Source organism: Salvelinus namaycush, chromosome 31 (assembly GCF_016432855.1).
Source record: "Salvelinus namaycush isolate Seneca chromosome 31, SaNama_1.0, whole genome shotgun sequence".
Taxonomy (NCBI): Eukaryota; Metazoa; Chordata; class Actinopteri; order Salmoniformes; family Salmonidae; genus Salvelinus; species Salvelinus namaycush.
In genome coordinates this window covers 37,715,718-37,859,896 of record NC_052337.1, presented here as the reverse complement: position 1 = coordinate 37,859,896, position 144,179 = coordinate 37,715,718, and the positions used below count along the sequence as shown (strand labels likewise).

Here is a 144,179-nt window from a genome sequence, read left to right as displayed (position 1 = left end):
CATGTTTAGCAAATGTGTTAGTTTAGCACAAACTACAAGTCCTATGCCAATGAACAGGACAGTGTATGGTCTAGCTGAGGTGAGCAATTGAAGCGCTAGCGAATGGCATTGGCATGTTAAAAATGATATCTAGTGTGTGTAGGAAAATACACAAGTATACTGTTATCTGGAAACTGGCTCAGCTCGATTTCTTCCTTCTCCAGTGATGTGTTTTCTTGCCAGAAAGCTGTAGCCTATTGGTTCTGTGGGTCAACCTTTATGGAACAGCTTCCCTAATTTGATATCGATCACATTCTATATAATTGACTCCGAATACTTTAGTGGATGGCTGCACGTTGGTCTTCTTAATGACATAGCAGATTGCCAAAGGGTCTTAGGGTTTGTCAGGCCAGGCTTCTGTTTCTATGTTAGCCAGAGGGAGACTGGAGTCCAGATCAGACCACACCTTCCTTGTGCGATAATGGCCATCCCCACCTAGAGACAGGCTCAGACCACAAGAGGTTACAGAAAACAGGCGTGTAGTGACAGCTGTGGATCGATATGTATATCTTACATCTCACACGCCTTATCTCTAGGTAGGGCTTTTTCCAAAGCGCCTCTGCTATGCTGCTCAGAGTCATTTATAGACCTATTGTTCTTAATGTTCTTTAGGTGTACAAATACAACACGGTTTGATAGAGCTTAGCCTACAGTATGTGATGTTTAGAGCCTACATGGAATTGTCTCATTTGGACTGGGGCTTATGTTTACACTGACTGTGATGGTGTTGATTTTGACGTAATGAAAGGATCTCTCACTGTTTCCGTGACAGGGTGCTCCAGGAAGTGACATAGAGGAGAGCCTTAATGTTTCTATGCTTGAATGTGGCCTCAAAAGAACCATCTGTCTCTATGGCAACCCATCAATTAATCATTATTCTGTCCTATCCCTGCTTTTTGAGTGTTTAGAGAAAGTAATGGGGGAAATGATAAATGCAGTGTTTTCCAGCGTTGTTTCCCGAAGCCTGTTGGGGTGGAGTCCTGTGGTTCATTCCCATCACTCCACAGACAATGGGAAGCTCAAATGAAACATGAATGGATTTCTGAATGCTGCTTTCACAGAAATCGGTCCGTGCTGTGGGTTCTTTAGTTTGTGTTTCTATGCTGCAGAAAGAGAGAGCTCAAAGTGAAGGCAGTGTGTGATTGAGTCTGTTTACTATTTTAAAATGTTCAAAATTGTCGACTCATTGTTTGTATTTGTTTTCTAAAAGTATATTGGTATGATCAATTACTGTATGACCATAAGCAGTTTATACAAGGACCTGGTTAATCATGTTTGCATTCACTGTGGCCACGTAAGAGCCTAAGAGATTGACAGTGGTTGGTTTTCTCATTAGGGTAATAGTGTTGTCGTCATTTGGTGCATCTCTTTAAGTGTGAGTGGTTTAGAATATCTTTGTGTTTGCACCTGGGCTCACTCTTACTGCCACCGTTACTCAGGGCAGTGTACTTTTGATAATTATCTTCTCATCTTCCTATTGTTTTTGCCACATTAACTTGTCAACCACGGTCGATGCCAGTATGCAAATGAGATCGATACATCATGAGCAATAGTCTCTTTCAAAGGAGATGCTCTGTTATTGTTAGCAAGCTTTGCTTCCATTTGAATGGCAAATAAAGGACTGAATGCATCACAACGTCTGACATGATGCGTAAACAAAGACCAGGGGTAGTCGATGTGGAGCAGGCCAGACAGTAGTACTTATCCTAGTTTCTGTTGTCATAGTTACTTCGACGTTTCCATTTGAATGGATGTGACTCACTACATAATAAATGAAACCGTCCTTTAGAATATTTACAGTTTAGTCCTATACAATGTTACCTATGGGCTCAATCACTTTGTCTCTATCTTAATACCAATTTCTGTCTATCAAACATTATCGAATGAGAGTTGATTATGACCCAATCTCCTTCATTCCCACCCTCTGTCTCTCCAGTGAGATCAACCGTCTGGACCTGGGGCTCATCGTGGAGGTGTGGAACAAAGGCCTTATCTGGGACACCATGCTGGGGACTGCCTGGATCCCCCTCAAGTGCATCCGCCAGTCAGAGGAGGTGAGGAACACAGAATGCACACATGCATCCAAACGTACACACAATTACATCAGACATCCAGCTCAAATGTTGACACCATGTACACATATGTCTGGGCACTAGTTCACCACCTGGTTGGTTTAATCTGGTCTGTCTATGACTTCTGACCTTGTCTTCCTCTTCTTCAGGAGGGTTCAGGGGAGTGGACCTTCCTGGATGCTGAGGTTCTGATGAAGGCTGATGAGATTTACGGCACCAAGAACCCAACGCCCCACCGGGTTCTGCTGGACACGCGCTTTGAGCTGCCTTTCGGTAAAATGTCATAGATCACCATTTTTTGATTGGGCACATAGCTATCACAGGATATCTCTTTTATATAATAAGCTCTCTTTAAAATGTTTTTGTTGCTTCTATACAGTACATCATGGTCAAATAGCTTTTACAGTTACAGTAGCTAAAGGTACGATGCTGAAATGTTGTAGGTCTGTTTTTGTTGTTGCATTGGAAGATGTGACAGACATAAGGCACAGTAATGATTTATACAGTAGTAGCTTTTCCAATGACCTGTGCTTTAACGTACGTCACCAGACATGATATCGATTGGCTGAAATGCCAGCAGGTTGAGTAGTGAGCCTCTTGGATGCAGCTGCTCTCATCTCTCTACACTGAGAGGGAACAGTTATGTAATTTGTACGTCACTTTCGACATCGCTGTCCCTTAATGTTGCCAGTATTGGCGTCGGCGTGCCTAAAACACTTCAGATCGGTAGCTTCAAAGTTAAAACTGTGGGATGAGCTTGGGCTACTTTCAGGTGTTTAAGGGCAGGCCTTTGAAGGTAGGGGAGGTGAGGCTGTGTGTTTGTCTGGGTTCTTTGTACAATTGATCCCATTCATTCACCAGGAAAAGGGTTTGGTTTCATCTGCCTTTGAAGCCCTGGCCTTTTGTGTTTGGCTCTCTTTAATGTCCAGTGTCTCTGTAAAGGATCATGGCCCATCCGGGCACAGGGAGGGAGTGGGGTCTCTGCTCTAATAGACCAGCGGCATCAAATCAAGTTGTATTTGTCACATGGGCCGAATACAACAGGTGTAGGCCTTACATTGCAATGCTTACTTACAAGCCCTTAACCAACAATGCAGTTTTAATAAAATACCTAGGAATAAAAGTAAGAGAAGAATAACAAATAATTAAAGAGCAGCAGTAAATAACAATAGTGGGGCTATATACAGGAGGTACTGGTACAGAGTCAATGTGTGGGGGCACCGGTGTCGAGGTAATTGAGGTAATATGTACATGTAGGTAGTTATTGAAGTGACTATGCATAGATAATAACAGAGTAGCAGCAGTGTTCCAGGGGAGGGGGGGGGGGGGGGGCAGCAGCAATGCAAATAGTCTGGGTAGCCATTTGATTAGCTGTTCTTGAGTCTTATGGCTTGGGGGTAGAAGCTATTTAGAAGCCTCTTGGATCTAGACTTGGCGCTCCGGTACCGCTTGCCGTGTGGAAGCAGAGAGAACAATCTAATACTAGAGTGGCTGGAGTCTTTGACAATTTTTAGGGCCTTCCTCTGACACTGCCTGGTATAGAGGTCCTGGATGGCAGGAAGCTTGGCCCCGGTGATGTACTGGGCCGTACGCATTACCCTCTGTAGTGCCTTGAGGTCGGAGACCGAGCAGTTGCCATACCAGGCAGTGATGCAACCCATCAGGATGCTCTCGATAGTGCAGCTGTAAAACCTTTTGAGGACCCATGCCAAATCTTTTCAGTCTCCTGAGGGGGAATAGGTTTTGTCGTGCCCTCTTCACGACTGTCTTGGTGTGCTTGGACCATGTTAGTTTTATTTATACATTTTTGAAGAAAAATAATTTACCCCCTTTTTCGTGGTATCCAAATATTAGTAGGTACTGTCTTGTCTCATCGCTACAACTCCTGTACGGGCTCGGGAGAGACGAAGGTCGAGAGCCATGCGTCCTCCGAAACACAACCAAGCCGCACTGCTTCTTAACACAGCGCGCATCCAACCCGGAAGCCAGCCGCACCAATGTGTCAGAGGAAACGCCTATTGACCTGGTCAGCGTGCACTGTGCCCGGCCCGCCACAGGTGTCGCTAGTGCGCGATGAGACAAGGATATCCCTACCGGCCAAACCCTCTCTGACCCGGATGACGCTAGGCCAATTGTGCGTCGCCCCATGGACCTCCCGGCTGCGACAGAGCCTGGGCTCGAGCCCAGAGTCTCTGCTGGCACAGTGCCTTAGACCACTGCGCCACCCGGGAGGCCCTGGACCATGTTAGTTTCCTTTTCCTGTAGTCCACAATCATCTCCTTTTGTCTTGATCTCGTTGAGGGAGAGGTTGTTGTCCTTGCACCACACGGTCAGGTCTCTGACCTCCTCCCTATAGGCTGTCTTGTCGGTGATCAGGCCTACCACTGTTGTCATCGGCAAACTTAATGATGGTATTGGAGTCTGGCCAAGCCTGGCCATGCAGTCATGAGTGAACAGGGAGTACAGGAGGGAGCTGAGCACGCACCCCTGAGGGGCTCCCGTGTTGAGGATCAGAGTGGCGGATGTGTTGTTACCTACCCTTACCACCTGGGGGCGGACCGTCAGGAAGTCCAGGATCCAGTTGCAAAGGGAGGTGTTTAGCCGCAGGTTCCTTAGCTTAGTTATGAGCTTCGAGGGCTCTATGGTGTTGAACGCTGAGCTGTAGTCAATGAACAGCATTCTCATATAGGTGTTCCTTTTCTCCAGCTGGAAAGGGCAGTGTGGAGTGCAGTAGAGATTGCATCATCTGTTGGGCGGTATGCAAATTGGAGTGGGTCTAGGGTTTCTGGGATAATGGTGTTGATGTGAGCCATGACCAGCCTTTCATAGCATTTCATGGCTACCGACGTGAGTGCTACAGGTCAGTAGTCATTTAGGCAGTTTACCTTAGGGTTCTTTGGCTCAGGGACTATGGTGGTCTGCTTGAAATATGTTGGTATTACAGACTCAGACAGGGAGAGGTTGAGAATGTCAGTGAAGACACTTGCCAGTTGATTAGCGCATGCTCAGAGTACACATCCTGGTAATCAATCTGGCCCTGCTGCCTTGTGTATGTTGACCTGTTGGACGGTCTTACTCACATCGGCTGCCGAGAGCGTTATCGCAGTCGTCCTGAACAGCTGATGCTCTCATGCATGTTTCAGTGTTCCTTGCCTCAAAGCGAGCATAGAAGTAGTTTAGCTCGTCTGGTAGGCTTGTGTCACTGGGAAGCTCTTGGCTGTGCTTCCCTTTGTTGTCTGTAATAGTTTGCAAGCCCTGCCACATCTGAGCCGGTGTAGTATGATTTGATCTTAGCCCTGTATTGATGCTTTGCCTGTTTGATGGTTCATCGGAGGGCATAGAGGGATTTCTTATAAGCTTCCGTCAGCTCTAGCCTTTAGCTCTGTGCGAATGTTGCCTGTAATCCATGGCTTCTGGTTGGGGTATGTACGTACAGTCACTGGGGACGACATCCATTTATTGATGAAGCCAGTGACTGATGTGGTGTACTCCTCAATGCTATCAGAAGAATCCCGGAACATATTCCAGTCTGTGCTAGCGAAGCCGTCCTGTAGTTTAGCATCTGCTTCATATGACCACTTTTTTTGGGGGGCCGAGTCACTGGTGCTTCCTGCTTTAATTTGAGCTTGGAAGCAGGAATCAGGAGGATAGAATTATGGTCAGATTTGCCAAATGGAGGTCGAGGGAGAGCTTTGTACAAGTCTCTGTGTGTAGGGTAAAGGTGGTTGCACATTTAACATGCTGATAGAAATTAGGTAAAACTGATTTAAGTTTCCATGCATTAAAGTCCTCGGCAACTAGGAGCGCCACCTGGATGAGCGTTTTCCTGTTTGCTTATCGTGGTATACAGCTCATTGAGTGCGATCTTAGTGCGCGCATCGTTCTGTGGTAGTATGTAGAGAGCTACGAAAAATACAGATAAACTCTCTAGGTAGATAGTGTGGTCTACAGCTTATCATGAGATACTCTACCTCAGGCAAGCAAAACTTTGAGACTTCCTTAGATATCGTGCACCAGCTGTTGTTCACATATATGCATAGGCCCCCGCCCGTGTCTTAACAGTCTGCTCTTCTGTCCTGCCGATACAGTGCATAACCCGCCAGCTGTATATTCTCAATGTCGTTGTTCAGCCACGACGCAATGAAACATAAGATATTACAGTTTTGAATGTCCCGTTGGTAGGATATATGTGCTTTCAGCTCGTCCCATTTATTTTCCATCGATTGAACATTAGCTAGCAGGATTGAAGGTAAGGGCAGATTAGCCACTCGTCTAATCCTCACAAGGCACCCTGATCTTTTTCCACAAAATCTCAGTTTCATTCTCAAGTGAATCACGGGATCAGGGCCTGGTCGGGTGTCTGTAGTAGTATTTCCCTCCCATCCAACTCATTGAAGAAGAACTATTCATTCAGTTTGAGGTGAGCAATCGCAGTTCTGATGTCCAGAAGCTCTTTTCGGTCATAAGCGACGGTAGCAGCAACATTATGTACAAAAGAAGTTACGAACAACGCGAAAAAACAAACAAAATAGCATGGTTGGGCTGGTTATGTCCTCAAGTAAAGGCTTGTGCAGTTTTGCAGCCCATTAACGTCCTGTACTCTGTGCTTATGTCTCTGAAGTTCTGTCACTGTCAGGACTATGATCCTTATCTTCTGTGCATTCATTTGCGTCTGTCATTACAAACGTTTCTACAGTGGAGCTGTAGTACCGGGCCCTGGCACCCAACAGTGCAGTTTGAAGGCCTAGTCAACTATTTGTAATGTTTTATTCTTAAGTGGCTTATGATATATTTAAAGGGCCATGAATATGTAATGGCAGCATGGTGTATGTGGGAGCACGGATGGTGTAGGTTAGGATGCAGCTCACCAGTCACCCCTGTGTGTGTGCACCTCTCTCTGCCAGACATCCCAGATGATGAGGCACAGTACTGGACCTGCAAGCTGGATCGCATCAACACTATGAGGATCCATGATGAGGTAAGGCCCACCCAACATGCAAGGCGCTAGGAACAGTGTGTCAAATATCTAGATTCAAAATGTACGTATTTATATTTCAAGCAGTTAGACCGGTAATCTATTTATGAAAATAGTCTCTATGTTTGCATATTGTAAATTACCATGTACATTGCCGTCAAATCTTCTGTCACCTTATCTCGGGGATTACACTTGGCTCTTTTTATTCACTAGCACACAGGACAATACATGTAATTAGACGATGGGACTAACTCTGGTCATTTGACTCTTTCCTCACAGAAAACACTGGTTAGGTACTGTATTGACATGTGTTCATCACTGTTTGCTGTGCTCTGAAGTGACAACATAGATTGTAGATAATAACTAACTATTGCTTGCAGTTGCATTGAAGTCATGGTGGTGATACAAATATTATACAAATGCAGGAGTTTGAGAGTGACGATGATGCTTTGTTGTTGTGGATGATGGTCAGAGGTCACAATTCCTATTCTCTTTTCCTCTCTCCAGTACCCTCTGCAGGATGAGGTCCAAAAACGCCCCATGCCGCTTGCTGCCTCCCAATGCTGTGAGTGGGACTGACTTCCACACCATAATATCCCACTAGGTGGCGCTCTCTCATCAGTCCTGTCTCTCTCTGGCTAACCATTAGTTTGGGCTTTTCACGTTATTTAAGTTATATATTTGCTTGTCGTGTTCCTGAGTTATGTGTGAATCTCCTAACCCAGACTTAACATCAAGTAAGCCTTTTATCCAATACATTTTTTCCAAAACAGTCACTACTCATGCAAAGTTAAGAAGAATGTCAACACACAGTGATGCCACTTTCATGCATGGTCATAGTTTCCCCTCCTATGTCATGCACAGTTTTTGCATACTCTCCACTACCTCTCACTTTACTTCTCTGCCAACACCCTCACCAGGCAACTATTTCGGATGGGCTGACACACTGAGTATGTAACAGTCTTTTTTGTGATGAATTTTATCCCTTCCCAAAGCTTCACCTTGGCCTATCCTCAATACATTGTGCATGTTATCCAGCACCAAAAACAATCGCTACAGCCAGGGGAAATATTCCCCCCCCACACACACACACACTCTCCTCTCTCTACACCTCATGTCAGAGTTTCATCTATATTTCTTGAGTTTCGTCACCTTTATCAATTTCCCCACGTGACATGGAAAAACACACATTGTTATTATTTCTACCTGCATGTAAACAAAACTGGACAATAGCAGTTAAGCCTAGATCTGTTTTTGCAGTCAGCGGGTGACCTTGATAAGCGTAGTGGCAGTTGATGACTTCCTGAACAGATGTCAATGAGATGCAACAGCATCGTCACACAGACAGGGGGCAGTGTTCGCCAGCCTGTTTTGAGAAATCGAAACATCAGTTTGTCCTGAGCTATCTATTTCACTTATCAGTCTGGAGCACAGCCCAGCTCAACTGTCATTCTGCATTCCAAAGGACCTGTCTGCGTGCCAAAGTTGAGACTGCGTCACTGAGAGACAATGTCAACATTGCATTTGAGTTCCTTAACTGATTAATTTTGGAGTATCCCTTTTTGACTGTTTAATGACTTATACGTTCAGTCGCATCACATTCCCCTTCCCACTGTGGTTTACTTCCTGGTTGGCTTGCATTCAAAGGTGCATGACCCTTGCCCTCCTTACCTCCCTCTTACCTGACCCTTCCTGACCCCAGTGTATATCACGACTTGTTCTTATTGTGTAACTCAGATATGTATGAGGCGAACATGTTTATTTTTTTTAATTTGTGAAATTGTGAGCATCAGTGGGATAGAATGGAGATTCAGTAGTCATTTTAGCAGTTGTTATAATGCCTAGGTCTCTAGAAGTTATCTTGTGGAGCTTGTCCTTTTGCCCCTCCCCCTTACAGCCCTGGATGACCATGACAGTGCGGTGGACGACCGGGACAGTGACTACCGTAGTGAGACCAGCAACAGCGTGCCCCCACGCTACCACACCACGACCCAGCCCAACTCCTCCATGCACCAGTACCCCATGGGCCCCCGGCTCCAGAACCACCTGGACTCCTGCACCGACTCCATCCGCAGCTTTGACATGGACTACAGAGACCACCGTGGTAGCAGGTAGAGCTTCTGAATACCACCCGCAAACGTACAATACATGCCCCTACACAGAATTCACAGAAATGCACAAATTCAACCGTAAAAGATTGCACACCTGTTCATATATTCTACAATCATGCATATTGACAGATAGTGAAGGATGTCCAGAGTTAGGACATTAATAAAAAAGGTTTAGTGCCGTATTGGACATTTTATTTTGTTTTGTTAGTTTGTTTTAAACAGTTTTCTATGTAAATAAATCATTTTGCAAATAGACCCAGTTAGCTGAGGGCCTGAGTCTTAGATGTTTTGTTTGTTAGAGGGCTTGCCTCTTTCAGACGATTAAGGCACATCCACCCTCCTGGGACAGAATGGCAGAATCAATTGGCTGCCTTTGTTGTACCCTGAATACAAGCATATTTCTCAAGTAATGTGAGTAGTTTTAAATCTAGTCGGTTTATGTTCATTTGTCACTGGCACATGGTTTGACACCGCATAGGAAGGAGGTAAACAATGTCACCTGCTTGAATATATGAACAGTGCCCCTGAGGACGTGCTACTTCCATCTGCTTAGGTTGTGCACAAACGTGCAAGATAACCCAATAGCAATTGAGTCTTTGGTGTTTTGTATATTTGGATATAGTATAGAATTTCCTTTAGTTAATGGAATGTGAAAATGCAGTGTAGCTTTGAAGAAGGAACAGATTTGGTCTTAAACAATGTCGAAATTGTCCAACTGCTTAGATGTTTTCCCAGATGGAGCACAAATAATCTGCCAACTCCATTCATGTACCCAGTGTAGAGTGGGTCTTTGCTCTCTTACATGTGTGACTTGCTGTGGAAAACATGTGCTTCAGTGAGATTGTGGTAAATCTCAGTCTGTGTGGACAGATAGAAAGCTGATCCGGATAATTCCATAACATCTGAAAAGAAAAGTGGGATTACAGCCAGGAAAAACGGATTAAAAATTGACGTATTGTTATATGAAACTTCTTTGGCAGTTTGAATGAAACTGGGTTTAGTTAAGCCTGCTCTTGTCACATATGGGTGTTTGTGACCCTGGTTTTGGAAGGGAAGGTTCAGTAAGAGGGAAATACTGCCCTCCCTGACCATATTTCTATTCAGTCTGTAAAATGACTTTGGACAGAGATACTTCAGGTTGGATTTCAGGGCTTTTGTGCTGTTATTGATAATCCGCCAGGATGACGAGATCACGCACATAACACGGGCATATCAAACAATCTGAACACACATTCACCAAATAGTTATTTACACATGACAAACATTTTTATTTATCTTATGTATTTAATGCTTGTCTGTCAGTCACATGGGCTTTATATTACTTTTCTGTCCTCTTATAATTTGCAATAATTTTTCTGTTTGCTTTTTTCTTTCTGGTTTTTGTCCCCCCCTCGCACATCCCATTTTGCCTCTACTTTAATCCATGAACCTAAACTAGAGCAATAAACCATAAAGGGAGGGTCAGAATCATCCCTGTAGATTCTGGCATGGGTGTGGAGGATTGGGAAAGCAAATACAAAGTGCAGGGGAGAAATCAGCTGAGCGAGTTCCTGGACAAGGAAGAGAATCATTGGGTTGAGGACGATGTTATTCTCCGAATGGGGAGAGCTCTCACTGAGCCCTCAGGCAGCTCGCTCTGCCAAAGCACACAACGCAGTGGCATCCTACCTGCCACCTACCCAGTGGGCTATGACACTATCGATCGGCGGCGGAGAAAAAAGATCCGGGATCCAGGAGGGCTGGCCTTCTCAGAGGCGGAGAAACTCACAGACGAGCCTTTTCCCCCTGACCTTGCACTCCTCCGCCAGAAGAGAGGGGAGCTAGTGCTGCGGCAGGTGGCAGAGTTCGAGGAAGAGGAGGAGCAGATGACGCCATGCCTCAAGCCATACAAGAATGGACTTCTTTACAAGACTAGGATGTGGGCCAAAAACAAGCTGGGGGACACCTTGGAGAACTATGTGGCGTATCAGGAGGAGGAAGCTGCCAGAATGAGAACAGGTTTGGCATACGATTCAGAGGAGGAGCTGCCGTACTCCATGGGATCAGAGGAGGAGCTCGAGGAAATTGCCTCCTTAGCGGAGGCCATTCACTCTGAGAATGGGAGGGGCCAAGGCAGGTATGCTTCATCCCATGGAGGTCACATTGACAAGTATCAGAGTTATCTGGTTAAGAAGAGTGGAAAGGGGAAAATGGGAGGATGGGCTCCTGAAGCAATGCTGTCTCCAGTGGAGGAACCAAGTGACGAGTATGTAGATCCCATGGATGAGCTCCAGTGCCTAGTTGAAACAGTATCAGAGTACCTGGCTGAAAAAGAGGAGGAAATAAGCAGGTATGGGTCTCTTCCCAAGTCATCCAAGTCAAGGTTATCTTCCCAGGGCAGCATAAGAACAGAATCTACTGGAGAGGACCCAAGGACCCCTATTGATGTCAAGGAAGAGACCCAGACAGAGGCTCCACCTGAACCAGGAATATCTGGAGTGAAACATGCTATGAGTTCATTATTCAATTCCTTCACAGACAATGTTAGTTCAGCCCCCAAGCAGCCACACTCTGGTTCTGCAGAAACTAAAGAAGTACCACCTGCTCCATCTTCCCAATCTGGTATATCTAAGCTATTTTCATTCATTCCCAAATCCACCAGCCCTGCTCCTGCTCGTGTAGCTCTTGTATCTCCTACAGCTCACCCCAACAGAACATTTTCCTTCAATTTGCCTTCCCAGTCTGATGCCAAGACACAAGTCCAGAATCAAGAAATGCCAGCCATGAGAACAGAGATGTATAGTATAAGTGATGAAGTTCAGGACTCTGCAACAAAGCCAGAGACACCAGCAGTCACTTCAGTTGTTGAGAAAATGAGTTTTGCCGTAAAAAAATCTGGTGAAGAGGTAGTGAACTCCACCAAGGGAAAACAATCCCCAGGGAGAAGTGGCTCAAGAGAGGGCTTTCAAAATCTTGCAAACTGGGAGGAGAAACGTATCCAGCAAGGTGAACAGTCAATGGCTGTGGGAGGAGGCAGAAGACTTGATAATTCAAGAAATGTACCCCAAAATAAACAATTTGTTAATACACAAGGAAAAGTTGTGCATGTGAGACCTGACTCTATGACTGCCTCTCAGCAAAGTGTGCCTACTTCAGTGGATGGGAAGTCCATCAGCCAACCAGAACCAGCGAGTTCAGGGTTCTTTAGCCCTTTCAAGAAATCGTTCAGTTCATTGATTGCACCAGTTAACCCTGTTCCCCCGCAGGGCCCTCCACCTGTTGCAGTGTATCCTGTATTTGGGTCGGCACCAGATATTACATCGGAGAAGCCTGTGGAGGAGCCATCTTTAGGCAGTAAGCTAAAACTTCAGTTTCTCTCCTCTGACAATGTCTCTTCCCAACAGCCTCCAAAAGCAGCAGGAGGAGGAATGTTCTCTGGGTTCATGAAATTTGCTTCTGGTGAGGATGTCAGTGCTTCCAAACCCCCAGAAATTCCCAGTCAAGAACAGGCCCAGCATCGCCAATTGCCCCCAGTTCCACATCAGCAGCATATGCAGCAACATCAAAGGCCACCACCAATGTCTCTTGGGATGCAGCAAGCTCCTCCTGAACCTCAAGATTTTTTGACAGGTCTTTTTAAAGGGGCCGCCACTGATGATACATCTAAGGTTGGCTCCAATCAGCCCCAGCAAGGAGGGCTGTTGTCAGGACTTCTTAGATTTGGCTCTGGAAGTGACTTATCTGGGAACCCACCACCACAGCAAGTTCCCCCAAACAGTCAACCTCCTGGTGCCAGTAATCGTCAACAGTTCCCCCCTCAACCTCCCCCACAACAAATTGCACCTCCTCCTTCTCAGCCTGGAGGTATTCTCTCAGGGTTACTGAGGTTTTCCTCTGCAGAAAACCTTTCACCTAATGTACCACCTCCCCAGGGCCAACAGCAAGGGGTGTTCCCTAGCAATCACCCCAGTCAGAAACAAGCACCAAGCCCATCCCAACAACCACCCTCTCAACAAGCACCTCCTCAACAAGGAGGACTTTTCTCTGGGTTGTTTAAATTGGCTTCCTCTGATGTTTTGAGCACCCAAACAACTCCACTCCAGCAGCAACAACTGCTGTCTGGTGGTCTTCGTAATCAGCAGAACTTCAACCAACAGAATATGCAAAGGCCAAACCGTGATCCACTGAGGGACCAGGCTTTTCTAGACAACAAACCAGGATTCTCTAGACAACATACAGTTCCGAAACCTGCTCAACAAGGTGGTCTCCTTTCTGGACTTTCTAAGTTTGCTTCTGCAGACAATGTATCTACCAATCAGTCCCCAATACCTCAGACACATTCTGCAGCTCCTCTCAATCAGCCTAGCCAGCAGTACCCAAACAGGCAGAATGTGCCGTTGCAAAACCAAAATCAACCAACTCAACAGACTAGTCAACAGGTACAAAGCCAAAATCAACCAACTCAACAGCCTAGTTTGCTGTCTGGGCTATTCAAAAAATCTTCCACTGAAAATGTGCCTCAGCAGTCGCCACCAATCAGCCAAGAAAGACAGCAACATGTAATTTCGCCACCAAATGTAATCATGCCAAATGCCAGGCAAAATCTAACTCCTTCACAGCAAGATACTGCAAGCCAGCCTGGAGTTCTCTCTGGATTGTTTAACAAGTTAACAAAATCCTCTGGAAATGTTGAGGCCTGCACTCCGTCACCACCCATGCAAATACAACATCATACAATCACTCCAGCTGGACAGCCGACACAGCAAACTCATCCATCTACACATATACCACATCAGGTCCTACATGAACCTAATGAGGAGGCTGACAAAAAGCCAGGCTTTCTATCAGGACTATTCAATAGGAATCCAACAGATGAAGTCTCTACTCATAAATCAGCAGAAATTCTCAAGCGCAATTCAGAGCCAAAGACACTATCTGCAAGCTCCCCAGGTCTGCTCTCAAGCATGTTCAAAACTGGGCCAAGCAACACTGTAGCGAACAATACTTCTGAGTCTGAAATGGAGAGGAGAGAAAGTGGTCTCCTTGGTCGCTCCATTCCAAGACAAAACAGAAATGTTGCAGAAATTGCACCTGGCTCATGGGAAGCTGACACTTTAGATTTAAGGACGTCAGCTACTTATGCTAGGTCTTTTCAGAGCCGACCATCCTACACATCATGCAGCACTGGCCATTTACCTCAGTTAATGCACTACCATGGTTCTCTTCAGTCAAACCACCCATTAGCCACCTCTTACAGTGCAGAAAATATGTTATCCCTTTTACAAGGGCATCCAAATACTGCAATGATGTCATCCCAACAATATCTTAATCAAAGTAACCATTCCTTATATTCAGTAACGGGACAGGATGGTTACCAAGATCTGTTGGCATCATATAGAGTCAATTCTAGTTATGGTGAAAACCAATGGATCCAAGAATCAATTCTGTGGCAGCAGCTTCAAAATCAATCACAGACTTATCACACAAGTGATGTGAGTTATGTACAGCCTCCAGAAGGAGGAGCTGTGTTCCAAGACTCCACTCTCTACTGTAGCTCCACAAATATAGATAATCAATATAGTTCCCCTCAACCATGGCATGAAATTGACTATAACCAAGAACCGATTAAGCACCACCAACAAGAGGTGCCCAAAAATGTTGACAGCAATCCAAATGCCAAGAAAAAATTAATGAACAGCTATGATGACTTGGGAAATCTGCATACTAATCAAATGATGGAACAGAAGGATTATTGGACTGAAGAAGAGGGTGCATTGAACTTGAGCACCAAAATGAGTAATGCTAAGTTTGGTAAATGGAACTCCTTTGACAATGGTAGCTGTTATAGTCTGAATGGCATTTCATATCAAGAGGGCTATTATGAGGAAAATCCACCTAATCTATCTTATTCAGCTAATTGGCAATATAGTGACCAAGGCATGGTTAATCAAAGTCAATTGAGTTTGACTAGGTCATTTGATCTCAGTTACCCTAAATCTCACAATGGAGAGATGGAAGAGTGTATGTACTTGGAAGAGACAGAATGGTACCAGCAATGGCTTGTACTTTTGGAGCAAGGTATGTGGTGGCCAGCTGATGATGGGGATTGTGGGTACTTTGTTTACACTGATCATGAATACATATATGCCCTGCTAACAGATGCAGGAGGTACGATGGTCTATGCTTGTGCACCTGAGAAAGAGTCCTTGGGAACTGGGCCTGATATCTTCCCAAGTGCTTGGCTACATAATGAAATGGTCACAGTATGTGGATTTAAAGTCCCTCTCTATAATGAGGATGAGCTCCTCTGGCTCCCTGGACAAGATCAGGGTGATCCCAAACTCCTCAATGCCCCCCTGGACCTATCTGCTGCCTATAGAAAAGGAAATCAGATCATGAATTTGAACCTGGAGCGCTTCTCTCAGATGTTTGAGAGCTCATTCCTTGCACAAAAGGAACAGGCTGTAGATTTCTCACTATATAGACTGAACAAAGTCAGAATGGATCCAAGACAACCCAACCATGCCTATCAGAATCCATATATGGAGGTCATAGACCTTTCGTGTTCTAACAGGGATCAGAAAGGCCCTTATTGGAACAATCAGCAAATGAAGGAACTTCTCTCTCAAAAGGTTGCTGTCTCACACAATGCTACCCCCACCACAGATTCCTCTCAACAATGCTTGAACAACTGTTACCAGCCTCGTCAAAGAAGGCGTTCATCTTTTGGGGTCAGAGTAAGGCATGTAGATGACACACCAGAGGAGGAATGGAGACAGAGAGTGATTCCAGGAGAGGAAATACCTAATCGGCAAGTCAAGAAGTTCTCTTCATTCATTTCCTCAATGGTTGGCAAAACCGCTGAGTCAGATTTGAACAAAGGAAGAGCTGGCTTGGCCTCTCGTGTTAATGGAGAACAACATAAACCACCTGGGACTGAGGCTACCCCGGTGGACCAACAGGCTAAGAGCATACTTTCATCAGGTTTCCAGAGTCTCAAATCAAAGATTATCAAAGAAGATCCCCCTGCTACAACAACTCCCGCTCAGAGTGCAGTTCAACAGACAGAGAGACCAGCCGCATCCACTTCTTCTAAAATTTTACCCACACCTCCCGCATCTGGACAATATGGGCAACCTCCAGCACAACCACAGACTGTTACTCAGAAACCTAGACTTGCACGACAAGCCACCATGTCTCAGCAAGCTGCTCCACCAACACAGCCCACAGTCCCAACCAGTTCCATGGACCCACACAATATATCTGTCTCTCCCCTACAACCACAATCACAGTACACAGATAGATCATCAGTAAAACCAGTGGAAAAACCAGCTGAACAACCACAGGGAGGATTTATGAGCTTTTTCAAGTCTGCCCTACTGATCGAGGAGCCAACGCCAGAACCCCCTAAACCCCCAGAACCATTGTCAAAACCACAAGATAGAAATGGTTCTACTGCTAGCTTACCTGGCAGCACATCCCCAAATAAACAGGAGGACACAGGAGCTTCTAATCTTTTTGGGTCAATAGGCAGCTTCTTCAGTGCAGAGTCTCCTCCATCACAGCAACCAAAACCTGTTGTTAATAATGAGCCAAACAGAGTTGTTACACAAGGTTCTCAATCAAGACCATCTCTACAGAAACAACAAACAATGGACAGAGTGCAACGTGGGGTACCACATCCAGCTCCTGGTCAGCCACCAGGTAAAAGCATGTCACAAGTATTTTCTCCCAATACAAACACTGGCCCCACCCCTGGCCGATCACAGACTATGACACCAACCGGACAAACCAAACAGGAGCCACCCCCCAAACCATCAGGTGGACTGTTTGGCTTTATGGGAGAAATTGGAGACATGATCTCTGGAACACCACCAACAACTACTACAGCTACTACTAAAGAGGAATCTCCTGGTATGGGGTTATTGTCCATGTTTGGGGGGTCTAGTCCTCAGCAGACACCAACCCAAACTGAGTCATCTCAAGCACCTCCCCCAGAACCACATGTTAAAAGTTTATTCTCAATGTTCGGTGGACCAAGTCCACCACGGGGACCATTGCAGGTGGCAACACCACAGGCACCTCAATCTGGGCCCAGTCCACCACAAGCTCAACCACAAGCTCAACCTCAACCAGAGACTAGCTCTATTCTTGGGGGACTCTTTTCTGGTTCATCTGCCAGTGAAAGCCCACCAAAAGGATTATTTTCTATGTTTAGTGGCCCCAGTGCCCCACAACCTCCAGGACAAGCTGGGTCAGCTCCAGAGTCCTCTGTCCCAGAAACTACAGTGCCTAAAGAACCACCTACTAAAAATGTGTTTTCCATGTTCAGTGGCCCTCTGTCACCCCCACAAGCAAGCTCTGTTGATTCGGTAGCCACAGTACCTACTCCTGAGTGTGCCAATGCCCAGAAGGAATCCATCTCAGGTATTCCACCTCAGGAAGCTGCCCCACCTGAAGAGCCACCAGCTACAGCTGCCCCTCAAACTGCGGGTTCTATGTTGGGAGGGTTGTTTGGAGGAGCTAGTCCGCAGCCAGCTACAACTGCCCCTCAAACTGCGGGTTCTATGTTGGGAGGGTTGTTTGGAGGAGCTAGTCCGCAGCCAGCTACAACTGCCCCTCAAACTGCGGGTTCTATGTTGGGAGGGTTGTTTGGAGGAGCTAGTCCGCAGCCAGCTACAACTGCCCCTCAAACTGCGGGTTCTATGTTGGGAGGATTGTTTGGAGGATCTAGTCCGCAGCCAGCTACAACTTCCTCTCAAACTGCGGGGTCTATGTTGGGAGGGTTGTTTGGAGGATCTAGTCCGCAGCCAGCTACAACTGCCTCTCAAACTGTCGGTTCTAAGTTGGGAGGGTTGTTTGGAGGATCTAGTCCGCAGCCAGCTACAGCTGCCCCTCAAACTGTCGGTTCTAAGTTGGGAGGGTTGTTTGGAGGCCCTAGGCCCCAGCCAGCTACAACTGCCCCTCAAACTGCAGGCTCTGTGTTTGGGGGATTGTTTGGAGGACCCAGTACACCCCCAGCACCTATTCAAACAGCAAAACCCCCTGAGAACAAAATATCAACAGCTGCACCTCGCACAACTCAAGCAGATGGCACTATAAAAATAAAAGAGCAGGGAAACGCACCTAAAGATGGTACTGCAGTTGAGGCTGTTGATTCTGCAAGTACATTACCTACCCCTGAGTGTGCAAGTGCCCAAAAAGAATCCATCCCAGAGGGTGCACTTCAGGAACCTTCCCAACCTAAAGAGTCCAAAGCCCCTAAAGAGCCACCAGCTACAGACACTCCTCAAACTGTAGGTTCAATGTTGGGAGGGTTGTTTGGAGGATCTAGTCCGCAGCCAGCTACAGCTGCCCCACAAACTGCAGGCTCTATGTTGGGAGGGTTGTTTGGAGGGTCTAGTTCCCAGCCAGCTACAGCTGCCCCGCAAACTGCAGGCTCTATGTTGGGAGGGTTGTTTGGAGGATCTAGTCCCCAGCCAGCTACAGAGACTCCTCAAACAGAACCAACAAAACCCCCAGAGAACAAAATATCAACAGCTGTGTCTGATACCACTCCAGATACCACTGCCAAAATAAAAGAGCCGGGAGACACCCCTAAAGATGGCACTGTGGTTGAGGCTGTTGATTCTGAAACCACAGCGCCTACCCCGGAGTGTGCCACTGCCCAAAAGGAATCCATCCCAAAGGGTGCACCTCAAGAACCTGCCCCACCTAAAGAGCCACCAGCTACAGGATTTCTCTCCCTGTTAGGAGGGTCTACTCCCCAGCCTGCTACAGCTGCCCCTCAAACTGCAAGTTCTATGTTGGGAGGTCTGTTTGGAGGGTCTTGTCCCCAACCAGCTACAGCTGCCCCGCAAACTGCAGGTTCTATGTTCAGCGGTATGTTAGGAGGGTTAAGTCCCCAGCCCGCAGCTACTTCTCAAACTGCAGCTTCTATGTTTGGGGGGTTGTTTGGAGGGTCCACTCCCCAGCCAGCTAAAACTACTCCTCAAACAGCACCAGCAAATCCCCCTGAGAATAAAATATCAACAGCTGCCCCTGACACCACCCCAGCGGATAGCACTGACAAAATGAAAGAGCCAGGAGACACGGGCACAGTTACTTTGCACGAACACTCACAATTATCTGAGGCACCAAAACAACCTGACACCAAAACTCAGCCTCAGGAGTTGGTTGGCCTCAAACCTGATGGTAATGCTGTTGAAGTAGCCCAGGGTCAAGGGTTTGAGAAACTTCCTGCTCCCGCTGTGGACTGTCAATCAAAAGAAGTGGAAATCCCTGCATCATCAGGGCAACCTAATAAAACAGAACAGCCCTTGAAATCAGAACAACCTCCAACGAATGATCAGTCCAGTTCTGGAAAAGAAAAGGCTGCATCTGTGGAAGGAGAAGTAATACATGAGAAGCCTATTGTAATTGTGGGAGAGCCTGAGAGTAAGGGAACGGACAAATCGGGCCCACCAGTGGAAAGTACCCAGAAGATTCCCCAAGCTGACCAGTTGACTAAGACTGAAGAGCCAGCCCCCAAATCCCTGTTTGGGGGTTTTATGACAGGAACCAGTGATGCTGGAAAGTCTTTTGGATCCATGTTTTCATCCCCTCCCACAATTCCCAAAGCCCTTCCCACAATGCCAGAAGCAGGTGGTGGTCTGTTCTCAGGATTCAAAACTATGTCTGCAGGCCTGTTTCAGGAAGAGAAGCCAGGCGCAGCAAAGCAAGAACCTTCCACAGCCTCTCTATTTGGGACAAAATTAGGAGGTTTCTGGGGGGCCGCTGCCGAACCTCCCAAGCCACAAGCTCCTCCGGTTATTACCACTCAGCCCAAAGCTAATGATAAGCCAACCAAGGAGACAAGTGATCAAAGTTCGGTAGGTCCCCCTGACTTAGCCAAACCCCAGATTTGCATCTCCACACCTGACGTAGATCCTTCAGCATCCCTGTCCCAAAAGGAGAAGGAAAGCCTTGTAGAACCACTCCCCTCTGCAGATTCCACCTCTGAAGTGCTGCTGGACAACCAGTCCAAGAAGGACCTATTGAGTTCTAAAAGGCCAGTAGAAGCATAATAAATGGTCTTCCCCAACACCATTTATGATGCATTGATATTTTGGGGAGAGTAATCCAGGTCCAGCTCCGCACTCCACCCCACTGAATTCTGTATTCTGTGTCTTTCCTTTAACCGTGTTTGTTTATAGCATTTGTGCTACTGTAGCCTTGTGGTGTTGGTGGTTGATTGTGAAGTGTATTATACCCATTGTGGTATAGTGATAATAAGCTAAGTATTTCTTACTCTTGAACTCCTAATGTAAGATTAATTCAATTTGCAATTAGAATTCTATGAATGCATTCAAAAGAAAGTCTAACCTTACAGAATTCCCTGTTGTCGTTCAGTTTGATCAAATTAGAGATTTCAGTAACTCATTGTCCACCAGAAATAGAAATACAGAAAACCAATACAGGCTAAACCAATACAGACAAACAATCATTGAGATAATTTAGTACATTCAAATTCATTTCAGGCAATTGGTATATTCATTCTAATTTGCCAAAATGTGCTTTTTTTCTCTCTGTAAGGTTAGATGTCTTTTAAAATGGTGTACAATTCAGTAGAAACAATGGACTAGTTGTAATAACGTCTATATCCAATTAATGAGCCCAATCAGATGCACGATTCAAATGTTTTTTCTTCCTCAACTATTATTATTCTAATATTAAGTCTCTTCCCTTACCTCTTTTTCACCACTCCAGTCCGGTGGAAAGTAGTCGCTTTGGGTCCTCTGGAAACCTGAGCCAGACCAGCTCCCAGCTTAGTGAGACAGGCCAGGAGAGTGCTCCAGGCTCAGGGCTAGAAGAGTCCTTCCACTCTTACCACAGTACCACCTTCTGCCCCTCTACCAATGGCCAGCAACCCACCAACGGACACCTCCCCAGCAATGGACACTCTGTTTTGGGGCAGGAGGAATTGCGCAGACCCTCCCTGGATGTGGGGAAGAGCTTAAATGGCTCTATGAAGAGAATGGACCACTCAGTCGAGAAAATATCCAATAAAATGCTGCAAAGGTGAGTCTGAGTTCCAGCAAGTGTCATACATTTAAAACACTTAGATAAGCATCCACATTTTCGAGCAGTAAATATTACAAGTACAGTATTAGTGGGTGGTCATTCTATCTCTTTCTCCCCACACACCCAGTTTCCACGACAATGGGCCTCCTTTGCCCTTCTCTCCATCCAGAATACGCTGGTTGAAGGCCATCAACAAAGTGAGGGTACAGCTGCAGGAGGTAGGAAGTTATCTCAATGTAACTTGTCGGTCCTTTCCTCTTTTACCCACTCTCTACACATTTGCAACCACTATTTTATAAATCCTGCTACCTGTTTGTATTGTTTCCCCATCTGCATGGTTGGGCTTTACCTCTATGGTAGTTTGAACTTGGCAAACTATATTTCTTATTTAAAGTGTCTATTTAGATGAATTTACTTGTTTACTGCTATCTGGGTGTTCCCTCAGAGGTACCAGAGGGGTTTTCATGTTGTACATGCAGATAGATCATCACTCTAAGGTCTACTGGGAGTTATTTGTTGTTGCATAAACATTTCTTGAACAACCAGAATGTGTTACTCTGCTTGGTATTTCAGTACAGTATACAGTTTACTCTGGAAAATGTATAACCTTTCATTTCTTGCACTCTCTGCCTATCCAACCCCCCCCCCCCCCTCTCTCTCTTCAGACCCCTCTAGTTAATTTCACCTCTCATCCTGACACCATGTAATTGTGAGAGGTAGGCTTGGCTTCTCTTTGTAAAGTTACACGTGACCTGGTGGCCCTGTGCTTCAGAGGTGGATAATTATCATTAATGAATTGGAATGAATTGCTCTCTCACACAACAAAGGACCTCGCAAATGTAGCCTCGTCTTCTCGTGCTATATCAGATTAGTGTTTTCCATAATACAACCCAAGCTACAACCAAATTATGTGTAGTTCATAAGTAAGCATGTTGATGTCCAAAATATCTTCTGAAAAACAGAGTTCAGTCTACAGTACTTATTTATTTTGCTCCATGATCCCTGTTGTCGTCTTCGCTGTCTATGGATCTATCCCTCTGCAGCAACTGAGCTAATGGAGTGGTGAATTGAGCCTAGGGGAGAGACTGAGCAACTGAATGAGAGAAAGAGGGAGAGATGCAGGAAAATGGGGAACGAGTGTGAGGGGAATAAAGTACAGCTTCAATGTTGTTTATACCATTTTTCTTTTGCAAATTTTGCCAAGCAAATGTAGGCCATGCTTTATCCTGTGATGAAGATGCTCACTTGGAGTGAAAGGATAGTGAGGAAGTGTTGCACATACGGAAATAAAAACTGACACACCCAGTTAGATATAAAAAGGTACAAGGGAAAGGAATGGGCTGAGATGTTGGCAGAATAATACTGTCAGAAACCATGTTGATTTCACATAGTAGACTTGGTGCTTAGGACTCATTTGAATGAGAGGGTGGTCAAACCAGTATCTCCAAACTGTCGCTCAAGGAAATTGAATACATCAAAAAAAGAATGACCTCTGTCAACCTCAATTTATCCTTATTCTCTGTGATGTAGGTATCTGGGTTGGTGCTGCTTTGAGGTTTTATATTGAAAGATTATGGTCATATTGAAGCCAGTCTGTCTGTTGGTCAGAGACCGTTCATATACAGTGTGAGGACTGCTTTCAGTTGTAGCACAGATTATGTTGTCTAAGCATGCACTCGATTAATCAAACTCCACCCGCGGTTGGAGATCAGTGCTGGTCGTAATGGTCAGTTGTTGTGCAGTGTCTGGTTATGAGGGAGCAGTTGTCATAGCCCTGTTCCATTATGCTAATTGCTATAGGGCCGGTAGAGAGAGGGCGATGTAAACGCCTGCTGATGGAAGTAGAGATGTAGAGCAAGGTGAAAGCCATACACAGTAAGTGTTATTTATTTTGGGACATCGGGAGGGACTTAAGACACAAGCCTGTATCCTGACAAGACTGTGTAATGAAGTACAATTAGTCATTAGTCAGTCAACAAAGGTGTCAAAGGTCAGGATAAATCTAATGGGGTGCTACAATGCATCTTAACACACATTTTCACACATTTGCGAATGGATATTAGCTTCGTACGGACTGTGTGTTTGTCTGGGTACAGCAGTGTGTTTGTCATGTACAGTGCCTTCACATTTTGTTGTTAGTCTGAATTTTAATTGGTTTCAATTGAGATTTTGTCACTGGACTACACACTACCCCATGTCGAAGTGGAATTATGTTTTTAGAAGTGTTTACAAATGAATAAAAAATCAAATGTATTCAACCCCTTTCTTATAGCAAGCCTAAATGAGTTCAGGAGTAGAAATTTGCTTAAGTTGCATGGACTCTGTGTGCAAAGAGATACAGACATCCTTCCTAACTCAGTTGCCGGAGAGGAAGGAAACCGCTTGGGGATTTCACCATAAGTCCAATGGTGACTTTAAAACGGTTAGAGTTTAATGGCTGTGATAGGAGAACTGAGGATAGATCAACAACGTTGCAGTTACTCCACAATACTAACCTAAATGACAGAGTGAAAAGGAAGAGGCTTGTACAGAATACAAATAGTCCAAAACATGCATCCTGTTTGCAATAAGACACTAAAGTAAAACTGCAAAAACTGTGGTAAAGACATTTACTTTATGTCCTGAATACGAAACGTTATGTTTGAGACAAATCCAACACAACCCATCACTGAGTCCACTCCTCATAATTTCAAGCATGGTGGTGGCTGCATTGTGTTATTGGTATAGTTGTCATCAGCAAGGACTAAGGAGTTTTTTTTTTTGTTGATAAAAACAAATGGAATAGAGCTAAGCGCAGGCAAAATCCTAGAAAACCTGGTTCAGTCTGCTTTCTAACAGACACTGGGAGACATTCACCTGTCAGCAGGACAATAACCTAAAACACAAGGACAAATGTACACTGGAGTTGCTTACCAAGATGACAATGTCTTGAAAATCTTTGGAAATACTTCAAAATTGCTGTGTAGCAATGATTAACAACCAACTTGACAAAGCTTGAAGAATCTTTAAAGAAATGTGCAAATATTGTAGAATCCAGGTGTGCAAAGCTCTTCGATTTACCCAGAAAAACTCACCGCTGTAATCGCTGCCAAAGGTGATTCTAACATGTATTGAGTCAGGGGTCTGAATGCTCAACTAATAAAAATATATTAGTGTTTAATTAGTGTTTAATTTTTCATAAATTGTAACATTTGTAAAAATGTAATTAAATCTTCCACTTTGACGTTAAATTTTTTTTTATAGATTGTTGACAAATCCATTTTAATCTCACTTTATAACACAACAAAATGTGAAAAAAGTCGAGGGGTGTGAATACTTTCTGAAGGCGCTGTATGTGTGAGTTATGAAGTCCAAAGGGTAGGCACACAGCCAAACGGAGAGAGTGAGTGAGGACAGCGGGAGGAGACCGATAAAGAGGGGGAAATGAAGAGGGAGACTGAGAGCTGGCATTTTCACAGTTTCAGATTAGCTTTGTGCTGGAATATGTCGCCAGAGGACAGAGCGAACAAGAGAGAGAGGGAACAAGAGAAAGTGAACGCACGAAAGAGTGGGAGAGGGGTGGGAGGGATACTTAACTGGGAATGAACTGTCATGTGAGCCTACAATCCTCGCTCCTGCCCTTCCTGTGTTTGTACATCTGGAATGAGAGAGAGTCAACACTTCCCCTGCGTCTGTCAATCTGGGTGAAGACGACCAGCCGTATGTGCTTTGTATGTAGAGCATGGAATTAAATGTACAGTACCTGGAGATATTTAACGAAAGAAAAGAAATCCATGGTGACTTACGATTTTGCGCTTGTCAACTATTGAGCAGTTTTCCACATGGGGTAAGGTTTATTGAATGATATGCATCTGTAGAAATTGTGTTCTTGCATAAAGTTTGCATTCAATATTGCACTACATAAAGAGAATGTTTGCTCCTGACTTTTATTCGTGAAATGTACTACTAATAGAATATTTGCTTTTCATAACAAAGTATAATATTGAATTATAGTTCAATATTGTTTTTACAAATATGAAAGGACAACTTTGCTCCTGTTTCCTGAATAAGAAAAAGAGCGGCCAATCGATCAGTCAAAGGAAACCAGACTTTTTTTCCAGGCCGCAGACTATGAAGGAAAGAGAGAAAAGACATTGCTCTTGGGCACTTCATTGACTCTGTCAGAATTACCCAGACAGGCTCCTACCAGCTGCCTCCCCCTCTCTGTAGTCTGGACAGCTTACTGTGGAGGCTGAGCCACTGGCCATTCAGACTATATGGGCCACTGGCTGGCTAGGTTAAATGGGCCAGTAATGGTCTTCAGGAGCTGCTGCTGAAAGTAATTTGTGTCTAAATCACATTTAGATAATCAATGTGTATTTTACCTCAACGTTTCTGTTAATCTTGTCCCTATTTATTTTCTGATTGTCATAGTTAATGGAGTATGATATGAAATGGCTAAAACGGGTCATTTAAATGGAAAGTTAATGGATGTGGATATCTAATTCCTGACAGTCGTGGACAGCTGTTATAAATGTATATACATCACTAATAGCCAAATGGTTCTGGCCGGCTAGCTGTTCTTATTGCTATGCATGATTATGCCTTCCTGCCAACTGTGCTCTTATCATGCTAATGCACACCTCCAGTACTTGAGTGGTGTTGGACAGAGGGAAAACCTCTGGTATCGGGGAGGGGTAATGAAGTTTCCCACCAGCGTAGAGTCCTATGCATACTATCCACAGGCTGGAGATGCACTTAACATCTACTCCCAGTGGGGACCTTTGAGCCCTGACCAACAAAAAAAACAGGCATCTGGCAAACAGTTGTGGCAAACTTTTGGCCAATTGGCTGCAAATTTGCAGCAAGCTCATATTTTCACATGCAAATTAGTTTTGTAACCAACTGTTGTGGTAAATTTGCGGCAACTTGTGAACGTCTGGCAAACAATTCTAGGAAACTTGTGGCAAACTTTCTGTTTGCTGCAAACTCTGTATGAATATGCAAATTTAGATCCGGTTTTTGGTTACTCTGTTAAACAACATTGAAATGTATCGACATAAACCAAATCACATAACTTTAAATGAACTTAAGAGAAGAAAAAAAACATACTAAATGTACAGTACCAGTCAAATGTTTGGACACCTACTCAATCCAGGATTTTCTTTATTTGTACTATTTTCAACATTGTAGAATAATAGTGTAGACATCAACTATGAAATAACACAAATGGAATCATGTAGTAACCAAAAAAGTGTTCAAATCAAAATATATTTTATATTTGAGATTCTTCAAATAGCCACCCTTTGCCTTGATGACAGCTTTGCACACTCTTGGCATTCTCTCAACCAGCTTCATGAGGAATGCTTTTCCAACAGTCTTGAAGGAGTTCCCGCATATGCTAAGCACTTGTTGGCTGCTTTTCCTTCACTCTGCAGTCCAACTCATCCCAAACCATCTCATTTGGGGTGAGGTCAGGTGGTTGTGGAGGCCAGGTCATCTGATGCAGTACTCCATCACTCTCCTTGGTCAAATATCCCTTACACAGCCTGGAGGTGTGTTGGGTCGTTGTCCTGTTGAAAACAAACCAGATGGGATGGCGTATTGCTGCAGAATGTCACCAGAAAAGCACCATCACACCTCCTCCTCCTCCATGCTTCACGGTGGGAACCCCACATGCAGAGATCATATGTTCAACTACTCTCCGTATCACAAAGACACGGCTGTTGGAACCAAAAATTTGCATCAGACCAAAGGATGGATTTCCAACGGTCGAATGTCAATTGCTCGTGTTTCTTGGCCCAAGCAAGTCTCTTCATATTGGTGTCCTTTAATAGTGGTTTCTTTGCAGCAATTTGACCATGAAGGCCTGATTCACGCTTCTGAAGAGTTGATATTTAGATGTCTTACTTGAACTCTGTGAAGCATTTATTTGGGCTGCAATCTGATGTGCAGTTAACTCTAATGAACTTGTCCTCTGCAACAGAGGTAACTCTGCGTCTTCCTTTCCTGTGGCGGTCCTCATGAGATCCAGTTTCATGTGATGTTTTTTGTGACTGAACTTGAAGAAACTTTTTTTCTTCAAGGACATTTTCTGGATTGACTGACCTATTCTCTTAAAGTAATGATGGACTGTCGTTTCTCTTTGCAAATTTGAGCTGTTCTTGCCATAATATGGACTTGGTCTTTTACCAAATACGGCTATCTTCTGTATATCCCGCTACCTTGTCACAACACAACTGATTGGCTCAAATGCATAAAGAAGGAAAGAATCTCCACAAATTAACTTTTAACAAGGCACACCTGTTAATTTTAAATGCATTTCAGGTAACTACCTCATGAAGCTGGTTGAGAGAATGCCAAGCGTGTGCAAAGCTGCCAAAAAGGCAAAGGGTGGCCACTTTGAAGAATCACAATTATAAAATATCTTTTGATTTGTTTAACACTTTTTTTGGTTACTACATTATTCCATATGTGTTATTTCCTAGTTTTGATGTCTTCACTATTATTCTACAATGTAGAAAATAGTAAAAAATAAAGAAAAAACCTTGAATGAGTACAGTAGGTGTACAAACTTTTGACTGGTACTGTACATCACGTCAGAGAATCTGTAGGCATATATGATACATTTTTAAAACCTATTGAAACAAAGCCCTATTGTCTAAATATGTTTTTCACAAGATAAGATTTCATAAGATAGGATTGATTATTAGAATTGATATGCACACTCGGACTGCAATCTGAGAAAAAGAAAACGTGTGTGTGTGTGACAGTCTTAAGTGGTGTTAATACAGATCTGCCTAAAAGCAAATCAATAGATATTCACATTCACTGACACACTTTGGCTATCTTAGGTGACAACACACACACACTGCTGTTATGCCATACAATTACGGTCTACATTTGGGTCGAGTTTTAACATTGTTACACAGAGAACATGTTTTAAAATGTTACATTTGAAGGTCACTCTACCAAGGACATGGACTAATAACTCATTACTTAAATGTGTTTTATTCATAAAGCACTTTTCACAATCCCCAAAATGGAACATTTTGTTTTTAAGAATAAATTGTGATAGAATGAAAGCGTAACACAACGCGCTTCAGTAGTTGAACCAAAGGCTAACAAGCCAGATACCATACTGTAGGCAAAATGCATTAAAAAACAAACCAAAAGTCATTTTAACAGATATAAATAGTGGCTTAAGAGCATATTAGCATTGGAATGAGAAACTCATGACTCATCCGTCTATTGATTTATTAATTCATAGGAACATATCAGCAGGAGGGCTGTGCTTCCTCCTGTCACTTCTCACTCTACATACAAGAGCAGATACTTATCCACTATTGTTCAGTGGAAAAAAGACATGCTCGCAACAGTCTTACTGCATGGATTATGTTCCTGGCAGCTGATACACCGTGGTCTGTAGGAATTCCCATGCTGGGGCACAGTGGGAAAATTGATATCAAACACATCATAGGACTTGAAGCACACATCCAGTGCCCAAAGCAGTGTGTACCTTGCTCCAATGCCGGTCCATTAATGACCGTAAACACCTGTGAGCAGTCCCCAAGAGTCAACACAAATGGGTAGGGTCTGGTCACCTCTGCCTGGTGCAGGTACTCAACCATGTTGGTCCCAACTTGTTAGAGAAATAATTTGATTTTAGAATATGAGGACTTGTCAGGCACACTGACAATGCCATCACACACAATTTATTTGGTGTATTTTATAGCAATTTACATCAATCAACACCCAATCCCTGTTTGATGCCTACGTCTTCTATTCATTTTGGGCTGGGGCATATAGTTTCATTTACACAACACTAAACATGTTTCCAGCCAACCATTTTCATGCGGCTGAATTACCTGACGCATGAAAAGTCATGACCGGGCTGATAGAAAGATTAAATGCCTACAGACAATTAATTTGTTTGACGTAGTGGGATGTCTCTTTAACCCAGAGTAACCCAAATGTATTATGTGAGAAATGGCGTCAAACTCCTTTAAGCACAAATATTGTTATAATAACCGTCATATTGACATAACCCTGGACAAGCACACCTGATTCAACTTGTCAACAAATCATCATGGCCTGAGTGAGTTGAATTGAGGTGTGTTTGTCAAGGGCTAAAACGGAACTGTACTGTTGGGGGTACTCGAGGACCAGGGTTGGCAAACACTGGGCTAGAACGCTAGTGCCAGAGTGGGCACATTTGCTATATAATTCAACCGTTTGTGACACAACTATCAGTAGAGTTCAAAATGCAATGTAAAACCATTTAACTTGTTTTTTTTTATTAGGTACATGGGAATTTAACAGCAAAAGTTATTTTTATGTGCACTTCACGCACAGCCTTTTATCCTCAAAGTCAGTTTGCTGGAAACATCGCCGGTGGGAAAATGCGTATAGTTTTATGCAGATTTTTTAAATATTTGCATTTAAATCTGTCGCAAATTGGATGGAAATCTACCCAATGTCTTTGAGTGTGCAGTAATGCGTAACAGATTCTGGAATGCTGTTCCTTTCATTCAAGGTTTACAAAAGGCCATCTAAGTTTCCCATCAATCTCCCTATGCGTATCTAATATTTAAACTAACAGGCTGAAAGTCAATGAAGGGTTTTCTGGTCTCATTGAAGCTGGGTCGGAATGTCTTCCTGCCTAATTTGTATACTGGTGTTGGGAGGACCACTGTCAGAAGTCTTAAAGCGATGTCACCTTGTGTATCTGGAGAAAAGACTGTTTAGTGAATAACTTGATAGTTTCAGGCTAAAAATAAATGAGGTACCACCAGCAGGGTTATTTCAAACTATACCTGCACTTCCAAGATACGTTTTTAGGTCTGTTTCTCTCTGGTGTGGCAAAGCAAAGTTTTTTTTTTTTTTTTTTTTTTTTTTGGTCCTTGAAGACTGCAATTCAGTACCAGTCCATTTCCATGAACAGTCCGGGTTTGAAATGTAGTAGTCCCGAACAATCTGTTGTAAAGCAGACTAACTTTTTTTGTAATATTTTATTACCGCCCCATATGACTTCAAATTGCTTTATGTTGTAGCCAGACAAACAATTACTTTTCCATTGCAGTTGATCGTTAGTCTGGCTAACACCTAACTCTTGAAGTCCTCCTGACTTCAGGGTCTGGAATGGCTCTTTGATGTTGTCGGCACAATGCGTCGATAATGAAGGGGGCTGTGCTTTTCCTGGTTAGCTCTCCTCTGTCTTTCTCACTCAAACAGCCACACACAGCCCCTGAGTACTGCCCACTTCTATTACAATGGTTGGATTTTCAGATCCAAACAATGAGAGGTCTTAACCCCGAGGGAAAAATAAACACCTGAGAGAACTCAAACCCTGTTGCGAAATTTATTAGAACATATTGCATTAACAAACCGCCTCCTTTCCAGACCAGTGTGGTCACAGCTCTCCCTGCGCTGTGAGTCACGTGGGTTCTGTCAGCCAGGCTAGTTAATCACAGCAAACAGAATAAAAGTCAAGTCTGTTTTTGTAAAAGATGTAATCCACCATGGCCTGGAGTATCCAGCAGACGTGGATACTCTCTGACTATCTCAACTGTCTTGGCCCCATTCTGTCTGGTCCACTGAGCCCTCCGGATCATGGTCTCCTTCATGTACTCTGCAACCTGGTTTGCTGGCCAGATGTTGTTCAACCACTTGGTCGTTTGGGCTGCGCTCTCATATTTGACTATGTTGTGAGCACAAAGTATTCAATAAATAATAATATTCCTTTTAACAATCCGTTTTCATAATACACATCTTTCAACATATACCTGGCAAGACCCGGCTACTGCTCAAGCCTGGTGTGTCGCTTGGTGTGTCCACAGTCCTGTGTGTCCTGAGGACCTTCCCTTGTATATAAAAAAAGGTGGCGTTTACAGAATACTCACTGCGTGTAAGGCATATGTTCTTTAACTTTAGGCTATAGTTGAGTCGCTAGCTAACATGCTACTGAACTGTGACACTAGCATATTGACATGCATGTTGGTATTAAAAGACTGCAACTTATTCACCTAAAAATGTGTTTAGGCAAAGCATTAGTTATCTAGCTACCTAATCACATGAATTGTGCAAAAATATGATAGTTAACATTAACTATTTAAGTGCTAGCCAGCCAGTCAGTCAGTGGCGCTGACCGATTTAAAACTGGTATCACAAAAATGTGTTTCACTCTATCCCATAAAACATGACATTGCTAACTAGGCACCATTTAGCTAATAAAATGTTAGAAAGTTTAATAATAAGTTACACTCACCGGACAACTTTGGCAGGTACTGTAGCTAGCTAGATGGATTGGTTTCTAATTTCCAACAGATGTTTCTAATCCCCTTGATTGGTCAGTAACGCTTACTGGTCTTGGAACTCATGTGTTTACCATAAATGCTGCTGGTAAACTGTTTGCCACTAGTGGAAATAAATGTTGCTACCACAGGTTTGACACGGATGCAAATAGAAACTTGAGAGAAGTGTCTGCCAGAAAACTATTTCGTTTGCAGCATATTTGCCACAAACTTGCTGGAAGTTTGCAGCAACAAATTCATTTTTGTAAGGGAGGGACTTTTATGCCTTTAGAGAAGGCCTAAGGATTTATGAAATTATGTATTTATGTATGTATTTTTAATTTCAATAGAATTTGAATATCATTGAAATAGTATTTTTCTTTTCAGTGATATTCTGATTTTATCGCTTCAGTTTGTGTTGGAATGGAAAGGGTTAACACTGAAGAGATAACGATTCAATCTGAATTTTCTTTGGTGGTCTTTTGGGAGATAAATCCTAGCCAAGTCAGTCATTTGCTCTCAGAAGCTAGATAGAAGGCATCTGCCATTGAACTGTATTAGCAAAGATTTTTTTTACAACTAAACCAAGATACACCTGTTGTTTTCAAATTGGAACTAATGAGTCATAGTGGGCAGAACAAGCAAGGAGGTGGGCAGAGCCAAGCACGAGCTAGCGTGATCCTATTGGCGCGTTCTAGCAAGCATTTGCATATTTCCATTACGGAACACCTGCTCTTCCATATCTGGTAGAAAGTTGAAACTCCAAGTGGATGCTTAACATTTATACATCCGGTGAAATACCTGTCTCATTGTTTGGTCTGTGGTATTAGGGCAGAATTTTGAAGTGACAGTGGAATCAACCAATAACATTTTGACTTGTAATAAGTGGGACAGTTTTTGCAGAAACGTATGGTAACAGGTTTCCCACGGTCTCGCTAGCTAGCTTTTGTTGTAGGCAAGGGGTATTCACCTGGGGTCCGCGAACCCCTAGGTACTGCTGAGGATTTTTATGATCGCTAGCAACAACAGAATAAACAAATTACATTCCTACAGAAGAATAGAGGAGAATGTCTTCTTTCTAATGATGATTCTCAACTCCTAATATTGAGCAAATTACACTCATTGGAGCCAATTGTATTTACTGGAGTATCTGACATACAATAGGCTTTGAAAAAGCACCCTGCAAATAGGTTAGCAGTGTGGCAAGTGCTGCTGGTAAGCTTTCTTGACTTGGACTTACATTTTTGCCAACACATGGTGAAAATGTGTTTGGAGTTACCTTTTGTAGCTAATAGACTATGTTAAAGTTTACACTTCCTCTTCCAACTATAATGTGGGGAGGTCAAAATAATACAATCATCTACCAAATCAATTCATTTTAAAATGTTGAATACTTCTCCTTGCCATTCACTCATTCACTTGATGAGACGAAGAGACGTGAATTTGTTTTGGCTAACGCATGATGGGTGTCCCTGGGTCACCGGTTTGTCTAGGAGGGGTCCCATGGCAAGAAAAGGTTGAAGTCCCCTGTTCTAGGCTAGTGTGCAGCGACTGCAGCAGGTGTTATCGAAGAGGATGGTGCTAATAGCTTCGCCCTTTTCAAGATTAACTTTGAACAGGAAGTTAAGTTTCATCGTCTGGTGCGTGGAAGTGTTTTATTTTTTTATTGCAGCTCACTTGCTGTTAGCTATCTCTTTGAAAGTAACTTATGTGTGTGAAACATTGCTGCATTTAAACTTTAGCTCGCCGGTTACTTTGTGTGCTAAACGTGAGAATATTTTGCCCTGGGATGTGTATTTGTACATTTTGGTTGGGAAATGCTTAGCCTAATTGCATGTGTTTTTGTATTCTTATGAATGGGACCTATTGGCTTATTATGTCAGCGTGAATGGGCTGCTTATCCTTTAGAGACAGCAGTCACACACAGCATGATGCTATCGGCCCTATTTGTTTTACAAAAAGTGCGGTCTTCTACATGGAGTGCTCTCCATATTACAGTCGCTGTTAGGCATGGGCGGTATACTGTATACCGGGGTATTTGGAAATAGCCACAGGATGGTTTTTCAATAAATACCGTTGAAAGTATTTATTTGAAGTTTTTTTTAGAAAATTGAATATTTGTAGCTACTTAAATACCTGAAGTCAACTTGTGCAATACGTTAGGCGATGAAGCAGATCGCGTTCTTCATTTCACCTGTCACATTATTTTACATTATGAAGCTTACCGTAGCTCGACAGAACAGTTGCGCCAGTCATGTGTTTGTTTGTAAACGGCACAACGGGAGAAGGTGGGACCTGGGATGAGTAATGAGTTGGCCTGCCTCAATTCTGAAATAACTTTATTTTGATAAGCTTGAAATGGACATGGTCTACTTAACTTTACAACCAAAAACACATATCTAAGTTCAGCTTTCTGGTTGTTTATCAAAGTTATCTGACTAACTCCTTGATCCTGCTTTAGTAGTACACCCTTCTTGTGAGTCCAGCTGTTTATTTGGTTTAACGAGCCCCTAACCAACCATGCCGTTTTAAAAAAATACGGATAAGTATAAGAAATAAAAGTAAAGTTAAATAAAGAGCAGCAGTAAAATAAATAACTATAGCGAGGCTATATACAGGGGGGTACCGGTACAGTCAATGTGCGCGGGCACAGGTAATATGTAGGAGTTATTAAAGTGACTATGCATAGATAACATCAGAGTAGCAGCAGTGTAAAAGAGTGGGGGGGCAGGCAATGCAAATAGTCTGGGTAGCCATTTGATTAGGTGTTCAGAAGTCTTATGGCTTGGGGGTAGAAGCAGTTGCCATACCAGGCAGTGATGCAACCAGTCAGGATGCTCTCGATGGCACAGCTGTAGAACCTTTTCAGGATCTGAGGACCTGATACTATGTTCATGTTCTTTTTCTTGATTTGGGCGTTTGGTACAACATGTTGGAAGGTTTTTTTTTTCACCACTGAAGGCCGAGGACCAATACCCACGGTTCGCCACTGTCTCCTCCTATATTTATACATACTCTTAGTTTCTCCGCCTTAACACCAGCCAGAGAATTACTCCCCTATCAATTTCAGATGGGAGCAAAGCCGTTTTTGCATTACTTTTGTGATGTTACATTGAACTTGCGTCTAATATAGTACTAGGCATAGGAGGCACGTCCATAAAGTACATTGAATTAAATTGTCAAAATGAGAGCGCCTAATTAGCCTACTCCTGTCAATACAGAAATCAATTAAATCATAAATAATGGGCTACTACACCAGAAAGCATCATTTGGCCACAGAGGATCATTGGCTGCTGTCGGAAGGGTGTGCATATTCAGTCTTTTATCATTTTTGGGTCAGTGCCACTTGAAAAAAAGATTTCTGACAATTTTGTCCTCGGTTAGATGGATTTCATAGTGTATTTGTCTCCACTTCTTGTAGGCCTATTATATGCATAAGACAATGTCGTTTTTATGTGCAACTCAATATTGGGAAGGGGTCCTTAATGTTTAGTATACTCGGTGTACGTTTTATCTTATTGGTCATTTTCATAGATATGTTTGGTATGTGCTCTAGCTACAGTATATGCATCAAACTCCAGTCCAGTTAGATGTAGATGATAAACTAGCTCAAAAGCTGACGGGAAAGAAAGTTACACCAACAACCCTGTGCTCTGTCTGACACAGACTTCTTGGTCTGGGCAAATGGCCACAGAACCACACAGAATGATGGTGGTTAAACTGACCATTCTGTCTGTCATTCAGTCAGAGACAGCAGCACGGGGAGGGAAATTGTGCAGCACTGATTCCTCTCAGCGGGTTGGTTCTTAACAGCATAAGGGCACACAGTGAGTGGATAGGGGTTGGCTGTCACTCTGTCTGAGCTGCTTCAAACAACCAGGATCAGTGGGGATGAGGGGTAGATGAACAAGCAATGAATCCTTAAATGTTAGTTGGCTGTTGCGTAAGTGCATATTTACTTATTGCCTCACAATAGAGTACATTTGTGGATTTCCATCTACATTCAGGTTCATAATTATTGGTACCCTCTAAGAATCTGTTCTATGTGCTCTATTTCTATGCTTCCCAGGTTTTAAGTTTCGTTTTTTGCGTCTTTTGCTTTCGGTTTTGTACACCAGCTTCAAACTGCAGAAAATACAATTTTTGGGATTTAATGACAAGATACTGTATTTCACAGCGGTTTAGATGGTACAATGATTATCTACACTATCCATTGCTTGTTTTGTCACAAACTGATATTTTAGCAACAAGGAAATGGCAGTTCGATTTCTTTATTTTGCACCTTTAAACAAAATATATTTCTCTGAGCAATTGTATTAGTAACAGCCCCAGACCATTATTCCTCCTCCACCAAACTTTACAGTTGGCACTATGCATCGGGCAGGTAGTGTTCTCCTGGCAGCCGCCAAACCCAGATTCGTCCGTCTGACTGCCAGATGGTGAAGCTTGAGTCATCACTCCAGAGAACGCGTTTCCACTGTTCGAGTCCAATGGCGCTTGGCATTGCGCATGGTGATCTTAGGCTTGTGTGCGGCTGCTCGGCCATGGAAACCCAGTTCATGAAGCTACGGACTAACAGTTCTAGTGCTGACGTTGCTTCCAGAAGCAGTTTGGAACTCTAGTGAGTGTTGCATCCGAGGACAGACGATTTTTACGAGTTACGCGCTTCAGCCCTCAGCGGTCCCATTCTGTAAGCTTGTGTGGCCTACCACTTTGCGGCTGAGCCGTTTTTGCTCCTAGACGTTTCCCCTTCACAAGAACAGCACTTACAGTTGACCGGAGCAGCTCTAGCAGGGCAGGAATGTGAAGAACTGACTTGTTGGAAAGGTGGCGTCCTATGACGGTGCCACGTTGAAAGTCACTGAGCTCTTCAGTAAGGCCATTCTACTGGCAATGTTTGTCTTTGGAGATTGCATGGCTGTGTGCTTGATTTTATACACCTGTCAGCAACGGGTGTGGCTGAAATAGCTGAATCCACTAATCTGAAGGGATGTCCACATACTTTTGTATATATAGTGTATCTACTGCAGCTGGTGTGTGCACAAAAAATACCGTGACTCAGAGGAGAGAATTGAGCCGTCAACTAATTACCAGGCTGTCTTCTGATCATGTCCTAATTATAGAGTTTATAGCAGCTGTACGGTGTCCGATCATTTCCCTGCTCCTTCCTTCTCCGTGACTGAAGAGAGGGGGTAAGTGGCCAACTCACTGATGTACAGAGCATTGGTTTGACTCACAATGACCCCCAATATCAATGTGGGGTTTTTATCACAATTCCACGCTCCACCATAATCTATCTCTCTGGCGTTGCAGAGATGAATGCCCTCTACTCCCACTCTCCCATGCCTGAGTGTCTGTATTTTGTCTGTATGTTTTGTATGATTCTGCCGGCAGTGTAAATAGGAGTGCATTGGCATGAGCTAGCTAAATTCTTATGTGCGTTGTTTGCAAACCATATAGAAACTGACTGCTCAAATAACTAATCCAGTCATCCATTGCAATTTTACTTATCTTGGCTATAGCACCACTTATTTATTTTTTTTATTTTTATGATATCACCAGACATTATATAGCGGCCATTATATAGCAGCAGGAATTTGGTGTTTTTCTCTCTCTGCTTTCTGGTCTGTTGGACTGAAAAATGTGTATACTGGCAAGGTCTCAAAATGAAGGTGCAATTATAAATATGTTTATTGATTCTCTGAGGGGTTTGTGTACTGTATGCCAATGACTGAAATGTAAAGGATGAAATGGCTTGTACGCATGCATAAGGGAAGGTTCATGTTGTAAGGAAACAAGCATTGCAAAATAAAAAATCATTGTGTATATAATATTTAGGAAAACAAATTTGTACTATTTCTCTCATGTCTCTGTCTTCTCTGCCTTGCCAGTCATGGACAAGGCTCTGTGAGCAGATCAGTCTCGTCTACATCATCAGGATGTTGTGTGGTCACACAAAGAACTGAGGCCCAGGGTGCTGGTTGGCCCCTCAGGACGAAGACCAGGAAGCCAGGCCCCCAGACAGTCCTCAGGGATGTTCTCTAGGGGCCACGAGAGGGGCCTCAGTGGACCAGATGAATCCAGCGGTGTAGAGGCACCTCAGAGTCCACACAAGTGGTCCAAGAGGAGGGAGCTGGGGGGTAAGAAGAGCACTCAGAGCCCCAAGGTGGGCCGGAGTCTGCGGAGGAAGTTCCAGAAGTTCCTACAGGGCCCGGCAGGGCCGGGGGAGCCCTCCATCCACCAGCCCCAGGATCTGCTCCCCCCTGTGGAGCAGGACATATTTATATGCGGCCTGAAGAGAGACCCCTCCAGTAGGGAGTTCACCGGACTCCACTCCTCCCTGCCCAATGGCCGAAGTCACACAGGGACTCTAAACCCACCTGTGGCTGGGGATATGGCGCTGAACAGAGAGGGCTTCATCAACGCCCCCGATACTGTAAGTACCAACGGCCCCACCGCTAGCCTACCCACCTCTCCCTCTGGAGAGAACAGCAGCGCTGAATATCAGGATGGGAACGGGGTTGTGGAGGACACACACAGGCCTTCTCCTAGTGAAGAGGATGAGGGAGAGAAATGCTCCAGTGACATTGTTGAACACATCTTGAAAGAGCTGAGAGGTATCAACAAAATTCAGGAGGAGATTGCAGACCTGCGGCAGTACCTGACCTCTGTGAGAGGCTCAGTGGACGAGGTCTCCTGCTGTGTGGATGCAGTGCTGAATGAGATAGGGGAGCTCTACTCCTCTGGAGCCTCAGCACCAGGACCCCAGACCCCTCAGAGGCTTAGCGTCAGACGTGGCAGCCTGGGCAGTCAGAATGTCGTCACAGCCTTCCACAGGAGGGCCACCAGTCCTTTACTGGAGTGCCGGCAGGGGTCTTGGGACAAAGACCCAGTGATGATGGTGCCACCCCAGGGGTCACCTAAAACATGGAGAGAAAGGTTAGCTCCTTGCCAACCCGAACAAGCCGACCAGGAGAATTCCGACCACAGCTCAGACGTGCCCTCTTCACGACCAGGGCCCAGTCAAGCAAGCCTCTCCTACCTGGAGCAAGGGTATGCCCATGACTGCCCCAGCACCAGCTCCCTGTCGTCAGGCCACAGCTCCAACACTCTGGACCGGGATGCCAGGTACCGCTCAGTTAAGGCCAGGCTATGGCAGAGTGGCTGGGCCTCGGCAGGCATGCAACACAGTGTGAGCGGAGATGGGGGGTGGAGCGAGGAGAACGGCTGGAGCGAAGAAGACATCTACTCCTGTCAGAACAGTGGGGAGGAGGTGGAGGACCACGGTGCAGGGCTAGGTGGCTGGGACAGGTACACCACAGGAGAGACCAGCAGCACCACAGGCCAGTCCTCCCACAGCAGCTCAGAGCACCTGTCCCTGCTTTTCGGTATCCACAAGAACTCCCCCTCCAACTCATCCAGTGTGGTGGACTGGCGGCACCCCAGGCAGCAGGGCAGCAATGGACACCTAGTGTGTGACTGTTCAGCCAACTGCCCATACTCTCGGAGCTCCGGCTACCACACAGTGGACGCCTATGCTGATGTGGGGAGCTGTGGGCCGTCCAGGAGCATGAGTCGCTCCACTGTGCTGCTCACAGACTGTGATGATGGCTTCCTGGAGCTGCACTCCCCCTGTGACCGCTATATGTCCTCCGTTGACACCCTGGATGTGGGATCCGTTGAGAGTCTGGACAGGGAGTGGACTGAACAGTCTGTCCCAAGAGACGATGCAGGGGAGTGGGGGTCGGGGGACCTGCCTAGTCCTGAGCCTGAGAACACCCAGCTCCTCAATGTGGGATTTGATGTGAAAAGCATTGGGAAGGCTGTGCTCACCTTTAGGTCTGCTCTGAAAGGGGCTCTGAGGAAGCTGGAGGGTTCGAGCCCGGAGCCTGGCTTCGATGACAGTGAGTCAGAAGCAGCTCCCTCTCCTGTCAGACCCTGCTCCCCTGAACCCCCGGAGGGAGAGATCACTATGCCAACTGATCACATTCGCTCTGCGTCTCCACTGGAAGAATATAGCGAGGCCTCAATCTATGTGGACTGCAGCCCAGCCCAAGAGAACCTGCCTTGCTCCCTACAAGCATCCCCAAATGAAAGGACTCACTCCCCCTGCACCCCTACCGAGTATCACTCCATGGAGCATTTAGAGAGCCAAGGAGAGTATCAGACTGATGGAGAACTGTCCAACCCAGAGCTGACACCAGACCACAGTTCTCCAGGAAGGGCTGGGGAGAGTTCAGCAGATTTTAACATCAGCCCAGAGGGGATAGGGTTAAGTCCAACAGGGTTAAGTCCAATAGGAGAAGACCACGATGGAGCTGATCAGGATGAGTTTATAGAACCGGATGTTGTTAGCCCTAAGAAGGAACGCCTTGCTAATCTGCAGCGCATCCTGAAAGAAAAAAGACAGAGACGTAAACTTTCCAAAACTTCCCAAGGATCCCAGTCCACGTTCTCTGAGGAGGAGTTCAATCCAGGTAGATCCCCTTTCGTGTGCTACATTATTTGCAAGTACAGCAAAAAAAACAAGTAATCTAACACTCATATTCCCTGTGTACCTAAACTCTGACTGCTTTAGATGGAAATGACACATTTAGCCCATGATTTATAACTATTAATGTAGCAGTATAAGATATGATTGATCCTGACACCTTGGATTAAAAATTGTCACTATTGATTGCTAGTGTAGTTGACCTGGTTATTTATGATCTTCTTAGCTATTGATATCCATGAACCCTAATGTTGTCTTTTTTGATGGATGTTCTACCTTCCAGATGGCTGCAGAGAAGATGACCAGGTTACTCATGAATTTCAAATGAGCTCCCTTTTCAGTTATGTTTTGTTGTTTTTCATTTACACAGATATATTTTGAGTTTTTGTGCGACTGTTGCTTTGCCGTTGGGTGTTTTTATATCGTATGCACGGAGCCAAGCATGGTCCCTTTTTTGTTTGTCATACCTTGAACTGAGGTGTTTAACTCTTTGCTTGTGATTTATTTTTGAGGTTTGCTCCTAGTGAATGCATTTTCAAATGGATATAGAATTATGTTTTGATCGAATTAAAAGCACCTATTATTTCTGTAAACCTGAATAGAGTAAAATAATGATGTTCTTGGCAGGATCAGACCAATAGAAAACACTGTGGTGAAGTTGTTTTTGAGAAGCCATATTCTCGGCACAGTCTTCAGTGTTTACATACAACAGCCGATCCTGCCTGGTTCCCTCAGAACTGTTTCAAACGCTGTCAGAACCTCCTAGTACTGGGAGAGGAGAGCCCCAGAGGGGTCCAGCTACCGAACTGTAGCCCCATTAATCTGAGTGGAAGAGGAGCACTGGCACTGATGAAACACTTCACCTCGGAGGAAGAGAGAATAAACATGTTTAGTTATTGTAAAACTCCAAAATAATTATCCAATGTACTTCCCCCCCCAATGTTCTCCCTGTTGTACTCTGAACTGCGCAACAAAAACAAGTTGTGCCTTGCTTTATCTGCATCTGTACATTGTAGTGATGTGGGACAGCAAACTGCTCATTGTGTTCTTCATCTCCTTCCCACATCTGATTTGACATGCAACCCCCCCCCTCTTGCTATTGAGAAACACATATATACGTATACCGGTCAAAAGTTTTAGAACACCTACTCATTCAAGGGTTTTTCTTTATTTTTACTATTTTCTACATTGTAGAATTATAGTGAAGACATAAACTATGAAATAACACAAATGGAATCATGTAGTAACCAAAAAAAGTGTTAATCAAATCAAAATATATTTACTATTTGAGATTCTTTAAAGTAGCCACACTCTTGGCACTCCCTCAACCAGCTTCACATGCTTTTCCAACAGTCTTGAAGGTGTTCTCACATACGCTGAGCACTTGTTGGCTGCTTTTCCTTCACTCTGTGGTCCAAACCGTCTCAATTGGGTTGAGGTCAGGTGATTGTGGGGGCCATGTCATCTGATGCAGCACTCCATCACTTTCCTTCTTGGTCAAATAGCCCTTACACAACCTGGAGGTGTGTTGGGTCATTGTCCCGTTGAAAAACAAATGATAGTCCCAATAAGCGCAAATCAGATGGGATGGCGTATCGCTGCAGAATGCTGTGGTAGCCATGCTGGTTAAGTGTGCCTTGAATTCTAAATAAATCACTGACAGTGTCACCAGCAAAGCACCTCCTCCTTCATGCTTCACGGTGGGAACCACACATGCAGAGATTATCCGTTCACATACTCTGCGTCTCACAAAGACACGTCAGTTGGAACCAAAAATCTCAAATTTGGAATCCTCAGACCAATGGACAGATTTCCACCGGTCTAATGTCCATTGCCCGTGTTTCTTGGCCAAGCAAGTCGCTTCTTATTATTGGTGCCCTTTAGTGGTTTCTTTGCAGTAATTCAACCATAAAGGCCAGATTCACGCACTCTCTTCTGAACAGTTGATGTTGAGATGTCTGTTACTTGAACTCTGAAGCATTTATTTGGGCAGCAACCTTAGGTGCAGTTAACTCTAATGAATTTATCCTCTGCAGCAGAGGTAACTCTGTCTTCCTTTCCTGTGGCGGTCCTCATGAGATCCAGTTTCATCATAGCGCTTGATGGTTTTTGCTACTGCACTTGAAGAAACTTTCAAAGTTCTTAATTTTCCGGTTTGACTGACCTTCATGTCTTAAAGTAATGATGGACTGTCATTTCTCTCTGCGTATTTGAGCTTTTCTTGTGTATACAACCACTACCTTGTCACAACATAACTAATTTGCTCTAACGCATTAAGAAGGAAAGAAATTCCACAAATTAGCTTTTAACAAGGCACACCTGTTAATTGAAATGCATTCCAGGTGACTACCTCATGATGCTGGTTGAGAGAATGCCAAGAGTGTGCAAAGCTGTCATCAATGCAAAGGGTGGCAACTTTGATGGATCTCAAATATAAAATATATTTTGATATGTTTAACACTTTTTTTTTTTGGGTTACTACATGATGCCATATGTGTTATTTCATAGTTTTCATGTCTTCACTATTATTCTACAATGTAGAGAATAGTAAAAATAAAGAAAAACCCTTGAATGACTAGGTGTGTCAACTTTTGACCGGTACTGTATATATAAACAATGATCATTTTGGTTGTTGAATTTGATCTATTTTAGGCTTTTCAGTTTGGCAACAATCATTGGATGCCATGTATGGATCAAATGTAATCCTCTCCTTGTCTCGAGACATTACTGTTGTTCTGAAAGCGTTTTGTTCTGCATGTACCATCCAAGAGGTAAAACTCAACCTGCTCTGTGTCTTTCCATTCTCTCTAACCTCTGTGTACCTTTTTAACATATAAGATTAAGCATATTACTGTGATCTAATTACTGAATCTGAAAAACGAATGTGTGTTAAATCCTGCAGGGACGAGATGATGGACCCAACTCCAGACAAGCTTGGATCAAACCAGGGTAAATCATGATGACGCCCAAATCCTTTCTGTCAATGTTGATTTATATTTCGCATGCCTTTTTAATGTGCTGGAAAAGCTGATGCATGTGTTTCTGTGTATCATTCTGTTCCGTGTCCACAGCGGTGGAAGTGGTTTGTTTGGGATTGACAGCATGCCAGACCTTCGTAAGAGGAAGCCTATACCTCTGGTCAGCGACGTGGTAAGTGTTGCTTCCCATCCGTCTCAATGCTTCAAATCACACTTTCTGTCCTGTCTGTCAGTACATGTTTTTCTATCCTGTAATACCAGAACAAGAGAAGCATCTTGATAATTAAGGATTCAATTGATAATTTCAGCATTTGCTTGAAAAAAAGGGATATCATCATAAGGAATCACAGAGCTATCACCCAGTGAGACACATGTGAAACCAGTGTTACATTCTCTCTAATTATCCCCCACAACTCTCTTGAATGCAATCACTCTCCTTGGTCAGGCTATGGTAAGTGGAAAAAACACAATTGCTCCTTTCCTTTTGTAGTCAGAAAAAAAAAATGATTATACTGTATATCAAGTAGGACAAGAGATTGTACACCCCATGTAGCTGTTCTGCAAATAATGTGCAACAGGGGTTTCATGCTGCACCTTAGTAACCAAATGTCACCGTGCAACTGCACTGTAGTGTTCCTACTTGATATAATCATTTAAAACAATATTCCCTTCCTCGTATTCTACCTCTCCCCTTAATTCATTCATATGATAGATTGATTTGTTCTGTTGGGTTTTATTCTCCACCCTTACATGCTGAGCCATGTACAGACCATCACTACCGGGGTTTTAACTGAATCCTCCATTGGTAACACACACACAAACCTGTGTCTTGACTGGTCAGTGATGGTTTAGTTCCTCCCATATTGTCACCTTACATGACCTGTGTTGTAACAATCCTTACATTAGTTCCTTCCTTCACCCGGTCTGGTGTTAAAACTCTGGGCCTTGTACTACTCACTTGGGTAGTACACTCACTGGGTAAAGGTTCACAGAACACTTACAATACTCCACCAATCTTTGTGATCACTGTTTGGGTTTAGTTATGTTAACATGGCAACTAACAAGATTTTCCCGTCGTCCACAGTCACTGGTCCAGGCCAGAAAGGCTGGAATCACCTCTTCCATGGCCGCGCGCTCCTCCGTCAAAGATGAGGAGCTGGTGAGTACATCATGGGATGCATATTACTCTACTGAAGTAATCAAGACTCTGTTCAAAACTCACCAGAGAGGACCAATTTCATAGGAAAAAGTAATATCTCAGTATCCTCTCTCCTCCCCCTCTGTAGAAGAACCACGTTTATAAGAAGACTCTACAGGCTCTGATCTACCCCATCTCCTGCACCACGCCCCATAACTTTGAGGTGTGGACGGCAACCACGCCCACCTACTGCTACGAGTGCGAGGGGCTGCTGTGGGGCATCGCCCGCCAGGGCATGAGGTGCTCCGAGTGCGGGGTTAAGTGTCACGAGAAGTGCCAGGAACTGCTGAATGCTGACTGCCTGCAGCGTAAGTACTGCACAGCTGAAGCTAGACAGAGGAAGTATGTTTAGGATCCTTTTGCGACAACACAGCCGTATTGCTAAATTGAGCTATCTGATGCATTCAAAAGCCAGTCACACGATTGACAGTGTATGAGACATGGATATGTATTTTGCAATAGATTTGTGTTTTATCATTTCTCTGATTGGCTGGGTTGACACATTTCCAGACTTTGTCTACCGAGTTGGTGGCTCGAACTTTCCTGTTGAATTACTCCTACCTCCTCACCATCCCAGAATACAGCTGTCAGTGATATGTAAAGTACAGTGGAATTATATGGTGTGCTCCGTTGGTTATGATTGATGTTGCACTAAAGACAAAATTATACATCCAACTGCTTTCAGTCATTCTGATGACTCGGATGGTCAAATAAATAGCTTTTAACAACTGGGTAGATATATTCAAATATTTACATCACAACCTTCACATATGGTGCCAAAAAGAGACTCCTATTCCATGTACTGTAATTGGGTGGTTTCTGATGTTCTAGGTGCTGCGGAGAAGAGCTCCAAACATGGGGCTGAGGATCGTACCCAGAACATCATCATGGCCATGAAGGACCGCATGAAGATCAGGGAGAGGAACAAGCCGGAAATCTTTGACGTGATCCGGGATGTCTTTGTCGTCAGCAAGGCGATCCACGCTCAGCAGATGAAGACCATCAAACAGAGTGTACTGGACGGAACCTCCAAGTGGTCGGCCAAGATCACCATCACAGGTACACCGACACAGGGAGTAATGGTATTGCACCAGTGGTCACGTTCTATGAACTGTTCTATTGTATTATAACTAGTCTTCTCTCCCCATCTGACTTTGTCCATGTCTCTTTATTGATTTCGAATGACTCTGTGTCATTCTGTCTGTCCACCTGTGGTATGTTTCCCTGTCTCACTGTTCATATGTCTGTCTGCAGTGCTGTGTGCCCAGGGACTGCAGGCCAAAGACAAGACGGGTTCCAGCGACCCCTATGTCACGGTCCAGGTGGGCAAGACCAAGAAGAGGACCAAAACCATCTACGGCAACCTCAACCCTGTCTGGGAGGAGAAGTTCCACTTGTGAGTCTGACTTGGCCCTGCACATGTAGTCAGTAGTATTATCCTGCGAGAGCGCGTGTTCCTCTAATGTGTAAGCAGGCCAAGACTTCAAGCCTCAGGCAGTCTAGGTTTCCTCACCCAAAGGAAGTATGTGGTCATGTTTAACCCACTTCCAAAATATCACATGCCATCCGGAGCCGTTTGACAATGGGAGACACTCATTTATTCAGGGTAGTGGTGCACACACGTGTAATTAACTCTTCCCCTTATATTACATCAGGCCACACCTAGTTCTTCTACCTTAGAATGAGCTGCAATATTAGCATCCACGCAATGTAATTACCATGGATATCTGTTCTTGGTATGAAATCTTCACATTAACGCTACCTTACTCATTTTTTTCCCCCAGCGAGTGTCATAACTCGTCGGACCGCATCAAGGTGCGTGTATGGGACGAGGACGATGACATCAAATCCCGGGTGAAGCAGCGTCTGAAGAGAGAGTCCGACGACTTCCTGGGTCAGAGCATCATCGAGGTCCGCACGCTCAGTGGAGAGATGGACGTCTGGTATAACCTGGGTACGTCCTCGCTATCCTGCAGTATAATGTCGACTATGTGAGACGAAGGTGGCTGCCTGTGTTCGAGACACATCGTTATTATGTTAAGTTGAATGTACAGATAAGTCAAAGGGATCAGAATGGTAAGAATGACTGTGTCAAAGGGGGACATTCCACTGCATCGCAGCCCTGAGAAATAGTAGTGGGTTCACACAGGGCCTGTTTTGGAGTTGTTGATTCTATGTTAATCTAATGTTCATGTGTTCTCTGGAGTGAAGCCATGAAACTGTCCATACCAGGCCAACTCTGAGCCGTTGGAAAGTGTCCAGTGTACAGGGCCCTCTCCCTTTCACAGCCTCTCAGTCCTCACATGCCCCTGTGCTCCCTCATTGTGTCCAAGAGGCTCTATTTTTAGTGTGTGTACGCGGGTCTCAACGTAGAAGTGCTTTTATTCAGCCGCCGCTTTGAGGGAATATTCCCTTCTGATCTGAAGGGGTTGGTGTGAGAATCAAACCGTTTCAGATGATCAAAAGGGTGAAGGTTGTTTGTTTTGTTCATGCTTCTTTTTTCCTGGAATCCTCCGTTTTCCACATGTACTGCTCAAATCCCTATCACTCATACATCTACTCTTCTAAGTTATGCCAAAGGCATATTCTGTTAGCTTCCTCATTGCATCCGCCAATACCCTCCTTTTCCTTTTTGAATTATACTCTATCATTATTTTACTCTATAGGAGGGCTGAAATCAACCCTTTCAACTAACAGATTGTTAGTTGCTACACAGTGCTTTGTCTTAATGGACTGTCTGTCCCAGGGTTAGTTAATGATGGGTAGAAAGTCTAAGAAAAAAAACATTGAATCAAAATGTATTTGTTACATACACAGTTTACAGCAGGCATATGCAGTGAAATCCTTGTGCTGTCTCCCGCAACACCCAAGACCTCTTACTGTAACACAGTGGGTTAGTTAGCACCCTAGTCTATCTGCATCTCATATGTCACCAGCTCTGTTCTACATCTTAGCCCTCTTCTGTAGTCCAGTCTGTGTTGTGCTTGTACCTCATTACCCACGTCTCCCTTGGCCAGCAATACCATTTTTCTTGCCCAATTGCACAGGCGAGTAGTGGCCCTAAGGCTCCTACTTGCCCTGGATGAAAACATTGGCTGTCACCACCATGGTCTTTGCTTTCCCCTGGGCTAACTCTCACTTGTGCTTCCTCTACTGCCCCTTTATGTCTTCCTTTGTCCACATGGCTTCTTTCTTTCTCTGTTTTCTATCTTTTACACTGTCCCTTTTGGAATGGGCTGGTTAGGGACTCAGGAGGGTGGGGTGTTAAACAAGCTCTTCAATGTTCTTCTAGCTTTAAACACTTTCCAAAAGTGAATTGTTTTATCGCCCTTGGCTTTCCTTTTTCTTCCTCCTATTAATGATAGTCAACCTTTTTAGGGATGCCTCACTGTCTGTCATGGACTTCCTATCCCTGCAGATGAGAAACACCATGAGTTACTGATGTGGTGTGTTTGTTTGCGTGCATGGGTATGTGATTAACTGTGCCATTCTAAAGCTGCAGGCCTCTTTCTTTGCCTGTTTAATCATGACTTTTTGAAAACGACTCCACCATGATACTGAAAAGGCCTTCAAAGGAACAGCACTTCTTGAATGTTAAAGTGGTTGCGCAGTGTGTTAGCCCTATGACAAGGGGAAACGTCTGTACACTTTCCTTAGACTGTGAAATATACATTTAGCTGATGTTACTCATTGACTGTGTTCGATACAACACTAAAAGAGATGTGAAATCATAAGCAAAGCCACTCTCTCTCTTTCACCTCCTTCATCCTCTTAGGGGAGATCTCCTCCTTGATTAATATGTAGCACACTCCAGTCGTATCGCGACTGCTTAGACGACACGTACGAATTGACCTGATAATGTGGCTGTCAGGGGAAATAGCCGGGGGTGAGCTGCCGAACACGCCACTTCCAGAATAAGACCAGCTGAAGTGTCCTCAGCCGGAAGAACAAGGACAAATCCATACAACCCTGAGCCCTTGTTCTCAGTACAAACTGTAGTAATGCTAGTAGTATAGCACCCACTGAATGGCCTTGTAGCGGCGCCACTGTAGACCCATTGATAGTAATAGTCTGTAATTGCCATTTGATTAGCAGACCTGGTTAGTGTGACAGATCTAGATTATAGTAATTGACTCACTGACTTGTGTGTGTGTCTATTGTTACAGAGAAGAGGACCGACAAGTCAGCCGTGTCTGGCGCTATCCGTCTCCACATAAGTGTGGAGATCAAGGGAGAGGAGAAAGTGGCTCCCTATCACATCCAGTACACCTGTCTACACGAGGTACACCACTCAGTACACTTCTCTGTTCGTAAGATTACTGCAGACACCATCAGTGAAACTAGTCCTAAACCAGCTCTGAAACACAGCTACTTGTGGGTCTCTGTATCACACGGACATTGTGGCTGTCTGCCTTCCAGAACCTCTTCCACCACTCAACGGACGTTCTGGGCCAGGGGGTGGTGAGGATCCCAGATGCCAAAGGAGACGATGCCTGGAAGGTGTACTTTGACGAGGTGGCCCAGGAGATAGTGGACGAGTTTGCCATGCGATACGGGATCGAGTCAATCTACCAGGCAATGACGTGAGTCAGAGGAACCTGATGACATACTCTAACTTTCTCTCGCTCTGTTCAATCTCTCTCTTGTTCGCTCTCTTGTTCCCTCTTTTGTTTGCTCTCTCTTTCTCTTGTTCTCTCGTTGTGTTTCTTCTCTTTCTCTCGTTCTGTTCTCTTGTTCCCTCTTTCTTCTCTCGTTCTGTTTCTTCTCACTCTTGTTCTCTCACTCTCTCGTCTCTTATCTGTTATTTATCTTATCTCTCTCTTGTGCTCTCTCTGTCTCACTCTCTGTCCTTCTCCCCCTCTCCTCCCCCTTTTCTCTAATATGAAATAGCCATTTGGTGCTGTTGTCATTTCCTGGTGGCCCCAAATGAAGGAAAGTCAATTATAAATGGTCTGAGAATGGCTCTGTCTCCATGAGGTGCCATTTTCCGTACAGATGCCTGTTAACCGGCTCCATCATTTACACAAAGCACACTCGGGTGGCCATCCCTCAGACGGAATGGGGCAGGGGCCTGATGGGAGAAATGAGACAGCCGTTCCACGTAGTGAGGGATCATTGGGTGAAAACCTGACCCCAGAGAGAGTGCTAGCTAGCTAAACATAGGCCTGCTCTTGTGCAGTGTGTTGTAAATCCTATTACGTCCCTGAAATCCACTGCTACTGTATATTATTTTGCCCCATAATGAAAGATGTCTGTGTGCTATAAATTGGGTATAATTAAATAAACATGTTCTTAGAATTTCGACCTGAACATTACATTGCGATAATTATGGTATGTGAACAAGAGACATAATGAAACTTGAAAATAGTAGAATCAACCAACATTGAGCTGCTGTCTCTGAGCCCTCCCTGACAGTGCCCTCTCCTGGTGTGTTTAGGCACTTCGCCTGCCTGTCCTCTAAGTACATGTGTCCTGGCGTTCCGGCGGTGATGAGCACCCTGCTGGCCAACATCAATGCCTTCTACGCCCACACCACCGCCTCCACCAACGTCTCCGCCTCTGACCGCTTCGCCGCCTCCAACTTCGGGGTTCGTATGGCCCCATACCCATTTCTCTCCCAACCCTAATAACATCATCTACCTTGTAATTGTCATATACCACAGGTTGTTTTTCTCTGGATGATTTTCATCTTAGTTCTCTCTTCCCTCCAACAGAAAGAGCGCTTTGTCAAGCTCTTGGATCAACTCCACAACTCCTTGCGCATTGACCTCTCCACATATAGGGTAAGTTGAGAAGTTTTAACATTGACCTCTCCACATATAGGGTAAGTTGAGAAGTTTTAACATTGACCTCTAAATATGCACCTTCCCCTTTTATCTCTGTTTTTCTCATGGAATGGTCCCCAATTATTCTCCCTCAGAACAACTTCCCTGCCAGCAGTAAGGATCGTCTCCAGGACCTGAAGTCCACTGTGGACCTACTGACCAGCATCACCTTCTTCAGGATGAAGGTATAGGCCAAGGGCTAGGCTACAAAGACTCTCTGTGAAGAAACCTTTTCTCTACTCCTGCCTTTGATGTGTTTAGTCTTTCTTACTCTCAATGAGTACTGGTGCTATGACAGTAAATCATCACGACATAATATCACTCTTTATTGTGCTGTGTAAAGAGTTCTCTCTCTCTCTAACGCTCATCATCTCCCTCTGATGTTCAGGTCCAGGAACTGCAGAGTCCCCCTAGAGCCAGTCAGGTGGTGAGGGACTGTGTTAAGGCCTGCCTCAACTCCACCTACGACTACATCTTCAACAACTGCCAGGAGCTGTACAGCCGCCAGTACCAGCTGCTGGACACAGTGAGTCACACAGTCGATCTCAGTTCTACTCACTGCCATTTACACACATTTACACTAACAGAATTAATGCAGGTTATTCATATTCTACCCAGAGTGGTTGAAAATGCACTTTGGTGATGACATTTCACTTCATTATGTTAGAAAATACATTTTACCAAGGCAAGTATAATTTTTCATGTTCTGAATCACAGTGGGGTCTTTCTCTACCATACCATTAACATGATATCAGAAAGTCAGATGTCATAACCTAATACGTCCCATAATAAGCAACAAGCTCAGTTGAGAGTGGTGCAGCTTTATCGCCGACACTTTTGAGGAATTTACTTTTTGTCTTCCAAGTTGTTACTGAGTGTCGCAAATATCAAAATTAGCATGACATTGAGCTGAATTAAATGCAAAAGGCTTTGAAAATAAATAAAAAGCTTGTAGTACCCTCAGTGCTCTGACATTTCACAGAAATCCGCTTGTTTTTGTGAAGTCTTTTGGGAAAAGAACAGGAACTTCGCATGAATATGAACAGCGTATATTAAAATACTATGTCATGTCTCAAAATCAGTATTTATCTTACCTCTATTGTTTTATGTCCTCCGGATTCGAGAAGAAAGATGGCGAGTTCAACAGTGTCAGTTAATCTTAAATCTTGCACAGTATCCCCCCTAGCTGACGTGCTGTTTTCCTGATTTATGACCACTTTTTTTCCTGTGGTCTCCATTCATTTTGTCACCCTAATCTTAACCATCCTACAAGGGTAAAAACGCCATTTATGTTTGAACGGATTATGATAGAGACATAAAGTTTGGATCATTGGTTTTCTTAAAGGAGTATCTATACAATTAACATGTCATTTTGCCCGTTGGTCAAAATGTGTTTTTGATTCAACACCCTTTTCATATGAATATGTCAAGGGATATCACTTTAATCCAGCAGTGTTACATTCAGTGTTTTGTCTGACTGGGAGTGTGGTTTTGTTCTGGTCCAGCATAAAGAGGATCTTCCCCTGGAGGAGCAGGGCCCCAGCATCAAGAACCTGGACTTCTGGCCCAAACTGATCACCCTTATAGTCTCCATCATAGAGGAGGACAGGAACTCCTACACACCCGTGCTCAACCAGTTAGTATCCACACACACTAATAATTTATGTACTCCTGTAAAATTTCCAGTATGTAATGATACTCTCTACCATCTCTCCTCCAGATTCCCTCAGGAGCTGAATGTGGGGAAGGTGTGTGCTGAGGTCATGTGGGCGCTGTTCTCCCAGGACATGAAGTATGCTATGGAGGGTGAGTCACCACGGATGACCGATCAGGAGCCGAGCAGACACGTGTCCAATCTGCGTCAATTTGGGGTCAAGCTCCTCAACCACTAATACCATATTCCCAGTCTTAATGGCCCTAACTGGCCTTTTGTCTGAGTGTGTTTGTGTGCATCGTGGCTATATGGCGAAAGAATGAGCCCCAGAGTATACAGTTGAAGTCGGAAGTTTACATACACTTAGGTTGGAGTCATTAACTTGTTTTTCAACCACTCCTCATTCTTGTTAACAAACTATAGTTTTGGCAAGTTGGTTAGGACATCTACTTTGTGCATGACACAAGTAATTTTTCCAACAATTATTCACAGACAGATTATTTCACTTATAATTCACTGTATCACAATTCCAGTGGGTCAGAAGTTTATATACACTAAGTTGACTGTGCCTTTAAACAGCTTGGAAAATTCCAGAAAATTATGTTATGACTTTAGAAGCTTCTGATAGGCTAATTGACATCATTAGAGTCAATTGGAGGTGTACCTGTGGATGTATTTCAAGGCCTACCTTCAAACTCAGTGCCTCTTTGCTTGACATCATGGGAAAATCAAAAGAAATCAGCCAAGACCGCAGAATAAAATGGTATACCTCCCCAAATCTGGTTCATCCTTGGGAGAAATTTCCAAAAGCGGAAGGTACCACATTCATCTGTACAAACAATAGTACGCAAGTATGAACACCATGGGACCACGCAGCCGTCATACCGCTCAGGAAGGAGACGCGTTCTGTCTCCTAGAGATGAATGTACTTTGGTGCGAAAAGTGAAAATCAATCCCAGAACAACAGCAAAGGACCTTGTGAAGATGCTGGCGGAAACAGGTACAAAAGTATCTATATCCACAGTAAAACGAGTCCTTTATCGACAGGCCGCTCAGCAAGGAAGAAGTCACTGCTCCAAAACCGCCATAAAAATCCAGACTACGGTGTGCAACTGCACATGGGGACAAAGCTCGCACTTTTTGGAGAAATGTCCTCTGGTCTGATGAAACAAAAATGGAACTGTTTGGCAGGGGGAGGCTTGCAACCCGAAGAACACCATCCCAACCGTGAAGCACGGGGGTGGCAGCATCATGTTGTGGGGGTGCTTTGCTGCAGGTGGGACTGGTGCACTTCACAAAATAGATGGCATCACGAGGAAGGAAAATGATGAGGATATATTGAAGCAACATCTCAAGACATCAGTCAGGAAGTTAAAGCTTGGTCACAAATGGATCTTCCAAATGGACAATGACCACAAGCATACTTCCAAAGTTGTGGCAGAATGGCTTAAGGACAACAAAGTCAAGGTATTGGAGTGGCCATCACAAAGCCCTGACCTCAATCCTATAGATAATTTGTGGGCAGAACTGAAAAAGTGTGTAAGAGGAAGGAGACATACAAACCTGACTAAGTTACACCAGCTCTGTCAGGAGGAATGGGCCAAAATTCACCCAACTTATTGTGGGAGCTTGTGGAAGGCTACCCGAATCTTTTGACCCAAGTTAAACAATTTAAAGGCAATTATACCAAATACTATATGAGTGTATGTAAACTTCTGACCCACTGGTAATGTGATGAAAGAAATAAAAGCTGAAGTAAATCATTCTCTCTACTATTATTCTGACATTTCACATTCTTAAAATAAAGTGGTGATCCTAACTGATCTAAGACAGAGCATTTTTACTGGGATTAAATGTCAGGAATTGTGAAAAACTGAGTTTAAATGTATTTGGCTAAGGTGTATGTAAACTTCCGACTTCAACTGTACCTGTGGAGTGTACTAAGTAACAGTAGAAGGAAAAGGAAATCTCCCCAGTCTGTCTTCTCCACCCCCTGTCTGTGGCTCCGTCTCTGTCTCAGCATTGTGTGTGTCTTCTACCATGTCTTTCTTTCAGTAATGGATAACGTTGATCATTACCAGTGGCTTCAGGGTAAGACTGCATACTGTACTGTAAATGATAAGAGACCCTCTTCTTATGCTATTCTACAAGATGTGCCAGTATTCTGTTAGCCGTTAGATATTTCAGCAATGTCGTCCGAGGGGGTGTGGTATGCTATATGGCCAATATACCACAGCTAAGGGCTGTTCTTAGGTACTGTTCTGGACACAGCCCTTAGCTGTGGTATATTGGCCATATACAACAAACCCCCAAGGTGCCTTATTGCTATTATAAACTGGTTACCAACTTAATTAGAGCAGTAAAAGAAAACGTGTTGTCATACCCCTGGTGTACGGTCTGATATACTACGGCTGTCAGCCGATCAGCTATCAGGGCTGGAACCACCCAGTTTATAAAATGTATTTTAGTGTTGAATATCATTTTATTTCTACCAGAGCACTACTGTGTGAATCTGGCCAAAAGTTGACAGAATTTACGATGGCAAGCCATTTGCATTCATCAGTTGTGTATGGCTCGTCTCCATTCCATCCTCCTCTCCACTTCTATCTTGATCTATTTCTTTCTATTGTGTTGCCTTGTTCTTGTCTTTCATTTCGTTCCTTCGGTCCGTGCTCATTTCTCTGTGTTCTAGCCCCATCTGAATTCCACCTTCGTGGGCAGACGTTTTATGCTGGTAAGAGCATCAACTCCACCCCATCACTCCTCTTGTCTTGTTCTCCTCCCAGAACCCCCAACATATAAACATATTTAGATCTGTGTTTCCAGTGAAAACTGTCATTCCCAACAGAGATGCAAAGGTAACCCTATAGGGAAGGCTGTTTCTCTGTGGTCGGACAGTTTCTGACGATGTTTTACTTATTCCGACGATGTTTTACTTATTCCGTCTCTGATTTCATTTCTGAGGATAGAGAATGATGTGCAAGGCGGAGGGCTGAGTGGGATTACTAGGGAGGGAGAAGAATGGGAAGCAAGCTACACTGAAGCTGAGTATGGAGAGAGGGATGATGTGGGATGGCGAGAGAGAGGGGTATCCCAGGGGAGGATGGAGGAGTTCTGGGGATGTGAGATGCAGAGCGAGAGGGCGACAGACGCAGGGAGTATATGTGCTGGGTGTGAAAGCTGCTCATGTCTCCCAGGACCCTATCTATTACCTCCTCTCCCCAGAGGTGGATTGTACATCTCTCTAACTTTCCTCTGTCCTCATGAAACTCCTTTTCACACTCTCCCAATGATAGATGTCTCTCACAGGAGAGTTGAATGGCTGTGTGTGTGTGTGTGTGTGTGTGTGTGTGTGTGTGTGTGTGTGTGTGTGTGTGTGTGTGTGTGTGTGTGTGTGTGTGTGTGTGTGTGTGTGTGTGTGTGTGTGTGTGTGTGTGTGTGTGTGTGTGTGTGTGTGTGTGTGTGTGTGTGTGTGAATCACCGTGCCCAGGGGCACAAGGGGACTGGAGCCGCCCACCACACACTCAGCCTGCAGTAAACCCACTTCAAAGCCCAGTTGAGAGAGGAGAGCCCTCATGTCACCTGGCTGTGGCTGTACAGCCCGCTGGGGGTGGCTGGCTGCTCTTCACTCCTCTACCTCCAAGCTTACTGAATCCTACCTGTTCTGTGCCCTAAATATCCATACTACTCTTACAGTAATATTATGACTCATACATAGGTGCATATTTATGCACACTTGTACACAATGACACACACACACGCACAAAAAGAAACACACCCTCAGAGAGACACACACTCACTCTCTGGTGTGTTTGTCTCCACAGAGCATGAAAAGCACCGGTTGTGTAAGAGTGCCGACTACATGAACCTGCACTTCAAGGTCAAGTGGCTGTACAATGAGTATGTGAAGGACCTGCCAAACTTCAAAGGGGTTGTACCCGACTACCCATCGTGAGTTAACCCTGACTTGTCTAAACTTAAGAAATGTGTATAAAAATAGGTTCTCTCTATTTTACCCCTTATGCCAATCTTTCCCATGTGCAGGTGGTTCTTACAGTTTGTGCTGCAGTGGCTGGATGAGAATGAAAGCGTTTCCATGGAGTTCATGCATGGAGCTCTGGAGAGAGACAAGAAAGATGGAGTGAGTAACGGGAAAATAACCTCTCTTTGTCAGGTCTTCACTATAAACTATATAGTTACAATTGTCTCTGTCTCCTTCTCCCACCAGTTCCAGCAGACATCTGAGCATGCTCTCTTCTCTTGCTCGGTGGTGGACGTCTTCACCCAGCTCAACCAGAGCTTTGAGATCATCAAGAAACTGGACTGTCCTGACCCAAAGGTCATGGCCCACTACAGCCGACGATTCGCCAAGGTAACCTTACCCTCCTTGTCCTAGCTACCTGTCTGACCTGTAGACAAATGCCTGTTGGGATAGATTGCTCTCTCATATCTCCACCATCTGTGAGATTCATTTTAGGGAACCTCTCCCTGAGTCATGCTTGATTTCTACTTTTGTCTTGAAATGTTTTTCAAACAATAGCTAGGTTTCCATCCAATTGGCAACTTATTTTAATGTGAATATACAAAAATCGTCATTAAAAAAATATATGCACATTTTCCCACCAGAGATGTGTTTCCATTAAATGGACTTGTTGCGGATAAAGGCTGTGCGTGATGACGTAGTGCACATAAAAATAACGTGTGGTTACATTTCCATGTACCAAAATAAAAAATTACAGGTTAAATGGGCTTCCACCGCATTTTCAACTCTAATTTTATTTATTTATTTATTTAACCTTTATTTAACCAAGAAGGGCTCATTGAGATTTAAAATCTCTTTTTCAAGAGCATTCTGGCCAAGATAGGCAGCACCAAGTCATTACAAAAATTAGACAGACAACATGAAAAACTACAAGTAATCTAGTAAAAACCATTGAATTCACAAGAGTATAACAAAAATCATAAACAGCAAATTAAAACATTGACAGGTCAGAGAATCAGCCTCAAAATCCTTCATCAGTGATTTAAAAACACCAATCGGGACAAGTTCTTCCAGTTTAAAATGATTTTGTAAGGTGTTCCAAGACGATGGCGCAGAGTACATAAAAGCCCTTTTACCAAATTCAGTTCGGACATTTGGAACAGTTAGCAGGATAAAGTCCAGCGAACGAAGAGAGTACCCACCACATTTCTAAACAATAAAAATGCCCAAATAAAAAGGTAGTAAACCCAAAATGGCTTTGTAAATAAAAGTATACCAGTGACTGAGCCTACGAATGACTAGAGAAGGCCAGCCAACCCTGGTATACAAAGTGCAGTGGTGCGTAAGGGTTTTGCAGTTTAAAATAAATCTCAGTGCCATGGTAAAGAGTGTTAATTGATCTCAAACACTGAGCGGAAGCATATTCATATATAAAATATCCCCATAGTCTAGTAAAGGCATAAATGTAGCTGATACTAGCCTCCTACTGGCTTCAAAAGAAAGCCTTAGGCCTTATTCCTAAAATAAAATCCCAATTTCAGCTTAAATTTTTTTGTAAGTTGATTATGCAATTTAAAAGAGAGGCCGTCATCAATTAGAATTCCAAGATATTTATATGAGGTTACAACCTCAATCTCCTTGCCCTGACAGGTAGTAATATGTGAAAGGTTCAGAGGTCTATTTCTTGCTTTAGAAAACACCATTAGTTTAGTTTTGTCAGTATTGAGGATAAGCTTCAATTGACACAAGATATGTTGAACAGTATAAAAAGCAGTTTGCAAGTTCTGGAAAGCTTTTGTAAGAGATGAGGCACAACAGTAAATAACAGTATCATCAGCATAAAAATGAAGTTGTGCGCATTTTGGAAATTTTTGTCTAAATCATTTATATAAATAGTGAATAAGAGAGGACCAAGTACAGAGCCTTGGGGCACACCATTAAGGACAGACAATTTTAACAGACATAAGCCCATCAAATTGAGTACACTGAGTTCTATCAGACAGATGGTTAGCAAACCATGCAACTGCATGCTCCGAAAGACCTACACTCAACAATCTCTGCCTTAGTATAGCATGATCAACTTTATCAAAAGCCAAAGAGAGATCAATAAAAAGTGAGACACAGTGCAGTTTTTTGTCAAGGGCTTCAGTGATATCATTTAAAACCTTTATGGCTGCTGTAATTGTGCTATGCTTCTTCCTGAAGTCCGATTGGTACATTGATAAAATAGACTTGTATATAAAAACTCTTTCAGCTGTTCACTTACAAGAGTTTCAAGTATTTTCACCAGGGGTGACAGCTTTGAGATTGGCCTATAATTATTTAAAAGAGTTGGATCTCCCCCTTTTAAAAATGCTGATTTCCAGATCTTTGGAATTTCATTACATTCCAGGGTTAGATTGAACAGATATGTAAGTGGTTCAGCTATGAAATCAGCTGCCAGATTTAAAAAGCAGGGATCCAAAAGATCAGGACCTGCAGGCTTTCTTTGATCTAAGGATTTCAGGGCTTTATGCACCTCCTGCACTGAGAATGGGAAAAAAGCTAAAAGTTTGACCAGCTCTCACTGGTTCATCCACACAGGGTTGTACAGAGACCGAGGACACTGGTTCATCCACACAGGGTTGTACAGAGACAGAGGACACTGAACCAAACAGCCTACCAGATGATACAAAGTGCTCATTGAAACAATTCATCATTTCAGTTTTGTCATATATAGCAACAGAGTCCTTCAAAACACATGACGGTAATTCATTAACATTACTGTTACCAGACATAGACTTAATAGCATTCCAAAACTTTCTAGGGTCATTCAGGTTATCAGTGGTAACAGACATAAAATATTCAGACTTGGCCTTCCTGAGAAGAAAAGAACACTTGTTTCTTAACTGCCTAAAAATAAGCCAATCAGCATCAGAACAAGATTTTCTTGCTTTAGCCCAGGCTAGATTACTGTCGTAATCTAATGGTTTTGTTCATAAAAAATGTGTGTTTGAATATGATGAGATCTCTGACCAGAAAGCTACCATTCACCAGCTCTGCAAGAGTTATGTCAAAATATGTTTTTTTGAAGTTTTTTAAATTTAAATTATTGTATTTTTTTTCTCCCCAATTTCCATCTTGTCTCACCGCTGCAACTCCCCAACGGACTAGGGAGTGGTTAAGGTCGAGTCATGCGTCCTCCAAAACATGACCCGCCGAACCACGCTTCTTAACACCCGCCCACTTAACCCGGAAGCCAGCTGCACCAATGTGTCAGAGGAAACACCATTCAACTGACGACCGAAGTCAGCCTGCAGGCGCCCAGCCCGCAACAAGGAGTCGCTAATACGCCATGAGCCAATTAAAGCCCTCTCAGCCAAACTATCCCTTAACCCGGATGACGCTGGGACAATCGTGTGCCTCCCTATGGGACTCCCGGTCACGGCTGGTTGTGACATAGCCTGTGATCAAACCTGGGTCTGTAGTGACACCTCAAGCACTGCGATGCAGTACCTTAGACCGCTGCGCCACTCGGGAGGCCCAACCCTGAAGTTTATCAGAATTTATTTAGTCTGTAGCCTAATAAATTGTATGCCTTCCCGAGTTGTAGTGTGAGGACCACACAACATATCATTGCGTGACTCCACGTTTACCCCGCCATTTCTCGCCCAATTAATTTTACTGACACACAAAGATCCCACCTTGTCTAGTGTATTTTGTTTTCTCGACATTTGAAAAGTTTACTGACAAATGAGCTTTTCCATCAGGCCTGTCGCAACATTTTTTTATCTGACATGTACTTTACTCGCATGAAATGGTTGGATGGAAACCTGGTTACTGGGAGAAAAGTTTGGCATTTGCTCAAACCTTTTGAAATAGCCCCAAATCTCATTAAAGTGATTAATGATCATGACCGCCCATTGCATTTTCTTCGGAAAGCAGCCAACTCTGCCCTTTAGAGAAATCCTTACCATTGCTTTTCTTATTTTAGAGTACTATACCCTTATTACAGATATTGGCCCCAGAAAATCCTATTTCTATAAAAGCAGCCCGAGCATTGTCTGGGGGACTTTAACATTTGTGTAAAGGAATTGGATATGATATGTTCTCATTAAATAGAAATGTCTAATGCGACAATCGTTCTTTCTAGCTGGGCTTGGGCTGGCACAGTCTATAGAGAGACTGAGGTTTTTCATCACAGAGAATATATTCAGGGAGTGCATTCCTACTTTCAGAGGACTCTTTCCAGCACTAGTGCAGAAAAATTACCCGACAGTAACCTCACAAACCCTCTAACTTTACCTAAAAAACAGACTAGCCTCTAGCCAGTGTTAAAGGCCACTTCCCATTAACAGAAAAGGATGACAGTCATTTAGTGGTTGGAATGAGATAATATATTTCCAATTACACTGTAATGACCTGTTTTCCTCCCCACAGACTATTGCCAAAGTTCTTCTGCAGTACAGTGCCATTCTGACCAAGAGCTTCCCCTCCTACTCTGACAAAGAGAAGATCGTAAGTCTTCATATTCTGCCTTACACAACATACAGTGCATTCGGAAAGTATTCAGACCCCTTGACTTTTTCCGTATTTTGTTACGTTAGACTTATTCTAAAATGTATTTAATTGTTTTTTTCCCCCTACATACAATACCCCATAACGACAAAGGAAAAACAGGTTTTTAGACATTTGAGTAAGGCTGTAACGTAACAAAATGTTGAAAAAGTCAAGGGGTCTGAATACTTTCCGAATGCACTGTATCCTTAGTGTTTTCAAAGGGAGTTTCAACCTTTAAATGGTCTCTGTTTCTATTGCTCGCTCTCTTCCCCTTTGTAGCCCTGTGTACTGATGAATAACGTGCAGCAGTTGCGTATCCAGCTGGAGAAGATGTTTGAGTCCATGGGTGCCAAACAGGTAAGCAGCAACTCTATGTACGGGAAAAGATGATAACAAATAGCTTTTTTTCACAGATGGGTAAGATGGAATCGGGGTGAAAAATGTTCATACTCACTGTGCTCCGGACCACCAGGAACCTCCTGGAGAAGACGACAGGCGCATTGTATCTCTGGGCTCATGCAGCCGGTTGAGCAGCCGTTGGTGTTAGCAGGTTTTGATTTAAAGGAGTGAATGATGTGCTCCTCTGGCATGACACCTAGAGAAATGAAGAACCTCAACTTTTTGCTCTATGTGAACATGTGGTTCAAATTGCTTTTGTGTGTGACTGTTCTTCATAGACAAGATTATGAACGTGTTGTTTGTGTCTTTCCGTACCAGATTGCAAAAGCGGAAGCAGTGGTAGGGAGATGGTTCACTTGACTTAGAGTTGAGAAGTGGATGTGTGCTACTGTAGTATCCTGCCATGTGGAATAAAGCATTAGATCAATAGCAGCTATCAGCCAGTGCTTACTGTGTAGACTACTAGACTGTTACATTAACATATGCCCTTGGTGATTCTATTATGTCCCTAGATCAATTTCCTAGACTTCATAAAGCTATGTGCGGTCTATAGGTTTTCATTACCGTCCCTACAGTATGTTTAGCATCCCTACTTAAGAGCACAATGTAGTATCTATATGTTAAGTATGTTTAGGACATGCTTTATTCTGAATGATTGTTCCATTCTTACTGCGTAGTAAGTCAGTTATTATGTGGTTTGGATGTTGAGTAAAACAGTTTGTAGTTTGGTCTAGTAATCCCTTCGTTTTAGTTTACGCACCCATGGCTGAATTGTAGCACTAGACTTTGACAAATTGACTTTAAATGGGTGTTTCCTTCGCTGCTTAAGATTGACGAGCAGGTGGATGATGATGAGGAAGAGGACGAGAAGGTGGGTGTTCGTTCACTTTTGGTTGGAGGCTGTTTGATAGTTGCCAAAGTGTTGTTGAAGATCCTGTTGCATATTAAGTATTGTCTAACTCACCTTCCCCCTGACTAGCAGGTCATAACTTCACCCTCTATAGAGCCTTTAGGAACCCCCATAGTGAAACCATAGACAGTCAACTACTGGAGCTAGATTTCTCACATGATAGTTCCCTGTGGCCAATTAGATGAGTCTTTAGTCTTTTGAGGGTATGGAAGTGTAATGGTAAGAACTTCTGCACCCAGAGGATCAGTTTCAGATTATTGGGGCTGTGAAAGTGTGCCTGGAATAAGCTTGTATCCACAATGGTTTGTTTGTTCACTGCTGATGAATGGCATATGGCTTGTGGTTGGGTTTTTCTAAGGTAAGACAATCAGTGTTCATCTAATAAATGTAGAGAGTGGAACTTTAATCTGAGCTGTGTTTTCAAAGAAGCACAACCCTGGGGTTGTGTGAAGCCGTGATGTTGTCGTCAAAGCTCTGCGTCGTGCTGTGAGGAGATGAACTTGAAAGGCGGACTGTTCTGGGCTCCTGTAAAGGAGGGAGATGTGGGAGGGAAGGAGTGATTAGGAATTGAGTTGTCCCAGATGAAGCTCAGTAGGAATAGTTCACAGGAACTTCACAGTACATGCTGACTGACGCTCTTCTGCCTGTCAACACCAATTAGACACTTAAAAAACAAGACACACTGTTCAAGTTTCATTGTCAACAAGCACCAATTTAAAAAAAAAAAAAAAATTATAATAATTATGTTTTGTTTATTTTGACAGTCAGAAATACTCAAATAAACTACAGTATCTTCAAAATTGTACAATATAATGGAATGGTCGTAAACCGTTGACTGATAATGAACATTCTGCTTTTACCACATGTCTTTTTATCTGATTCCTGGAAATCCTTCACACAGGTCTTCATTATAAGCACTCTGACCTTCAAACTGTGGTGCTGACTTTGTGCAGTTAGCAGGAATAAAAGAAACTTGGGCATTTTCCCCCTCTTTTTCCCCCCTAGGGCAACATGGGCAAAATGATAGAATGGCGGCAGGTGGGTGTAAGACGAGGACATTATGTATGTGCATGTATGGACATTCTGTACATGGAGATATATATATATAAAATCTATTGTTTTTGAAACTCAAATAGAAAACTGACGATCCCTTTTCTGTACAGTGCATTCGGAAAGTATTCAGACCCCTTGACTTTTTCCACATTTTGTTACGCTACAGCCTTAATCTAAAATTTATTAAATTGTATTTTTTTCCCTCATCAGTCTACACACACAGTACCTTATGACAAAGCAAAACGTTTTTTTTTACATTTTTGCAAATGTATTAAATAGAAAACGGATCATATTTACATAAGTATTCAGGCCCTTTTCTCAGTACTTTGTTGAAGCACTTTTGGCAGCGATTACAGCACTGAGTCTTCTTGTGTATGACGCTACAAGCTTGGCACCCCTGTATTTGGGGGGTTTCTCCCATTCTTCTCTGCAGATCCTCTCAAGCTCTGTAAGGTTGGATGGGGAGCGCCACTGCACAGCTATTTTCAGGTCTCTCCAGAGATGTTTGATCGGGTTCAAGTCCGGGCTCCGGCTGGGCCACTCAAGGACATTCAGAGACTTGTCCCGGCTGTGTGCTTAGGGTCGTTGTCATGTTGGAAGGTGAACATTTGACCCAGTCTGAGGTCCTGAGTGCTCTGGAGCAGGTTTTCATCAAGGATCTCTCTGTTCATCTTTCTCTCAATCCTGACTAGTTTCCCAGTCCCTGATACTGAAAAACATTGCCACAGCATGATGCTGCCACCACCATGCTTCACCGTAGGGATTGTGTCAGTTTTCTTCCAGACGTGAGACTTGGCATTAAGGCCAAAGAGTTCAATCTTGGTTTCATCAGACCAGATAATCTTGTTTCTCATGGTCGGAGTCTTTAGGTGCCTTTTGGCAAACTCCAAGCGGGCTGTCATGTGCCTTTTACTGAGGAGCGGCTTCCTTCTGGCCACTCTACCATACAGGCCTGATTGGTGGAGTGCTGCAGAGATGGTTGTCCTCCTGGAAGGTTCTCCCATCTCCACAGAGGAACTCTGGAGCTGTCAGTGACCATTGGGTTTTTGGTCACCTCCCTGAAGAAGGCCCTTCTCCCCCGATTGCTCATTTGGGCTGGGCAGCCAGCTATAGGAAGAGTCTTGGTGGTTCCAAACTACTTCCATTTAAGAATGATGGATGCCACTGTTTTCTTGGGGATCTTCAATGCTGGTACCCTTCCCCAGATCTGTGCCTCGACACAATCCTGTCTCGGAACTCTATGGACAATTCCTTCGACCTCATGGCTTGGTTTTTGCTTTGACATGCACTGTCAACTGAGGGACCTTATATAGACAGAATTTACCACAGGTGGACGCCAATCAAGTTGTAGAAACATGTCAAGAATGATCAATTGAAACAGGATGCACCTGAGCTCAATTTCGAGTTCATAGCAAAGGGTCTGAATACTTATGTAAATAAGGTATTTCTGTTTTTTATTTTTACATTTGCACAAATTTCTAAACCTGTTTTCGCTTTGTCATTATGGGGTATTGAGTGTAGATTGTTGAGGAAATTGTTTATTTAAACAATTTTAGAATAAGGTTGTAACGTAACAAAATGTGGAAAAGGGGAAGACGTCTGAATACTTTCCGAATGCACTGTAAATACAGAACATGATACTGTACTGTCTGATACTGCTGTCATTGTTGACATGGTCGGCTGATGTAACTTGTAAACCGACTCAGTGTATCAATCAGTTCTCTGAGGGTGTATCAACCGTTCTGCCTCCGGCTGGAGGTTCACAGTATGTTTTGTGTTCTGTCTCACTCCAACCCTCCAGGAAAGTGTGGAGGAGGAGGTGGTTGAGGAGGAGCAGGTTGAGGTTTGTTGGTGTAGTAGAGGTTGTGTCAGTGACACACTGTCACTGATATCGTCATGGTTACATATCGTCATTCCCACTCACTGCCCATCTCTCCACTCACGTAGTGGTGGTCACACTCGTATTCGCCACGTCATTGTGCCTTCTCATGGTGGGAATGGACACCACCATCGTTACCGGGGTAACTTTGATCTTGTTGGGTTTTTCACTGGTCATCTGTTTGGTGCAACACTCTTCCCCTATATGACTAAGGTACTGTTGTCCCTTACCTGTTCTCTAAATCCAAGTGCAGCTGTCTTGCGCTCCATTACACAGACATCTCCTTCCCACAACTTCATTTACTTTCAGACTACTATGCAGTTTAATGATTTAGTTATTTTCCCTTTTCTTTTGTTTTCAATAGACTGACAAAGAGAAGGTGGGTTCATTACAAACAAGTGTTGCATACATACAGTATGTAGTCCTACAGTATGTATGCAAAGGTTTACTGCACATCTTTTTACAATTTTGTCTTTTGGTTAAGTCTATTATCCTAAATCTTCTCCTGCTGTTAGTACTAGTTGGGTCTGTTGCTGGTCCGTACTTTAGTTATTGCAACAAAAGACACATTTTACAGTTTTTTTTGTTTTTTTTACTTCTCTCAAAGATGGATGCACCCCCAGAGGAAAAGGTGGGTTAGAGTTTGTGCCTTTCTCCCTGGGTTGTATAGTTGAGCGGTAGCTATGCTGCTCACAAAAATGTCACTGGTTCATTGGTCAACACATTTCCCAATTGGTACAATATTATTTTGTAGCACCATCAGATATTTGCCATGTATTTCTAGTTTTTATCTCATACTAGCTCTTGATACAAGACAGCAATAAATACGGTCATCTCCTTTTTTCCCCCTGCCGTTCTCTGATAGCCTGAAAAGAAAGACGAGGAGAAGGTGAGTGTAGTAAGGATGTGACATCATCAGTGCCCATCTCCACTAACACTATCACTCTCACTTGTCACTTACTCAGCAGTATACACACGTACAGGAGGCTCATGAAAAACATACTCAATCTCTCCCTATAGCCCCTGTAAGCCCTCCTCGTATCCACTGGTGCAGAACTCCTTCAGTAGTCTCCCCTACAGCTGTCCTATATTCTTGTCTGGAATCTAGACATGTAGTCTAGTCCCTGGCAGTCCATGTATCAGCTGGCCTATTGAAGCATTAGCTTAATGGGCCACATCATGTTGTCATCTGTCTGGCTGGGGTTGCTTTAGGCCTCTGTGAGATGGTTTCTGTCAGACTGATGCTGTGGTTGTAGATACGGGACACATTGTGACCCCTGGTGGTCCTCCAATAGGATATACTTCTGAGTCAATGAATCTGCTGTCATATTAAACCGCCATTTTCTTTCATCTGCTTTCTTTGAAGGTGGTGATTATTACCGACAAAAAGGTGGGTTAGTCTACAGGAGTGTTGGCTCTAATAACAATGACTAACTAACTGGAAGAGAAGTAGCAGTGACATTGCAAGTATAGGGAATCTCGCTACTTCAGTCAAACATTTTTCACAGTTTCTCTGAAAACAATGTTTGAGTGACCATTGCCTTTTCTTGCCATGCTTGTTCATCTTCTGGCAAAAAGCAAAATAACACGTTTTCTCCATTGCTGCTGGATTATTGTGTGTGCTCTACTTTGGCTTGCAATTCGCATACTTTACAGTATGTGTATTATCTGGCATCAAAGGGAATTATGTTGCTGTTTTCCCCCATATCTATGGTTTTTGAGAATCATGCTTAACTGTTTTACAAAAAAAAATCTGTACTCAGACTTATTACACTGTCTCTGTGTGCTTCTCTGCGTCTGTCTGACTATCTGTGTGTTTGCCTGTTTGTATGCAGCTGGACACAGAAGCCAGTGACCTCCTGAATGAGCTTCAGGTCAAGCTGAACAATGTGCTGGATGAGCTGAGTACTACGTTTGGAAACAGGTACACACATGCTCCCACACAGTCCCAGGATTCCAACATGAACACTCTCCCCATACTATGTCACTCATAATGTTTCTACTGTGGACTCATGCACACAGCTTCAGTCTGTAGTATATGGAGTCCATTTTGGCTCTGAACCCTAACCCATGTGGCTCCTTTCTCCTGTAGTTTCCAGGTCCGTATTGATGACTGTATGAGACAGATGGCCTGTCTGCTGTACCAGATCAAGGGCCCAGTCAACACCAACAGCCGCAACATGGTGGAGGCCGACTCGGACAACATGCTACGGCCACTTATGGACTTCCTGGATTCAAAGTGAGTGGATCCCTCCTGCTTCTGTATTGGCTGCTGATTTGGTGGCGTCCATTTTGGTGCATTCCCTCTGAAGTCAAAGTTGTTTTTGTCAGTATGTTCCGTGATTGTGTATTTGTTGATTTGCTGTATGTGTTGTCTCATTAAACGTCCGTGTGTGTCTATGCAGGTTAACGCTGTTTGCCACAGCATGTGAGAAGACTGTTCTAAAGCGGGTTCTGAAAGAGCTGTGGAGGATTGTAATGAGCAGCCTGGAGAAAACCATCGTCCTGCCCCAAGGCAACGACACATTCGTAAGGCCTAACACCCTCCTAACATTTACCCTCAAACCTGGCCCGTTTCCTCACGACTCTCTACTCCAAACACACCGTCACCTAATGTTATGTGTATTCCTCTCCTCAGGGGGCTCAGATCCTGTCTGCAGCCAAGGAACTGGGGCAGCTCTCCAAGCTCAAGGATCACATGGCAGGAGAGGCCAAAAGCCTGACACCTAAACAGTGTGCTGTCATGGATATAGCACTGGACACAATCAAAGTTTGTTTCAGTTTATAGGCAAACATACACCTGTGGTAAAGTTACTACTTAGATGATGAGGGGACTGTGTTTCTGATCCTTTAATTACAGGCCTCATTCATTGTATAGTAGGGAATCAAACCTTCATCTCGCTCTCTCGCACTCTTCTGCAGCAATACTTCCATGCAGGAGGGAACGGTCTGAAGAAGGCGTTCCTGGAGAAGAGTCCTGAGTTGACCTCACTACGCCACGCTTTGTCCCTCTACACACAGACCACAGACACGCTCATCAAGACCTTTGTCACAACACAACACACACAAGGTGAGGCAGCGTGCATGCGCACACACAATAGCATCAGTCTGCTTCCTATTGTGTCTAACTAAATACATTAGTCATAAAATAAGACCTTTGCTTCTCCCCTGCTTTGCCACCATTGGTCACCAGAGGCTCCCTCTTGAGCACTGTTCTATTTAGTATTGGGCTTGAAGTTGATCTATCACCTAAATACTGTGTGTGCCTCTGTTACGTACCTAGAAACAAACTTTCACTGGCTCTGTGACTGTTCTGTGTGTGCTGTGATTTGTCTAACTCTAAAATGACTCACTGCTGCCATTTGACACTTTCTTTGCTTATTTGTCTTCCCTCTTGTGATCTTTTCTGCTGCCTCCTCACCAGTGCACAATGGGAAGGGTATTAGGTTAACTCCCAACGAAAAAATACAACCCTCCAGGGGTAGGTGGTGCTGTTAATGGATAGCATGTGCTAACAACCCCGGTCTCCTTTACTCTGTGCACATAAACCCCCTCCCACCTGCCCCTGTGGGTGAGTTTGCCCCAAACACCAACCTTGACTGCTCCTCCTCCTGGTTGTATGACCCTACCCATACCCTCTCCTCCTCCTCCCTAAAGGATACTACTGGTATCTATAATCACACTGACTACCACTGGAAGATAATGTCTTGTTTCCATCTGTGTGCGCTAGGGTCAGGAGTGGACAAGCCGGTGGGAGAAATATCCATTCAGATCGACCTATTCACCCACCCTGGTACTGGGGAGCACAAAGTCACTGTCAAAGGTTTGTATATTTGTAGAGTTAAGGAAAAAATGACTCCAATAAACCCTTTTCTCTGTGTCTCCCAACAAACAAACTTATCTCCTTCCTCGTTGTACCAGTGGTGGGAGCCAATGATCTGAAGTGGCAGACGTCTGGGATGTTCCGGCCCTTTGTGGAGATCACCATGATTGGACCCCACCTCAGTGACAAGAAGCGCAAGTTCCAATCCAAGTCCAAGAACAACAGCTGGGCGCCCAAGTTCAACGAGACCTTTCACTTGTGAGTGCAGAGCCAAGCAATAGTACAGTAGCCTGCTGCCTACAATGATCCATATGTAGTCCCTTGAAATAGCCATTGCTCATTGTAAAAAAAAAAAAAGTGTAAGAAATGATCTCTCTCCCTCCCCTCTTCCATGTCTCCTCAGTATCCTAGGTAATGAGGATGGCTTTGAGTGCTACGAGCTGCAGATGTGTGTGAAGGACTACTGTTTTGGCCGTGCCGATCGGGTGGTGGGCATGGCTGTGATGCAGCTGCGGGATGTGGCAGAGAAGGGCAGTGTGGCGTGCTGGTGCCCCCTGGGTCAGCGTGTCACCATGGACGAGACAGGCCTCACCGCCATGCGCATCCTCTCCCAGCGCTCCAACGACGAGGTGGCCAAGGAGTTCGTCAAGCTCAAGTCTGAGATACGCTCTGAGGAGGAGGGCAGATGAGGTCTCCCTGAAGGAGGGGAGGGGTGTGAAGGGCCTCTAGTAAAGTGGGAAGTAATAGGAGCACTTTGACTACTACTACTTTGGACTAATAATGTCCCCTGGCTGCTACTGGCTGTTTGATGGACACTGGTTCACCATCACATTGTCACTCACTGTGTTTCTCAGACTCCCCTTTTGTGTTCCTCACTCACTATCTCCTACACATACGTAGTTAGTTTCTCTCTCTCTCTCAATGGTTATTAGACACAATCTCACACGATATTGTACTTACTGTGGGTCGGCCAGTCTGGCACTATGGACATGCCATGGACGCTATATGCCAATCAATTCCTGCCAGCCTGTATGTACTTCAGTACGGGGTCTCCCCCTCACCCCACAATCCCCCCTAGTGTTCATGTGCAATACCCCCCAACTGTGGCCATATGTTTGATGCCTTACACTTTAGAAGCTGTGAATGTGTGAAGTTCAGACACAAAACTGTAACTGTAGTAGAAAGCTGTTTATCTTCCTCAATCTCTCTAGTGTTCTTCAGGATCCATGTTCACATCATTGATGCCACTATTAGGGTCCAAACGCAGGATGTCATTGTTGGTGTTTTGGTCGAAGTAGATTCACCTGGTTTCTATCGTTTGGACTTCTACCACATGTCAAGTACCCTACTCCTAATTATAGTGTAAAAATCCAATTTTTTCCCTTAGAAAAGTGAAGTGTGTTTTTTTTGTATTGGAATTAGTGCCATGTGGTGGTTCTGAAGTGAGTTTTATGTTTGAGTCTCCCCCCTATTTTTTGACAGGAGGTACTGTAATGGCAACAGCACTCAATGTAAAGGGTTTGTAAAGTTGTGTGCCTTGTCAGGTATTGGGCTCCTATTCATAACCCATTAGTCCCATACAGTGTTAACAATGCACTTTGAATGAGAATTACTGTAATACTTTTTAGTCTAAATTGTCATAAATGTTCTTAACGCAAGGGCTGCCTTCTATCCAGAGAGAAACTTCCTTTTAAGGATAGAGAGTGGTGAGCACTTTTTAATATGGACTATTGCTTCTTACATTAAAAACGGCAATGGTGTATGTAGGGCCCTGTCTTGAACTTAGTAATCACTGCTAAATAACCCCGTTGAATACAACATTTTACAAACATTTGGCTAATGTTGCCAACCCTCAATGACAGCCATTTTATTTATAGTTTTTATGTATTTAATCCATATGTAGAGTCTGGTCTACTTTGCAAACAGAGGGCTGCTAGATGTTGTTTGAGTATAGTTTTCAAAGTGGTTTTGAATGGCTTTTTACTGCAGTTTTCTAGCAGGACCCTACAGATACTAACTGAACCTAGAGGGTCTTTTGGGACCAGAGGAGTTTAAACGATTTTCATCTCAGATGAGGGAAAGGCTAGCCTCGTATAGTTCGTAACGAGGCTAGGAAAAGGCAGTCCAAGCCCTGGGTTTCCAAATATTTTCCAACTATGTTTCCTTGTATCTCTGAGTGGCCTTACATTGGTGATAATAGAAGATTTCTATATACATGTTTTTACCCCCCCATTTTCTGTGTATTTCTTTTGTCTCACAACGATGCAGAGGGTTGGTCAATTTGACCTAAATCAACCGTATCAGACTGATATTGTCAATGTGATTTTCCTTATTGCTGTTACTTTATTTTTGTTTTTAATTGTATTGGAGGATTTATATTTTTCGTTTAGATGTAGTAATTTTCTTAGATATAGTATTTATATTTTTGTTTTCTGTTTTGATCCCTCTTAAAAAATGTTGGAATGATGTGGAGATGTTCAGTACTGTATCATGAGTTCTATTGGATCTACAGTATACACAGTAAGGGGTAATGCATGCCTGTCATATCCCTGATAGAAATAAGGAGAGAGAAAATTGAACATATCACGCCTAAAAAAAATATTTTGCTATTTGTCAAGTAACACTGCCGTTGTCCATACAATAATAGTCAGTTTGATGTTCACAAAAAGAAGAAAACTGCAACATCACACACTGTTAAAGCTATATCTGGGCTTTATATGCAGTATACAGTACCAATGTGAATACATCTTTTGGGCTGTTGATTTAGGGGAAAATGTCTACTTCTAAGGAGGGCACTGCCACTAACATACATGTTCCTTGTGCCAAGCTGTGCAAGTGTTCACTTTTTATCGTTTTATTACATTTTTTTTATACATTTTTTTTTTAATCTTGTGAAGCATTGCACTATAATTAAATCACTACAATAGTTAGTTAGCACGTGTTGTATGTCCAAGTAACTGGACTTTTGTGAAGTTTTATTTGTATTTTGCAACTGGAAAAATCATGGTATTGATCATTAAAATGTGTACATTACAATGTATTAATTTTGTATAAAGTATTTAAGAAATAACTATTGATGTGTCTGGCTAATTATTAGGAGTTCACAGCGAACTCACATAGATTGGTTACTTTGATTTCGAGTTTGGCACACAGAAACTACAGGCCAACTACCAATTGGCCTAAAGGTGGCACTGTTATAAGCAGTCTCACTTAAACCCTCATATCCGGTGGCCCGTTTGACCTAAACACTTGAAACCTTGTATGTAGGTGTCTTTCAAAAAAACAAAATGTAGGCGTCTCCTCATCCTGAACAAATTCTCCTCAAGGACCCATAATGTCCGTCAGGATAGATTTTCCTCCATCTTGGACACTATTTTTTTTACTTTTGAAAAACGTATCATGAACATTACCATGATGAACTGTGTTAAGTTTGGCATTTATCTTCAAAAATAAGGAACCTTAACAATCAAATTTGACTATGTAAAACTAATGCTTTAAATAATCATAAAAAAGCTGACTCAATTTGGAATGTAGGACCATAGTACTTCTCCAAACTTAGCTTTTTCAAACTAAGGGATTGGTCAAAAGGCTGAGTTTGGTCAAATGGCTGAGTTATTGAGACATCTGATTTGTGTCCATTTAAACCACTGTAAATCCACTTCCATAGTGGCCTATCAACTTGAAACGTGTCATCGCTATCATGGACGTCCCTAAAATGAACCACACTGAATTTCTTGTTAGTTTCCATGTTTTTTGAGAAATCAACAACTAATTATTTTCATATTTAACGCTAATGCTCAAAATCATCTTCTCATGAACCATATGCCATATTCATTCCAGATTTTGTGTATATAGACTAATTACATCAGTCGCTTAATGGTTTTGAGATTTTCTTTTTCTGTATTCAAATACTGTATGGCCGGACTGTACCTATAGATCCACGTTAGCACTTATGCTAATGCAAAAAATACTTAATCTTCTCATGAACCATAAGTCAGATTGACTCCAGATTCTTCTTTGCAGATCCTCTCAAGCTCTGTCAGGTTGGATGGGGAGCGTTGCTGCACAGCTGTTTTTTAGGTCTCTCCAGGGTTCAAGTTCGGCCTCTGAGTGGGCCACTCAAGGACATTCAGAGACTTGTCCCGAAGCCCCTCCTGCGTTAACCTGAGTTTAAATGTATTTGGCTTTCACAATTCCTCACATTTAATCCTAGTAAAAACTCCCTGTTTTAGGTCAGTTAGGATCACCACTTTATTTTAAGAATGAGAAATGTCAGAATAATAGTAGAGAATGATTTATTTCAGCTTTTATTTCTTTCATCACATTCCCAGTGGGTCAGAAGTTTACATACACTCAATTAGTATTTGGTAGCATTGCCTTTAAATTGTTTAACTTGGGTCAAACGTTCAGGTAGCCTTCCACAAGCTTCCCACAATAAGATGGGTGAATTTTGGCCCATTCCTTCTGACAGATGGTGTAACTGAGTCAGGTTGAAGGCCTCCTTGCTCGCTTTCTCAGTTCTGCCCACAAATTTTCTATAGGATTGAGGTCAGGGCTTTGTGATGGCCACTCCAATACCTTGACTTTGTTGTTCTTAAGCCATTTTGCCACAACTTTGGAAGTATGCTTGGGGTCATTGTCCATTTGGAAGACCCATTTACGACCAAGCTTTAACTTCCAGACTGATGTCTTGAGATGTTGCTTCAAAATATCCACATAATTTTCCTCCCTCATGATGCCATGTATTTTGTGAAGTGCACCAGTCCCTCCTGCAGCACAGCACCCCCACAACATGATGCTGCCACCCCTGTGCTTCACAGTTGGGATGGTGTTCTTCGGCTCCCCCTTTTTCCTCTAAACATAACGTTGGTAATTATGGTCAAACAGTTCTGTTTTTGTTTCATCAGACCAGAGGACATTTCTCCAAAAAGTGCAATCTTTGTTCCCATGGCTTTTTATGGCCGTTTTGGAGCAGTGGCTTCTTCCTTGCTGAGCGGCCATTCAGGTTATGTCGGTATAGGACTTGTTTTACTGTGGATATAGATACTTTTGTATCTGTTTCCTCCAGCACCTTCAAAAGGTCCTTTGCTGTTGTTTTGGGATTGATTTGCACTTTTCGCACCAAAGTGCGTTCATCTCTAGGAGACAGAACGGTCTCCTTCCTGAGAGGTATGATTGCTGCGTGGTCCCATGGTATTTATACCTTCATGCGTTTGGAAATTGCTCCCAAGGATGAACCAAACTTGTGGAGGTCTACAAAAAAAATTCTGAGGTCTTGGCTGATTTCTTTTGATTTTCCAATGATGTCAAGCAAAGAGGCACTGAGTTTGAAGGTAGGCCTTGAAATACATCCACAGGTACACCTCCAATAGGCTAATTGACATAATTTTAGTCAATCAGAAGCTTCTGAAGCCATGACATTTTCTGGAATTTTCCAAGCTGTTTAGAGGCACAGTCAACTTGGTGTATGTAAACTTCTGACCCACTGGAATAGTGATACAGTGAATGTTGAAATAATCTGTAAACAATTGTTGGAAAAATGACTTGTGTCATGCTCAAAGTAGATGTCCTAACCGACTTGCCAAAACTATAGTTTGTTAACAAGAAATTTGTGGAGTTTTAATGACTCCAACCTGAGTGTATGTAAACTTCCGACTTCAACTGTATCTCTGAAGACCATCCGGTTATGATATCTATTTGCCATATATTTTTCAACTGTGCTGTGATGTTTCACAAAAGTTCTGAACCTTTCTATTCTCATAGTTTCTACAGATGGTAAATTAAAGATTTTTTTTTAATTCTAAAAGTATTATTGATTGAATTACTTTTTAAAATCACCCAACAGTGCTATTGCAGAGTTAGCTCCAGGTAAATGTTGCAATTCTTCAGCCATTCCTGAACCTGTGACCAAAAACAAGCTACATATGGACCGTTTCAAAACAAATTATCTAATGAGTCTCTTCGCAGATAAATCCGCGGAGCTGGCATGATTGTGTCCCCCCAAAAATTATTTAGTCAGCCACCAATTGTGCAAGTTCTCCCACTTCAAAAGATGAAAGAGGCCTGTAATTGTCATCATAGGTACACTTCAACCTATGACAGACAAAATGAGAAAAAAAAATCCAGAAAATCACATTGTAGGATTTTTAATGAATTTATTTGCAAATGATGGTGGAAAATAAGTATTTGGTCACCTACAAACAAGCAAGATTTCTGGCTCTCACAGACCTGTAACTTCTTCTTTAAGAGGCTCCTCTGTCCTCCACTCGTTACCTGTATAAATGGCACCTGTTTGAACTTGTTATCAGCATAAAAGACACCTGTCCACAACCTCAAACAGTCACACTCCAAACTCCACTATGGCCAAGACCAAAGAACTGTCAAAGGACACCAGAAACAAAATTGTAGACCTGCACCAGGCTGGGAAGACTGAATCTGCAATAGGTAAGCAGCTTGGTTTGAAGAAATCAACTGTGGGAGCAATTATTAGGAAATGGAAGACATACAAGACCACTGATAATCTCCCTCGATCTGGGGCTCCACGCAAGATCTCACCCCGTGGGGTCAAAATGATCACAAGAACGGTGAGCAAAAATCCCAGAACCACACGGGGGGACCTAGTGAATGACCTGCAGAGAGCTGGGACCAAAGTCTACCATCAGTAACACACTACGCCGCCAGGGACTCAAATCCTGCAGTGCCAGACGTGTCCCCCTGCTTAAGCCAGTACATGTCCAGGCCCGTCTGAAGTTTGCTAGAGAGCATTTGGATGATCCAGAAGAAGATTGGGAGAATGTCATATGGTCAGATGAAACCAAAATAGAACTTTTTGGTAAAAACTCAACTCGTCGTGTTTGGAGGACAAAGAATGCTGAGTTGCATCCAAAGAACACCATACCTACTGTGAAGCATGGGGGTGGAAACATCATGCTTTGGGGCTGTTTTTCTGCAAAGGGACCAGGACGACTGATCCGTGTAAAGGAAAGAATGAATGGGGCCATGTATCGTGAGATTTTGAGTGAAAACCTCCTTCCATCAGCAAGGGCATTGAAGATGAAACGTGGCTGGGTCTTTCAGCATGACAATGATCCCAAACACACCGCCCGGGCAACGAAGGAGTGGCTTCGTAAGAAGCATTTCAAGGTCCTGGAGTGGCCTAGCCCGTCTCAAGATCTCAAACCCATAGAAAATCTTTGGAGGGAGTTGAAAGTCTGTGTTGCCCAGCAACAGCCCCAAAACATCACTGCTCTAGAGGAGATCTGCATGGAGGAATGGGCCAAAATACCAGCAACAGTGTGTGAAAACCTTGTGAAGACTTACAGAAAACGTTTGACCTCTGTCATTGCCAACAAAGGGTATATAACAAAGTATTGAGATAAACTTTTGTTATTGACCAAATACTTATTTTCCACCATCATTTGCAAATAAATTCATTAAAAATCCTACAATGTGATTTTCTGGATTTTTTTTTCTCATTTTGTCTGTCATAGGTTGAAGTGTACCTATGATGAAAATTACAGGCCTCTCTCATCATTTTAAGTGGGAGAACTTGCACAATTGGTGGCTGACTAAATACTTTTTTGCCCCACTGTATAACATTCTATTGGTTGCAAGAATTTTGTATGATTTAAATTGAAAAACTCCACTGTAAGTGTTGGATCCCGCGTTGTTTCGTGTGCCATGGAATCGGTACTTTGAAAATCTCTATTCAAATATTTTGCATTCAATCTATTTACCAAAGCTGTCCATTTTTTGGTCCTTAAATTAAACTAGTATGACTTTTTTATTTCTACCAATTTTCTTTAACCATTTTGGGCTTTAATGCAGGGCCGACAGACAAGTTCCCTTACTTCTTCCACTTGCCTCTACCATTTTTGTGGTAATGCTGTAATTAGTTGGTTGTAATTTTGAGTAGAGCAGACAATTCCATATGTTTTTTTTAGCTGCGTGTGTGTCAACTTATACCCCCTTTTTCACCCCAATTTTGTGATATCCAATTAGTAGTTAGTCGTGTCCCATCGCTGCAACTCCCTTACGGACTCGGGAGAGGCAAGGGTCATGAGCCAACTCCCATACGGACTCTGAAGAGGCAAGGGTCATGAGCCATGCGTCCTCCGAAACACGACCCTGCCAAGCCGCACAGCTTCTTGACACACTGCTCACTGAACTTGGAAGCCAGCCGCACCAATGTGTCGGAGGAAACACCGTCCAACTAGCAACCAAAGTCAGCTTGCAGGTCCCCGGCCCGCCACAAGCAGTCGCTAGAACGTGATGGGACAAGGAAATCCTAGCCGGCCAAACCCTCCTCTAACCCGGACGACGCTGAGCCAATTGTGCACCGCCTCATGGGTCTCCCGGTCACAGCCTTCTGTGACACAACCTGGGATTGAACCTTAGACTGCTGTGCCACTCGGGAGGACCAGATTATACAATTTTTGTAACTTTTATATATATTTTTATCATTTGAGTTTAAGCATAATATTTGTTGTCTTTTCTGGTGGACTATACTGAAAATCAACCAACTTTCTATGGTGTGTGTTAAAAAGAACTATATTTTGTAGATTTCACTTTCAAATAACCGAGAGTGAGAGGTAATCTGAATAAAGGGGAAAAGGCCATTCTTAAGGTGCAACATTCTTACGAGTCCGCTAGAGAACCAGTTTGAATTTTAGTATATTTTGTTTGACTGAGGACTTTGAGAGGTCTAATGCTTTAATATTTAATAATTTCTGCCTTCTGATTTCATATACATTAAATAAATAGGCCTGTTTAATTTTGTCTTGCCTGCTGTTCCAAATGGAATATTTTTTGCTCATATAATTTTTAAAAACAAGTCGCTAGATGTAGGCAAGGCCATAGGCAAGTAGGTAAACTGGGATATGACTAAAGAGTTAATCAGGGTGATTTTTACACAAATATACAGGTATTTTCCTTTCCATGGTAGCAAGATCTTATCTATTTTTGCTAACTTAATATCCAAATGAATTGTATTGAGATCATTTCTTTCTTTTAGAATATGAATACTGAGTAAGTCAACTTCACTCTCAGACCATTTTATTGGTAAACTGCACGGTAATGTAAAAATTGTCTTTTTTTTATCCAATAAGTAATATAGTTCACTTATCATAATTTGGTTGTAATCCAAAGAGGTTATAAAAAATAGCTAGATCCTCTGAGTCTGTGGAGGGATCCAAATTGTGGATTTAAAAGAAAACATGAAAGGAAATCTTAACGCTACAGCATACAATGACATTATAGACATTCTGTGCTTCCAACGTTGTGGCAACAGTTTGGCGAAGGCCCATTCCTGTATCATGCAATGGCCCCATGCACAAAGCGAGGTCTATATAGAAGTGGTTTGAGATCCATGTGGTAGAACTTGACTGGCCTGCACAGAGCCCTGACCTCATGCCCATCAAACGCCATTGGGATGAAATGGAACAGCGAATGCGAGCCAGGCCTAACCGCCCAACGTCAGTGCCCGACCTCACTTATGCTCTTGTGGCTGAATGGAAGCAAGTCGCCGCAGCAATGTTGCAACATCTAGTGGAAAGCCTTCCCAGAAGAGTGGAGGCTGTTATAGCAGCAAAAGGGGGAACAACTCCATATCAATGCCCGTGATTATGGAATTAAATGTTTGACGAGCAGGTGTCCACATACTTTTGGTCATGTAGTGTATGTTCTACAGGGTCTTGGTAATACCTTGATTTATAAAAGACACATGCCCTGTAAAGACCACTGTGTCATTGAAGAAGGGTCATGAAGACCAACCCACAGTTATAATGACATGATGTGTCTCTTCAACAGTCCTTGGTACCATGTGTCTATTCGTGTCTGGTCGTCCGTTTACCCATTGGCTCATAACGTAGTCCTGGGGACTACAGAGGACCCTTTGTACTCATGTCCAGGAATTGGATTTCACCTGTGGCTCTGAAGCGCTGAGATTCTGATCAACATCCTCCCCCTACTTTCATAACAATTATCACAACTCCTATGGTAATGACACTTCAAGTCCACGTATGAGCAATTTCATTGTCTGATAAGATTAACATTTATAGACATTAATAAATCTTGTCAAAATCAATATGTAATCTATTGTAATTTTGGGCAGTATGCCTGTTTGATATGAATTCATATAGGAAGTGGAAAATGGTGTGCGTCTGCGCATGTGTCCCCACCTCCAGGTGTGTGACATACCTTGCATCCTCTGATCTCCATGGTCATTGCCCCATTGTTTGTTCTGATTGGCTAGTGTCAGTCCCTTACCTCACAGTTTTACTGTCTCTGCTCCTGCCCTGCTCTGTGGCTCACCATCGAAGTCCAAAGATCGCTGCCTGCAGTGTTTGCTCAAGCTTTGTGCCATTACACTGAATGGGATCCCGTTCCGTTACCTGCTGCTGACTGTGGCTCCCCCAGCCCCTCACATCCCAGCACTGGGACTCCACCTTTTCTGCTCTGCTCCTGCCTTCTACCTAGGGGTCTGTGAGGAGTGCCCCTGTGCGTCTACGTCTCGGCTTGTGTCTGTATTTGACCAGATGGAAGCACAGATCTGTCTCCTGGATTTTTTCTAGTTCAACTAAAAGAGAGGGCGCGCTGAGTGAGAGAACTGGGAGTCATTGGTGTTGTACTTTCTCCCCGCTCCTCTTATTTGTACCTATCTGTGTGTTTTGCTGAAGGACCTTGCCGTTCCTAAGGACTCTGATACCATTCTTCTCACTGACGTAAGTGACTGAAATGATTGGATTTTTAAAAAATGACTTTCTACTGATACTCTACTGCTAACAATGTGGTGAACCCGTGTCTGGGGTCTAGGAGGGAGTCTGTCTACAAGTTCAGAGACTTCCGAGATACAGTATTTGGCTATTGAGTAAAACCTGATCAAAGTCTAATTGACCTCCAGCATCTCAATTATCTTAAACACAATAAAGCACTGTATCCAAGTGTATTTTCTGGTACAATGAAGGAAGTAGAGATGTCCAATGTGAGTCTCAACTCAAACAAAAATTTATGGAATACTGTGTGTGTGTGGTTTATGGGTGTGGGAAAGCATTGTGATTACCTAGTTGTTTTGGTTTTTCGTGTTGTGGTGGGCGTGAGAGGGATAGATGACCTTATGACCTCTGATTTGGAGTTGTGCATACAGCTGTTGATTTGTCAGTTTCTGCCAAAAATAAATGTAGCTGTGGTGATTGAACTGCACAGTGTCATGGTGACAATCCTGTTGACATTATGGACGCACAGAGACTTCGTCTCCCTCAAAAATATATGACCCATTATTGTAAACCCATTGTGGAAAGGAAAATTACTCTGTTGAGAATCTGAAATGGCAAATTATATAAGTGGTTCATCATGTGATCTCCATTGCTAAACACTATAAATACATATAGATTAAATACAGTTTATGTAACTCTAATGCTTTCCATTTACTTAAATAAAAAGTGTGGGCTGTATATGAGGTTGAGCTGGTGGCGCCCATCACGAAGGACCTAGAAAACGGATAAGAAGAGAGATAAGATAACTTGAGAGGAGCTTTGTGAATATACTGTAGGGATTACCAGGTCTAATGTTCAGGGCTATGAGCTACCTCACGTGTAGTGACTCAGTATGGTTTATCAACAGGATATTTTTCTCTGGGACTAAGCGTTGATAAGGATTGGCGCTACATCTCAACATGACATACAGTGCATTCAGAAAGTATTCAGACCCCTTGACTTTTTCCAAATTTTGTCACGTTACAGCCTTATTCTAAAATGGATTAAATTGTTTTTTCCCCCTCATCAATCTACACACAACACCCCATAATGACAAAGATAAAAACGTTTTTATAATAAAAAATAAAAAAACTAAAATATCACCTTTACATAAGTATTCAGACCTTTTACTCAGTACTTTGTTGATGCACCTTTGGCAGCGATTACAGCCTCAAGTCTTCTTGGGTATGACGCAACAAGCTTGGCACACTTGTATTTGGGGAGTTTCTCCCATTCTTCTCTGCAGATCCTCTCAAGCTCTGTCAGGTTGGATGGGGAGTGTCGCAGCAGAACTATTTTCAGGTCTCTCCAACGATTTTCGATCGAGTTCAAGTCCAGGCTCTGGCTGGGCCACTCAAGGACATTCAGAGATTAGGCCCGGCTGTGTGCATAGGGTCATTATCGTGTTGGAAGGGGAACCTTCACCCCAGTCTGAGGTCTTGAGCGCTCTGGAGAAGGTTTTATCTAGGATCTCTCTGTACTTTGCTCTGTTCATCTTTCCAGTCCCTGCCACTTCCTTCTGGAACTGCCACTTCCTTCTGGAAGTTTCTCCCATCTCCAAAGAGGAACTCTAGGCTGCTCTGTTAGAGTGACCATTGGGTTCTTGGTCACCTCCCTGATCAAGGCCCTTCTGCCCTGATTGCTCAGTTTGTCGGGGCAGCCAGCTATAGGAAGAGTCCTGGTGGTTCCAAACTTCTTCTATTTAAGAATGATAGAGGCCACTGTGTTCTTGGGGACATTCAATGCTGCAGACATTTTCTGGTACCCTTCCCCAGATCTGTGCCTCGACACAATCCTGCCTCGGAGCTCTACGGACAATTCCTTCGACTTAATTGCTTGGTTTTTGCTCTGACATGCACTGTCAACTGTGGGACCTTATATAGACAGGTGTGTGCCATCCCAAATCATGTCCAATCAATTGAATTTACCACAGGTGGACTCCAATCAAGTTGTAGAAACATCTCAAGGATGATCAATGGAAACAGGATGCACCTGAGCTCAATTTCGAGTCTCATAGCAAAGGGTCTGAATACTTATCTAAAAAAGGTATTTCTGTTTTAAATTTTTTATAAATTTGCAAAAATGTCTAAACTTGTTTTCCCTTCGTCATTATGGGGTATTGTGTGTAGATTGATGAGGAAAACAATTAATGTAATCTATTTTAGAATAAGGCTGTAACATAACAAAATGTGGAGAAGGGGTCTGAATACTTTCCAAATCCACTGTACTCTACCAGTGAGTATAGAGGGAAGAAAACTTAATCCATAGCACGTTAATGTACATGAGCTTTTACAAGAGCTTCACCCTTGATAGAAGAAACTAGTATGGTACAGTCAATGTCTTTATGAGGGACTATACATTTTACTTGCTCTGATCAGATTTGTATTTTCTTCTATTTTTGGGTCGTTACACCAATTAGGTGCTTTTTGAGTAGTGTATCTTGGTAAAAGAAAACACATTATATTTAACCTAATTTTAACATTGTTTCATAAAGAGCACATGTTCAACTTTTTAAAAAAAACACCTTTTCCACCATCTCAAGAGGTAGTAAGTGCCTATTGGATAGTCCATCTGTAGATGGTCTACAGACTATTTACTGACTATCAGAAACATTTCAACGATCTCCTAACCTTAACCCTAACCCTTATCCTAACCTTTAACCCTAACCCTTATCCTAATTCTAAACCTAACCGTAACCTTAGCAAGCAGTTGCTTATCAACAGATAGTTTGTTGATAGTATGAACATCTGTAGAGCAGCCCATCTACAGGTGGACTATCCAAATAAAGTGTGACAAAATAAAGTAACAGGGTTGACCGTAACAGAGTTGATGACTTCATCTTAAATCAGCCGTAAATCCCTTTGTCACAGGGGGAATGGAAGCTTTTTGTGTGCAACAGGGAGGAGGAATTACATGCAAGCTTCAGATTATTATTTTTGTATTATTAATATTACGTTTCTAGCCTGTCTATCTATGGTTGACGTGTTATGCTCGAACTGCTCAGTTTTAACACTATAATTTGACTATTAGATGTTCAATGTCTCTTTAGAATAGTTTTTTTAAAGGAGTAGTTTCACCATAAGACTTCATTTCATGTAACAGCGTTGACCTTAAAATGAGGGACAAGGTTTGTTTTACTTTAAAATGAATCATTAATAACATTAAATAAATAATCATCTTTAAAAATGACTTTGTCAAAGCAACAAAATAAATAGGGCTTTACAATGAGGGTGAAAAGTTGGAGAAATGTGTGTGTGTGTTAAAGTCTTCCTAGAAGTCACAGAGGACTTTAGCAAGTCTTTATTGAATTTTACATATGGTCTATATTAAAGACAGTTCATTTTATATAACAGGATTTTAAAATTAAATATTTGTGCACAAATTACTGAAAATATAGAATATCATGGAACAACCCTTTTAACACGTTTCAAAGACCCCTAATGGAACAAATTATTAAAAAGGCTCTAGCCACAGTAATCCAGAACAACATTTATGGAATTCATATTTCAGGGATTCTTGAAAGATGGGACAATCTCAACTTTTCTTCACAAATATTTGTCTTAATATTGACAACATTTGAAATTGACAATTTGATAGACCAAAGTACAGTATCATCTATCACCATGTAAAGGGGCAATATCCTGATAAAATGCAACTAAATGGATTTATGTCACCTCTGTCAGACACTATAAAAGGCATTTCATTTCTGTATTTATTGTTCAGCAAGTGATAACATTAGATTAATCAAATATGTGATACAAATCTCCAAACATATTTTGGTTTTGTGTTATAGCACTATATAATGCTCCAGGGCTAATTTATTTAGCTTTTTGGCATGTTTTTCTAGATTCAGAACATAAAACAACATTTATAAAGCAAACATTATACCTTACTGTAGGTCTAGAACTGCAAATACTTCAATAAGCTAAGAATATGTTGCAGAACAGTGATTCAAATAAAAATTGTGAATATTGACATAAACTTGGATTTTAAAGAATATCTGTCCCTAAAAAAAACCTTTTCATTTAGAAAACAACCTATTTGGCAATGATATGAGTCAGAAACATTTATTCTACAGTCAAAAATTGACTAAGTGTAACTAGGATAATTCTGGTCATAGTCCGTCTCGTCCAAAACAGAGTTTTGTGAGACTTCTGGTCGTGACTGCATCACAAGGTTGGGTTTGTTTCAAACCTGTTTCAATTGTTTCAATCCTGCCCACATGCCCAAAGCTGGCAGCACACAAGTAATCATCAATTCAGAGTGCAGCGGTACGCTACCCAATCATAATGCCCGTGGTAAATTTGGATCACCTTTGGATATCCCTATGCGGCTAGGTAAGGACCAACGGTAAATTACACAATGTCCATCGGACAATATGTCAACTCCAATTTTGAATGACTTAACTTTAAACAAACTATAAATTGTAGAAATTAATATACAAATATTGAAAGCATATGTATATTATGGAGAGTGGTACTCAGTAATATGTTGTATTGGATTTGCCCCAAACATAACACTTTGAATTCAGGCCAAAAAGTTAATTTCTTTGCCACATGTTTTGCAGTATTACTTTAGTGCCTTGTTGCAAACAGGATGCTTGTTTTGGAATATTTGCATTCTGTACAGGCTTCCTTATTTTCACTCTGTCAATTACAGTAGGTTAGTATTGTGGAGTAACTACAATGTTCTTGATCCATCCTCAGTTTTCTCCTATCACAGCCATTAAACTCTGTATAACTGTTTTAAATTCACCATTGGCCTCATGGTGAAATCCCTGAGCGGTTTCCTTCCTCTCCGGCAACTGAGTTAGGAAGGACACCTTTATCTTCGTAGTGTTTGGGTTTATTGATACACCATCCAAAGTGTAATTAATAACTTCACCAAGCTCAAAGGGATATTCAATATGTGATAAAAACAAATATACCCATCCAGGTTCCCATCTTTGCGAGTCATTGGAAAACCTACCTGGTCTTTGTGGTTGAATCTGTGGTTGAAATTCCCTGCTCGACTGAGGGACCTTACAGATAATTGTATTTGTGGGGTACAGAGATGAGGTAATCATTCAAAAATCATGTTAAACACTATTATAGTCCATGCAACTTAAGCATAAAACTTGTTAAGAAATGTTTTACTCCTGAACTTATTTAGGCTTGTCATAACAAAGGTGTTGAATACTTATTGACTCAAGGCATTACAGCTTTTCAAGATTTAGAAAAATATAATTCCACTTTGACATTATGGGGTATTGTGTGTAGGCCAGTGACAAAAAATCTAATCAATGTAATACATTTTAAATTCAGGCTGTAAAAACAAAATGTGGAAAATGTCAAGGGGTGTGAATACTTTCCAAAGGCACTGTACATATTTTTGCCTCTAAAAATACAAATTCAACACAAACATTTCTAAAATATGGAAAATTATTCAATCAAAAATCTTCAATAAACACAACCATTCTTTGAGATCTTTCAGTACTCAGCACGGTGTCAAGGTTGTGCGCTACTGGTGGAGAAGTCAGGTGCAGGAGAGCAGAGAGTTGTGAACAGGCGCACACTTTATTAAGGCAGAGGCAATAAAACAGACAGACGCCATTGCGTCAAAACCTCCAGCCAAAAGTAAAAGTGCAAGGCGCGAAACAGTCACAAAAATAAGCAAATGTTTAACAATTAAACATCCTTTGTGAAGTTCCACGGAATACAGGGGAAAAACCAGCCTGGCGCGTAACATGAAACACGTAACAAAAACAATTCCACACAACGACATGGGGGGGAACAGAGGAATAAATACATGCAGTGTGATTAGGGAATGTAAACCAGGTGTGCAGGGAACAAGACAAAACAAATGGAACAATGAAAAAATGGAGCGGCGATGGCTAGAAAGCCGGTGACGTCGACCGCCGAACGCTGCCCGGACAAGGAGAGAAGCCGACTTCGACGGAAGTCGTGACACACGGAGTTGACAAAAAACCTAATTAAAATGTACATATTTTAACCAAAATTCATATTCTATCTTAAAGGTCCAATGCTGCCATTTTTATCATTTCAAATGATTTCTAGGTAACAATTAAGTACTTTACCGTGATTGTTTTCAATTGAAGATGCACTTTGTAGAAATCGCTCCGCCATTTCCTGGTTGCAAAAATTCTAATAGTTCACCTAATTTCAGTTTATGTGACAAAACAAGTATAGTGTAGAGAATCATTGTAACATCTAAACATCTATTGTATTTTCAGCTTTTTAAAGCTGGTGCACAAAACCGAAAGTAAAAGACACAAAATCTAAATTTAAGAATGGGAAGCATAGAAATAGCGCAAATTTGGTCGGGTCGCCCAAAAAGTTACATATTGTAGCTTTAAAATGGTAACATACCAAAGAGAATTTTTGTCATTTAGCAGACAATCTTATCCAGAGAGCTCAAAGGCACATCGACATATTTTTCACCTAGTCGGCTCGTCACAGATGGCTATTTCAAGATACTACATATGATCCTTTTTCAGTTAATATTCATTATTGCCAGTTTTCAGAATTTTAAACACATTTTTGGAGATTTTGAAATTGGGATCCTTTGCTCCGGACAAGGGCATATTTACAAAATTCCAAAAACTAAAACTAATCTTTTCCCATGTAAAATTCCACTAAATGTAATTTTGTTTAAAATAATGTAAAAAAAAGTATATAAAACAATCAACTATAAAAATAAAGTTTCCCTGCCTGACAATGATTGTCCCGACTTTCAAGAATCCCTGATTTAGTTATTGAATTAGGCCTCCTCCAGGATCCATTTAATCTGTGTATGAGAAACCTGTTCATAGGAACCTGCTCCTTGTCCAAAACTTAAAAGAGAATCCCTATAAAGCCCATTAGAGCACCTCTGTAACGTTATCAATGCTGTAATGTTGCTCAATTTCAACTAGTCAATTCTCTGTGCTCTTTTAGATATCAGGAAGCTCACTCTTTGTTGAGGGAACAGGTGTGTGCCTTTGTCTGTGGGCAGAAGGATATGTATGGAGGCGGGGGCAGTGATGAACTACTTATCGCTCTCATCAGTAGTGTAAAACTGATAAGAGTGGTCGTTACCAATGACACTACATTTAAAGGCCTACATGAGTACATCACTGCAAGGCTCATCATGAACTTGTCATAAAACAATTACAGCTGTTCTACACTTGCTGTTCCACACAATGGTTAGAGAATATAGACCTACTATACCATCTACTGCATCTTGCCTATGTCATTCGGCCATCGCTCATCCATATATTTTTATGTACATTTTCTTATTCATTCCTTTACACTTGTGTGTATGAGGTAGTTGTTGTGAAATTGTTAGATTACTTGTTAGATATTACTGCATGGTCGGAACTAGAAGCACAAGCATTTCGCTACACTCGCATTAACATCTTCTAACCATGAGTATGTGACAAATAACATTTGATTTGATTTACTAGAGTAAATGAGACCGTTCCTGTCGTTAAATAGTTACAGTATACTGTAGCTGCACCACCCTTGTATGAAGAAATCATGGTCAGGGAATTTTCCCAACCTTGCTTCTCATCATTTTAGATGACGAGTTTCACTATTATTCCATTATGTTTCCAGCTACTATTCCACATCACCCATCTGTTTTTTCTCCCAGGTGGAATATGGAAGTGTTGAGGTGAACATGGGGTCCCTACTGTCACGGTTGGGTCTGGAGTGTGGGGGGAAGGCTTTGAAAGGTGAGTTAACTTCTACTTCATCACAATCCCGGATCCGGGAGCACCCCCATCAGTAAAAAAGCTGACTAGCATAGCCTAGCATAGCGTCACAAGTAAATACTAGCATCTAAATATCCTTAAATCACAAGTCCAAGACACCAGATGAAAGATACACATCTTGTGAATCCAGCCATCATTTCTGATTTTTAAAATGTTTTACAGGGAAGACACAATATGTAAATCTATTAGCTAACCACGATAGCAAAAGACACAACTTTTTTTTCCCACAATTTTTTTCCAAATAAACAATTTGGAAAAAATCACAATTTCGACCAAATAAAGATATAAATAGCCACTAACCAAGAAACAACTTAATCAGATGACAGTCTGATAACATATTTATTGTATAGCATATGTTTTGTTAGAAAAATTTGCATATTTCAGGTATAAATCATAGTTTACCATTGCAGCCACCATCACAACTCTCACCAAAGCAACTAGAATAACTACAGAGACCATCGTGTATTACCTAAATACTCATCATAAAACATTTCTGAAAAATACACAGTGTACAGCAAATGAAAGACAAAGATCTTGTGAATCCAGCCAATATTTCAGATTTTTTAAGTGTTTTACAGCGAAAACACAATATAGCATTATATTAGCTTACTACAATAGCCAACCACACAACAGCATTGATTCAGGCCAACAATAGCGATAACGAATAAACCAGCAAAAGATATACATTTTTTCACTAACCTCAAACTTCTTCAGATGACAGTCCTATAACATCATATTACACAATACATATAGAGTTTGTTCGAAAATGTGCATATTTAGCGGCACAAATCGTGGTTATACAATGAGAAAAGTAGCCAAGCTGCCAACAATATGTCGGGAGAAATCTTGGGAGAGGCACCTAATCTAATCAGTAACTAATCCTAAACTTGACTAAAAAATACAGGTTGGACAGCAAATGAAAGATACATTAGTTCTTAATGCAATCGCTGTGTTAGATTTTTAAAATTAACGTTACTACGACATACAGCGTGCGTTAAAGCGAGACCGCACCGAGATTAATGGTGGAATATGAGTTTAACATTTTTCAACAGAACAACGAATTAACATCATAAATAGTTCTTACTATTTGATGAGCTTCCATCAGAATCTTGGGCAAGTTGTCCTTTTTCCAAAAGAATCGTTGCTCGGTTGTAGATTGTCGTCTTCAACGTTCGAATTAGCAGTAAACATTAGCCATGTGGCAAAGACGTGCCCAACTCACTAAAACGCAGCACTAATAAATATCCGAAAATCGCAATATACTGATATAAACTGATATAACTCGGTTTAAAATAACAACATTATGATGTCTTTAACACCTATATCGAATAAAAACAGAGCCGGATATATCTAAGGGCTATAACGGGAGCTTTCTAGAACGACAGCCAGAGGTCCTTTTTGCGTCATGGCGAAGAGAACAAAGGACGGACCCCACGTTGCCAGCCCATTTATAAGCTCTCAGATCTGCCTAGCAACACCATTTCAATTCTCACTATTCGCTGACATCCAGGGGAAGGCGTATGCAGTGCATCTCAACCAATAGAAGACATGCAAATTTATAAACGGATCTCAGAACAGCCGGCAGATTTCAGCATTCTCACATCCTCATAGGAAAATTGCTCTAACTCCAGTTCTGTTTTACTCACAGATATAATTCAAACGGTTTTAGAAACTAGAGAGTGTTTTCTATCCAATAGTAATAATAATATGCATATTGTACGAGCAAGAATTGAGTACGAGGCAGTTTAATTTGGGAACGAAATTATTACAAAGTGCCAACAGCACCCCCTATTGAGAAAAGGTTTTAAATGACCTGCTGATGTCTGATGCCCACTCTGGTGCGGAATTTATTATTTTACTGCCACACCTGTGTCTCAGCCCTAAAGTGTGCTAAAACCAGAGTTTATTTGTGGAAAAGTTGCTACTTTTATGGCCACACCAGCTATCTTTAAATTATGTTGTGTTTCCACCTACAGAGGAAGAAAGACACCTACGAGCAAATGACAGAGAACTCAACTTGTCTTACAAGTACGCTGTGAGTACTGGGGTTGACTATTTATTCCAAACCAATGTTTACATGATGTGTGTCTGCGTATATGTTGTATGCATGTTATATATGTTTTCATGTGTATGTGTCACAGTAACACGTTCCCCTCTTGCTCCCCATGCAGGACAATGCCATCAAAACCTCCAAATACAACATATTCACCTTTCTCCCGCTCAATCTGTTTGAGCAGTTCCAGAGACTGGCCAATGCCTATTTCCTCTTCCTCCTCTGTCTCCAGGTAACCTTTACACAGTCTTATAATGCAGCCACTCTAAGCCGTATCCTCTCAATGCTGCACATGGCTGAGTCCTGTAGACAAATGCACTGGGACTGTACGCCTACATACTATACCTGTTAGGAGAACATCAGTATGACAGAATGTACATGTAATTGGACATCTTCACTGGCGTTCAACAGACATTATTTATGCTTCTCTGAACTCTTTTGATTTTAACCAGTTATAATAACTTATCCAGTTATCTTTCAGCATATCTTCGTATGATTTAGATAGCACCAGTCCAAGGCCAAATCAAGGGAATCATTGTACACATATTCAAACTCCTGAAATATACAAAAACGTACATTGAATCTGAGTGCAAATGTGTATTTCTTCATAGTATCCACGTAAGCTTCCTCATGCCAATGGAACTGGCTGTAGGCCTATACAGTACTATACACAGAGTGTACAAAAAATTAAGGACACCTTCCTAATATTGAGTTGCAACCCCCCCCCCCCCCCCCCCCTTTGCCCTCAGAAAAGCCTCAATTTGTTTGGGCATGGACTCTACAAGGTGTCGAAAGCGTTCCACAGGGATGCTGGCCCATGTTGACTCCAATGCCACAGTTGTATCAAGATGGCTGGATGTACTTTGGGTGGTGGACTTTTCTTGAGACACACAGGAAACTGTTGAGTGTGAAAAACCCAGCAAAGTTGCAGTTGTTGACACAAACCGGTGTGCCTGGCACCTACTACCATACCACATTTAAAAGCCCTTAAATATTTTGTCAATTCACCCTCTGAATAGCATACATACATAATCCATGTATCAATTGTCCCAAGGCTTAAAAATCCTTCTGTAACCTGTCTCCTCCCATTCATTTGCACTGATTAAAGTGGATTTAATAAGTGACATCAATAAGGGATCATAGCTTTCACCTGGATTCACCTGGTCATCTATGTCATGGATAGAGCAAGTGTCCTTAACGTTTTGTATACAGTGTATAGTAGGGAGTATAGTAGTACAATATAGCAGCAGAAAGGTGAGTTTTGTCTATCCTGGCTCCTCTCAGAGCATCCCTGAGGTCTCGTCCCTGCCCTGGTACACCACCGTGGTCCCCCTGGTCCTGGTGCTCTCCATGACCATGGCCAAGGACAGCAGCGATGACATGGTGAGCTCAACATCTACCAACTACAGTTTTAAGACTGCATGCAGGAGATGGTCCACATAGACCTGTTTGTCGTCACAATTATGTACATGTCCTGGTCTCCAAATCCTTATTCTCTTTCCGTTTCCTTCGCCTGTGTAGAACAGACACAGATGTGACAAACAGGTGAACAACCGGAAGGTAGAGGTCCTCATCGAAGGAGAGTGAGTCTCTTTTTTGTTGTTGTGTAAACCAGATTCTCAGTGCTTGGAAAGTGCTTGAATGTCACAGATTAGCAACAGTCTCAAGAGGGAGAGGCTACAGGGACACGCCTGGTACACAAAGTATATGACGTATGTCGCGCAGCGAGAGTTTAATGGGGACGAACGGATTCGGTTCAGTCAGTCATCATAATGAGACCTCAATTTGGATGTTAAATGACGAGACAGAGTCATTGATGCGAGTAACCAGTCTTGTTCAGTACATTGCAATACGTCCGGGTATATCAAGCACACCGGTAAAAAACACTGGTGTTGCAGTAATTAACATTTACCAACAGATGGTATCAACGTGCCATCTTACACCCATAACAACCTCCCCAGCTTGCTTAGTTTATGCTTGTGACAAGAAACTTGAATTTCAGAATCATTCCGTTTTTATAGGAGTAATTGTTCCTTATTTTTAATAAAAATGTAGACATTAATGCCGTAGTTGTAGGCTACGTTGAAAATCACAAGAATAAATGTCCTTTAGCTGTCACCCTGATATTGGCTACACTATCTAACTACTTCCCTCTCCTTAATCCAGGAAAGCAGTCCGCAGCAAGTGGGAGCATAGGACACACTGTGCCAATTTCAAAGATTTTACTGAGTTACAGTTCATATAAGGAAATCAGTCAATTGAAATAAATTCATTAGGCCCTAATCTATGGATTTCACATTGGTTGGTCACAGATACCTTAAAAAATAGGTAGTGGCGTGGATCAGAATACTAGTCAGTATCTGGTGTAACCAGACACATCTCCTTCACATAGAGTTGATCAGGCTGTTGATTGTGGACTATTGATCAATTGCTGTGCGAAGTTGCTTGATATTGGTGGAACTGGAACACGCTGTCATACACGTCGATCAAGAGCATCTAAAACCTGCTCAATGGGGGACATGTTTGGTGACATGTCTGGCCATGGAAACACTGGGGCATTTTCAGCTTCCAGGAGTTGCCCACTGAAGTCGGTTGAGCTTCCCTGAAACTGTTTGTGACAGTTTGTGCAGATTATTTGGTTGTGCAAATGCACAGTTTCATCAGCTGTCCGGGTGGCCGGTCTCAGACGAACCCGCAGGTGAAGAAGCCAGATGTGGAGGTCCTGGTCTGGTGGTCTGCAGTTGTGAGGCCGGTTGGACGTACTGCCACATTCTGTAAAACAACATTGGAGGCAATTTATGGTAGAGAAATGAACATTTCATTCTCTGACAACAGCTCTGGTGGACATTCCTGCAGTCAGCATGCCAGTTGCATGCTCAAAATATGCCACACCTTGTCATGTGGGTGGATTATCTTGGCAAAGCAGAAATGTAATGTAAACAAATGTGTGCACAACATTTTATAGAAATAAACTTTTTGTGCTTATGGAACATTTCTGGGATCTTTTATTTTAGCTAATGAAACATGGGACCAACACTACATGTTGCGTTTATATTTTAGTTCAGTATAAATGCATGGCTCTCACTGAACCAAATCCATTCGTGTCCAATCAACTGCGCAACACACATCATCAATTTGGGCACCAGGCATGTCCATATAGCCTCTCCCCTCTCAAGAGGTCTATATATTTGTTATGAATGCATCTGCTGGTGACGTTAGTTAGTGTTCTTAGCTTTCTCAAACACCAGAGGTCACTGTAGGCTTGCTTTAGCGCTGCATCATTACATTCTTGCTCTTTTCAGACTTCAGAGTGAAAAGTGGATGGATGTTCAAGTTGGGGACATCATCAAGCTGGAGAATAATCAGTTTGTCACGGTAAGAATGGAGGTGATAAAGGTGTCTGCACATGGTGATAAGGTCAAAGGGCAGATGTACAATAGAAATGCAATCAGCCAGTGAGGTTCACCAGTCATTCTACAGAATTGAAAATCTAACTGATTTCATAATTTATGGGGTCTCTCTCTCTCTCTCTCTCTCTCTCTCTCTCTCTCTCTCTCTCTCTCTCTCTCTCTCTCTCTTTCTCTCTCTCTCTCTCTCTCTCTCTCTCTTTCTCTCTTTCTCTCTCTCTCCTTTTGTTGTGTCTATCACTCCTTCTCCAGGCTGATCTTCTGTTGCTGTCCAGCAGTGAGCCTCTCAATCTTGTCTACATAGAAACTGCTGAACTAGACGGGTGTGTCTCTGTGTGTTGCATGTGTTTGTGTGTTTACCTTTCACACCTGTAAAATTTCACTGCATTTTTTAATTGTATCAGCTCTCCCTCTGTGTTTCTCATGCTGCTTTCTTCCTCCTCTAGAGAAACTAACTTGAAGGTGAAGCAGGCCCTGACTGTGACGGGGGAATTGGAGGATAGTGTAGAGAAACTGGCCAACTTCAATGGTAAGACTGGAAAAACGGATAGATTATCATGGCTTAAAAGTGTAGATCGTATTATTTAGAATACTCTTACCTGTTCATCAGCCACTGTTGTACAGTCCCTAAACCTCTCTGTCCCTGCGTAGGCGAGGTGCGCTGTGAGCCTCCCAACAACCGGCTGGATAAGTTCACTGGCACCCTGACCCTGAAGGGAGAGACGTACTCACTGGACAACGAGAGGGTCCTGCTGAGAGGCTGCACTCTGAGGAACACCCAGTGGTGCTTCGGCCTGGTCGTCTTTGGAGGTGAGCCATATCGGTCCACATAATGACAGAGACATTACCTAACAGGTTAGGGTGTCCCTTTACATGGCCAAAACTTTCATTTAAAAAAAATCCTCAACCGACGATAGATCTATTCATTCTTTTAGGTCCAGACACAAAGCTAATGCAGAACTGCGGAAGGACCACATTCAAACGGACCAGCATTGACCGTCTCATGAATGTGCTGGTGCTGAGTGTGAGTATGAGTATTATACACACACAGACACACACACACAAACACACACACACACACATACACATCTTAACTGTTGTTTGGTCTTCCAGATATTTGGTTTCCTGATGATTATGTGTTTAATCCTGGCCATTGGGAATGGGATCTGGGAATACCAGGAGGGCTCTAAGTTCGCTGCTTTCCTGCCCAAGGGGGTTAACGCTCCCTTCTCAGCCTTCCTCACCTTCTGGTCCTATGTCATCATCCTCAACACTGTGGTGCCTATATCTCTCTACGTCAGGTCAGTGCACTTTACATATTCTCTAGGAGTGACAAACATATATTTTAGATATTGTTGTAAAAAAAAGAAAAATATGGACATTTTAATGGACCTACATTCATACAGGTTTTTTGAATGTGTCCAGCTAATAATCACTGAAATGAAAGCTAGACAGTCAGGGAGCATAAAACAATTCCCCAAAATATGGATAGATGACAATTTTTTGCCAATTTTGACGGTGAGGAAACATAACCAATTTTCAGTGTGGCCCTCCGGATCTCGTTGAAGGCAACGGCCTCGTGGCAAAATGAGTTTGGCACCCCTGATCTAGCCATTCACTGCATGTGTATCTAAATGTCCAAATGTGTTACTCTTACTGTGCCTTTGATGACAGGACTGTTTCACCACTAATCATCAAAGTGAATTGATTGCATTTCTTTCTCTCTCTCTTTCTTTCTCTTCCTCCTGTGTGTTGGGTGCAGTGTGGAGATAATTCGCCTGGGGAACAGTTTCTACATAAACTGGGACAGGAAGATGTATTATCCCAAGAGTGACACGCCTGCCGAGGCCAGGACCACCACGCTCAACGAGGAGCTGGGCCAGATCAAATACATCTTCTCTGACAAGACTGGAACACTCACACAGAACATCATGACCTTCAACAAGTGCTCCATCAACGGAAAGTCCTATGGTGAGGCCTGGCGCTGGAATACACCACATAAACAGTTGTCATGTGTTTACACACACAAATACATTAAGACTTAATTTAATATACATTGGCGCCAATCAATCACTGTACCATGTAACTGACGAAATGTACTTCTGTTCTCCAGGGGAGTTGTTGGACTTTTCAGGACAAAGAGTTGAGATTAATGAGGTGAGAGGAGGAACAGGGTGTGTTGGGTTTATGGATTTAATGTATGAAAGAACATCTCTAAGTCCCTTTCTTTGGCAATAAGTCCTTACATTCTGTGGCACAAACATTCCTAACCCTGCTTTTTCTCTCTCCGGTAGAAAACAGAGAAGGTGGACTTCTCTTGGAACAACTTGGCAGACCCAAAGTTCTGTTTCCATGACAACAGCCTGGTGGAGGTGGTGAGGGAGGGCAACCCTGAGGTGCAGGCCTTCTTCCGCCTGCTGGCACTGTGCCACACCGTCATGCCTGAGGAGAAGAAGGAGGGTGAGCAAGCGCCTCCTGCTGGATTCACATGTTATTGCATGGGTGTAGGTGACTATGGAGGCTTGAGGTATAAATTGTACCTCACCACAGCCCTATGTCTACCCCTTAATGGGAGAACTATCTGTGTTACCAGTGGTTGGAACAACTGCTACCTACTCCATAGGCTAGACTAGTCTGGGTACCAGTATCTTTAGCTAACATTCCACTCTTTGCCATTCCTCTGGCAAATGACAGGAGTGGCAAGGAGTGGAATGTTAGCTAGAAAGACTGGTACCCAGGACAAGGTTAGACACGGTGACAAATGAATCACTCCATTGTGATCTTCTAGGTGAGTTGTACTACCAGGCCCAGTCACCAGACGAGGGCGCTCTGGTCACAGCAGCCAGGAACTTTGGCTTTGTGTTTCGCTCTCGTACGCCAGAGAGCATCACTGTGGTGGAGATGGGAGAGCTGGTCACCTACGAGCTGCTGGCTGTTCTGGACTTCAACAACGTCCGCAAGAGGATGTCGGTCATCGGTGAGTCCAACCAACACTAACCGTTATGCTTTTACAATTTTAAAAATCATAGCTATCTAGAATGATCTGAATGACATGAAGAATCTATGAATCTATAACATTTGTTCAAACTTTGGTGGCTTTATTGTAAGAAGTTGAATTTTTTATTTGTTTTATTTGAGCAAACCAAACCTGATTATATCTTGTGTGGCCCCAAGTGCGCAGTCCAGAGGGCAAGCTGACTCTGTACTGTAAGGGAGCAGACACCATCATCTTCGAGAGACTGAACCCTTCCTGCAGCAACCTAACGGAGGTCACCACCTTGCACCTCAATGTGAGTAACCAGTATGTCTGTGTGTGTGTTTATGATTATGTATTTCTTGTGGACCATGTGAATATATGTAAAATCTTACAAGATTGACTGACTACATCTTGTGTCCAACCCTGTACATGTGTATAAGACTATAACTCTAAACTGTTCCATTGACAGGAGTTTGCTGGAGAGGGTCTGCGTACACTGGCTCTAGCCTACAAGGACATAGACCCAGAGTATATGGAGGATTGGAAACTGCGCCACCATGTGGCCAACACTGCCATGGACGACAGGGAGGAGAAGCTGGATGCGCTGTATGAGGAGATAGAGAAAGGCCTGCTGGTGTGTACCACAGAAAATACATATCATTTCAATGTCTTATCATAAGCCCTACAAGACAATCTACTAGCATAGACTGAATCTACCGTTTGTACCGGTATGTGTGCAGCTGTTAGGATCCACTGCCGTAGAGGATAAGCTACAGGATGGAGTGCCCCAGACCATCGAACAGCTCTCCAAAGCCGACATCAAGATCTGGGTGCTCACTGGAGACAAGCAAGGTGGGTCATCTTCCTTAGAATACACTATCCAGCTGTATCACATCCGGCCGTGATTGGGAGTCCCATAGGGCGGTGCACAATTGGCCCCGCGTCGTCCAGGTTTGGCCGGGGTAGGCCGTCATTGTAAGTAAGAATTTGTTCTTAACTGACTTGCCTAGTTAAATAAAGGTTAAATAAATAAAATAAGAATCAATAGGCAAAATTTTTATCTGGCACTTCCTGAGTCTCTTTTCTCTCTGTCGGGAACAGAAACAGCAGAGAACATTGGCTACTCCTGCAATATGTTGAGAGAGGAGATGAATGAGGTTTTCATTGTGTCGGCAAACACAGCAGAGGAAGTCAGAAAGGAACTCCAGTGAGTCCACAGACTATTAGCAACCACATTCGTAGCTTGAAGCAACACAGTACGGCGACATGTAAAAGTACCTATCTCTCCCTTTCGACCTGACCAGGACTGCGAGGAGGAAGATGACACCTGATGGAACAGAGGAACCTACTGTCAAGAAGAGTAGAAGTGGCCTGTTTTGTCTTCTAAAGACGGAGACGGTGGCGGATGAGCCAGTGAATGGAGAGTACGCTATGGTGATTAACGGACACAGTCTGGTAAGGACAAGGACACTGGTGGGTCACAGGACAAGTTACTGGAAACGTAACATATTCTGAGCCCTGATTGACAGATGTTGCAATTACTTTTTTAATGATGATCGTACAATACAAAAAATAAATGTTTAAAGTGAACAAAAGACACACACACACACAAAAAAAAGGAGGAATCTATTGGTTCTAGTGATGAAAATCGCTGTCTTGACGGCTTGTGTCAATCCTCTGTGTGTGTGATTCTTTGTGTGTGTGGTCCTCTGTGTGTGTGGTTCTTGTGTGTGTGTGTGTGTGTGTGTGTGTGTGTGCGTGCGTGCGTGCGTGCGTGCGTGCGTGCGTGCGTGCGTGCGTGCGTGCGTGCGTGCGTGCGTGCGTGTGGTTCTTGCGAAAACAGGATGTGTTCCAACACTAGTGGAATTGTTCCAATATTTCATGAACAATCCTTCATTACTTTCCTTCTTCCCATCCCGCCCCATATGACTCTCCCCCAACCTCCCTCTCCACCCAGGCATTCGCCCTGGAGAAGGACATGGAGATGGAGCTGCTGCGGACGGCGTGTATGTGTCAGACAGTGATCTGCTGCAGGGTGACTCCAATGCAGAAGGCCCAGGTGGTGGAGCTGGTGAAGAAGTACAAACAGGCCGTGACTCTAGCCATCGGCGACGGGGCCAACGATGTCAGCATGATCAAGGGTAGGAGGGAGATGGGGAGACTGGAGAGAGAATCCGATTAGATGAACTACTGTAGTTAAAGACTGATCCTGATGCTAAAAGTTTGACTGCTATTATACGATTCCTCATATCAACTCATACACACAAACACACACTCATCCTCTCACTCTCTCTCTCCCTCGACCCCTCTCTCTTGCCCCCCCCCCCCCCCCCCCCCAGCTGCTCATATAGGGGTGGGTATATCAGGTCAGGAGGGTATGCAGGCGGTGCTCTCCAGTGATTACTCCTTCGCTCAGTTCCGCTACCTACAGCGCCTCCTGCTGGTGCACGGCCGCTGGTCCTACCTGAGGATGTGCAAGTTCCTGCGCTACTTCTTCTACAAGAACTTCACCTTCACCTTTGTCCACTTCTGGTACGGCTTCTTCTGCGGTTTCTCAGCACAGGTGAGACAAAAATGCACACACCGACACATAGAGGCATGATGGAAAAGCTGTCTGAGATTCCTCTTTTTGTCAAGCAAAAAAAGTATGCTTTGGTTCATTTAGTTAAATATATTTTCGCTAGTGCCAGGAGTTATTTCTGAGCACATGACCAGGCCAGGAAAAACTCTGTCATGTATGTAATGTGTGTATGCTGTGTTGTTTTTCTCACAGACGATATATGACGAGTGGTTCATCACCCTGTTTAACCTAGTTTACACAGCTCTACCTGTGCTCAGCTTAAGTCTTTTTGACCAGGTAATTATAGTGACATATCTGACATGTCTGTAATGTACGTCAGTGGCATATTATTCACACCAAGTATTTATTCCAATGTATGTACTTAATATGTTTGTATTCACGTGTTTATCTTTAGGATGTGAATGACTGGTGGAGTTTTCAGTACCCCCAGCTCTACACCCCAGGCCAGCTGAACCAGTACTTCAGTAAGAGGGCCTTTGTCTACACGGTGTTACACAGTGGCTACAGCTCCCTGGTCCTCTTCTTCATTCCCTGGGCAGCCATGTACGACACGGTCCGAGATGACGGCAAAGAAATTGTGGACTATCAGTCCTTCGCCCTGCTGGCCCAGACCTGCCTGCTCATCGCCGTCAGTATACAAGTAAGTAGGGGGGAGTGCATTGACTTATGATACGACATACAGTATGGTCAGTTTGTGGTGGTACATGAGTGTCCTGTGAATTAATGTTGGGTGGGGTTACAGCTGAGGCGAAACCATATCCATATAAATACACACACACACACACACACACACACACACACACACACACACACACACACACACAGACACACAGACACACAGACACACAGTAACAGAGTAACAGAGTAACAGAGTCTGAGGTAGCTGCATGTGTCTTTGTTAAAGCTGGGTCTGGACACCCATTATTGGACAGCAATGAACCAGTTCTTCCTGTGGGGCAGTCTGTCTGTGTACTTTGCTGTCATATTCACCATGTACAGCAATGGCATGTTCCTCACCTTAACCTCCTCCTTCCCCTTCATTGGTGAGTAGTACCCCTCAGCACCCCCATCCATCCACCTCCTCTCCCTTCATCATTCATGTCTTTCTGTCTGAACGTTTGGTAGTACTGTGGTGTGTATGTTCATAGGTATGTCAGTCGGTGACATCATCTGTCAATATGTAGGTAAGTGTCTGCATCTAAACGCATGTTTTCATGCTGTACTGTATGTAACAGGCACAGCCAGGAACTCCCTGAACCAGCCCAACGTGTGGCTGACCATGCTACTCACCTCTGTCCTCTGTGTGCTTCCCGTGGTGGCATACCGCTTCCTGCGCATTCTGTTGTGGCCCACCATCAATGACAAGGTCAGAGGTCGAGGGTCAACACATTTGTCATTGGCATAGAAGATTCACAAATGATTACTTTTCCCTCACTGTCTCTCTCATTTCTCCTCATCCCTCCCCCTCTAGGTGAGGTACAAGGTGAGACAGGACAAGGTGCTGCCCCCTACCCCTCGCCGTGTCCAAGCCCGCCGCACCAGTACCCGTCGTTCAGGCTATGCCTTCTCCCACGCCCAGGGCTACGGTGACCTAGTGACCTCAGGCAAGTTTCTGCGGAGGACCCCAAAGAGCCGGCCAGCCCTATTCTCCCAGACAGACTCCCCATTGGCCCAGACCCAGCCTCAGTTCTACCGCACCATCAGCGAGCGGGAGGAGCCACCACTGAGCCCCTAGGACTGATGACCTAACAAGCACACAGTGTTCAGGTCATTAAGTCTGAAAACCCTCACTCAATCCATGCCAAACATCTATCAAATATCAATCAGCCATGTTTCTGTAAAACACTTCAACACTTGAGTCTGAAGAATGTGTAACATTCTTTGTCTGGATTTTTTTTAAATACAAGGACAACCCCAAGTCTGAATTCAGCATTTATTGCCAGGCATAGAATTAAGAATGAAAATACTGTAATTTAATTGGATCTCTATGGTGCCAGGTGTAGATGTATGTGTAAGTACTTGTAACTGTGAAAAAACTCTTGGTGAAACAGCAAAAATATCATGCTGGGCATTAGTCAAAGGGATAATTATGTGGTATTATGTTTTAAGATTATGTATTAAGATTTTACAATGCAGATGTATAATATGTTTTATTATAGATGTATACATGAAATGTAGTTATTATTGAGGCATAATGGTGTTATTATACAATTTGGTGAGACTAAAATGATCTTGTTGAATCTTAGACAAACGTTCTTTGAATATTGTTCAAATGACATTCTAGTGAACTGTGTACTCAGGGTCTTGCATTGAGTTATTTATAATACATTAGATTATTATTTGAGATATTGTGGGTGCATTATGTCAATCATAGCCTATATCTGACTAACTGACATAGTAGATGTATTTTTGTAATATTTGTTGGACCTACATTAAGTTGTAATCTTTTTTTAAATCTGTGAATAATGTAATTTGTTTAATGTATGAATGGTCGTTATTGTATGACAATGTGAAATGATTTTCAATCACTGAAACACTAATCATAGACACTCTCCAATATGATTTCAATTATGTCCTTTTTCAGCATTGTAGGCTACAGCCATAATAAATGTTTGATATTTTTGTATTCCTTTTGTTGTTGTGATTGTTGTTTTTAGTCATTGATTATATTCAAGTAGACTAGTCTAAATAGCTGACATTTATTTATATTCGCTATTGTTATTGTTGGAAACGGCTTGAGTGGCAAGTCCTGCGCTGTGCGCATTGGATAGACACGTTGTGACGCAAATATACTGTATACCGCTGACCTGTCTGGCCTCTGTTTTCACCAGCACTAGAAGCGCGGCGCCCTGAATGTTGGAAACAAGGAACTGTCCTGCAACGGTTGGAACTATTAAACAATGTACAACAAAATTATCGATTGAAACCTTCAAACTACCTACAACATCCACCGTATGTATGTTTAATGTTGTTTATTTTACGTAATACATCAACATTCGAGGGGCGCATGTTTTATTAATCATTCAATTACGTGATGTTGAAGAGTTTGAAGGAAACATATATCGTTATTCTTCTCAATTATATAATATGTATATGCATCCATTGTAACTTTAAGTTGGAAAATTGGGAGAAGATTACAGTGCAAGTTTTTACCTACGGCTATTAGAATAAAATGTAGGTTAGGAGATGCCTATGCGTAGGCTTTTCCATCATGCTTTCCTGACAAATGTAAATGCATTTCTTTGTTTTTTATTGCTTTAGTGTGTGTTCATTTGGAATGGTATTTAATGTAAACGGATTTAGGACATTGTAGTGCGACTGGCAAATGTTGGTCATGTGTGTGTTGCGGTAGACTACTGGCATGATGCGGTGACACACAGGTTCTGGGCTCCGCTGTCAGTTTCTCGCTTTCACACTCGCCCTATTTCAGTCGCCTTCCCCATCTTTCATGCAGACCCTATGTCTGGAAAACTGTGTGTGTTTTGGAGCGATTTCAGTGCGAACAGAAATTGTATTTGAATTAGGCTACATCATTTGTAATTTGTATTAGGATATAGAATTTGAATTTAATATTTTTGAATTTGTAATGCACAAATGTAATTATACAATTCATCATTTGAACTTGTATTTCATGATTTGAAACTGAATTGAATGAATATTGCATTACATTTTAAATTTCAATTTAATTTAATAATCAAATTGAATGTTTATATATTCAGTTTCGATATGGTAGATATTGAATTCATTGTCTGTGTATAAAGTTTACAAACTATTATTGAATATGTTAATATATTTCATATATTCAACTTCTCAGATGCATTCAGATTCAGTTTTCTAATTCAGTAATCTAAATTCCGATTCAAAACCAGAGACAGCATCCTGGTACTTTGGCAGCCAGGAAACGTAGAGGAGAACAGAGAACAGATGATCACATGTCGCGTAAGACACGTTAGAAGGGAGTGTCACAAAAAACACAATTTGGCCCCCATAAGAATATAGTTGAATAGCCCTGTCATAACCCCTCAGGATAGTCTTTCCACTCACTTTTCAATTTTGCTCTTGTGACTGACTGGGTTCGAAACAGGTCTCCTGCATGTCACAAGACTGTGTTAGCCCACTTAGCTAAAGCCTGTAAGTTCAGGTAATTCATATAAAGCAAATGCTGCTACTCTCTGTTCATCATATATGCGTAGTCACTTTAATCATATCTACATGTACATACTACCTCAATCAGCCTGACTAACCGGGTTCTGTATGTAGCCTCGCTACTTTTATAGCCTCGCTACTGTATATAGCCTGTCTTTTTACTGTTGTTTTATTTCTTTACCTACCTATTGTTCACCTAATACCTTTTTTGCACTATTGGTTAGAGCCTGTAAGTAAGCATTTCACTGTAAGGGGACCTGTTGTATTCGGTGCACGTGACAAATAAACTTTGATTTGATTTAAAGGACGATACACTGCTCATACTGAGACTCGGGACCTCTGCGTCGCAAAAACACGTAACCGACCCCGGAGCATTCCAACCCAACACGCTATTGAAAAAGGCCTCCTTCAATGGCGCAAGGTGCGACACTTCAGGCTGAAGAGTGAGTTTACAAATCCCCATCTGCTACATTCACACCCCAAATTCACTCCACAGCGACCCCAGTGGTTAAACTGAGCGCAACTGTAGATCTGAGTCCAGTGGCACCATTGTAAAGGACGCCACGATGCCTGCGAGTACCACTTCCCTATGACATAGCTCAGATGGAGACTCAAACTCAGGACTTCTGCCTCGTAAACACACGTGACTGCCATCCTGAAGCATTCCAAACCATCGCGCTATTGAAAAAGGCCTCCTTCAATGGCGCAAGGTGCGCAAGGTCACTTCAGGTCGCTGGGTGAGTTTCACAGATCCGCATCTGCTACACTAATACATGTTAGACGTGTTAGTTTCAAGTCTCCGGCAAGGGTAGTCATAAGGGTAATGTGACTGACTAGGTTAAGAATGTGTTAGCCTGTTGAGCTAAAGCCTAGGCATTGGTCCACGGACAATGAATGCAATATCTACCAATATATAAATTGTCACGGACGTCCCCCCCCCAAAGGTGCGGACTCCGGCCGCAAAACCTGACTCTATAGGGGAGGGTCCGGGTGGGCATCTATTCATGGCGGCGGCTCCGGTGCGGGACATAGACCCCGCTCCACCTCTGGCTCCCCCCACTTTGGTGGCGCCTCTGGTGCGGGGACCCTCGTCGCCGACCCCGGACTGGGGACCCTCGCTGCAGGCCCCGGACTGGGAACCCTCGCTGCAGGCTCCGGACTGGAGGCCGTTGTTGGAGGCTCCGGACTGGAGACCGTCGTTGGAGGCTCCGGACTGGAGGCCGTCGCTGGAGGCTCCGGACTGGAGGCCGTCGCTAGAGGCTCCGGACTGGAGGCCGTCGCTGGAGGCTCCGGACTGGAGACCGTCGTTGGATGCTCCGGAGGCTCCGTGCCATGGATCTTCGCTGGAGGCTCCGTGACATGGATCATCGCTGGAGGCTTCGTGCCATGGATCATTACTCGAGGCTTCGTGCCATGGATCATCACTGGAGGCTTCGGGCCATGGATCATCACTGGAGGCTTCATGCCATGGATCATTACTCGAGGCTTCGTACCATGGATCATCACTGGAGGCTTCGGGCCATGGATCATCACTGGAGGCTTTGTTCGTGCAGCAGGCACAGGACTCACCAGGCTGGGGAGCCACACAGGAGGCCTGGTCCTTGGAGCAGGCACAGGACTCACCGGGCTGGAGAGACACACTGGAGGCCTGGTGCGTGGGGCAGGCACCGGATACACTGGGCCGTGGAGGCACACTGGAGGTCTCAAGTGTAGAGCTGGCACAACCCGTCCTGGCTGGATGGTTACTTTCGCCCGGCAAATGCGGGGTGCTAGCACAGGACGCACTGGGCTGTGCAGGTGCACCGGAGCGCAGGATATCCTGGGCCGTAGAGACGCACTGGCGGCCAGATGCACTGAGCTGGCACCATCCGTCTTGGCTGGATGCACACTTTAGCCCGGCCGATGCGGGGAGCTGGAATGTAGCGCACCGGGCTGTGAACGCGCACTGGAGACACCGTGCGCTCCACCGCATAACACGGTGCCTGACCAGTACCACGCTCCTTACGGTAAGCACGAGGAGTTGGCTCAGGTCTCCAACCTGACTCAGCCAATCTCCTCGTGTATCCCCCCCCCCCCCCCCCCATTTTTGGGGGGGCTGCCTCTCGTGCCTGCTTCGTTGCCGTGACTCCTGGTATCGTTGTCGTTCCTCCCTCGCTACTTCCGCCTGTTTCCATGGCAGGGTCTTGTCCCCTGCCATAACCTGCTCCCATGTCCAAGATGTCCTCCACTCTCTCTTCTCCCGGGCCCAGGATCCCTGCTCCTCCTGGCCACGCTGCTTGGTCCTTTGGTGGTGGGTAGTTCTGTCACGGCTGTCGTCGGAAGGGGACCATGGTGCAGCGTGGTGAGCGTACATTTTCTTTTATTACTGTAAAAGTCGCCAACAAAACAAGAAACAAAGAAACGACCGTGAAGCTTAACAGGGCTATAGTGCCACTAACAAAGATAACTACCCACAAACACCAAAGGAAAAAAGGCTTCCTAAGTATGATTCCCAATCAGAGACAACGATAGACAGCTGTCCCTGATTGAGAACCATACCTGGCCAAAACATAGGAATACAAAACATAGAAATAAAGAAACTAGAATGCCCACCCTAGTCACACCCTGGCCTAACCAAAATAGAGAATAAAAGCCTCTCTATGGCCAGGGCGTGACATAAATATTGAATTAGATTTTTAAATTATATTGAAATTGAATTTTAAAACCGATAGCAAAAAGTTCAAATTATGAATTCTATTTTTCAATTTGTGCATTACAAATGAAAAAATATTAAATTAAAATTCAATATCCTAATACAAATTCAAAATGATCTAATTCAAATAAAATGTCTGTTCGCACTGAAATTGCTCCATAACACACACACACACTTACCCTAACCTTAACTCCAAAACCTAACCTTAACCCTAAAACTAACCGTAGCGCCTCGCCCTAAACCTAATTCTAACCCTAAACCTAATTCTAATTCTAACCCTAACCCTAAACACCCTAGAGATAGCATTTGACCTTGTGGGAAACAACAAAATGTCCCCAGTTGGTCAAATTTTTTGTTTGTTTACTACTCTTGTGGGGACTTCTGGTCCCCACAAGTATAGTTAAATACGTACACACACACACACAGTTTTCCTTCCACTCTGTTTGATAAATATTATGTTGAAATGACTGAACATAGTCTTTTTTTACCTTGTCAATCACCTTGCCCATTCCGTATTACCCCTACCTTACAACAACTATTTTCACAGAATATAGGCCAAGCTGTTCTAATCTGAGCATCATAATGTCTTCTGTACTGCCCTCCAACTGCACATTACAGAGAAACAACCTTTATAGAAACAGACAACAACAACTCAAGTTTGTCATCTTGATCTATCTTCCACTAGACCACAGCCTCTGATTCCAGGGCTAAGAACAGAATACTGAGTTGTCTGTGTATCTCATGTTACGACAATTTATTCTCTCATATGAGATGGATTAGTAGATCTGACAGAAATGTTGCCACCGCAATAGTTGGGGCTAATCACATCAGTTTGATCTGGTTTCCTCTAATATTCCTGTATCCAGGCCACAGTGAGTCTTTGCTCCACTAGTTTGTGCCTTTTCGTAGCCAGGCAGGCATGGGTGCTGACTGGGACGCATATCAAATATGCAGTGCTGTGGTTAGTCATCTGCAACAACATCCTGTCAGCCTGCATGGCCCACTTTCCACAGGAAGTCTCTCCTGGTATTTAATTAAATTGTCTTATTTAAAGGTGAGAGGCTCCAAGGTACTGTCAGTGCACAAATCCCAGTTCTCACTGATATGACGTCTATGTGATCAGAGATCATCTTCAACTGGGTAGTTCCACGAAAGGAGTACCTTTTGTGTCCCTTTGATATTTTAAGTAGAAATTGTGCAACAATATTGAATTTTAAAAGCCTGTTTTATTAAATGAAGTGTCACGTTCTGACCTTAGTTCCTTTTTTATGTCTTTATTTTAGTTTGGTCAGAGTGTGAGTTGGGGTGGGCATTCTATGTTGTTTTTCTATGTTTTGTTCTATGGTTCTATTTCTATGTGTTGTGCCTAGTATGGTTCTCAATCAGAGGCAGGTGTCGTTCGTTGTCTCTGATTGGGAGCCATATTTAGGTAGCCTGTTTTCCTTTTTGTTTTGTGGGTGGTTGTTTCCTGTGTCTGTGTTTTCACCATACGGGACTGTTTCGTTTTCGTTTTGTATCATTCACGTTGTTATTTTTGTATTCTTAGTGTTCATTTATTAAATTGAATATGGACACTTACCACGCTGCGCTTTGGTCCTCACCTCATTTCAACGTCAAGCGTTACATGAAGTGCCCTTTAAAAGGCACTTACTATAGTAATTTTTTTTAAATGTAACTTCTTGAGATGGGAAAACTCATTTTTTATTAAGTTGAAAATGTGATCTTTATGACAATGTTACAATTAGGTGAAATCAAACCTTTTTTCTTTTTTTAACCAAGTTACACCTCTTAAAAGGCACTGAATTGGTGGAACGACCCAACTGTTGTGCCAAATCAGGAACAGTAATCTTGTTATTGACAAGTGATGCTGTTATGTATTTCTCTAGTAAACCGATTGATTGAGACACAGAGACACATAGACCTATATCCTGTGATTAAAATATGAGGGTATTTATGAAAGTGTCTGCAATGGATATTACTACAGGTATTACTATGTTATGGCAGTGATGGTTGGATATATTTGTTGACATGTGTTGTTTATTAGAAACCTTAGAGCATAAAGAGGATTTTTCCAGTCTTTCCCTGGTCCCCGGCACCAGATGTTGCTGAGATTATTTACAGATTACACCCAGATGAGGCACTGTGAGGGTTGTGAAGGATGCAACACCTCTCACCAGCAACACTCTGTACCCAGAAAATGCAGCAAACAGACATTTTGAATTTAGAATCTCTTCAGGGTTATTTATAGTGACTTGACTGCAATGTGAAAATAAGCTTCAAAATTCAAGATGATAGACTATTTGGATGATTTAGCAGAATTCAGAAAATGACAGGGGTTTCATATTCTAAAACAGAGGCATGAACAATCGTCTGACATACAATCATACACACTCACATCAAGCTCCCTTCATGCTAGGAGGAGAGTACAGCCCACCCTCGCCAAATCTTTAAAAAAATACTGTGTCATTGAATTAGAAATTCAGTTTAGTTTCATTCAGTTTTTCGAACCTGATTTGCTAGTTTCAGTTGTATAAAAATATGTATCTTTAGTTTTTATATTATTTAGTGTTAGGGACAGAAAGCATGCATGGGAGGCTCAGAGGCATTTGTGTTTATTTTATTTGTCTTTTTTTATTTTTTGGGTCGGGGCGGTCACTTGCAACTGGAGGGCAGTAATACATAACCTATGACCTGACTCATCACCTTAAGTTAGGTTTAAATTATAAAGTAAATCTCAATGCGACATACATTTAAAAGGAATAGAGCAGAAACTGTTGCAATAAATCTGGTTGAAGGAAACTCTCTCTAGCTCTCTTTAACACCAATCCAATGCTTTTCAACTTTATAATATGTCCATATATTGCTGTAATCCGTTTTAGGAATATCTACCCAAAATATTTCACATTCTTTATTACTTTACCAAACATATTATGACATTAGTGAGAGTCAAAATCTGTTAAATTTGTGAACATCTAAATCAACATTTGGTCCATTTAAACTGTGTGCGTCCCTCTTATAGACGAGGGGGAATCCTTAGCATATGCAATGTGTCTGTCTCCGACGTAAAACACATTTTTGACTTCCACACAAAATGACTTCTTTACTTATTTTAGGTTTAAGGAAATGTGTAGGTCGGATTCTTTATCGTAGAGCTATGAAAGTTATGTATTTAGATCCGCCTTCTCGGGACAAATTCAAAGATTGCTTTGACGTAACATTATGGTGAAGTGATATAAATGGGTGTAGTGATGCAGCCGACCACCAGAGGGAAGCAAATACAAGTTTAATCGACAGAGGACATTTACATGGTCCTAGGAAGGTCTGGATGGCTGTCTTCTGACTTATAAAACAGTGGGAAATAAATAAAATAAGTAATGTAAACATATACATATTTTTTTCAGTAATTCTAGTGTACGATTTTGGGGACTGTCAGTTTTAATGCATGGAGTATTCACAGATCGTGTGACATAAAACACTACCTTTCTTTCTTTTCATTAATGACATTTATGACAGTGTTATTTGTCATTATTAAGCGTTTAACAATAGCGTTAGCCATGATGCTAATTGTTGCATTCCTCCAATATAGTTCCAGACACTTGTAGAATCTATGCCAAGGCACATTGAAGCTGTTTTGGCCACTCGTGGTGGCCCAAAGCCTTATTAAGACACTTTATGTTGGTGTTTCCTTTATTTTGGCAGTTACTTGTATATAAAACACAGGAAAATCACGTTTCTGACTGCACTGGACCTTTAAGAGGTGTACATGAATGGCTGTGTTGTGTAACACGGTCTTTCTATCAGACTATCAAGTTTCAAGTTTTATACAGTATGTTTGTCCATGTAACGTCCTCTGTGATGTGGACGCTGAGAAACTTAAAACTGCTGATTCTCTCTACTGCAGTCCCATTGATGTGGATCGGGGCGCGTTCCATCCTCTGCTTCCTTAAGTCAACAATCAACTCCTTTGTTTTGCTGAGGTTGAGGGATAGGTTGTTGTCCTGGCACCAGAATGCCAGTTAATTTACCTCCTCTCTATAGGCTGTCTCGTCTTTGTTGGTTATCTGCAGTATTGCTGCCCCAGTTGCAGTGCAGAGTCAGACAGACTATGAGTAGCCAGTGGCGATTTTAGAATATAAATCTTGGTTGGGCAAACTAACAAAAAAAATTGGGGGATGCATGCCAGCAAAGCCACTACACAACACAACACTAAACAATACATGAATTGCAATATAACGATGACAAACAGTGCCCACAAACTGTTAGGGCCTACATAAAGCTGTCCCAACAGCAGAATCCCAACAGCAGTCCAAACACCTTGCCACTACTACACCTGGCTATCAGCAGAGCCTTGTCTTACAGCGAAACTGTTCATTTAGCTTAATTTGATGCCTTCAAACACACACTGATATGGCTGACTTGCTAAATCAAATGTGGTTTCTACTGACAATTGAGATATACAAACTATGGCATAAGGGGACGATAAGCAGACAAGAGGCAATCCGTAATTTCGATTAAGACATTAATGAACGTAGTTAATATAAATATTTGTTCAGGACTTTTAAAATGTACAGGGACAGAATTCAGAACATGGGCCGTTCTTACAGTATTCTCCCTGTACACCAAGTCAGAACCGTAGGATAAATAAAGGGGGCATATAAGCAGACAATGAAAGCTCTTACAATATTCAATGATTACATTTCTCTAAACCGGTTATAGGCTACATGCCCACCACCAAGTCAGAACAGTAGGCGAAATTAAGAGGGGAAAATAGATCCAGTTATTAGGGTGAGGCACATGGGCTACTAACAGCTTACCTCACAACACACACTTAGTATTACTTTCTTAGCTACAGTATACATATCTCCCTGGCATTTTACATCATTTATGCAGCAGCTATACAAGACATTTTTGGACTCACCTTGTTGTGCTCACTTGAACTGGAAGGTGGTGTGGCGGTCTTTCGTGGGCAAATTTTGTCATCAAAGTCTGGCATTCTCTGGATTTATGGTGCTTTCAAGACAACAGGGAACTCAGAAAAAAACAAGGTAGAATCATGATGACATCAGTGATCTTCAGGTTGTAGCTCTAGAAAGAGGCCAGAGATCCCGATTTGGATGACCGTTCAAGATGTATTTTCCCTGTCGGAGCTCGTTTTTTCCTGAGTTCCCAGTTGTCTTGAACTCACTGAAGTCAGATTTCCCAGTTCTGAGTTAACAGTTGTTTTGAGCACAGCAGAAATCATGCTGGATTGACAGCATGGCTTATGTTGAATGTTTATCATTTTAAGCTTGGAAAAGAGACCCTTAAACCGAAAATTGGGACCACACACCCACTCCACTGAATAGCAGGCTAGTGATTGCTTTTCAATGCTTGCAGTTAGCCACTGATTTCTTCCAAACCACTCATTGTTGAAATTACAATTTCCAACTTGTGTAATGTTCATGTCCAATGGCCAATGAGCACCGGTACGTTTTATCTATAATTTCTCTTCATTATTTCTCTTCATATGACAAGGATTAAAAAGGATTCGCCAGTAGATTGTCAACTTCATTCATGATAATGACTGCTAGCTAAGATTTTGAAGGTATGATGTCCAGTATGATGTTCAATCAAAGCTACTGTAGATATAACATGATTTTACATCATTTTAACTGTGGCCAATGACCTTGAACCTTCTTGGATGGGCACTTCAGAATCAGCTTGATCCACTCTGTCGAAGAAGCTTAGACCTTATTTTTCGATATTTTCATTGGTATTGTTAACAAATACACGGCCATAAAGAAAATGAGAATTAAAAACAGGTTCAGCCCCTGGTTCGACCGTGATCTGTCAGAGTTACTCCACCTCAAGAATTCAATTTGGCAAATCGCTCAGCACACGCATACTCAGGCTGATTGGCTCTTGTTAAGGCAAATGAGAAATAAGTGCACTCAGGCTATCCGGAAGGCCAAAGTTAGTTACTTTAAGGAGCAGTTCTCTCTCTGTGGGTCTAACCCCAAGAAGTTCTGGAAAACGGTTAAAGACCTGGAGAATAAACCCTCCTCCTTACAGCTGCCAATGTCCCTTAATGTTGATGATGTGGTTGTTACTGACAAGGAGCACATGGCTGAGCTCTTTAATCACCACTTCATTAAGGCAGGATTCCTATTTGACTCTGCCATGCCTCCTTGCCTGTCCAACATTTCCTCATCTCCCACCCCTTCTAATGTGACGATCCCCGATGCTCCTCCCTCTTTTTTCCCCTGCCCCACTACAATGTTTCTCCCTGCAGGCGGTCACTGAGTCCGAAGTGCTAAAGCAGCTCCTTAAACTTGACCCTTTCTTCTTTAAGGTTGCTGCCCCTATCATCGCCAAGCCTATCTCTGACCTTTTTAACCTGTCTCTCCTCTCTGGGGAGGTTCCCATTGTTTGGAAGGCAGCCACAGTGCATCCTTTATTTAACTGTTATATACTGTAATTTATATTTTGTCCTGTTTACCCAAAAGTGTTGGAAAAACTTGTCAATAATCAACTGACTGGCTTTCTTGATGTCTATAGTATTCTCTCGGGTATTCAATCTGGTTTCCGCTCAGGTTATGAATGTGTCACTGCAACGTTAAGGGTTCTAAATGATGTCACCATTGCCCTTGATTCTAAGCAATGTTGTGCTTCTATTTTTATTGATTTGGCCAAAGCTTTTGATATGGTAGACCATTCCATTCTTGTGGACCGGCTAAGGAGTTGTCCGGCGAAGTCGGCTCCTCTCCTTGTTTGCGCGGCGTTCGGCGGTCGACGTCACCGGTCTTCTAGCCATCGCCGCTCCACTGTTCATTGTTCCATTTGTTTTGTCTTGTTTCCCCGCACACCTGGTTTACATTCCCTAATCACACTACATATACACTGCTCAAAAAAATAAAGGGAACACTTAAACAACACAATGTAACTCCAAGTCAATCACACTTCTGTGAAATCAAACTGTCCACTTAGGAAGCAACACTGATTGACAATAAATTTCACATGCTGTTGTGCAAATGGAATAGACAAAAGGTGGAAATTATAGGCAATTAGCAAGACACCCCCAAAAAAGGAGTGATTCTGCAGGTGGTGACCACAGACCACTTCTCAGTTCCTATGCTTCCTGGCTGATGTTTTGGTCACTTTTGAATGCTGGCGGTGCTCTCACTCTAGTGGTAGCATGAGACGGAGTCTACAACCCACACAAGTGGCTCAGGTAGTGCAGTTCATCCAGGATGGCACATCAATGCGAGCTGTGGCAAAAAGGTTTGCTGTGTCTGTCAGCGTAGTGTCCAGAGCATGGAGGCGCTACCAGGAGACAGGCCAGTACATCAGGAGACGTGGAGGAGGCCGTAGGAGGGCAACAACCCAGCAGCAGGACCGCTACCTCCGCCTTTGTGCAAGGAGGTGCACTGCCAGAGCCCTGCAAAATGACCTCCAGCAGGCCACAAATGTGCATGTGTCAGCATATGGTCTCACAAGGGGTCTGAGGATCTCATCTCGGTACCTATTGGCAGTCAGGCTACCTCTGGCGAGCACATGGAGGGCTGTGCGGCCCCACAAAGAAATGCCACCCCACACCATGACTGACCCATCGCCAAACCGGTCATGCTGGAGGATGTTGCAGGCAGCAGAACGTTCTCCACGGCGTCTCCAGACTCTGTCACGTCTGTCACATGTGCTCATGTGCTCAGTGTGAACCTGCTTTCATCTGTGAAGAGCACAGGGCGCCAGTGGCAAATTTGCCAATCTTGGTGTTCTCTGGCAAATGCCAAACGTCCTGCACGGTGTTGGGCTGTAAGCACAACCCCCACCTGTGGACGTCGGGCCCTCATACCACCCTCATGGAGTCTGTTTCTGACCGTTTGAGCAGACACATGCACATTTGTGGCCTGCTGGAGGTCATTTTGCAGGGCGCTGGCAGTGCACCTCCTTGCACAAAGGCGGAGGTAGCGGTCCTGCTGCTGGGTTGTTGCCCTCCTACGGCCTCCTCCACGTCTCCTGATGTACTGGCCTGTCTCCTGGTAGCGCCTCCATGCTCTGGACACTACGCTGACAGACACAGCAAACCTTTTTGCCACAGCTCGCATTGATGTGCCATCCTGGATGAACTGCACTACCTGAGCCACTTGTGTGGGTTGTAGACTCCGTCTCATGCTACCACTAGAGTGAGAGCACCGCCAGCATTCAAAAGTGACCAAAACATCAGCCAGGAAGCATAGGAACTGAGAAGTGGTCTGTGATCACCACCTGCAGAATCACTCCTTTTTTGGGGGTGTCTTGCTAATTGCCTATAATTTCCACCTTTTGTCTATTCCATTTGCACAACAGCATGTGAAATTTATTGTCAATCAGTGTTGCTTCCTAAGTGGACAGTTTGATTTCACAGAAGTGTGATTGACTTGGAGTTACATTGTGTTGTTTAAGTGTTCCCTTTATTTTTTTGAGCAGTGTATATTCCCTCTGTTCCCCCCATGTCTTTGTGTGTAATTGTTTTTGTTACATGTTTTCCCCGGGTACCGTGTTGTACCCGAGTGTGTTTAATTGTATAACTTGTGCATTATTGTGACTGTTGTCGCGCTTTGCACTTTTTCCATTTGGCTGAAGGTTTCTGATGCAGTTGCGTCCGTTTGTTGTTACTTCTGCCAATTAAAGCGTGTGCCTGATCACAACTCTCCGCTCTCCTGCACCTGACTTCTTACCAGTAGCGCACAACCTGACAGGAGTATTGGTGTCTCTGAGGGGTCTTTGGCCTGGTTTGCTAACTACCTCGCTCAAAGAGTGCAGTGTATAAAGTCAGAACATCTGCTGTCTCAGCCACTGCCTGTCACCAAGGGAGTACCCCAAGGCTCGATCCTAGTCCCCACGCTCTTCTCAATTTACATCAACAACATAGCTCAAGCAGTAGGAAGCTCTCTCATCCATTTAAATACTTATACTCAGCTGGCCCCTCCCTGTATTTTGTGTTGAACATTCTACAAAAAAGCTTTCTTAGTTTCCAATGATCTTTCTCTGCCCTTAACCTTTTTCTGAACACCTCCAAAACAAAGGTCATGTGGTTTGGTAAGAAGAATGCCCCTCTCCCCACATGTGTGATTACTACCTCTGAGGGTTTAGAGCTTGAGGTAGTCACCTCATACAAGTACTTGGGAGTATGGCTAGACTGTATATTGTCCTTCTCACAGCACATATCAAAGCTGTAGGCTAAGGTTAAATCTAGACTTGGTTTCCTCAATTGTAATCGCTCCTCTTTCACCACAGCTGCCAAACTAACCCTGATTCAGATGACCATCCTACCCATGCTAGATTACGGAGAAGTAATTTATAGATCGGCAGGTAAGGGTGCTCTCGAGCGGCTAGATGTTCTTTATCATTCGGCCATCAGATTTGCCACCAATGCTCCTTATAGGACACATCCCTGCATTCTATACTCTGTAAACTGGTCATCTCTGTGTACACGTTGCAAAGACCCACTGGTTGATGCTTTTTTATAAAACCCTCTTAGGCCTCACTCCCCCCTATCTGAGATACCTACTGCAGCCCTCATCCTCCACATACAACACCCGTTCTGCCAGTCATATTCTGTTAAAGGTCCCCAAAGCACACTAATCTCTGGGTTGCTCCTCTTTTCAGTTTGCTGCAGCTAGTGACTGGAACAAGCTGCGAGAAAAACACTCATACTGGACCGTTTTATCTCTTCATTCAAAGACTCAATCATGGACACTCTTACTGACAGTTGTGGCTGCTTCGCGTGATGTATTGTTGTCTCTACCTTCTTGCCCTTTGTGCAGTTGTCTGTGCCCAATAATGTTTGTACCATGTTTTGTGCTGCTACCAAGTTGTGGTCATGTTGTGTTGCTACCATGCTGTGTTTTCATGTGTTGCTGCCATGCTATGTTGTTGTATTAGGTTTCTATTTATGTCATGTTATGGTGTCTCTCTTGTCGTGATGTGTTTTGTCCTATATTTGATATTTTATTTTTAATCCCAGCCCCCGTCCCTGCAGGAGGCCTTTTGCATTGTAAATAATAATTTGTTCTTAACTGATTTGCCTAGTTAAATAAAGGTTAAATAAATACAATTCTAATGTACCTCTATGGCAGCACCTAAGGGGCTTGTATGCACATATGCTAAGTGTCCCCATGAGTGACAGAACACTGAGCCACTCACGGCGCAACTAGAGAATATTACCAACCCCTACGCTCTGTATTTTCCGCTGGCTGCCCCACCACCACAGAGAGCACGGATCTAGGCTGAAACACCTGTATTTTGGACCTGCTTTACTCAAGAAAGCAAAAAAGAGACCATGTTTGTATGGAGGCTTTATTAACTCATATTATTATTTTTTATTTTTTTTACATTGTTTGCAAACTGATGTGTGACACATATTAATGGCAAAATAACATGAAAACAGACAACCTCCCCCCCAAAAAATTGGCCCTGAATGACGGGTCGCCACTATGAGTAGCTATGGGTGACTTTTGCTAGGTGGGGAGGAAGGGAGCACACCATGGCTGACTGAGTGAATCATGCAGCTCTGGCGCTGAACATGCTGATGGCTTGGGGCAGAGGAGGCATTAGTAGTCTGAGTCTGACTATAGAATCCAGAATTAGCATGAGGCTTCATAGTAGCATTGGGCTGCTTATCTGTTCTAGTATCATAATAAGCCATTTAATGCTCTCCTTTCCTCCTGTTTCAGATGTTCCCTTCAGAGCATGGAGACTCTTTCAGTAATAACATCAACTGCTGAGCTGAGAGAATGAACAGGACAGCCAGCCTATCAGGGGACACCCTGGTCACGTGTCACTTCCCCCTGGTGCAGCTCCCCCCCTGGCAGCTTCCTGTGCAGGCGGCTCTGTGCAGCAGCTCTTCCAAGCGGCCTGGTCGACCGTGCTCCAGCTCCGTGGTTCTGACCCGCGCTGCCTCCCTCCCCGAGCAAGGCAACCTCCACAGAGAGCCCTTCCACAACCGCCTCAGACATATCTCCTCCAGCTACTGGAGCCTCAACGAGGACTGGGGCGAGGGGGACGGGGAGGGGGGCAGTGACAGCAGTGGGAAGTGTGACTCTGGATCATCATCAGAGGAGGCGTCACAGATGACAATCTCTCAAAGACATAAACAACACCCTGTAGTTAGAGGTACTTTACGGCTACACAACTCCTTTCTCCCTAATGAAGGGGTGGATGAAGATGAGGAGGATGAAGATAGTGATGGAGATAACCTGCACAGATACCATGAGGACTCCTCTTTTGTGCTGCAGCTGCATGGAAACTCTAACTGGGCCCTGAGTAATGCTGGGAGGCGGACCGCCAAACCTTCTAGCCAATCAGCCAGTCAGAACCATGACAACAGGGGTAAAACTGTGTTGAAGGACTGTGGGGAGCAGGAGAGACTGGAGGACGTTGAAGATAATATGCTAAAATGTGGTGATGAGAGCTACTGCTTCAGCTATGGCCAAACAAAATGTTTCCCTGAGTCTTTCTCTGATGGTCTTCTAGAGTACGTCACAGACTCCTCCTGCAACAGCTCAGATGGGGTTCTCGTCAACTTCAGCGCGATCTACAACAAGAGTAACAACCCTGCCACCCCAAACGACCTCAGCAGCCCTGCAATGCAGTCATCCCAGCCAGCAGAAGGCAGAGTCGTCCTAAACCTGCAACCTTTCCCCCAGAAGCCTCAAGATGCTGGCCCCAGTCAGGGGGGCAGAACAACCTCCTCTCCTCTTGACGGGGGGCCTTCTGTCCCCTGCTGGTCACCACAGGCGCTGGACTCCAACTGTAATGTCTACCTTCCCGACGCCCAGGGCCTCCTGTCCTCTCTGGAGGTCTCTGACCTCACTTCCTGTCTCCAGAGCCAAGCCAGGCTGCTGCCCACAGGGACCACCCAGAAGTACTACAAGCTGGTGACCTGTGACCTGTCATCCCAGTCAGCCTCGCCCAGCCCAGCCTGGTCCAGCACCACCAGCGTCACCTCAGAGGGCCACTCCTTCCTCTTCAGTAAGGCCCGGGGAGAGCAGAGCCAGGGGGAGAAACAGGTTGGCATACCACAATGACTTACAGTATGTTTAAAATGATGCACAACTTTTGAATTTCTTCTTCAGGTTTTGACTAATTTGTAAGATGTATGATGAGCAGAATGACTTTCATAGCAGTTGACATTCCTGTCAACTAATCAAAGTTTTATCTGTTTCTCCATGGCCAGCAGGAAGAAGGCTTAGACAAAGAAGGGAGGAGAGCTACCCCATTGCACCGTCCTCGCTGTATGAGCTGGGACTCCCAGCATGTCACCTCCTTTGCTGAGATTGCCTACTGTAAGAGACATACAGACAGCTGCCAGAGCTCCAGCCACTCCCACACCTCCCAGGATCTGTGTCCCATTCAAGAGGCAGTTTCCCTGGGCCAGAGTAGCAGCCACTCCCCCCTACTCCTGAGTCCCAACCAAGGCAGTAGCACTGTGTCCAACCGCCCTTCTGTGTCACCGAACCATGAGACGGAGGAGGAGGGTAAGAAAACAAGACAGTTGGTATTTTTACATGAGTAATTACGATTCAGCTGATCTACCCTTGTTTTTTCCTTATATTTAAAACTTTTCCCCTCTCCCTCTCTCCCTCTCAGGGGCATGTTCATGGGCCACTCCTGTGGTTCGCTACAGTAAGGCTCAGAGGCCCACCTCCCTGCCCATCCAGCCCTTTGTCCTGCTTCCCCCAGTGGGTAAACCTCAGAGCCAGCCCCTGGGCTCCCTGCTGGACCAGTACATCAGCCACAAGAACACCAAGCCCAGCTCCAGCTCCCAGCCAGGGTCCAAGTGCATAGGCAAAGGCAACAGACTCCCAACCCACCTGCATCCCTCACCGCTAGGCAGCTATGGAGCCATCCTCCTGGAAGGCCCCTCCAGCTCTGATACCTGCTCCACCTGCACCCCCAGTCCAGAACGCTTCCAGTCCAGACTCAACTGGACACACTCCAGTCCATACAGGCCCCACACTAGCCTTGGTCTCACTTCGACCAGTCCAAAACAAGCACAAACAAGCACCAAACTAACCCAGGCTTATTCATGCCAGGACCAGCTCTATGAAGACCTAGACCAAACCTACCCCAGCCCAGCTCAGGCCCACAGTAGCCCAAACCAGTCTCATTGTAAAGATTCAATCAAACGGAGCCAAGGCATGGCTCAGATCTGCCAAGATCTCATTCGCCTGTCCCCAGAACAGAAGAGCCTCAACCCAGTCCTCCTGACCCACAGCCCTCACTGCCCCATCTCCCATGTAGCAACCATGTCACCCTCTGACAGTCACATCCATCATTCAGACCTGCTGGTTATCTTTTCTCCAGACCCACCCTTACTGCCCCACAAGACAATCCCACTATCCTCAGTCCCTATGACTGGGTCTGCAGCCTCTCATCGTAGCCTGACAGCTGCTCTATCGTCAGTGGCCCCTCTGTCCTCTCTGAGCGCCCTTCTGCAGCCCCTGGTGTCTGCAGGGCCCAGTGTAAAGCAGCATCAACAACAGCACTGTGACTCCTTCAGCCTGAGTGACAGTAGGCCACCTGTGGAGTTCTGCCTGTCACCTGAAGCCTCCTACGAGTCTCTGTCCATCAGCCACCTGCAGAGGAGAGGTGAGGAAGAGGGAGGGGCCTGATCTGTGTATAGGTGATAGAGCATGGATCAACCTGGTCTCAGAGCATTTCATATTATTTTCAAGTGAAATCAAATTGTATTTGTCACATGCGCCGAATACAACAGGTGTAGGTAGACCTTACCGTGAAATGCTTACTTACAAGCATATAACCAACAATGCAGTTTTAAGAAAAATATTTACTAAATAAAATAAAAAAATAAAAGAACAACAATAAAATAACAGTAACGAGGCTATATACAGGGGGTATGTAAGGACTGGGTGTCGGAGTGCGAAGTCAAGTGCAGGAAACAGCAGGTGCAATAACAAATGTTCTTTAATGAACACTGAGAAACTAGGCCACCCTTCTATACACTGGATGTTCTCATAAAACAACCCCAGACACGGGGGGGAACGAAAACAGTCCAGATACAACGTAGATCGAAAACAAACACCACTCTTACCAACTAACAATCCCGCACAAAGAAACGGGCGGGCCGGCTGACTGATAAGCCCAACTAATTACAAACCTAATACAAAACAGGTGTAACCAATAAACACATAAGGAGGGGGAGAAAAGGATCAGTGGCAGCTAATAGGCCGGTGACGACGACCGCCGAGCGCCACCCGAACGGGAAGGAGAGCCTGCCTCGGTCGGAGTCGTGACAGGGTACCGGTACCGAGTCAATGTACGGGGGTACAGATTAGTTGGGGTAATATGTACATGTAGGTACAGTAGGGGTAAAGTGACTATGCATAGATAATAAACAGCCTTCTTGACACCGCCTGTTATAGAGGTCCTGGATGGCAGGAAGCTTGACACCAGTGATGTACTGGGCCGTACACACTACCCTCTGTAGCTTCTTGTGGTCGTAGGCCGAGCAGTTGCCATACCAAGCAGTGAAACAAGCAGTCAGGATGCTCTAGATCACAGGTGTCAAACTCATTCCACGGGGGGCCGAGTGTCTGCGGGTTTTCGCTCCTCCCTTGTACTTGATTGATGAATTAACATCACTAATTAGTTAGGAACTCCCCACACCTGGTTGTCTAGGGCTTTATTGAAAGGAAAAACCAAAAACCTGCAGACACTAGGCCCTCCGTGGAATGAGTTTGACACCCCTGCTCTAGATGGTGCAGCTGTAGAACTTTTTGAGGATCTGAGGACCCATGCCAAATCTTTTCAGTTTCCTGAGGAAGAATAGGCATTGCTGTGCCCTCTTAACGACTGTCTTGGTGTGTTTGGACCATGATAGTTTGTTGGTAATGTGGACACCAAGGAACTTGAAGCTCTCAACCTGCTCCACTACAGCCCCATCGATGAGAATGGGGGTGTGCTCGGCCCTCCTTTTCCTGTAGTCCACGATCATCTCCTTTGTCTTGATCACGTTGAGGGAGAGATTGTTGTCCTGGCACCACACTTCCAGGTCTCTGACCTCCTCCCTATAGGCTGTCTCATCGTTGTCGGTGATCAGGCATACCACCGTTGTGTCGTCGGCAAACTTAATGATGGTGTTGGAGTCGTGCTTGGCCACGCAGTCATGGGTGAACAGGGAGTACAGGAGGGTACTAAGCACGCACCCCTGAGGGGACCCCCGTGTTAAGGATCAGCGTGGCTGATGTGTTGTTGCCTACCCTTACCACCTGGGGACGGCCCATCAGGAAGTCCAGGATCCAGTTGCAGAGGGAGATGTTTAGTCCCAGGATCCTTAGCTTAGTGATGAGCTTTGAGGGCACTATGGTGTTGAACACAGAGCTGTAGTCAATGAACAGCATTCTCACGTAGGTATTCCTTTTGCCCAGGTGACAGAGGGCAGTGTGTAGTGCAATAGAGATTGCATCATCTGTGGATCTATTGGGGCGGTATGCAAATGGGAGTGGGTCTAGGGTTTCTGGGATGATTGTGTTGATGTGAGCCATTTCATGGCTAGAGACGTGAGTGCTACGGGTCGGTAGTAATTTAGGCAGGTTACCTTAGTGTTCTTGGGAACAGGGACTATGGTGGTCTGCTTGAAACATGTTGGTATTACAGACTCGGCCAGGGACAGGTTGAAAATGTCAGTGAAGACACTTGCCAGTTGGTCAGCGCATGCTTGGAGTACACGTGCTGGTAATCCATCTGGCCCTGCAGCCTTGTGAATGTTGACCTGTTTAAAGGTCTTGCTCACATCGGCTACGGCGAGCGTGATCACACAGTCGTCCAGAACAGCTGCTGCTCTTATGCATGCTTCAGTGTTGCTTGCCTCGAAGTGCGCATCGAAGTTGTTTAGCTCGTCTGGTAAGCTTGTGTCACTGGGCAGCTCGCGGCTGGGCTTCCCTTTATAGTCGGTAATAGTTTGCAAGCCACGTGCGTCGAAGCCGATGTAGTAGGATTTAATCTTAGTCCTATATTTACACTTTGCCTGTTTGATGGTTCTTATGAGGGCATAGCGGGATTTCTTATAAGCGTCCGGGTTAGAGTCCCGCTCCTTGAAAGCGGCAGCTCTAGCCTTTAGCTCAGTGCGGATGTTGCAGGTCGACTTCAGACAAGTCCCAAGAAACTTGTGGGGGTCGTAGAACAAAACGGAGTTAAGTTAATGGGGTTAAGGGTGTTTTGAGCTGAGAGCATATAATGTGGATTGTGTGATGTGATGTTGACTGTGTGTGATGTCAATGTATAAATCAGAGGATGTGTGTGGTAGGTAGACAGTGTCAGTAATCTAGTGTTATGTCACAATGGAGAGTAATTAGATTATTACTGAACAGTCATTATGGGAAACTGGAATCCTACACTGTCTGTTACTCTGTGCTGCTGCTGGGTTCTAAAGAGAGCAGCAGCAGAGCTTTCTGCAGCAGTGCCTTCAATACCCTGAAGGGGGTTTCTTTAAAACATGACCTATTTTTCTCTCCCTGCATTGGATTGGCTGAGACATTTAGTGTGTGTGTAAGCTCCAGTGTATGTTTGTTGCAGTGGGTGCAGTGTTGTTGATACGCTGGATATATGATTCACAGATATGTTATTTTAGTGTCACAATACAGACACACATGATTATAACCAAACAATGTAAATGTCAATCCCATGCTTGTATGCACATTGTCTTGTGAAAGCAAAGCTTGAACAGTGATGTACTGTCCGTTTGACAGGGGAGAGCATTGTAGGCAGATTCAATATGCATTAAGAATGTACCCTGACATTTTAGAGAGAGCCAGAGCAAGATGGAAGGGAGATGAATCATGGATGTTCCCATGTGGTTCTGTATATACACCCTTTTTATTCAGTGTCTGATGTTTCTGGTTAATGAATCAAATCTGTTTTATGTCAGTCCCTCAGGCATTTTGATAACCCCCCTGCATGGCACAGAATATGAAATGAGCTAACTCCTGATTGCTTCTTTCCATGTTTCTCCAGGTCTGCTGAAATCTGTGAGCTTGGCAGTGGATTTGATCATGGCTCATTTTGGCACCAGTCGAGATCCTGTGGAAAAGGTAGAGTACAGCAGAGCTAAAAGCAATCTGAAGGGAACTAGAATAACCAATTCACAAAAACTGACAGTAACCCTGAATAGGATGAATCAACTCCCATAAATGTATGTTATTTTTAATTAAAGTGTAATTATTGATCATGATCATATGATAATGTCCCACTTCTCTCCAGATCCGGCTAGGGAACAGCTCTAGGAGTCCCACCATTGGTGGTATAGTCCTGGAGCATCTGTGTCCCACCATCCAGAACATTCTGCAGGATGGCCTTAGGGACCACAAACTTGACCTGATCATCGGTCATCGACGCAACCACGCCTGGAATGTGGTGGAGGCCTCCACTCAGACAGGTCAGAGACACATGGTGGTGATGATGGTAATGATGATGATGTGGGTGGTTGTGGTAGGTTTGATGCTGATGAGGGTATGACTACAGTGCTGCATTTGCTAATGGGGGTTGTAGTTCAATGGTCTCTGTTCCTATCTAAGGCCCTACCACCCAGGTGCTCCACAGCCTGCTGTCCAAGGTGAGGCAGTGCTCCCTGCTGACCAGCCACTGTATGAGACTACGAGCCTTCATCATGGGCCTGCTCAAGTGAGTCCCTTCAAGTCTCAGTCTTTTTTAGTGTATCAAATTGTGTTCTAATGGTGATTTATTAAATGTTATGATTGTAAAATGAAGGACTTATATTCTCTCTTTTAGCTTGAGAGCCTTGGAATTCTGGCTAAATCACCTCTACAACCAAAAAGGTATGCGTTTAGATTTTTTTAATTTCTCCAAATTGTTATTAGAAAACATAATGTTCTTGGAACATACCTCTCTCATATCAATTTTGTAACCACTCCCTCTTCCAATTAGGGCTAATTGGAAAAGCTGTTCAAAAGAGGACATTGTATTCCTTTCTTTTGTACTCCCTGACGAAGGCCATGCAGCTGAAACGCGTCGGTTTTTAAAAGACGTTGTTTCTATTGAACATGCCATACTAATAAAGGCATTTTAATTCATTATATGAAGAGTGCCTTGGTCCTCCTTTCTTTTTGATGACCAATTTACCCCTTTTACCAAAGAGCACCTTCTATCTACCAAAGTGTACTATTATGTACCTTAGTAGCGCTTCCCTTCCTCCTCTTTCTACTAGTTAAGCATAGCACTTGGGTGGTGTTTAGAGGAAGCAGCTCCATAGTCATTTCTTTCTGTGTTAATTGAGGACATTTTACAACTCAAACTATGGATTTTACCCAAGAGGCTACAAGATTTTCCTATTCCCATGAAGAGGGCCAAAGGATTATTACCACTACCTCATTGCTAGATGAGATGACGGCCACAGAGAATACCGGAATGGACTTATAACAAGGCTTACAGAGACTTGCAACACCTTATGGAGAAAGATACCAAACTTGACCTCAATTCTATCACCTTGTCTGACTATTGGAGGAAAGGCCTAATCCCCAGAGGACTCCGTATTATGAAGTTTCCAGCTAATGGAGCACAAGGTAAAACTGATTTTAGAGATAAATGGGAGGCTATTCTCAACAAGTGTTCTTTTGACCTAATGCTACTTCTAATAGAAGATTCTATAAAGGACAGACAAGTAGTCCAAACAGAAATTGAGGAAGTAAAAAGGAAAATCACAGAACACAGTGACAATTCTAACAAAGCACAATGTGATGAGATCTTGAAAGAGAAAGTAGACACATTCACTCTGACATTGAAACAAGACAAGCTAAGAAAATTTAGAAGAGATGAAGTAGACTATAGAGATGGCAGAGTCTTTGCCTGGAGAAAACCAACACGCAAGAATTCAGAATCGCATCCACAGAGAAGGAAGCCTAGATCTGTTTCTTTCAACTTTACAAGCAGTGACGATGAGGATCACCCCAGACGCTCAGAGGCCAGCTCCTCCCAAGATTTTTTAGATCAGGAAGAGGAGTCACGCAGGTTCCTCAACAAGAGAGGGAGAGGACGCGGAAGAGGCCAACACGGAGGGGGAGGAAGAAATCAAGACTATCCAACCACACGGAGCAGGACCAGAACAAGGCTGTGATCAACATTTCTGGAGAACCCCTTTCTGATGATTGCATAAGGGTATTGTCTAAAGGACTGTCCTTTGCCCCCACATATTCAACTAATGAATTTAATACAAAGATTGACCTATTTCTACAGGAATCTACATCTGAAGGCCTGGTACAAGCAAAACATCTCTCCAACTACAGATGCCAGTGTCTCAGGTCAGGCAGTTTCTGTTCCCTCAAAAACACCTTTTAAGCCCAAGTCCACTTTTTGTCCCATCGTCCAGAATGCCACACTAAATACATTTGCCAAGAAAGTGAATTTTGATGTGGAGAATCTGTTTAAGGGTAAAATTGACAACCAAACACGACGTAATCTTTCTAAGACAGAGAGGGATGCAGTTGAATCATTGTCCAAAAATGAACAGATTGTGGTTAAAAAAGCAGACAAAGGTGGCGCTACAGTAGTGTGGAGTAAAGACAAATATGTGACAGAAGCCTACCGTCAATTAGACAATGATGAATTCTACCAATCTCTTACCTTCAACCCTACAGAGGACCTAAAAACTGAATTGAAAGGGATCCTCACAGAACCTAAGGAGAATGGCTACATTTCAGACAATGAGTTCAAATTTCTTTTCAATGGCAGTCCGCATATGGCTTCTTTTTATCTTCTTCCAAAAGTCCACAAAAATCTTGAAAATCCCCCAGGCAGACCAGTCATTAGTGGTAATGAAAGTCTGACAGAGCCCATCTCTAAGTACATTGATTACTTTATTAAGCCTTTTCTGACGTCACTCCCAGCCTATCTTCAAGATACCACAGATGTGTTGAGCAAAATTAAGGAATTTAACAATATAGGTACAGCTTCCTTTTTAGTCACCATGGATGTGGAGTCTCTATACACCACCATTGAGCATGAACAAGGTTTGGCAGCTATGCACCATTTCTTGAGGACTAGGCCTGAAACTGAGATGCCTCCTACAGAATTCCTTGTCTCACTGACTGAATGGACTCTTAATCATAACATCTTTATCTTTCAGGACCGTATTTTTAAACAGGTCAAAGGATGTGCCATGGGAGCCTGCTACAGCCCTTCCTATGCTGGTTTGTACTTGGGTAAATGGGAAAATGACTTCATTTTGGATCCTTCTAATAACCATTTCTTTGACCGGATTATATGGTGGGGACGCTATATTGATGATGTTTGCCTGTTTTGGTCCGGCTCAGAAGATGAACTTATTTCCTCCACCAATACCTTAACAGCATTAACCCTAACATCAAACTAACTATGGAGTACCGCATGGATAACATTCATTTTTTGGACCTCGACATTAGTAAAAATGACAACGGTTGTTTGCACACATCAATCTTTAGGAAGCCTACAGATGGGAATACCATTCTGAGGGCAGACAGCTTTCACCCCAAAAGGCTAAAAGAGAATATTCCATATGGCCAATTCCAAAGAGTCCTCAGAATTTGCGATCAGGAAACTACAGTGTCAAATCTGCTGAATGGGAGAATCGCTTCTTGAATCGGGGCTACAGCGTTCAGGTCCTGAAAGATGCAGGTATAAGGGCTGGATTACTTGACAGAGAGAACTTGTTGCGAAGGGGAGTGCCTCGTTACAAAATACAGCACTGAAGCAGAGAACATTAAAAGAATCATTAAAAATAATTGAGGAATCATCCAAAGTGATACGCTACTACGCCAAGTCTTTCCTGAGCCACCAGTCATAAGCTTTAAGATGTCCTACCCTAAATGACAAATTAGTCCACAGTTATCTTTCGGGTGACTCTCAAAAAACTTGGCTTGGCCACAAACCCAAGGGCTCTTTTAAATGTAACCATTGCAGGAATATTGCACAGAAGAAGTATTTTGTTGACACAGCTTCCAAAATGGAGTATTACGTCAAGCATTTCATTAACTGTAAAACCACTCATTTCATCTATAGATTGGAATGTCCACAGTGCAAGGTGTTCTACATTGGACGGACAAAGAGACGCCTTCAAGACCGCTTGGCGGAACACAAGTACGCCATACGGGTAGGCAATGAAGACTACCCCATGGCAAGGCACTACAAGTCCCTACACCATGGCAACCCTGCCTCCCTACAAGCTATGGGTATTGATCATATTCCAGCCTCTATTAGAAAAGGGGACCGTCTTAAACAATTAAACCAAAGGGAAAGTTTTGGGATTTACAAACTACAGGCCACTAAATACCCTGGTTTAAATGAAGATATGGATTTCTCACCCTTCCTGTAGGGTCGTGATGGGTCAATTTGCTGTCATCTAGTGGATATTTTGCTCAATTGCCCTCAGCTATGTTTAGACTGTTGTTGTTCATTTTTTGCTGGGTTCTAGTGTACTATGGAATATATTGCTTTCTTATTCTTGGCACTTCTCCCAGTCATATTTAAGGTTAGAACTACCTTTTAGTGTTCTGATACTTCTAGCTTGGAGTTGTGTTTTTATGATAACATAGCTACAGAATTTCACCTTTTAATGTGTATAGTATTGCTTACTAGGTGTGTCCAATCAATTTTGTAACCACTCCCTCTTCCAATTAGGGCTAATTGGAAAAGCTGTTCAAAAGAGGACATTGTATTCCATTTTTTTGTACTCCCTGACGAAGGCCATGCAGCCGAAACGCGTCGGTTTTTAAAAACGTTGTTTCTATTGAACATGTCATACTAATAAAGGCATTTCAATTAATTATATGAAGAGTGCCTTGGTCCTCCTTTCTTTTTGATGACCAATTTACCTCTCTCATACTCTTCCCAACTCTCCTCTCCCCAGACAAGGTGACAGATCACTACCATCCATGGGGTTTCCTCGCCATGTCACATGGGCAGTGTCAGCCTCTGTTCCAGGAGCTCCTCCTCCTGCTGCAGCCTCTTTCCATGTTACCCTTTGACCTCAACCTGCTGCTGGAGCCCCGCCTGCTGCAAAACAGACAGCTCTGCTCCGAGGAACAAGCTCCACCATGCTCCACCTTTCTCATGACCAGTTGGCCCCTATTGAGAGGAGACAGACAGGGGGCATATGGTTCTATGGATGGTCCCAGAGATAACAGCAGGCCACCAGGTGACCCACACCAGCTGGTACAGCATCTTCAGGGGTCCACCCAGGGGTCAAAGGTCACGGGTCAGGAGAAGTGGGTGAGGCATTTAGGCAAGTGTAGCAGAAGTCTGTGGTCAGCCACCAGTCCAGGGTGGTGGCAGAGACGGGCTGCCCACGCAGAGGGGGGAGTGGAATATGGACAGATTTACATGGATGTCATCCACACTGAGCCTCAGCAGGGGATGGAGGGGAGGAGAGAAGGTGAGAGTTCACAGGAGAGCAGGAGGAAGGGAACTGGGCCGGAGACCCCCAGGATGCTGGCAGACCCTCAGGATGAGAGCCTCTCCCAGGGTGGGCTACGCTGGGCCAAGCTGTTTGGATCAGGAGGGAATCCCCCCACCAGGACACAGAGGGCACCTCAAAATCTCAATGGGACACAGGACCAGAAAAGGTCAGAATTGCTGAACTATGGCTAACCTGTTCCTATGGTGTTATTACAATTCCTCCTTAATAACTGTATTTCTCTTGTCTTAAAGGAGACCTTCACAGTGGCTGCAGTTGGACAGGTCTCAGCTGGGCCTATTGGCTCATACAGTGTGGTCAGGGAAACTCCCAGCTCCACAGCCTGACCAGAAACACCAGACATAGACATGGTGCCCCTACGACCACACTCACCCAACCCTCTGATGAGTGGAGAGGGATAGGGAGGAGAAGAAAAGATACACCACCAAAAATGTCAACCGCATGATCCTGAGTCAGTGTTATAGTGCACAGTGTTACACAAAGACACCTCAGCTAGAACACACTCACACTGGTCAGAAAAGCACAGACCAGTTGATACAACTATCGGAGCATGGGTGATACTTTTTGCTATGTTATTATTAGGCAATAACAACTCCCCCCATGTATTATTAGATTTACAAGTGCTTATTTTCATCTGTCATGAATTGGGATTTATGCAATATATTCTCCCTGTGAACCTGTCAATCAAACTGTGTGGTCAGAGAGGCTCCTCCCATGTTAGGGTCTTGCCTTAGTCTGAAAGCCTTGTACAACATCCCAGACTCTGCAGAAGAAACCAATTAGTATGCCATGGAGCTGCATGCATACCATACAGTAGCATCCTATTCTCCTAATAGTGTCAATCTGATCCTCTACCTTCCAACCCCTACCCCGTGACTATCCTATGAGCGAATGGAATGACAACAAAAAATGCAGCAAGGCAATCTTTACTAGCCATGTTTACTAGTGCCACATATTATGCCAGTCAGCAGCCTTGTGCAGTGGCTTATCTTCCAAAAGGAAGTTGCCTTCACATTCAACTTGACAAACATGAGGTAATCCTGACTCTAGCATGGTAAAAACAAACGTTGAAGGAGTCATTAGGTGCTAATTTAGGCCTACTACTGTGTGTGGTTGTACTACCCACATCAATATTCTATTATACTGCTTTTCTTAATGAGGGAAGTAGAGTTTTGTAAATATTTAGGGAAGAAAAGTCTAGATTTGTGTAACTGTTAGGTTCCAAATGGAGTGTTGTTTGCACAATATAAAGCTATCATGTTGTGTTTCAGGTGTACACCGTTTTGATAGGCCAGTACTACTAAGCTAAAGAGAAAGGAAAAGTCTGGATTTACGTGCAAGAATGACTTGGTTATTATAGCCTTTGCAATAAATGTGAAAGTGAGTTTATCATATTTCCTCCCCAACCTAACTGTCCTTCCCCTAAAACCTTAGAAGAATGGGCTACACTGGGGCGGCAGGTAGCCTAGTGGTTAGAGCGTTGGGCCAATAATCGAAAGGTTGCTGGTTTGAATCCCAGAGCTGACAAGGTAAAAATCTGTCGTTCTGCCCCTGAACAAGGCAGTTAACCCACTGTTCCCCGGTTGGCCGTCATTGTAAATAAGAATTTGTTCTTAACTGACTTGCCTAGTTAAATAAAGGATACACAGAATGCACCCTCTCTGAGTGTAAGTTCCCAGTGACAATCAACCTTTCTGAATAAAAAGGTATTGATTTCTCTTGTGACTTATGTTTCACATCCACTTGTACAGCAGATCAAAACAATATACACTATCGTTCAAAAGTTTGGGGTCATATAGAAATGTCCTTATTTTTTAAAGAAAAGCACATTAGCTAACACAACGTGAAATTGGAACACAGGAGTGATGGTTGCTGATAATGGGCCTATGTAGATATTCCATAGAAAAATCTGCCGTTTCCAGCTACAATAGTCATTTACAACATTAATGTCTACACTGTATTTCTAATCAATTTAATGTTATTTTAATGGAACAAAAATGTGATTTTCTTTCAAAAGTTACCCCAAACTTTTGAACGGTAGTGTATATCGCTAAGTACAGGAGAAACAGCGTTCCACTGCCCATATTGACAGTGTGTACATGTTCTGTTCATATATCATTATTATGTTTCACTCTGGGATGTACATAGTCCACAGACGAAAGGTTTTGCTGTTCCACAGACATATGCATTTATTTCAAAGTCCTTGGATTCATCACTCAAAACAACTCCATGATGTGTTCTCTACCCTAGTCCTTTATCAAGTCATGTGATTGTCTTGTGGATTGTACCTCCGTTACTGAGCTCTGGCCTCTATCTTCTGAGTGCCGCTTAGCCCCAGGGCATTGTGGGTAAGCTGCCCAAAGGTCTGGCCGTACCTGAACTTGTGTCCTGTGGGCAGATCAAAATAATATTATAGTTAAGCAATAATGTTACAGTATCACATGATCTACCATGTGATGATATGATACATTTTAAAACAAAATATGGAGATTTCAGAGCTGTGTGTGTGAGGCTTGGTACTATAGTGTTTTGATTAAGTTACTGGCCACCTGGAACATGGCCGGTGTAGGAGGGCAGCAGGCCCCGGTGGGACGGGTAGACTGTGGGGATGGGGGGCAGGACTCCTGATTCCTCCCCAGGGAGACGCAGGGAGGTGAGGTCACTCCTCATTTCCTTTCCAAACTGGACCAGGGCTTTGTTGGTGGTGATGGGGTAGCCAGTGCCAATCAGGAAGCGAGATTTGGGCACGTACCCTGTGAAACCTAAATACATGCCTCAATGGAAGATCTAGTCAATACAGAGACTCATATACAGTTGATTGTGTTGCATACACTCATACACGCAAAAGTATGTGGACACCTGCTTGTCAAACATCTCATTCCAAAATCATGGGCATTAATATGGAGTTGGTCCCCCCTTTGCTGCTATAACAGCCTCCACTCTTCTGGGAAGGCTTTCCACTAGATGTTGGAACATTGCTGCGGGGGCTTCCATTAAGCCACAAGAGCATTAGTGAGGTCGGCCACTGATGTTAGGAGATGAGGCCTGGCTCGCAGTCGGCGTTCCAATTCATCCCAAAGGTGTTCAATGGGGTTGAGGTCAGGGCTCTGTGCAGGCTAGTCAAGTTCTTCCACATAATCTCAAAAAAACATTTCTGCATGGACCTTGCTTCGTGCACAGGGCCAATGTAATGCTGAAACAGGAAAGAGCCTTCACAACTTTTGCCACAATGTTGTAAGTGTAACAGTATAACTTTAGTACGTCCCCTCGCCCCGACCCGGGCGCAAACCAGGGACCCTCTGCACACATCAACAACGGTCGCCCACGAAGCATCGTTACCCATCGCTCCACAAAGGCCGCGGCCCTTGCAGAGCAAGGGGCAACACTACTTCTAGGTTTCAGAGCAAGTGACGTAACTGATTGAAACGCTAGTAGCGCGTACCCGCTAACTAGCTAGCCATTTCACATCCGTTACATAAGCACAGAAATTTATAGAATGTAGCATTACGATGTCCCTTCACTGGAACTAAGGGGCCTAACCCGAACCATGAAAAACAGCCCCAGACCATTATTCCTCCTCCACCAAACTTGACAGTTGGCACTATGCATTGGGGCAGGTAGCGTTCTCCTGGCATCCGCCAAACTCAGATTCGTCATTCGGACTGCCACATGGTGAAGCGTGATTCATCACTCCAGAGAATGCGTTTCCACTGCTCCAGAGTCCAATGGTTGCGAGCTTTACACCACTCCAGCTGACGCTTGGCTGCTCGGCCATGGAAATCCATTTCTTTACGCTCCCGACGAACAGTTAATGTGCTGACGTTGCTTTCAGAGGCAGTTTGGAACTCAGTAGCGAGTGTTGCAACCGAGGACAGGCGATTTTTATGCTCTACGAGCTTCAGCACCCGGCGGTCCCATTTCTGTGAGCTTGTGTGGCCTACCACTTCTCGGCTCAGCCGTTGTTGCTCCTAGACGTCTCCACTTTACAATAACAGCACTTATAGTTGACCGGGACAGCTCTAGCAGGGCAGAAATTTGACGAACTGACTTAGAAAGGTGTCACCCTATGACGGTGCCAAGTCCTACTGCCACTGTTTGTCTATGGAGATTGCATGGCTGTGTGCTTGATTTTATACACCTGTCAGCAATGGGTGTGGCTGAAACAGCCGAATCCACTCATTTGAAGGGGTGTCAACATACTTTTGGCCATGTTGTGTATGAGGTTTTTTTAAATGGTACCTCTGGCATACTGTACCTACCTGAGATGAAGTACTTGTGTGGACTGCTGTCCTCCATGAAGTAAGGAGACACTTTGGTTTTCCAGGGCTCCAGGGCCTCGTAGGGGGCTGGATCTTTGGAGATGGCCGTCAGAGGGGTGCTCAGTCTCCGAGGCTGAAGGGGGTAGACAGAATGGCAGACAGACACTATGGTTGAGACAGAGAAGGTATTCAAGCTTCTGGCTCCTACCAATGGCCCTATCCCAGACTATAGACCTTTGATTATAAGAGAAGAAGATTTTCTCCATGGTATCAATGTAAAGTTATCATTCAATCAACCTAAGTGGTTAACAGTAATTGCTTGTGTTGTTGAGCTTTCCTGTCAGCTCCTACACAGCGAGAGATAATGGGTGTGAATCTCAAATACTTAATTGGTTTGAATCTATGATTGGAGAGCTCTTCAGGTCATGCAGCCAGCCTCATTTAGACTGAGACAGAGAGTGATAAATGACACAGGATTTCAGCATGGATTATTAAACAGGTGTGTGTGTGTTTGTGTGTGTGTGTATGTAAATAGGAGAGAGATTAGAGCTGATTACTTTAAACTCGGAATTGGTGGTGTTGCTGACAAGCGGTTTGTCTGCTGGTGCCAGATGAACCCTCCTCTGCTGGTCTCGGTCAAACTCAGACAGTGCCTCGTGACACGTCTCAGTGTAGGTACGGGAGAAGTAGTTCTGGCTTTTGGGGACAAAGCCTGGAAAAGACACCATGTCAACACAATGCAAAGCATACTTTACAGATGGAAGAGATGAGGGTGTTCTGCTTAATGTATGAAAACAGTGTGTTTACCAGTGTAGCCCGGTATCATCCTCTCTAGATTCCTGCGTTCTCCATGGTGGCTCCTCCAGTTCTCGTCCCGCGGGCCCGTGTCTGTCTCTGTGGAGGGGAAGCGGCCCGTGTGGAGGACTAGGCGACGTGAGTGCGACACCTCCGGAGAGGACAGCAGCTTGGCAGTCAGCTGGCCGTAGGTCTTCCCCAGGTGGTACTTCAGCTGGGGGCAGTAACCTGCATACCTGAGGACAGAGAGAGAGAGAGGTGGTGGTTGTGGTGAGGATTGTGATTAGATTTCAAACAGGCCTTTTTGGATTTATTCTCTGTTATGTTGACAGTAGGCCTAGTGTAAATATTTGAAACCCTTTTTTTTTTTTTTTTACAATGCTTATATCAAAGTAAGGCTTTATTGAGGTGAAAGGTGACTGTATGGATCTCATGGTATTTAGTTTAAGCTGTGTTGTGTTCCTTAATGTCAGCGAGTTTAGCCTCAGAGTGCAACCTTCCTGGGAACGGTTGCCATGGGTGATGGCCATCACAAAATACTTTGGCCTCGAGCACTGGACTTGCTCTTGCTCTGGACATTTCGTGTAGGTTTGTTCAGTTGTTTGTGTTAATTCCTTAGGCCTATAGTAGGCCGAATGTATGCTATGTGTAACGACATAAAAAGGCATAATATAATCAAGTAAAATGTAAAGGTATGCGCAAGCATAAAATCAATGGAATGATGCACGAATACAATAATGCATCATTAAAAAGGTTTAGAATTTCACTATAAATAGCACACCATGCACGTAATACAAATAACATGTCAATATAGCACGCATCTAATTAGAGTGTATATTTAATTAATTAATTTGATAGAATTCAAAAGCAAAGAGGTAGTTTCAATGTGAATAACCTACCCCGGTATGTACTGCGGATCAGGTGTCACCAGCACCTTGCTGAATTTGGGGGGGAATTCATCCATGTTGACCACACACTGTACCACTGAACACGGAACTTGAGATGGACGCCAGACAGCAGCCAACTTTGCAGTTCTGTGTTTGCGTGTGGTTGTCAGGTGGAGAGGATGTGGACAACGCGCAGAGATATTTCTTCGACTAGACCAGGTCAAGAATCCATTATTCCGTCATTGTTGGCTTTGTGAGGTAAGACGTTTATCTGTGCGCCTTTTGCCCCCAACATTCTAAAGCTTGTTGTGGTTGTTAAGTACTGTGCTGTAGGCTACAGCTTGTTCCTTCAGTCCGCGGTGGTAAATAAGCACCGCCATCACACATTCCCATGCACCTTATGGTCAAATAGGTGTAGTGTCATTTGAATAAACACTAGCCTACCAAATATTTACATTTCACATTTTAATTTTATTCTATAGCCAAAGTTGTTTTTACACAAGCCCTCCTGTTTTAGCCATCTCACATGTTTCCCCCACGTTTTATTATCAGATCTTATATTTCCCTCCTGTTTAAGCCATCTCACATGTTTCCCCCACTTTTTATTATCAGATCTTATATTTTCCTATGGGAAAAAGGTATAAATAAATGAATTGATTCTTTAATTGTTAATTTTGACAGAAAATTACTTGTCTGAAAGGATATACAGTTTGTGGCATGAAATAGCGACACCTGGTGAATTAAAGCAGCATTGCTGCATTGGCTGGGATATTTCCTGGGCCACTCAAGCTACTCCTCTTCTGAACTTCATCATCCTACCGCTGTGGAAGATCGTCTCCCATGAACTGCCAGTTCCCTGCCAGCTACGTCGAGATTCTTATGAAAGCACTATATAAAATACATCTATAGTGTTATTAGGTGTTCACAGTAAAGCTCTGAAACCTGTTGTTCTTGTATACTTTTTTTCCCATTATGGTAAAATATTTCAAACATAGATTGGTAACTTTTTACTAATTTGGCACACAGAAACTAGAAGTGGTTAGTTATAAGCAGTCTCACTTAAACCCTCATATCCGATGCCCAGTTTGACCTACAGACTTGAAACTTTGTATGTGGGTGTCTTTCCTCATCCTGAACAAATTTGCCTCAAGGACCCTTAAGGATAGATTTTCCTCCACCTTGAAAAGTTTGGAAAACCTTTAAAAAATGTATTTTCATAAGCAATAACAACACCAAATGTGGTATGCTGGCCCATGGTACGTATCTTAACTTAGTTTGAGAAAGCTAAGGGACTGGTTAAGAGAGGGTTGAGTTATAGATAAATCAGGAAATCAGATTTTACATGTCCATTTAAATCCTTTGTACCCCTAATAATAGATGTATTTTATACAGCGCTTATCAGCGCTTATAAACTTGAAAGGGTCAGAAAAGACATTACCATGATGAACCATGTTAACTTTAGCGTTGATATCTTAAAAAGTAAGGAAACTATTAATACACCAAAAAAATACTATGTAACTCAAAGAAAATATTCTCATGGACTAAAAGTCAGATTCACTCCAAATGTGGTATTTGGACTCCTCATAATAGTCCCTAAAGAGTTTGAGAAAATAACGTTGATGTATTCAAAGCTGGCCACACTATAGCAGTAGATGGGGTCCCTAGTGGCGCAGCGGTCTAAGGCACTACAGCTCAGCGCTAGAGGCATCACTACAGACCCTGGTTCGATTCCAGGCTGTATCACAACGGGACGTGATTGGGATTAGGTAGGCCGTCATTGTAAATAAGATTTTTTTTTCTTTAACTGACTTGCCTAGTTTAATAAAGGTTAAGTAAAACAAAATAAAAAGGATGCATATTAGCACATACAGTAATATGCTAAAATATGCAAAAAAAAGACTTCCAAAATCTTCTTCTCATGAACCATAGGACAAAATGACACCCAAATGTGGAATGTAGGCCCATGGCACATGTCTTACCCTAGTTTGAAAAGGCTAAGCTAAGTGATTAGTCAAAAGATGGCTGAGTTATTGACAAATCCAAAATCAGATTTTATGTGTCCATTTAAACCACTTCCACAGTGGCAGGATAGTTCCTGCATGATAAAGTGCTTGCTTTGTTATCCAGCTGATCTTGTGTCCTTTCTATCATCATGTGAACCCCGTTCATTGCTGCTCGCAGCTATATTTATTATTATTATCATCATCATAGGGCATGTGTAGAAAAACATTGAATAAATACATACATACATGTATTCTAATATCATATTCCTGAGTGACAATTGCATTTCACATCAGTGTTTACAGGTGCCGATTCTGCCTGTACACTCAAAACAAATTAGTTTTGTGTAAATCCAAATAGAAAATATGAAAGTGGCAGCCTATGTATAGGCTATGCTTGTGTAAGGAAGTGGCTCAGATAGGTCACAGCCTTTGGAGTTTTAGGCCACGTACAAACTTCATGACTAAGTGACAACCGACAATGTTGTGTGGACATCTTGATGTATAGGTCTTCTTTGTGTCTGTGAGCTGATGAGACATACCTCACTATTCACGAGGGAACTGGAATGTAGATCCTTATCAGAATAACCAGACAGGAAGGCTCCTTCTACACATTCCAAGCTCTGAATCTCAGATATCACATTGTGTTGGAGTTATTACAGATGCTTTACCTAGATTATGTCTTATCAATCTATGCCTTGTTACACATCACATCACATCACACCTACCCACTCACATACATGACAAACCTCTCTGTTATGTAAGGTATTATTGTCCAAAAAGATTGATCTTTCATCATCAGCTAACTGGTTGAGAGGCACCACAGTCAGTCTGTGGGACTGACACATGGTGTTGCTATCACTTTGGCCTTGTCATGGCTTGCCCCTGTCATACCTGAGTTTTATGGTGTTTGGTGGGGGAGTTGGGGGCTCAAGTGAGCGTGAGTCATACTCCCAAGACAAACCACAGAGATATGCCAGGGAACAGCCGCTCCACACAGGCCTCCATATGCATGCAGCATCAGCGCCGTGACAGGATGATTGATGAGGAGGTGTGTCATAAGAATGCAGGCGGAGCATCAGGGATGTTTCAAATTCTACATCCCAAACTCACCTCAGTTAATGACTATGTGGGCTTCTCTAAACCAGAGACTTTTCATTTTTCTCCTCGTGCTGCTACCATTTAGCAGAAGAAGAGTGAGGAAGAGGGGACAGCGCTTTAGCAATCTTCTGGAGACCTGGGGGATTGAGGTCCCCCAGGAGAGAGTAGCTATGGAGGGCCAGTGGGAAGGAGGTGAATCTGGAGATTCCCTCATGCTTTCAGGGGCCACTTTCATGTCTACATCTAACGTGGGGACACTGATGCGGTCTGATACAGAGGATTCTGGGGTGGAGATCTGTTCTGAGGCTTCTCTCCCCTCCTCTCCTCCCTCTGTGTCCATGAGTAATACAGATTTTGATCCTATAGTCAGTGACGAGGATGGATTCCCCTCTACCTCTCCTCCATGCTCTCCTGTCTTGTCTCTGCCATCTTCCTGCTCCTCTTCCTCCCTGTCCCTCTGCCCCAGGCCTCAGCGGCACAGGGAGCTGGCTGCGGTCATGCACCTAAAATTGGAGCAGGCACTGAGGAGGGCAGACTCTGGAGACAGAGACGCTGTGCCCCGACAGCGGTGTCACACGGCTTCACTACCATCACCTCACTCAGTGACCCATATACAGAGTGCAGGTCACAGGTCAGGGAGTGCTGGTCTGAGGAGGACAGTCAGCCAGTCAGTAGTGGAAGAACAGGCCTCAACGGCTCTGCTGCAGCACAGAGGAGGGCTCTGCCCACATCACAAGACACTGCCTGCTCAGACAGACACAGAGGTAGGTTTATATTGAAAGGACTTGTTTACTTCAATCTCATGATTCTCTGACTGTTTTCTTACCTTCAAAGTAGTAGTGGTTCAGAGTGTTCTGCCAAAAAGTTGCTGGTTCGAATCCCCGAGCCAACTAGGTGAAAAATCTGTCGATGTGCCCTTGAGCAAGGCACATAACCCTAATTGCTCCTGTAAATTGCTCTGGATAATAGCATCTGCTAAATGACTAAAATGTCAATGTAATCTAGAGTTTGGGACTAGACAGTGATCCATAGTGTTGAGTTTTTTTCCAAAATCTCCGCCATCAGAATGTTTGTTTGCCAATTTTTTCCTCTTCTTGGTTGTATATGACATTTTCAGTAGTCATTTGAAAGTTTATTCCCAAATGTATTGAACGTACATTAGAATCGGATTGTTATCACTGTTGTTGTTGTTGTTATGACATATGTTATTACTCAAAAACATATTACACAATATGCCGGACAGAAGTCCATTGTCATGTTCAAGCGGTATACCGAGCATAAATCCTTTCATGTCTTTTTTTTACAATGAACTGAAGGAATGAATGTCAGGGAGGAAATTAGTGTTTTACCATTACCACAGTTAACAGTTAAAACACACACACACACAGTTAGACACACAAAAACAAACACTAATTGCATCGACTGAATCAGTGTCGTGTCTGTAGGTTGTCATTTTTCAAATCTGTTAGCTTTTTTTAGGAACTCAGACTTTTAACTTAGTACTGCTGCGGAGAGTTGTAATAGTAGAATGTATTTTGGAAATGGTGTAGTGCATGGGCAGTTTTCCTCTCATGTCATTCACTGACAGACCTTGGAGAGCTATTTTAAACTGTCAAATCAGATGTCCAGTTGATCAATTGCTGGCTATGTTAGCTGGTTAGCCTGACTTACCCATCTAGCTATCTAAATATTGTAGTTATCATGACAAGATTACGTGCCCAGGGGCCTCAACACCCCAGGGGGCCCACATTGATTTTGTTGAGTCATTCAGGTACCATAGCACACACAAGACATGGCAAAATGTGTATAATTGCTGGAAATTATGTTTAAAACTGCAACATTTTCTGTCAGCCTCATGGCAAAATGTGTAGAATTGCAGGGAATGATCTTTAAAATGGCAACATTTTCTCTCCGCCAACAAGAAGGGTGGGAACAGTTTGAACAATTTGGGGTTGCATGGGTCACAAGGTAGTGTTTGTTACTATGCCGGTAAATGACAGTATCCATCCGGGCCTACAGTCTGTTGTAGAGTATCAGACAGTGAACCAGTCTGTGAACCAGTCTGTCCAGGTGAGCAACAGGAATGAGTGGAATGGAGCCAAGCTGGTGTGGTGCTGCCTGGGAAGATGGAGTGTGTGGGTGATGTGCTGAGCAGTCTGCTGTGTTGTTGATAAGACTGTGACGGACATGTCGCGCTTCTGCGTCAGATGGCAAAGCGAGGGCAGTCCCATTGGGGAAAAATTCTTTATTTACTTATTTTGGCTGAGATAATATTTAATCGTAATACAAATGATCCGTTTTCTGCACCAAGGATTCCTCTTTGTATAGTTATTATCCAGTGGCCATGTGTTGACAATGTTTGGTGTAATGAAGCAAAGAGATGCTTGTGTTTCATGTTTGCCTCAGTAATAGAGGATCATTAAGCCTTATTAAATGGGGATATTAGTTGGTGTATGTGGAGGTCTTTGCTCTCGCCAGGACTCAGAGACAGGGTGCTGAGTGTTTATGAGGAGGGCAAAGGCCAGTTAAAGGCCACCTCATTAGCTTAGCTCTCTTTGGGGAAGAAATATATTTCCTGCTCCTAATGACGGTGCACTTTATGTATTTGTATTTATTAAGGATCCCCATTAGCCACTCTTCCTGGGGTCCAGCAGAATTAAGGCAGTTATACAATTTTAAAAACATTACCATACATTCACAACAGATTTCACAACACGTTAAGTGTGTGCCCTCAGGCCACCACTCAACTACCACGTATCTACAACAAATGTGCATTGCTGATTAGTTAGGTCTGCTGCCCCAGAAGTCATAGCTTTAGATTGCAAATCTATTCAGAGCAATAAATGTTTTGTGAAGTAATACACTAGAGTTAATTTACTGTATACTTTTCCATGTGCACTGTTATCTTCCTGCATGTGTCGTCTTTACAGATCAGGGAGAAGGATGTGTGTGAGGAGGAGTATGAGGGGCTCACCCCTGGGCTGGGCTACCTGGAGCAGGTATGCCGGATGCTGGAGGAGATCGCCAGGCTACAGCTTCGTAACCAAGGGTTACAGGTGGAGATGGATGCTCTCCGGGAGCAGCAGGGGAGCCAGGTAAAAAGATATGTTGACATTTGGCATCGCAGGATCATGTGTAAATAAAGAATTATGTGGATGAAGCTATAAACAAGTCAATATTTGAATAGATGTGCTGTGACCATTGACACAGTCAGTGTAACAGGTACAGTTGAAGTCGGAAGTTTACATACACTTAGGTTGGAGTCATTCAAATTCGTTTTTCAGCCACTTCACAAATTTCTTGTTAACAAACCATAGTTTTGGCAAGTCGGTTAGGACATCTACTTTGTGCATGACACAAGTCATTTTTCCAACAATTATTTACAGACAGATTATTTCACTTATAATTCACTGTATCACAATTCCAGTGGGTCAGAAGTTTACATACACTGAGTTGACTGCCTTTAAACAGCTTGGAAAATTCCAGAAAATGTCATCATGGCTTTAGAAGCTTCTGATAGGCTAATTGACATCATTTGAGTCAATTGGAGGTGTACCTGTGGATGTATTTCAAAGCCTACCTTCAAACTCAGTGCCTCTTTGCTTGACATCATGGGAAAGTTAAAAGAAATGGTAGACCTCCAAGTCGGGTTCATCCTTGGGAGCAATTTCCAAATGACTGAAGGTATCACATTCATCTGTACAAACAATAGTACGCAAGCATAAACACCATGGGACCACACAGCCGTCATACCGCTCAGGAAGTAGATGCATTCTGTCTCCTAGAGATTAACGTACTTTGGTGTGAAAAGTGCAAATCAATCCCAGAACAACAGCAAAGGACCTTGTGAAGATGCTGGAGGAAACGGGTACAAAAGTATCTATATCCACAGTAAAACGAGTCATATATCGACATAACCTGAAAGGCCGCTCAGCAAGGAAGAAGCCACTGCTCCAAAACCGCCATAAAAAAAACGGACTACGGTTTGGAACTGCACATGGGGACAAAGATTGTACTTTTTGAAAAAATGTCCTCTGGTCTGATGAAACAAAAATAGAACTGTTTGGTCATAATGACCATCGTTATGTTTGGAGGAAAAAGGGGGAGGCTTGCAAGCGGAAGAACACCATCCCAACCGTGAAACACGGGAGTGGCAGCATCATGTTGTGGGGGTGCTTTGCTGCAGGAGGGACTGGTGCACTTCACAAAATAGATGGCATCATGAGGGAAAATTATGTGGATATATTGAAGCAACATCTCAAGACATCAGTCAGGAAGTTAAAGCTTGGTTGCAAATGGGTCTTCCAAATGGACAATGAACCAAAGCATACTTCCAAAGTTGTGGCAAAATGGCTTAAGGACAACAAAGTCAAGGTATTGGAGTGACCATCACAATGCCCTGACCTCAATCCTATAGAAAATGTGTGGGCAGAACTGAAAAAGTGTGTGCGAGCAAAGAGGCCTACAAACCTTACTCAGTTACACCAGCTCTGTCAGGAGGAATGGGCCAAAATTCACCCAACTTATTGTGGGAGCTTGTGGAAGGCAACCTGAAACGTTTGACCCAAGTTCAACAATTTAAAGGCAATGCTACTAATTGAGTTTATGTAAACTTCTGACCCACTGGGAATGTGATGAAATAAATAAAAGCTGAAATAAATCATTCTCTCTACTATTATTCTGACATTTAACATACTTAAAATAAAGTGGTGATCCTAACTGACCTAAAACAGGGAATTTTTACTCGGATTAAATGTCAGGAATTGTGAAAAACAGATTTGAAATGTATTTGGTAAGGTGTTTGTAAACTTCCGACATCAACTATAATTAACCAACATTTGACTTGATGTTTCTATCCATATAGAATTTAGAACGCAACCAGTGTGACTTCAAGGCTTCTGAGGAAGGCAGCCCCTCTGCCAATGAAAGACTTAAAGTCAAAGATTATGAGGACTTACCCTACCAATCATCTCATAGCAATAGTAATGTGCATCAGCATTTTCGACTTAGGTCAACATCGGACACAATCCTCATGATGGGACATCTAAGTGAGTTACCATCCAATGTTAATTCCCACAGTGTAAACTGTCAAATACTGTGTCATCATTGGTGTATTTAGGTTGAAACTGAAGGTTTTGAATTGTGTGTGTTCTAGAGAAGGGGAAGGAAGAGTCTGGAAGGAGGTACCAGACTATAGAGAATCTACTTGAGCATTCCGAGGATGATGAAAAGCAGGTGAGATGATGTGAACTCAACTCACACACACGCACACATACACACACGCACACATACACACACACACACACACACCCACACGCACAAACACACACAAGCATGCATGTATGCACAAACACACACAAGAACAAGCATACATGTATGCATGAACACACAAACACAAGCATGCACGCACACACTCACACTTACTCATATTGTATACACACTCAAATAGACACAATTGTACACTTCTGCTACTCGCTGTTTGTCTGTTACCTATGCGTAGTCACTTCACCCCCACCTACATGTACAGATTACCTCAACTAGCCTGTACCCCTGCACACTGACTCGGTACCGGTGCCCCTGTATATAGCCTCGTTATTCTTATTCTTATTGTGTTACTTTTTATTATAACTTTTTATTTTAGTCTACTTGGTAAATATTTTCTTCTTCTTCAACTGCACTGTTGGATAAGGGCTTATAAGTAAGGATTTCACGGTAAAGTCTACACTTGTTGTGTTTGGCGCATGTGGCAAATAAAGTTTGATTTGATTTTGATATTTAAGCTGTACTTCTGTATTTGTGTGTGTTGCTAGATGCATGCAAACCTATGGTAGAGTATGTCTGTGTGAAAGTATGCTTGTGTCTATGTGTAAATGTTTTTTGAATGAGTCTGCATCAATGTCTCTGTTGACAAATATCTACTGTATGTTTCTCCTCAGGAGAAAGAAGAAGCAGGAAAGAAAGAACAGGGAAGTAAGACAAAAACCTGGAAGCTGAAGATTGGCTCTCTGAGGAGGGAGACCACAGAGAAAACCAGGTGAGACAACATTGACACCTAGAGGACAGTGTGTGTGTGTTGTCATACTGTGCATGATGCTCTTATAAAATGTCCATGGCTGCTCTAACATGGCAGCCACATGGGAATGATGCACTGTTGCATAGATAATGCAGAGTGTGCTGAGGAGCTGTGGAGAGCACATATTTAGCCTAGGCTAAAAAAAATTCCTCTGACCAATCCCAAATGCCCTCTTTGTTTGCAATCACACATAGGCTTATGTTAGTGGCCTACCTCCGTTTCGCAAGGTCTTTCTGCCCAACCCCCCCACAAATATGTTTTAGGACTTCAACACATTTTGCCATGGGGCAGAGAGAAATATGTGCAGCTTTATAGCTAATCTCATGCTATTTTGCACATTTTGCAAAGAGGCTAAGAGAAAATTGTGTAGTTTTAAAGCTAATTTCCTGCTATTCTACACATTTTGCCATGAGGCAGAGAGAAAATGTTTCAGTTTTAAAAATAATTTCCTGTCACTCTAAACATGTTGCTATGGCTTATGACGTGTTCATATGCTATCTGGGGGAGAAAGGCCCCTAACCAGTGCTTGTGGGGCCCCCCACAATGGGGGGCTGCGGAGTGGGGTGTGGTACACCAGTGCTCGCTGTACATCTAAGGAATTATGTTGTAAGACATAAATATTAATTTCAGTGTAATCTTTAATGGTTCTGGTGCCTGATTTTTCTTTCACATAAAGCCAACAGATGAATTCATCCGTGAAGAAAGCTAGCGGGCGTTGGTTGGGACAGCTGTTCAGGAGCAGGAAAGCTGTGCCAGAATGAGAAGAGCAGAATGTTCCAACATTACAGTCATTGGTAACATTCCTCCTCTAAGACTTGGAGAATGAGGACACATAATGTAGCACTTTTTACACAAAGCTGTGGATGAATAGGACTCAAATATATTTACAAAAAATCTGCTATAATTGTGACATTGGAAAGCAGTTTCAGCCTCCTTCATGGTTGGGTAGAACCAATAGTCATTTCACCTTTCCTATCAGCCTCTTCAGAATAATAAGAATCCTCCCACGTAATGAGACGACAAGCTAGTTGGAAACTACTGTTGAGTTACATTCGTTTCATAATGTGTTAGTCATCTCATTAGTCATCTCATTATATGGATATTGACATGTGTATTTATTGTCTAATTCTTAGTAGTTAAATAGGAATTTTAATGTGATCTCAGTGATCATTGTCCCACAATATGTTTTAAAGATACCAAACAGCAAAATACTAATCCTCGTTTAATTAAGAAGATACTGTCACGTTCCTGACCTTGTTTTCCTTTTGTATAGTTGTGTTTAGTGGGTCAGGACGTGAGCTGGGTGGGCAGTCTGTGTTTGTTCTATGTTAAGTGTCAAGTTTAATTGACCTTGTATGGGTCTCAATCAGAGGCAGGTGTTTTACGTTTTCCTCTGATTGAGAACCATATATAGGGAGGTTGTTTCACTTTGTTTGTTGTGGGTGGTTGTCTCCTGTGTCGTATATGTTACCACACGGGACTGTATCGTTTGTTTGTAGTCGTGTACCTGTTCGTGCGTTCTTCGTTATATGTAAGTTCACATGTTTTAGGTCAGTCTACGTTCGTTTGTTGTTTTGTAATTTTCCAAGTGTTTTTCGTGTTCGTCTTTGACTTCAGTTAATAAATCATTATGTCATCATACCTCGCTGCACATTGGTCTTCCGATCACTCTCTCCTCTCCTCGTCCGAGGAGGAGGAAGAGCTAGAGATTCGTTACAGAACCACCCACCTCTCAAGGATCAAGCAGCGGGGAAAAGGGCAGCGGACAGCAACCGCAGAAATCCCAGGATTCATGGACATGGGAGGAGATCTTGAACGGAGAAGGACCCTGGGCACAGGCTGGGGAGTATCGCCGCCCCAAAGCTGAGCTGGAGGAAGCGAAAGCTGAGCGGCGGCGATATGAGGAGGCAGCAAGGCAGCGCGACAGGTACGAGAGGCAGCCCCATACATTTTTTTTGGGGGGCTAGAAAGGAGTGTGGCTAAGCCAGGTAGCAGACCTGAGCGCACTCCTCGTGCTTA

The 144,179-nt window shown here is 43.4% G+C and overlaps 4 protein-coding genes across 4 annotated transcripts; 3 read left to right on the top strand and 1 right to left on the bottom strand.

Moving 5' to 3' along the window:
* The first annotated feature begins 42,918 nt into the window (after positions 1-42,918).
* LOC120026177 (protein unc-13 homolog B-like) lies at positions 42,919-71,314 on the top strand. The gene is made up of 28 exons (XM_038971002.1): positions 42,919-42,950; positions 43,073-43,151; positions 44,064-44,138; positions 44,266-44,485; positions 45,009-45,236; positions 45,432-45,573; positions 45,962-46,131; positions 48,344-48,459; positions 48,597-48,760; positions 49,615-49,765; positions 49,892-49,960; positions 50,098-50,187; positions 50,391-50,528; positions 51,508-51,638; positions 51,723-51,808; positions 55,481-55,607; positions 55,701-55,797; positions 55,885-56,028; positions 60,058-60,135; positions 60,457-60,534; positions 66,254-66,342; positions 66,511-66,657; positions 66,824-66,947; positions 67,057-67,188; positions 67,341-67,488; positions 68,149-68,241; positions 68,340-68,499; positions 68,645-71,314. Exons 2-28 carry the CDS (start codon positions 43,104-43,106, stop codon positions 68,928-68,930), a joined length of 3,531 nt encoding a protein of 1,176 aa, XP_038826930.1. The 5' UTR covers positions 42,919-42,950; positions 43,073-43,103; the 3' UTR covers positions 68,931-71,314.
* A 7,264-nt stretch (positions 71,315-78,578) lies between these two features.
* Positions 78,579-100,389, top strand: LOC120025839 (phospholipid-transporting ATPase ID-like). The gene is made up of 28 exons (XM_038970532.1): positions 78,579-78,962; positions 86,625-86,706; positions 88,722-88,780; positions 88,917-89,030; positions 90,083-90,181; positions 90,320-90,381; positions 92,101-92,173; positions 92,458-92,528; positions 92,652-92,734; positions 92,857-93,015; positions 93,141-93,229; positions 93,319-93,506; positions 93,968-94,176; positions 94,319-94,362; positions 94,500-94,665; positions 94,994-95,182; positions 95,380-95,495; positions 95,652-95,816; positions 95,923-96,034; positions 96,284-96,389; positions 96,487-96,637; positions 97,140-97,323; positions 97,522-97,745; positions 97,956-98,039; positions 98,158-98,403; positions 98,668-98,806; positions 98,999-99,129; positions 99,235-100,389. Exons 2-28 carry the CDS (start codon positions 86,652-86,654, stop codon positions 99,496-99,498), a joined length of 3,582 nt encoding a protein of 1,193 aa, XP_038826460.1. The 5' UTR covers positions 78,579-78,962; positions 86,625-86,651; the 3' UTR covers positions 99,499-100,389.
* A 14,966-nt stretch (positions 100,390-115,355) lies between these two features.
* On the top strand, positions 115,356-127,390 carry LOC120025600 (iporin). The gene is made up of 9 exons (XM_038970149.1): positions 115,356-116,630; positions 116,798-117,098; positions 117,211-118,212; positions 121,597-121,673; positions 121,843-122,017; positions 122,157-122,262; positions 122,371-122,417; positions 126,479-127,193; positions 127,279-127,390. The coding sequence occupies exons 1-9, from the start codon at positions 115,356-115,358 to the stop codon at positions 127,388-127,390; spliced, it is 3,810 nt and encodes a 1,269-aa protein (XP_038826077.1).
* Positions 127,391-129,338: 1,948 nt separating this feature from the next.
* On the bottom strand, positions 129,339-133,063 carry LOC120025599 (protein FAM166B-like). Its single transcript, XM_038970148.1, has 6 exons — positions 132,999-133,063; positions 132,112-132,335; positions 131,862-132,016; positions 131,305-131,437; positions 129,595-129,807; positions 129,339-129,433 (listed from the first exon to the last, which is right to left on the bottom strand). The coding sequence occupies exons 1-6, from the start codon at positions 133,061-133,063 to the stop codon at positions 129,339-129,341; spliced, it is 885 nt and encodes a 294-aa protein (XP_038826076.1).
* Positions 133,064-144,179: the final 11,116 nt, after the last annotated feature.

What these genes read in the sequence shown, in the direction of transcription:
- LOC120026177 (XM_038971002.1), top strand. Translation starts at nt 43,104, where the DNA reads ATGCCAGACCTTCGTAAGAGGAAGCCTATACCTCTGGTCAGCGACGTG. An exon ending in TGGGAGGAGAAGTTCCACTT is followed by an intron (nt 45,574 to 45,961) that starts GTGAGTCTGACT and finishes TTTTTCCCCCAG; the next exon opens with CGAGTGTCATAACTCGTCGG. An exon ending in TCACCTTCTTCAGGATGAAG is followed by an intron (nt 50,188 to 50,390) that starts GTATAGGCCAAG and finishes TCTGATGTTCAG; the next exon opens with GTCCAGGAACTGCAGAGTCC.
- LOC120025839 (XM_038970532.1), top strand. Translation starts at nt 86,652, where the DNA reads ATGGGGTCCCTACTGTCACGGTTGGGTCTGGAGTGTGGGGGGAAGGCT. An exon ending in TCTTCCTCCTCTGTCTCCAG is followed by an intron (nt 89,031 to 90,082) that starts GTAACCTTTACA and finishes GGCTCCTCTCAG; the next exon opens with AGCATCCCTGAGGTCTCGTC. An exon ending in CAAGAGGATGTCGGTCATCG is followed by an intron (nt 95,183 to 95,379) that starts GTGAGTCCAACC and finishes TGTGGCCCCAAG; the next exon opens with TGCGCAGTCCAGAGGGCAAG.
- LOC120025600 (XM_038970149.1), top strand. Translation starts at nt 115,356, where the DNA reads ATGAACAGGACAGCCAGCCTATCAGGGGACACCCTGGTCACGTGTCAC. An exon ending in AGAGCCAGGGGGAGAAACAG is followed by an intron (nt 116,631 to 116,797) that starts GTTGGCATACCA and finishes CTCCATGGCCAG; the next exon opens with CAGGAAGAAGGCTTAGACAA. An exon ending in CCATGAGACGGAGGAGGAGG is followed by an intron (nt 117,099 to 117,210) that starts GTAAGAAAACAA and finishes TCTCCCTCTCAG; the next exon opens with GGGCATGTTCATGGGCCACT.
- LOC120025599 (XM_038970148.1), bottom strand. Translation starts at nt 133,063, where the DNA reads ATGGATGAATTCCCCCCCAAATTCAGCAAGGTGCTGGTGACACCTGAT. An exon ending in CCACCAATTCCGAGTTTAAA is followed by an intron (nt 131,438 to 131,861) that starts GTAATCAGCTCT and finishes TACCCCCTTCAG; the next exon opens with CCTCGGAGACTGAGCACCCC. An exon ending in CTACACCGGCCATGTTCCAG is followed by an intron (nt 129,434 to 129,594) that starts GTGGCCAGTAAC and finishes ATCTGCCCACAG; the next exon opens with GACACAAGTTCAGGTACGGC.